Source organism: Zeugodacus cucurbitae, chromosome 4 (genome assembly GCF_028554725.1).
Source record: "Zeugodacus cucurbitae isolate PBARC_wt_2022May chromosome 4, idZeuCucr1.2, whole genome shotgun sequence".
In the NCBI taxonomy this organism is placed as follows: Eukaryota; Metazoa; Arthropoda; class Insecta; order Diptera; family Tephritidae; genus Zeugodacus; species Zeugodacus cucurbitae.
In genome coordinates, this window is record NC_071669.1 from 73,478,091 (window position 1) to 73,614,727 (window position 136,637).

At 37.1% G+C, this 136,637-nt stretch overlaps 12 protein-coding genes across 16 annotated transcripts; 4 read left to right on the forward strand and 8 right to left on the reverse strand.

Annotated features, from left to right (window-relative positions):
• Positions 1-18,271: 18,271 nt before the first annotated feature.
• Positions 18,272-72,009, reverse strand: Slc6a1_1 (sodium- and chloride-dependent GABA transporter 1). Of its 3 annotated transcripts, none has more exons than XM_011182552.3 (6): positions 71,869-72,009; positions 46,030-46,943; positions 26,150-26,381; positions 23,137-23,282; positions 22,778-22,914; positions 18,272-21,035 (listed from the first exon to the last, which is right to left on the reverse strand). In XM_011182552.3, exons 2-6 carry the CDS (start codon positions 46,813-46,815, stop codon positions 19,160-19,162), a joined length of 3,177 nt encoding a protein of 1,058 aa, XP_011180854.2. In that variant the 5' UTR covers positions 46,816-46,943; positions 71,869-72,009; the 3' UTR covers positions 18,272-19,159. The 3 variants fall into 3 exon arrangements, with proteins under 3 accessions (XP_011180854.2, XP_011180862.2, XP_028895285.1); XM_011182560.3 differs by lacking the exon at positions 71,869-72,009 and adding an exon at positions 57,562-57,702; XM_029039452.2 differs by lacking the exons at positions 46,030-46,943; positions 71,869-72,009 and adding an exon at positions 28,769-29,499.
• On the reverse strand, positions 57,730-76,543 carry LOC105211187 (exocyst complex component 1). Its single transcript, XM_011182527.3, has 8 exons — positions 75,740-76,543; positions 75,452-75,679; positions 74,936-75,385; positions 74,514-74,880; positions 74,327-74,453; positions 73,748-74,258; positions 71,869-73,679; positions 57,730-64,326 (listed from the first exon to the last, which is right to left on the reverse strand). Exons 1-7 carry the CDS (start codon positions 76,382-76,384, stop codon positions 73,332-73,334), a joined length of 2,676 nt encoding a protein of 891 aa, XP_011180829.2. The 5' UTR covers positions 76,385-76,543; the 3' UTR covers positions 57,730-64,326; positions 71,869-73,331.
• Positions 57,954-64,063, forward strand: LOC105214843 (uncharacterized). The gene is made up of 3 exons (XM_054229937.1): positions 57,954-57,977; positions 63,464-63,628; positions 63,692-64,063. The coding sequence occupies exons 1-3, from the start codon at positions 57,954-57,956 to the stop codon at positions 64,061-64,063; spliced, it is 561 nt and encodes a 186-aa protein (XP_054085912.1).
• Positions 76,544-76,764: 221 nt separating the features above from the next.
• On the forward strand, positions 76,765-77,440 carry LOC105211178 (uncharacterized). The gene is made up of 4 exons (XM_011182516.3): positions 76,765-76,853; positions 76,922-76,987; positions 77,132-77,301; positions 77,362-77,440. Exons 2-4 carry the CDS (start codon positions 76,942-76,944, stop codon positions 77,416-77,418), a joined length of 273 nt encoding a protein of 90 aa, XP_011180818.1. The 5' UTR covers positions 76,765-76,853; positions 76,922-76,941; the 3' UTR covers positions 77,419-77,440.
• A 118-nt stretch (positions 77,441-77,558) lies between these two features.
• LOC105211161 (DNA-directed RNA polymerase III subunit RPC7-like) lies at positions 77,559-78,541 on the reverse strand. Its single transcript, XM_011182497.3, has 4 exons — positions 78,264-78,541; positions 78,061-78,195; positions 77,763-77,999; positions 77,559-77,703 (listed from the first exon to the last, which is right to left on the reverse strand). The coding sequence occupies exons 1-4, from the start codon at positions 78,408-78,410 to the stop codon at positions 77,587-77,589; spliced, it is 636 nt and encodes a 211-aa protein (XP_011180799.2). The 5' UTR covers positions 78,411-78,541; the 3' UTR covers positions 77,559-77,586.
• A 187-nt stretch (positions 78,542-78,728) lies between these two features.
• Positions 78,729-80,264, reverse strand: Gorab_1 (RAB6-interacting golgin). The gene is made up of 4 exons (XM_011182481.3): positions 80,149-80,264; positions 79,480-80,026; positions 79,275-79,415; positions 78,729-79,210 (listed from the first exon to the last, which is right to left on the reverse strand). The coding sequence occupies exons 1-4, from the start codon at positions 80,246-80,248 to the stop codon at positions 78,976-78,978; spliced, it is 1,023 nt and encodes a 340-aa protein (XP_011180783.2). The 5' UTR covers positions 80,249-80,264; the 3' UTR covers positions 78,729-78,975.
• Positions 80,151-88,705, reverse strand: LOC105211132 (ubiquinone biosynthesis protein COQ4 homolog, mitochondrial). 3 transcript variants are annotated; one of them, XM_029039514.2, is made up of 5 exons: positions 88,572-88,705; positions 81,470-81,752; positions 81,204-81,408; positions 80,911-81,134; positions 80,151-80,850 (listed from the first exon to the last, which is right to left on the reverse strand). In XM_029039514.2, the coding sequence occupies exons 2-5, from the start codon at positions 81,715-81,717 to the stop codon at positions 80,700-80,702; spliced, it is 828 nt and encodes a 275-aa protein (XP_028895347.2). In that variant the 5' UTR covers positions 81,718-81,752; positions 88,572-88,705; the 3' UTR covers positions 80,151-80,699. The 3 variants fall into 3 exon arrangements, with proteins under 3 accessions (XP_028895347.2, XP_054084834.1, XP_028895344.2); XM_054228859.1 differs by having other exon boundaries at positions 81,470-81,734; positions 88,572-88,691; XM_029039511.2 differs by lacking the exon at positions 88,572-88,705 and adding an exon at positions 82,346-82,370 and having other exon boundaries at positions 81,470-81,734.
• Positions 82,733-86,375, reverse strand: LOC114803841 (UDP-sugar transporter UST74c-like). The gene has a single exon (XM_054228860.1). The coding sequence runs from the start codon at positions 84,026-84,028 to the stop codon at positions 83,315-83,317; it is 714 nt and encodes a 237-aa protein (XP_054084835.1). The 5' UTR covers positions 84,029-86,375; the 3' UTR covers positions 82,733-83,314.
• LOC105211134 (UDP-sugar transporter UST74c) lies at positions 86,514-88,664 on the reverse strand. The gene is made up of 2 exons (XM_011182460.3): positions 88,572-88,664; positions 86,514-88,472 (listed from the first exon to the last, which is right to left on the reverse strand). The coding sequence occupies exon 2, from the start codon at positions 88,183-88,185 to the stop codon at positions 87,121-87,123; it is 1,065 nt and encodes a 354-aa protein (XP_011180762.2). The 5' UTR covers positions 88,186-88,472; positions 88,572-88,664; the 3' UTR covers positions 86,514-87,120.
• Positions 88,706-89,086: 381 nt separating the features above from the next.
• LOC105211127 (clumping factor A) lies at positions 89,087-93,574 on the forward strand. The gene is made up of 6 exons (XM_054228858.1): positions 89,087-89,386; positions 89,442-89,586; positions 89,644-89,706; positions 91,593-91,670; positions 91,893-93,082; positions 93,154-93,574. The coding sequence occupies exons 1-6, from the start codon at positions 89,192-89,194 to the stop codon at positions 93,388-93,390; spliced, it is 1,908 nt and encodes a 635-aa protein (XP_054084833.1). The 5' UTR covers positions 89,087-89,191; the 3' UTR covers positions 93,391-93,574.
• On the reverse strand, positions 89,787-91,725 carry LOC105211118 (uncharacterized). The gene has a single exon (XM_029039491.2). It carries the CDS (start codon positions 91,528-91,530, stop codon positions 89,842-89,844), a length of 1,689 nt encoding a protein of 562 aa, XP_028895324.2. The 5' UTR covers positions 91,531-91,725; the 3' UTR covers positions 89,787-89,841.
• Positions 93,575-96,327: 2,753 nt separating the features above from the next.
• LOC105214834 (uncharacterized) lies at positions 96,328-120,775 on the forward strand. Its single transcript, XM_054228856.1, has 2 exons — positions 96,328-96,884; positions 113,700-120,775. Exon 2 carries the CDS (start codon positions 113,711-113,713, stop codon positions 118,319-118,321), a length of 4,611 nt encoding a protein of 1,536 aa, XP_054084831.1. The 5' UTR covers positions 96,328-96,884; positions 113,700-113,710; the 3' UTR covers positions 118,322-120,775.
• The last annotated feature ends 15,862 nt before the right edge of the window (positions 120,776-136,637 follow it).

Consider the following 136,637-nt stretch of genomic DNA (forward strand, 5'->3'; position numbering starts at 1 on the left):
CTGCGAGTGGGACGAAATAAAGCTGCTTCACGCAGCGCCGCTGAGTAGCTGTTTAATCCGCGAGCGAAGTCGGTCAAATGCGCTGGACGGACGTCGCAAGCGGCGTAAGCGGGTGTGAGGCTGGGGACGGGTGTCGCGACAGCGGAGTATATGCTCAAGTGCAAGTATTACAGTGCTCTTAATGCGCATCTGTATGTATGTTGATATGTATGAATGTAAATGTGAAGTTCTTGTTGCATGCTAAGCTGCTTGCATTTGATGCGCATGCGTGCGAAATGCCTTGTATGTTTATAAACATATCACTTGCGCTGCGACTCAATGAAGGCATGGTGAGCGCTTGCCCGTCTCCCCGCAGTCCATTTGTACCGGTTACTTGTACACACACACACGAACGCATGCATATCTCTCTCGAGTTGAATGTTAAGGTGGGCACCGATGCACCGGCCATAAAAGCGCAAAAACATGAATTCAAGACAAAACAACAGCAACAAAAACGCAATAAAACCGCATGAACGGCTGTGTATTTGTGTGTGTGTGTGTGGACTACGGTTAAGCCATCGCACACAACGATTCAACGAAGTTTAGAGCGACGACTCGTCCAAGTGACCTTTAAACGCGAATAGCTGTGTGACGAGTGACCGCTAGGACGCGACGCCGCGCAACATTGTGCAGTTAGCATAGCGGCGTGCGATGTGAAAAAGAAGATTCACTTTTTTGGAGCGCGAAGACCCACTTGCTGCACGAGTGGGCGCGAGTATTTGTGTCTGCCGTCGCTTGTGGCGAAATGCAATAATTGCAGTGACATGTGAACCACAGCCAGACAGCCACAGACAGACAAGTGGGTTCTTTGCGCACTCGACTTAGTGGAACTGTCAGCACGGCTGATGCTAATCGCGAGCGCTGACAAATATTTTAATTACAGTGTCAGCGCTTGGACACTTGAAGTGGCTATTAAAGCACCAACGGCTTAGAACCACAATTTGAGAAGAAAACGCTTGCCGAGAACAGCTGTTCCGCCTGCAGAACAAACGGTGCAACGCAATTACAAAAGACAAAATCGACAACAACAATAACAACAAATGCTATTAGCGTTTTAACGCAGTGCGTAGCGAAGATTCAAATTAACTGGCCATAATTACCAGCGCATAATGTGCGCTTGGCTTATCTACTGGGTCGCTAATTATGTTTGCTGCAATATTTATAGTTACAATAACAACAATGTCCACAGCAAATTAACACCCACCAAAGTGCTGGCCTGCAAACCTATTATTCGCGTAACAACGCCAGCCAAACAACTCGCCAGCCGCATTGCCGACGTTCCGCCGCCGCGCAGACGCAGACTTGAATGTTTTCAATCATAAAGAAGCGTATATTATTAGCTGAATGCATTGCGGTGGCTGGTGGCCCCACCAAAGCGAACGTAGGAACCCACTGCATGTGTGTATGGGTGTGTGTGTGTGTCCGTGATTTGCGCTTTTGGCCAAAAAGGTGTTAATCTCTTGCATTGCTGCGGTCACTAAGCGCGCATGCGTGTGTGTGATTTTTAATTTTCGGTTTTTGGCGTTTTATCGCTTTAACTGAATTTACCGCTTATTAAATATGCTTATACTTTGCTTGTTTGTTGGTTTGTTTGTATGAGTGTGTTGGCGCAAGCTGACTTGTTGCCGATGAATTCTCTATTTTAGGATGGTGGCTTTGAACCTCCTTGGTCTGCATGGAATGCGTATAAACTGATTATTAGGCGTCATAAATTCGCCGGCTGCTTCGGTGCTTAGCTGCTGGCTGAGACAAGAGACTTAGTATTTGCGATGGGTGAAATGCACATCAAGGCCGCGCTGTTGAAGTAAAGTTTCTAAATGCAATAACAATTATTTCTCTGTGTTTCATATTCATCTGTACGGCACCTGCTGTGAAAATGGGTAAAAATCACTATCGCCATTTATTATATTGTACTAAAGAATGATTCGAATGAATTCGTTTGATTTGTATTATGATAATTTCAAATGTAAGTTAAAATATGGTGACATTATGGACCATTACTGGGTTATCCATGCTATGTTATCTAACAAAAATATACTTTGGAACAATATATTTTTTAAGTAATTTGTGAAATTTTAAAATAAAGAGTGCTTCTTTAGAGGTGTCAATATTTTATTTGGACCTGGACCGCATCCACTAATTTTCGCCACCAAGCTACATCATATCTACGTTATATTTCTAAGATATTTCACATATATTCGGTATAAAGTCTACCGTAAGTTTGAAAATCCTTATATAAGATAGATATATGGAAGTTAGGGGAAGAACGGACATTAATGTTTTTTGTAGTACCCTGGTATTTGGCAAACTACATCCAACTCACCTAAGTACTTGCTACAACTCGTTGGGTAAATTACAACTACAAATAAGTCTTCAAATTTGCTTTTACTAAAGGCCTAATCGCATGGTTAAATTGTATATGTATGAATGTATGTCATAGGTCATTAACAACCACTAAGTTGTTTTTAATTGCAGACAAATTGTGCAAATTGAATTTCAATTAAAACCGTAATTAACTTCTAATTAAATTACTGACATCACACAAGAATTTATTAAATAAACCTGTAAGAAAACCGTTAGACCCAAATGCAAACATGTGCTTACACACCACCGCACTATCAGAAGCAGTTATAATTTTAATTTTGTCAATCCAACGCTAAGCGCATAAAATCACCCTCTCTACAAACCGTCAGCAATAAGAAAAACCAAAACAAATCTTCAGACTTTGAAAGCTTTTGCCAAATCATGCAAAGTGTTGCAACACCAACAGCTCGCTGATCGATGTCCATCGCGGTTCGAGGTGTTAACTTCGACAGTGCAGCGAAGGTGAGCAGAAATTTCCGCGATTCATTTCATCAGCGCATGGTAAGAGAAGTGACGGCAGCGAGTTGCATTCAACAGTTTTAAACGGATTCGTATGAATGTGCATGTGTGTGTGGGTGCAGCAGCAGGAAGAAAATTGCAGCAACAAAGAATGATGCTTTTTCGGTTTTTGGTTGGTAGCAACAAAGTTGAAAAGGTCAAATTAATCTTAATTGCATGAAGCTGCAATAAATTGATTGATTGACACTTGCTAGGGAGTCTATGCCATATACAGTGATGAAAGGCAACAAAAACGAGTTTGTCTGTAGAAATGAAGTGAGCATTCCGGCCATTTAAATGAGGCAATTACCTGTCTTCCACAACGCATTAGTGCAGACCGCCGCCACAATTCATAATTGACTAAATTAAGTAGCTATCTGAGAGACAACCAAATGAGGACGTGATTATGAGGGAAAATATGAAGCAGGCATTTAAAAGCTTAAAGGCCTTGGAAAATATAATTTGTGTTCAGAAAATAACTAAACACTTCAGTTCATTTTCGTATATTTATTTGTCTGTTCTATTGAAAGTGAAAATTTCTTTAATTTCAAATGGAATTCATAGACGTTTGCCAAGACGTTTCAGACTAGCCAAGCCAATTTAGTGCCATTGTTGCTGAACAGTTATCTTGATTAATCGAATTATGTGTGTTTTTTCTTTAACTTCCCCGCAATGCACACACTTATGCATATATTTAAATGTGTGTTTCATTTCATGCCATCAACTTTTTCAGTTTCATTTAACTCACATTTACGGCATAAGTAATCCAAACACCAAAAAACGGCAATCACGCAGCAAATAAACTTGATTTGTTTATTTAACGCACTTGACGTCCATGGCTTCTGGCAACAAAAGCCGCGACTTCGCCGCTGGTAGCAATGATTTTTAATAGCAGTAAAACATAGAAACAGTTAAAAACCATGTTTAAATCGCTAATAGCTTTGACCATAAACAAAGTAGCCGATGAAACCCTTTTGGTCAAAAAAGAGAGACCAACAGATCCGAGTAAGCTGAATTGAGGAAGTTCTTCTCAATCAATATCGATCTTTATTTAAATCTATATGAACAACAATACATTGGTCCAGCATCACAAAGATTTTTGCCCCTCATTATGCCTACAATAATTGTCCAACAACAGTGACAATCTCTCAGGCAGTTAAGTATAAACAACAACATATTAGTCTAAGAGGTTAGAGACTGTCTTCTGCATCCTACTAATATCGTTGATTAAATTCTACAACCTTTTCATCTTACAACAGCCTTTGTCCTCCGCTTGTCATGTATTTCACACAATTCTGGGTCATTCGTTGACTTTTTAAGTATTTAAATTGACCTCGATTTATCTGATTTCATACAAGAATTAAAGAAACAAAACAAAAAATACATTAATGTTGGGAGGCGTTAACCTTCTCTTTTCAAAATCTCTAATCACCATCCGACAAATAGTAACTGTTTTGAGCACCGAGAAATTGAACTCATGACCGACGGACAAATGTATAAAAAATTAACTCTTGAATTCAAATTAGCAACTTTTTGTTTGATTTTCGAAAATTTGTTTATGAAAAACAAAAACGAAAGAAATCATGCACAAATTGACCGACAGAGCAAAGCAAAAACAACATTAAAGACGAAGAAGCCAAGCGACTAGCCGAAATTACACACATACACCGATATGGAGTAACATAAGTAAATATGTTTACGCCGATACAGGGTCAGTCAACTGAATCAATAATAATAGAGGTGCTCAAAATGTATTCGCATGAAAAACGAGCTTTCTCAGATTTGAGTTTCAGTTCTTTAAAGTTTTCTTTCTTTTCATATTCATTTGAAGCGAATGTGAGAGTTCATTTAGCTATGAAAGTGTTCCACAAGTTCATATCTTAAGTTATGCAATTATTAGTGCGAATGCAAAATGTTACTTCCGTTCTAAAAGCTCTTTATTGCTTAAATTCTTATTTATTTATTTCTTCCCCAATTGTTATTTTTTCTCTGAACTTCAATGGCGCCCTGTATCCATGCCATACAATTAATATGTTTAATAGATAAGCTTATTTACGTTGACCAGTTGGGGTGTGAGAAAAAAGCATAAAGTACAGTAATAGCCGCGGTTGCTGTTGTTTTTAACCATTTATTGTTGCTTTTTATATTTCTTTTACAAATTAAGGTGTTTAGTTTAAATTTAAATGTAAAGGTCACTTGATTTCGGTTAGCCCAAACACAGCCGCACTTATATAATATATACCCTCTACAGCGAATCGTAATCAGGCTAAAGGAGAAAGATGGTATGTATAATTTTTAAGTTGAAGTAGTTTAGGTACGTCTGGTGAATCTTGACGGAGAATGATGGAAATAACTCTTCCACTCATTGATGTTTTAGCTTTCCACTTTTTATCTCAATTCCAAATTTGCTTTTTCTGGCTGGAAATCCAAACGCCTTGGCGACATCTCATATACTCAATATATGAGAAATTTTATTGATTTATGTGACAATTTGCTCTCTGTGGTCTACCCATCTGAAACAATATTACATATTTAAAATCTATATATTGCCTTTTATTGATATTCATCAGATATCTTATATATAATTTGTTCGTCTTCATTTGATGAATTACATTTGAATCGAGGTAAGCTTCACCTAAATGTTGTGTATGGTATATGCCAGCCTGAATTAGCCAATAAAGTTAAGTGGCTTGAAGAATAAGCCCACTCAACCAGCGAGCCCATTGTCTCCGACTCCGCAAATGCGCCACAAAAATGTTGTAACGGTTCAATTAAGCTGATTTAACAATTAACGTGCCGCCGAAGTGTTGTCGAATACGAACTCAAAGTGCTGTCGAATTGGACGTAAAGTGTGCTCTCGAGCTTAATTGTGAGCAAGGGTGTGTGTGTGTGTGTAGGTGTGATTGTACCGCGCACGCCTTCAAATGCAAATAAGTACTTACAAACACATCAATGTATTTAAGTACAGTACAGTTAGATAGCACATGTGAGTATGTATGTGGGAAGCAAACGAAGGCAAATTGTTGGCGCGAATGATTCAAGCAAGCTTTGATGGATCACTTCGAAATGAGAGTGAGAAGACCAGATTTTTCATGCAAAATAGTGGAAAGACGCCACAAGGAAAACAATTAAATCATGCCAGTTGTGTCCACACAGATTTTTACAGATTAGCGGATTTCAAACCCTTCATCATTTCCGTGTTAAGTTGTCTGCAGTTTTGCTCCAAAGACAATTGACAATGTTTATTATGATTTCAGGTGAATTATGGTTTAATGAATATGCATTACTGCTCTTACTTCATCTTCATTTATAAAAACCAATTAATTTTTAATGCACTACTTTCGAATTTTGAAGCTAAACGAGTTTATGAGAATTTCGGGTTCATTGCATAACAGATGAAGTTAAAGACTTTTTTGACTTCGACAAATAAATTAATGCATGCAATAAAGAGCATATGTCAGCGATTAAAATAAATATTTGATAGAAATGTATGTGTGCAGTGGCTTGAAATATTTAATTTTCTTTGTGGCTTCTGTCTTCGTCTCTAAAATAAACAAGTCGAAGCAGTAACCGTTAAAGTTTTTATTGCGGCGCAGTTAATCACCTGAGAATAGTAATTATATTTTCTGAAGTCATACAGGATTTAAATTACCATTAGATGTACTAAATGTTCTTATATTCGGAATATTCTTGAAGAATACCGTTTAAGGGGTCTTTGGCAAAAAGGAAACTTAAATCTTGAACATCAAAATCTCAAGCTTAAGCCTACCTCATGCGATTATCGACTAGACTGATTATCTCAACCTAAGACTCCTCAATCGATTTATTCAATTTGAAGCAACGCAAGGCTCACATTTTACAAATGCGAGAGAAGAGCCCATAGCCTGGGCCACATTCAAACATACAAGTGTATCACTGTATTGCGGATGCTGAAAAAACACCAAAACCGGCTCGAACAGATAAAATTCATACAATTGAATATTATAGACTTTTTATCGTGAGCCATAAATTTCGAACATTAACAAAATAAACGTCAAGTTTGGGGCACAAGCAGAGCAAAAACAACAAATCGAAACGAACAAACATATCAAAAAATTAAAGCAACAATAAAAACCATTATTCAAATCGTAAATGTATGAACTGGTTCCACACGCAGTCAGCCGCCCAGTCTCAACTCAACTCAAGTGCTTACTGTTCTAGCCATAAAACTCAAAAGGAACTCGAAGCTTTTTGTCTGTACAGTTGTATGTTGTTGTTGAATATTTGTTGTTTTTGCTGCTGAATATGCGATAGCTGCTGTCGTCGACACCGCAATGCCAATCAACAGCGGCGCAACGCCTGTACATCCATCTAACACTAGGATCCGCATCAGCGGGTGTTGACCCACGACCGCAGGCCGCAGAGTCTACAAGGAGCTCCGATGGGTCTTGGTGACAAGCGCGGTAGATTAATGCAAATCATTTCAAGCGACACCACAACTATTATGTTTATATGTAGGTACGTATGTCTGTTCATGTATTTGCTTTAATTTGCATGCTTTGGCTTTTTGCTTTATGCTAACTAATTCTAGTTTTTTCCATAGTTTTTGACCAAATCTAACATCCTCTTACGTCATGGAAATCTATATATACGAGTGTGTACATATATACACGTGTTTATATCGAAAGGTGTATAATTGCATATATTTGTAGCATCTTCGATTAGATAAAACCACTATGCAAATGATTGCCTAACAAAGAATTCTAGTTTGTGTAAAACAACAACAACAACAACTCCCTAGTATCTAAAAAAATAACTAACAGAACTGAAGCCATAGACCACTTATGGAGCATACACACACACACGCCTACCATATAATATTTAATATGTGTATGTACATATGTATCAAAGTAAGTTAGCAACTTGTTTTAGCAATCCAAATCTAGGAAGTTGACCAACACGAGCACCATCTCTAAAAGGTCAAAATATTCAGCTTGTTGTTGCCCTGCAACTTCTTTATTCGTGTGTGTGTGTTTGTGTTGCATTACCTTTTCCGAATTGCAGTCAACATCAAGTAAGGTAGAATGTCGAACGAAAATAATCATCAAACAAAAGTGAAAGTTTGATCTTTTTATTTTGACAATTCTTTAATTGCCTCTAATCAAAAGAGATTTATGGGCAATCTGTGTACGTGTGGGTATGTGCGCCATACTTAATAGATTTATATGAATATGTTAAATCAAGAAATTACGTTTTAATTACTTCTGATTTATACAGCTAATCTATTTATCTTAAACGACATTAACAACAACAAATACAAAATAAATAAATTATTCCGGTTTCGTAATAATGAAGTATTCTGTTGAAGAACCATGAAATAACGGTAGTACTGTTTTGACCACTGGGGGTAGTAACGATTGTAGAGTTGTGTGCTTGGAATAATTAGCTTCACTGATGCTTCACCATGGCCGTGGCAACCGAGTGCTTTAGGTGCATGACGAACTCTCGACATGTCACGAAAGAAAGAGCATTGAAAAGTGTGCATCTTTCATGCCAGTTTAAGCCTCCCTTAAAATCCATTGCCCATTAGGAGACTACACGGAGGAGAAAGCTTAGGCTTGTTGAATAATGTCGAGAAACGTTCCACGCATTCAAATAGAAGTAGGAAAATTCTCTTTAATTACAATTGCGTACCAATGTATCAAATAATTTTGCGCACAACTTGGATATTCAAATTTACTCCTTATTTGATTGTTTATCTTCGAAAAGAGCCATTGTATTAGGCTCGAAAGTTTAATAGCATTTTAAATTTTTGTTGCGCTAACTTTATTGTTCCGCTTCTAGCTCAAATTAAAAAAATGTTGTGCAATTTTGAAATAACGGTAATTTAAATGTTTTAACCATCGAAGTTTGTTTGTTTAAAATACTGAAGATTGCTAATAATATTCGTACGAAGATCTTTTCGTTTGGTTAGACAGTGTGCGAATATTGTTCGAGAATCATAGAGACCGAATTTATTTCGTTTACAGTCCTTCACTGGATCAAAATTGGGTGTTTTTTGATTCCATATAACTGACTGCATATAACCAAATCCACATAAATCACGCTTATCTGACACCCAAATCTCCTATAAGTACAAATCATTCGAAATAAAATCGTACCTTAAAGGCTTCAAAAAGAATCATTTCTACTTATTAAACTGTTTAGATGTGCAGGAAATGTCAGAACAAACAATGGGCTACTACTCTCTTGTGCGTTTGTTCTGGATGAACAGGGCAACGCTTACATATTTGGAGGCCACACAGTCTGAGAAACTGGAAGAGGTATCAATAGTTAGGCCACATCCTTTTAAGTAAAATTCGTGTCAGGCGCTTCCATTCTAATGGATGACTACTCCTCATGCAATACCTGACGCTAAGGACCATCTTGTACCGCTAAGTACCATAAATAGTATCTGCGTGGCTTACTGATGATTCCGAGAATTTCTTTATTTTCATGGTGTGTGTCTTGGTGTTATCCCCAACAAATTTAAGGACCTCTATTTAAATAGTTTTGAACCATTTCGCTCTCTGAGTGGTGGAAGTATTTAAAGTCCATTAATGGAACTAATGGTACGTCATTCAAAGTCGGATTAAATATTTGGATAATAGAAAATATTCTTGAAGTCGGTCAATATTTCCCAGCTATATGCTAAGATATATAAGAACGAATTAACTTCATTTCCGATCATGTCCGCTCTAGTCCAAATGCATCAATGTGTGAGTGGGTTCGCTTGGGTACGGTAGGCATTTCAACGCATTTATTAATTGTGAACACATAAATTACGCCAACCGGCTTACTTCCTCACAAAGCGTCACCTTGTGGAAGCGAACTAAAACCAGCATTGGATGTCCACAAGTTGTTAATGTCCACGATTAAAAAGCTCAGACACAATAGCTGAGCACCAATTCAATTAGCATTTATAAGCGATGTTTCAACCAACAATTGTTTTGACAATTCTCTTGTATAATTCATCAACAAAGCAACTTTTATTGCTTTGTTTTTACCTCTATTGTGCCAGCTATTTTCGGAGTTTTTAGCATCTTCTATGCTAACACACACACATACCAGCACACACACACAAAGCGCGGCAAAGCCATGGCGATTATCGCGCTTAATAACAAGCGATGGCACCACGGCTGTCAACTGGGCTTCAACACCAACCAACCAACCAACAGCCAGCTAGGCAGCCAGCCAGCCGGGCAAGCGCCTCGCCACAGCAAGTGTGACGACAAAGGTTAAAGCACTTATTAACTTGCTACTTGCTACTCTTAAGTGATACTTCCACAGCAATTATCCGCTTCGTTGTCGATTGAAGTCTGAACACAAATATCTATTGATATCCGTGGGTATTTAGCTGTCCGCACCAACTGTACGCGTGTGTGTGTGCGTGTTTGGTGAATATTGTCATGGTTGGGCCATTAATTTCATACAAAAAAAGAGTCAATAATGCATTCACATGATTCATACCGAAAAATTAGCAATTAAGATATTTGGCAAAAACATTATTTATAAGCATATCTCTGTGGTTTTTGTAGAAGTTTGCTGGCATTAGCACTATTCGAAGTGGCCATATGCTTGTGTTTATTAAATCATAAATATGTTAGAATGCTGTTGTTGTTGCCTTATACATATGAATTTAACATTTTTTAACGAATATGTAAATAAATTCTTGAATAACATAATATTTTTGCTCATATTTGACTTGCAACTATGTTCGGTTGTCAATTTGATATGCAGATGTTGCCAGCCACAGCGCGACGCTCACATATTTACCACACACACACACACACACACACACACTGTATGTATACTTCTTTTTTGTTTGCCACTGGTGCTGCCTTCTGTCTTCACGCCGTGGCTCAGAAGCATTCCTCGTTAATATGAAAACTTTTTATTGTGTTCATGAACTCGGCTCTTTGTAATTATTTACATCGATTTTTGTTTTTTTTTGTTATTTTTTCCCTCATTTTTTGTAGCTCTTTCATGAATGTGTAGCTTTTTTGTCTTCCCCACCACAATCGCAACTCACTTTCAATGCTGTTATGTAACATTAATTCTTGGAAACCCGTTTCGCCGCCGCCGCCGGTGTTGATGGCCATCAAAAGACGAGTTGGCTGTGGCTTACATTTACAACGGCACTCTCAATCACAAACATACACACACACACCTTGGCCTTACGTGGCGACACTATCTTCACATCTCCCAGCTGGCTCGCGGCTCTGCGATCCAAAGGATTTCGTACGCTTTCGTTTTCTCTTGCCTTCTTGACTAGCTCGGAGTGCCTGCAAGTAAGTGTCTGCTTGTTGGCCCGGTTGCCAACAGCAGCTGGACCGCTAACTTGTTTTCCAATCGCACTTGGACTTCGCTGGAATGTGTGTGGATCTCTGTGTGTGGCGTTGAACGGTCGGAAATGCTCCAAAAATACGAATGTCCTTGAGGACCGGTATATGCATTTGCGAGCGCATCCAATTTGCGTGCGGCGTGAAGCCAGTGTCGGTGTAATGGACTTTTAAATTATGTCAGCTCATGCTTTCAAGTATGTGTGTGTGCATGGTCGGTGTCTGTATATAAAAGAAATTAGCCATTCTCTTGAAACTGGTTAAATAAAGTAAATAATTATTTTATAGGAATCCGATCAACAGCGATTACAAATTGAATAAATCATGACATATTCCTCTTAATTTGACACTCACTGCCTTCAAAAGTCTCGCTGTCTCATTTGTTTTCCATGCGCACAGCAATTTTAATTATTCAATCTGTGCATTTATTGCTTTATAATGAGACATTATTAATTCATGCGACACATTTTATTGAAGACGATTAAAAGAAGGGACTTTAATTTATAATTCCCATATCGCAAAATACACTTTTAAGGACAGACAGTTTCGATTCTTTAACAGCTTCATATAGGGACATAAGATTTGAGGTACCTTGGGATGTACAAGATGCTCTATATGTGTTTATTTCGAATGCAAAATAATCAAGAACTATCACAGTTTTCCTATATAAAACATATTAAAGCAATTAGTCTTTTCACTTCAGCAGTTTCATCAAAAGCAACAGCTTGTTCTTGAAGTTTTGAAAATACTACATCTTTGCGCATTAAGTGCATCTGCGGCTGAAGTTCATTATTATTGGCCATTTTAAAGGACCTAAAAAATTATTTACTATCAACCAGTAACCATATAAGCACAACTATTAAAATCATAAATATCAATAGACTTTTTAAATTCTTAAAAAGTATTTCACCCCAAAAAATATAAAATAAATTAAATATTATTTGAATAACTCGATTTCATATTATTATTTAAAGTATTTAAAGAACAGATTTTTTGAAGATCAATTTCGAAAAATTATTGTAACAATTTACAAAAGTTGCAAAATAAAAAAAAATTTATGTAATTTGAAAATTACTCAGTAATTTTATTGCAGTGATCTACAGTTTTGGAAACAAATATTCTCGATTTCTGAACGATCTTTCGATTAGACTTAGTTAGACTAAAATTAAATAAGAAGTACTATATTATGGATAATGCAATGTGAAAATCCTCCAAATAGAAAATAGATCCATTTGTGTTACTAAAAGAGGAATTTCGACCATACAATCTCGAAAAAAAAACCCCATTGAATTCTTACTTTTTTTTAAAACCATTTCAAAAAAAGTTGCTACCTTCGCAAGAAGGCCGAAACCAATGCCTGTTTCCTTGGTGTTCAGTGGTCACGAGATGGCAATGACTTTAGAGTAACGCAAAAACTTAACTGCTTACAAAATGAACAATCATCTTCTTCTTCCAAAAACTATGGATCTACGCTGTCTTGATCAAGGACTAATAATATTCTTCATATTTTGCGAGTCATACCAAAATTGAATTTTTATCTAGCAGTATTCATATTTACCAGCAAAATACGACTCATTATTAGCAAACAAAATTCGTAAAAACATATTTTAAAACATCGAAACGCCTTTGCGTCTATAAAAACGTCTATGATGTGGATAAATTGGTATTTTTTTTTTCTTAACAGTAACGTGTAGCCTTGTCAAAAGTGACTTCATTTTACATATTTATTATACATATAGATGTGGTATAGACTATAGCGAAGAACCTTGAACCTTCGATTTGATGGCAATGCCATGGAAATCCTGTTATACGAATGACAAAGTTCCAAATAACAATTTGTTCTTCAACTGTTGTACTCCTATGCATACGAGTATTTGCTAAACAAGTTCAAGTCTCTATGATTATTTGATTATTTTGTATCAATGAAAAAGCGGCGCAAATTAATTAATATTTATTGATTCCGATAACGATGTTTATAAACAAATTCTGTATCGTAGGTACTAAAGTGTTAAAAACCGTTTGATGGTCTCGTCTCCGCTCATAAATTGAAGTCCGATATGAAAAACAAGCCACCAACAAATGAATGTGCCTTCAAAAATATGCAAATTAAATGGATTCTATTACAAATGGCGTTTGAATTAAGTAGATTAAGCACTTTTTGCTAATTGCTCACTCAATCATTGCACATGACGAGGTCGTCGCAGTACATTTGACAGTAAGTGAGTACACTTAGGCAGACCCGCATTATTTTCTCGGTAATTTCGATGAATCACTCTCTCAAATAACTGCACTCTACTTAGAAGACTGGCTTATTAAGAAAAAAAATTTCAAATAATAATAAAGGTCTCAACTCATTAAATTTTCAAATCAAAATGCAAAAACCCAAAAATAAATAAACAAAACCTGTTATCCTAGATGCCTAAAGAACCTGAAAGGCTACACCTGTTACTGGAGTAAATGTTTCACTAATTTCGAAATTGAAAAATCACGAGTTCGAACCAATCGGAAACACATCGCATAGCCTTTCTTATGGAACCACTATTCGCATTTAATGAAAATTTGCATTTTTTATGAAAAACAGCATAACGAGGTCTGCCGGTTTGTCGACTTTCAGCGGCAGGCGACACATACTAATACAATTGATTCTCTCACTTTTGATTATAAATTGTTATTAATTAATATTAAATGCAGCATAGTTGACTTTTAAAACCATAACAATAACTTTCAGAAGAATGACTTTGAGAATAATACAAGCATAAAATGAATACATGTCTATAACTTTCGCTGCAACTTTGTCCTGAATCAAGCAATCACCCGAACAATTGCCAACCCGCTGCCAGTGGACGCTTGAGCCAGATTTCATCATCGAAGCAAAAATAAACATTTAAGAGATTTAATTTCCGCGTGTCGGAATGTGGTAACACCAGATAACCCACTTTGGCCAAGCTGCTAATAGATTATTAAGAATTGAATACGATATATACATAATTATATTTGTATTTGTTTGTGTCGTGACAAAATTTGAGCTCTTCGAAAATTAATTCATTAGTAGTCAGAGAAAATCAAAATCATAAATATTATGAACGAATCTAGAGCTGATTATATAATCTTCAGAAGAAAGTAAAATTTGATCGAAATTATTTTTGGCTTATTTGAAAAGGTCTAATTCAGCTAGACTAAATAAAAAAAATAATAATAATACTTTGATTATATATGGAAGTTATTAAATGTGAGCTAGTCAGCAAGAAAACTGATTGTGATCCTCAGATACCCAATTTCTACTTTAAGACTAAAGACTATGTTCCCCATTGAAAGCATCTGATTCTTTCGTGCTTGTATCGCACATTTAAACTCAATTTTATTAAACTGCATACTGCACTTGGCTTTGATCTGTCTTAAACAAGGTACTTAAATGGCTGAAAAATTTGATTTTATTCGAAATCAAGCTTGAAGGTAAATTAAGGTGTCTGTTTGAAAACTCACAAGAAATTTATTTAATTAAATTAATTATTCGACACAATGGGCAGTTCTACAATCTACCCATAAAATAGTCATGAGGCTTAACTGCAGGGCAAAAACGAACACATATGGAAAGAACATATTGAAATCTGAACGCTTCGCAGTTTATGTGCAACCGCGAAAAACGACAACCGAAAAGCCTCAAACTATTTGGCTCGTCTCAACGAAACCGACTTAGTTGTCCACGCATTTAAATTTTGTTTCTATTTTTGTCTCTACATATGTTCTTTCGGTTTCAAGGTTGAACAAGTTTAAAACAACCAACCCAAAAATTAAATTAAAATTAGACAAGACAAAGCAACAACAACAACTAACTACTGTGAAAAAAATCAGAAATCTTTTAAACACATTTGATTTGACTGATCTCCGAAACTCAGCGACCCACCAATCTAGCGCTGAACTGGCCACTCAACCAGCCAGGCAGCGAGCCACGCAGCTAGCCAAGCCAGTAACAGTATTGAAGAAGTGACTCTTTGAAATTTTCTGCGTTTTTTGTTATTAAACTCTGAGCCAAATGCGATAATAAAAAAGTCGCAGCAGCACATCTGCAGAAGATATTTATTAGCTTTAATTTTAATTTTATTAAAATGCTTTAAACTAGTTTATTGTGCGCTTCTGCCCAAAAACCAAAAAAAAAAAACAAAAGCCAATCAAGTTTACCTCGAGAGCCACCAAACTTTGAACAATATAACCAAAAATGTATAAAACAGCAACAACCATGTGTGTTTAAAAATTCAAATTCAAATTCAAATTTTCATAATACTTACTAAAGCCGTAGACTTAGAAGTTTGGACAAAAATCTCGCAAATATTATAAGCGATTTAGCCTTAGGTATTAGGCAAAAGCAAAAAGAAAAAAGACACACGAGTGACGACGATTCATAGTTGGTCACAGCACAAATATTATAATATTCCACACGTGGTCTTACAAAGAAGGAAAAATCAGCGCTTTGTGACGCACGACGCAGTGCAGCGTCCAGGGCTCACACTATTCGAACTATCATTTATATAAAATAATACAACTTCCTTTCTACTTCAGTCTATTTGATAGAATAATCCTCAAACCAGTAGAATATGGTCTAATTTCTATGTTATATCTGATTTGGGTAGTTTAGCTTAGAGTTATATATGAGCCTATCATTGTCTGTAATCCTGAAAAGTTTTAAATAGACTTTCTTTCAACATCAGTTTCTTTCAAAGATCCCAAAGCTTTAGAGATCCTTAAACCTCGAGATTTCTATTAATGATTTTGTACATCTTTATCGATATATTACCGAAATCGTTTGAATTTAATATTAATCGCAGAAACATCGAGCTCAACTCAATTATATATAAAATGTATCGAAATATCGTACACTGAATACATACATACTATATATATTTCGTTAATTTGCGCATCACTAGCACACAGCTCAATTTAAATGTGTTAATTTTCAGTTTATTTAAAATTAGATATAATTAGCTAACATAAATATCAACCAACTAGTCTGAGGTACTTTAAATGAAGCTAAGAATGTAGAAGGTCGTTGAAACAACTCAAATATATACCCACACTTATAAACATACATATGTATATGTGTGTGCTTGAGTGTGTGGCAAACTGGAATTATATAACATATTTGTTCGACGAATATCTTACATTGCTACCATAGATTATTGAGCGTTAAGGACAAGCGAACTGCGATTTTGCTCTAATCTGCTTTTTGTCACGTAGAGTTTTTTTGCAAATCATTGCTAATTTTCATCCGCTTCAGAATGAGAAATACTTGTATTTCCCCCATTACCATGACCGGAAATGACACGCGTCCAGTACGTGTTGTTTTAAGAATATTTTCCGGTAAATTCCTCGATGCAATGAAAATGCGAGTTAAATATTTTGATCGAATCATTTCTCTATGAATTAAATTTTAACATTTTATCATACACATACACGAGTCACGAGAAATTAACTATTTCATAAAACATTTATAAGGTGGTTATTTTCGTAGAGGATATTATAAGTTGAGCCGTAAAGTATATCTCTTATCTCACTCGTTGTGACTATGATACTGGCCTTTGATATAGAGAATTATTTACGTTCCAAAATAAAAAAAGCAACTGCCATAAATCACAATGGTGTAGAAAAATGTTGAGGAAACGTGGTACACAGATCAGGGCCTTATCTAGCTGTGCAGTGAGTGGATATTCGACTTATGACACCTGGTATTTGGTATGTAGTACGTTTTTCTAACACTTCAAGGAGCACCAAAATTTCTATTCCGTGGGTCCTGTGAAATCTCATCTACGTTGACAATAGACACTTAGGGAATTAACACAAAATCTCAACCAATTCCAACTACAGCTGATCCTCAGGTACGACAATTTACACATATTTTATCCGGTCAAGGACTATTCATACAATGATTTAACCCTACCCTAAGATCTTCACCTCACATCACATCTAACTTTACTTCATTTCACTTGATTCCTTTTTTGACCTCACATGACCTAAAATAATGTTTGCAGCAGTCTCGAAATTTCAGGACCAGGAAAATTTTACTTTCACCAAACATTTTACTTGTTACCAAATTTTTATTTATCATATTATAACCTGATATTATTTTGAAATGAAGGGGTTTTATGGATTTTCTGGCTTAAAAAAATCGAGTTTTCCATATTGTCTTATTAAATTCTACATCTCTAGATTATTATCCTAAAATTGTAAATTGCCGGATAATAGTTTTAGAGATACAGTCTAAAGAAGTTGCATGCTCCAATGTCGATTCTCAAGATTTTTTGAGAATTACCCAACCGATCTTAATATTGACAAGTCTTCCAGATCATTTAAAAAGACTTGAGAACAAAAAAAAACTCGAAGATTTAGCCAACTATTTCAAAGCTGAAAACATGTAACCCTTTAAGTTAGCTTTTCCACACCAATACACACACGACACTATAATATCACATTCCTGTATTCACATGATTTAAATTCCTTCGTCCAAGACCAAAGCTAAAAACCTTGACGATGAAAAACTGAAGGCTAAACGGAAAAGTGATGTGAGCATAAACATAAGGAATAATAACAGTTCCTCCATCCAACAGTCCTTCCATAAAATTGATCAGGAGTCTAACTTGGTGAAGATTCATATGTGGAAATTACGCTGGCTCAACCCAAACAGAAAATGAAATTGAGAGCGTACCTATAATCACCAGCATCAAAAGCGAAAGTGCCCAAGCCATCCGAACTAATTAATTGCCATTTCATTGCATAAATTGCTTAATTTGTTGTGGATAGTTGTATGGGTTAAGTGCACAGTAAATTATGCAAGTGTATCGAAAAACCGGAAATGAATCTTTAAAAGCGTAACTAGTTTGAGCTAGAATAGCAAAATAAAATCAAAAACACATAAATTCGAAAGCGAATACTTAGCGCTTGAGTGTGTTTAACGGTGATTTCATACTTGCCAGCGCTCCGCAATTCTTCATGCCATACATTAAAAGGCTTTCAACACATTTGTTTGTTTCTCAATGTCTTTCATTTTATTTAATTTATTCAATTTTAGTAGAGTTGTTTCTCACATTATTTTTCGTTGCATTCTTTAGTTAGCGCAGCCCGCAGAAGTGAGGCTTTTGGCTTTTCACTTTATAAATACAGGATACGGATATAACGGTTCATAAGTATATCTCCTTATTGTTAGTAAAACTTATTCTCGATTACATACATATTTCATAATTTCGATTAACAATTTTTCTTCTAAAGCCTTTGCTTCAGTGCATAAAATAATTCAGCCACGCTTTAAAAATGATTTTAAATAATTTGCGTTGCATACTTTTGCGCGCTCCGAAGGAAATATTCGTTAAATACAATCCTTAAGCTTACATTCCCCATTTTCGTATCTTCCTTTATTTAATTTCTTCATTTATATACTATTATAGTTCGACGCTCGCGCCAACAACCGCCCTTTCTTAAGATTATCTATGAACAAAGAGATTTTCAGATTTTCATCGTAAACTTTAAACTTTAATTATCATTATGTAACTCGTGTTAGTCGTTTTAATCTGAACTCTTCAGTTAAAGCTTATTCAAAATATCAATTCATTAATTTTAAGTTTGGTTAATTAAATATTTACAATGTCTTCAATTGAACTTAATTAAACGAGAGTAGTACTATGCGACAAGTATTGGAATTCAATTTGGAATTGTCTAGGTGTTTATGTATACATATTACACTACTACAACTACAACTACTAGATGTCTCATTACGTCTAATGCATTACTAGAATAACTACAAAGTAATTTTTATAACGAATATGTCTTGGGTACGGAAAAGTCTTTTGTTGTATGTGTGTATTAAATATTTGTATGCTGATGCTTCGTCGTGGCAGCCAAATGTGACTGCCTCACAGCTCCGTGGAGTACTCTTGCGGATTCACCGTGAACTTCCGCCAGCAGATGTGATCCGCGCTGCCGTTCGTGTTGTGTGGTGGCAATTTGGCGCCGGCGACACCTCCCACGAGAGCGCCGCCACCCACACTCACGACCGAGTGTCGGTTGTGCTCGGCCATGCTGGTGCTAGAGGAGCGCTTTACGTAGGCGGCGCCGTGCGGCCCATTTCCGCTGACTCGGCTCATAGGGTTGCGCGCGCCGCCATTGGCTGTGATGGCGTTTGAGCTGCCGTAGGTTATGGATTCGTTGGACGGTGTTATCTCGATGCGCGTCGCATGGCGGCCATCCTCCGAGAGTCTGCGTATGTACACAATCTCACGATGCTTCTCGGCATTGGCGTTGGGCGCACGCATGGCGTGTACGTGACTGGGCGGTGGTGGTGGAGGGCTGGGCAGCGACTCGTCCTCAAGCTGCTGATTCTGGTATTGTCTGTGTTGATCCATGTACTGTTGTTGCGGTTGTTGTTGTGCATTGCTACGTTGTTGTGGTTGAGCACGTGAGCGATTTGAATACCGTAGCGGCTTGCCATCACTGCTCTGAAAGGGCATAAACTGCTGTGACACACCTGGAAACTTGTCAACGCTAATATCCTCTTCGATAGCGGAATCGCCGAACATAGAGCCGCTGTAGTTGGGCGAACTGTTACCGGTGGTTGATTGCTTCCAGTTCTGTTGCGCGGCATGGCCGTTCGCATATTTACTAGAGCTGGAATATTGACCCTTCTTGATGGAGTGTGTGTAGTCACGTGTACCGCGTCGACGAAGTGTGAAATCACGGCGCCCAGTATCTTGACACACCGAACGCCATTGCTTCCAGGCATGGCGTGCCAAAGGATCGGTTGGTCCCCACTCTTTCGCCGGTTTGGAGGCCTCACAGATCATACCGAAGAAATTGTACTCAACTTGTCGGAATATCTGCACACAAGCTATAATGAAGATCACTGCCAGCGCGAGTAAAATGGGCGCCCAGCGTGGTACATATTCCGCGAGCAAATCAAACTGATCGTCATCCGAACACCACCACACCAACAGCGCGGTGAGTATAGCCGGGCATACGCACCACAGCCACATCCACCCTTTGAAGATCGGTCGTCCAATGGAGAATTCCAAGTCTGTGTAGATATTCTTGACGCCATAAATCCAACTGATCGCAATCAGCTCGAAGACAAGCGCCGTAATTAAGATTGTACCAACGATACGCGTATCCAAAATGCGCGCAATTATGAATTTCGGCGCGGCCAACGATATGATCGTCATGACGAGCGCCACCAAGCTGATGATGTAATTCGGATGCCGCGGCACCAACCGTGTGACCGTATAAATGGACACCGTCATTGCCACAATAGCGGAAATCACAATCAACGCATAAATTAGTACGGGTATGATGCGTGCGATTAGCTCGTTGCTGGGACGATCGTACATGACGCGATCGTACACGGCTGTGAGGGGCTTGAGCTCCTCAATCATGGAACCACTATTCGCCGAGAGATCGAATTGTACCATGAATAGTGTGACGGCAATTGCATTCACCAGCAGATTGAAGCACAAATAAACGATCGATGTGCGCACGGCGTCGCCTTTGTAGAGGAACTTCCCTGTGACGGCGGGCAAAGCGCCAAAGCCGCAGTTGGTGGCGAAGAGTACCTGCATCAAAGCGTTGAACCAGATGTTAGAGTCCATGAGTAGTGTCGAATCGAACGGCCAGAGCTCGGGAAAGTAGGAGCGCTGGAAGGAGTTGTGCACTTCCCAGCCAGTGAGGCAACACAGCAGCAGGAAGCCCAGTATGCCAAAGAAGAAGAGGCTACGGCGCAAGAAACGTCCATTGTGAGTGCTATTGGGGAGAGTGGCGGATTGTGAAAATTAGTTTATAGCATATCATAAATCGTAAAAATATAGATATACATATATAGAATTTCCAATTTCAACCGAAAAAAAACTTAGTGACAAGTTGCTAAGTATTAGTATTAAATACATATATACTCATATATCTGTTTTGATCGGTTTGTGTTTTAAGCTACGAATGAAGTATGGCTCATGATGTCAGATGAAAACATAAATTAATGTCAAATTCGGATATTAAACAAGTTTGTAATTAAAACGCAATTAAATAGATTTTTTCCTTCGAATTGTGTTTGCGGTAAAAGCATAATTTTTATGTTTTATTTGACTGACAGAAAACAGAAAAGAGTAGTGACCAAGCGCTTGAGACAATGGAAAAGAAGAATTCACCAAAGTGACACAAACAATGGACTCATGCGTGTGAAAAGAAGCAGATTTAAATAATTTTTAAAAATTGAAAAGCAGTTAAATAGTTGCGGATTTATAAAATTTAACAAGACTTATGTCAAAAGCAAACAAACAAAAATAAAAACAAAAAACATTTACATGAAAATATTAGCTGGGAATAACCAAATTAATATGAAAGATGAAAGATTATGCGGATGTTCGCATCAATAAAATGTGTAAATGACTTGCTGAGGGTTCATGTCTGAATGTTGATGGGTGTGTGTGATTGTGTGGGTGTAATTACAATGGCACCTAAAATATATTCATAAATATTTATTTAATTTGATGTTCAATTTGGTTATTTAAAGTGTATTCATGTCCAATAAATTAATTTGCATAAGTATCAATTACACTGTCCGCTCGCATTAAAATGTCTTATTTGTAGAAAAAATGTGGATTTGAAAATAAAACTTATAAAACCGCAAAATAAACCATGGTACACGAACACGATAAAATTCTAAGGTGTTAATGCGTTCTTTTAGCTTTTGGATTCTGTTGGATCGCCACAATTTATCATAGTATTATATATTAATATAGCTTATCCAGTTTACCAAATTAATGATATTTTAGAAATTTTTTTAACCATTTCATTTGTTTATCTGTAAAAATTATCTCTTCCATCTGCGTAGATTTATTATCATTTACTAGAGCAGCGGATAGCCGTTACTAAAATGCGAGAGAATATATCAAATTTGTCTAGTTTTCAAATGAAATTGTTCCTTTTCGAGAGTAATATCTGATCCATACAATTTACTTTAACCGAAATACCACAGTGTTATTAATAATACTTCGAGAATTTTGAAATAAAAAATGGAGAGGAATAAAACCCATGAGTTGAGTAATTTTCTAGAAAGCTTCAATTGCTGTCATGAAAACTTGGAATTTTCAACCGAATTCAGCACAAAGAAGTGCTAGCTGAGGAGTTCAATTGTGATTAAATCTTCAGACTTTATTGTATAAAAATAACATTCTCGATTAAATAAATAAAAAATGCTTAACTCTCATTTTGAGTCTTCCATGAAATTTAAATTTAATTTTTAAATAATTGAAACTTCAACGATTGAAGCAAAAGTAATCATTCTCTAATGTTTGCAATTAATTAATAATAAACTATACGTTTCAACATATCCAACACACATAATCAATTAATGCACTGATTTAGACAAATGTAAAAAATAAAAATAAAACTTTAAACTTTTTCTCCTTCATCGGCATCCAATCATCAATTAGCTCAGTTAAATAATCAATTAATTTACGTTTCACCAACGAAACACACAAAATACTCACCACAGCATGACCACAATCCAAATGCCGATCAGTCCAACGGCCAGCATGCCGAAGTACATGGGATTCTCCCAGAACGGCGTTAAGAACGTGCGCTGCAAGCATTCTTGTCCGCTGTTGCCAGTCACCGTGTAGCCATTCTGTATGATGGGCAAAAAGATAACAAATAAAACAAAAATATTATTAACCGCAAACGAGCGCAAATAACCGTAATAAAAATCCAATAAATATGTGAAATAGCCAATTAATCACTGCTGCAGCCCAAAATGATTTGTTCGCGCAATCAGTCATGGTCGCAATCAGCGTGCGTCCGCATAAGGCAGCAGCAGCGGCAGCGTTTGGCAACAATAACAATAACTTACCAGCGCCAACTTCACGTTGCCCACACACTCCCGAAAAGGCAGCGAGTCGAAGATGAACATGCCGATGTAGGCCACCGCCAAGACCGCTTGCAGCGACACCCAAATCGTCGACAGCCATGACGCGAAGCGGCTGATGATGCAGGCGCCTGCGGAAGAGAATAGAAAAGAGCATGGAAATGTATGAGAACTATTGTTTCGAATCAAGAAGAGAGTGATCATAGTTGGATGGGGTTGTTATAAAATAGTTTATGTGCGTTTCATCTCATAAAGTATTATTCCTATATACACAAATACATAATATAAACAACACTGTGCAACAAAATCTACTATTTTAAAGTATAAAATCTATTATTTAAAGAAAACTTATATACATTGGAATTTGGGTTTGTGTTCCAAAAAATTTACTTTCTCGGAACATTGTAACATTACAAAAGTCTGCAGAATTCCCTACTGACTCTAAATTCGAAATAATTCTCTAAAAGTGATTTTTTCTGAAATGTTAAAGGTCAAGAGTGTCCATAAAAATTCTCTCTCAGAATTTCGCAAAAGTTCCATTAGTCTTTCCCGAGAGTTCGCCGTAATTAACATCTATTGCTGCAATGATTTTATAAACTCATCATTTTCCATCACTTAAGGAATCTCGCTAGAAACATCTTAAATACGTTAGTTTTCTAATTTCGAAATCGCCGTGAATATTTTCGAAAAAAAGGGCGATCACCAGTTTGTGTTCCGGCAGTTTGCCAAGTATTTATTATTTGCTCTCATTTTATGTGCAGCTTTTTGTGTGTGTTTTTGTTAAGTAGTTTTTCATCTTGCCATTTTAGTTGGTGTTTTTTTTCGTTTCATTTTGCTAGAATTTATTCTCAAACATCTATTGGTTTTAATTTTTGCAGATCCACTTCGCCGTCGCTTTGGCCCTTTGTACTCTCGTCTTTTCGGGAAGAGTCTCGCGCACTCTCTCTCGCTCTCTCGTTTTAGCTCGACTAGCTCGCAACAACGCTCGGCCCTACAAGCACAGCAGCACCGTTCGGCTTTGCGCCTTCGTGTGTGTGTGTGTGTTGTTGCCGTTGTTGTTGCGTGCAGCGTCAACTGCTGCCAGCACGACAGCGAATGTGGACTTTCGTTTTTACACAAACGGGACACACGGATGCGATTTTGCGATTTTTGCGATTTTTATTAGAGTTACTAGTTGTATATGCGTTTCCTGGTATTTTTGAAGTTGAATTTCCACATTTGCACATTGGCTTTCGTGTTCGTGTTCGTTTTGCTTTTGCTTTTTGCTTTTTGCTTTTTGCATCTGTTTAAATCTGATTGGGTTTGCTTTTCGCAAATGATTCATTGATTTTTATGTGTATCGGTATCGGTTCGTTTATCGTTTGCCCACAATGGAGGATTTTGCCTTAAGAGTCAGATTCAATTTTTGCTTTGCTTGGTGTGTGTCGATTTCAACTGTAAATCATTTGCCATTTTAGTTGTGACGAAAGTTTCATGTTCGTTTGTATGTAGAATGTTGAATTCATTTCATTTTAATTGCCAGTTTTCATGTTTTTCAGTTTGTTTTAGTAGTTACTCAGTTGCTTTTTGTTAGTTAGTTTGTTTGTTGTTGTTAGTTAGGTGGCACAATTTGGAAACGGGTTGTGCCCAACCGCTAAGGTCTGCGGAACACCAGACCGCCCGAGAGCAGAGCGAATGGATGTCCTATTTGTGCCGCATTGCAAGGAAAAGACACCCGTGAATTGCAGCCGCGTTGCAACGGCAATGAAAATCGGGACAGCATCTGGTTGGCGCCCAGTGGGTGGCTGGACGGCTTATAGTGGATTGGTCCTTGCATGCTGTGTCCTGCGTGCAGCCGCCACCCACTCTCCGAAGCTGTTGCATGCGCACTGCATGAATGCGAGTATGCGTGCATGTGTGTGTTCGCTGTGCAAGCTAGCCGAATGCTCTTGCTGCCGAGACGAGTGGCTGCTGCTGGCTCTGGCTTGAAATGAAACGAAGTGCTCCATTGGTTGTACATACGATTGCATAGCCAGACACAAAGGCATAACTTTCGGGGAATACATGCACTTGCGCTTTGTTTTTGTACGAGTTAAAGTTCTTGAGACTACGAAGAGCGTAAAGCCAATTGAATGGAAGTACGTAATATTATCAAATTCTATAAACATGCAGACGCGTGGGCAAGTTTACGCTCTGAAACTTTTTTTTTTGAAATTTTCAACAATAAGATTATCCATATTCAATTGCATATAAACAATCGTATATATTCACATACACTATCACAGCGCATCATTGAATGCATGTGTTTCACAACCGGAAAAGAATTTCAACCAACACCAACGCAGAAGAATATCTCGTGAGCAACCCTGCGGCTAAATACCGCTTATTCGCAAATCGTTGCATACTTTTAGGCAAACGCTTAAATAGTGGCTTAAAGTAGCGGAAATGAATGTTACCACTTATTTGTCTCTATTTTTAACGCCACACACTGAATAACCAGTCATACTATAAACGTCTACATATGCTCTTTTCAAAATATACATATATCTCCAGAGAATTCAAACAAACACGTCAAACATCGTCATTCTTTAATGATTATTAAAGCTAATTCTTCTCTCTTCTCTTTTTCTTTTCTAATTCTCTTCATTTTAGACCTTTAATGTTTGAAATACAACGCTTAGAGCCAAATTTTGCATACTTTGACTTGACTTCAATCTATTATTAATTTTCAAGAAATCTATCTGAATCAGACTATTATATAAATATGAAAAATCCACAACCAACACATATGGAGCAAAATAATTGCCATTTGACGTCGAATATTAAAATTTATTTCCCACGATGTGGTGTTAATGAATTTAAATTTATTTCTCTTCATTTCATCTTCAACAACTGTATACCTACACAATCGTGTAAGCGCACGATTTGCTCCAAATTTATCAGACACAAACTTTTATTACTTTAACATTTATCTAAATTCGTTGGTGTTGGTCTTTTTTATTACACTTCTTTCACTTACCTTTAAATATGGGCGAGGCGGTCCATGTGTGCGCTGCACTTTGGCCCAAAAATTGTCCCACTGATATCTCCAGCAAGATGATTGGCAAACCGACTAGAAACAATAGCGTTATGTATGGAATCAAATACGACGAGCCGTATTTGTCCAGTTCACGGGGGAAGCGCACGATGTTGGCGTAGGTGACGTTCAAGCAGATGCACAGCACGAGCCCACGGAATATCGAGCATTTTGTCTGAAACGGCAGAGAAAGTGGAAAATATTACATTTTATTGATTTTTTACAATTTTATTATATTCGAGATTATTTAAAAATAGTGGAAATGAATTCACAGCTTAAGTGATAAATAATTTCTCGGTTTTATTATTATTTTTTTATTTTAGGGTTGATTGTTTAGTTGGTTGATGAAAAGGTCATATATGTAGATTCATAATTTTTGATTTTTAGCCCACAAAGCTCATGTGTTTTGAGAATATTTGCAGGTTAAGAAATGTATGAGTTTCCTTTTTGATATTTGCGAATGCATTTATGTCAATCTCGGCCCACTGTGCGGCGCGTCATTTAATGACAATAAGCAGCAGGCATAACTGCGCCAATAAAAGTAACACCAACTAAGGTAACTGCAGTAATGAAGAGGCACAAATCCACGCTGTGCCTGCATATGAGCCGATATTAAGTTGGGGAGAAATTGAAAGTTTGCGGTTTTAAGCTGCGTTGAGGCTGAAAGTCTTCAAAGACACGCAAGACAACCGGAAGATGGAAGGGAGACAATTGTGCTGCTAAATAAATGTAAATGTAAATGCGAGCAAATGCCAAGGGAAACGCTTAAGAGAATGTGGAAAATAAAGAAATGCTTCAGAAATTGCAGCCCAATTTAGTACGAATGCGCGTTTACCTCAATTTAGCAGCTTTCAGAGCTCAACAAAGAAAGTGACAGCGCCGCGCAGTGAATGATATTACAAAATAATTAAATGTAGCTCAACAAAGGCGTGGAAATAATTTACTTTCACACCGGCTTAGCACCGGGCGTGTGCTCATGTGTGTGTATGCGCCTCTTTCTCTTCGCTTGAGAAGAATTTGAAACTCGCGAAAAGACAAAAATAATCACCTCTAGACTGAACAAAAAGCCAACAACAACAACTTCGATTTACTCCACACTCCTACTTGAGTGCTAAAATTGCACTTAAGCAAAACTTGTTAGAATCGGCTTACGAAATTCGCAATAAACTGAAACGAGTGACCATAGACGAATAAGAAAACACAAACACAACCAACAATAGCGTTATGCAAACCGACATATTAGCAAGTAAATGTGCAAAAACGCAATTAACTAGTGATGCGTCTAAATCTCTTTTGATACTCATTAATATGCAAGTGACGAATAAACACGCTCTTCAGAGGATTGAGAAAAATATGATATCCACTGTATCTAATTGCCCTTTTACTTTATTTTAGTTTTATTTCAGAATAATTCTCCAATTTAATATAATTTTTTGCTTTATTATTGCTTTTTTTTCACGCACTAAAGTGCTATTTTTGCACTTTTCGTGCTTCTTCCAGCTGTCATTGATCAAAAGATCACTGCCAGCGACCTCAATTTACCAAATTCGACACAAAGTGTCTTTTTGTTTTCGCGCATCTTTGCGTGGAGGCAATAAAAAGAGCACTTTAAAGCGTTGAACGGCAATTATTCACAGGTTTGCCACGGTATTGTAATCGTATCGATGAGTACACAAAAGTTTTTATTCCACAACATGGCTGTATGTAAATGTATGTGAGTGTGTGTGTTCCACCTTTCCTTTACTACTACTCATTTGACATTCTCTTCCCAGGCATTGCATTCACAGCAATGTTAACGGTGAACAATTCGCCAAATGGCAGACAGACGATGTGACGCTGTCAATGACTTCAAGTGAAATGAACCGAACACGGTAATCCAATAGCGATCACTATCATTTATTAGCCATCAGCGGAGTCAGTCATCAGCGATATAAAAACGGAATGAGTAAGTATGTCTGTGTATGCACAAATTTCTGTGAAATATAGACTAATGAGAAACGAGGGTTACAAGGAGGTCTCGTTTGGTCAGAGATTTGCAAAAGTTTTCGTTGATATAAAATCATATTTAATGAATATCGTGACTTTGGGAAATGAGAAGGGCTTCAAAACTTGTTTATGCTTTCCCTCTAACTTTTTTCGGAAAAATATTTTTCGAAATTTTTTTAAAATTGTTTAAGTGTTTTCCTATCAGGTCCCTCAGTAAACTATGCGGAGTCGTTTCGTGGCTACCTCAACATAATCAATTCGCTTAAACTTAATGATCAATGCACTCATTGTTGTGGGTTATGTAATAACGTAAGATATTTATTACACATTTCATAAAAGACCAAATCATTTTATTTACTATTACTTAAAGCGCTTTTAAATGTTGTAATGCTATTAAAGATGAGCAGAAGCATTTTCCGCATTTAATTGACTCGTAACTTTGGACGAATGAACACGAAACACACATAAATCAAACTCATTACACGCAACCACATAGGCCTAGTGAAATGATAAAGAAAATGCAATGCTAATAAACAATAATTAACCGTTAATGCACTTCGCACATCAGACACTTACTTTGCGATAATAACGGAATGGCACATCCTCATGCACGACGTATAGGTAATCTGCTAGATACTTTGTGGTTGGTATCTCCATCTTTGGGCAGATTTTGTAGCGTTTGTATGCGCAGAAGAATTTGTCATTTTCTTGCATTACTCGGCGCTTGTGGCAAATCGAACGCACACGTCGCTGTGTTGCACGCCCGCAAAGTGCTTGAAAGTATTTTCCTTAATTATTATTATATGATTTCGTTATCACGTTTCGGCACTTTGTCTTTCTTTTGGCAATATAGTTTTTCCGTTATAAGAGGTCGCCATGCAGGTGAAAGTAAGCGAGTTATCATGCCTGGGTCGCTTAATGTTTATTTTTATTTTTATTTTTATTACTGTTATTATAACTTTTTATGTTTTTGCTTTTGATTTTCGAATTTCACATGTTAGCCCTGCTGAAAATATTAATTATTTCGTTAGACTTTCAACTAGTGCGAGCATTTGTCTTTTCTTGTGGTGAAAAGTATTATTTATGTTTCATTATAGTGTTTTTATTTGTTATTTGTTTTTGTTTTTGTTTTGTGTTTTGTGTGATTGCTTGCATTCATTTCACTTTCTTACATCACTTCGATGGGTGTTCGCACACGTAATGACCATAAGTTAACGACAAAAACTGAAAATATTTTGACAATTTTCTTTCAATATTTCATTCTTGTTTTTGTTTGTTCACAGTTTGGCGCATGCGTAGCCCAAATACTTAATGAGCAGGCGAGCCCAATACGCAAGCGGCCAAACGCAATTAGCACCTGCAGCAAAGTCGATAGTTAGCTCAAGTAAGCTAAGTATCGGACATGTACATGTGTGTGTTTGTATTATAAATGTATTTATTGTTGTTGTCATTAGGAATTTCAACAGTTGCTGTGAATTTCTTCGACATTTGATTATGATTGTGCTACAACAAATGAACTCGCTTAGGATTTTCTTCCGTGTGGGCGAGCGGATTTGTTGATTACGACGGAGTTGAGACAGTAGCAAAAAAAAAAACAAAAAACAAATTATAATAAAAATGAAATCAACGTCAAGGCGAGCTCCATCAGTCTGCTAATAATGACAAATCTTTAACATTTTAAATATTTGGCAATGACGAAAGGCAATATCCGTTTAAATTGAGAGATTTTATACATAAGTTAATCAAATGACGTTTTGTTTGTGGCGGCTGATACAAATACAAAGTTTATAATGAATAATCGATGTGAATTAATAAAATTCATCTGGTTTACTTTGAGTCAATTAATAAATTGACAACATTGAACGCTAACCTCTAATACACAAGCCTGATAGGCTTTAAGAGGTGTCTTTATAACTTAAACCTTCATTTCAAATTCTAAACAATAGATGGCGCTCAAGCATAGCGAGCAAAGAAACTGTATAACATTACAAATCTTTTAATAGAACCCAAGACATTCTCGAACCCCAATATTAATTTACATTATTAATATTCCATAGCGCATGTACCCTCTATCAAATCAGTCATCGACTGTTGTAGTATAGTGAACGCACCCACTTTTACGCATTCATTCCAATTCGTTTCCAAATTTGGTGTAAAAGACATCAAAGGCCTAAACCAGAATAAAGAAGCACAGAACAAAACGCACACACCGAGAAACCCGAAATTCGCTTGCTTAAAAGAAGCACAACAGGCACAACCGGAAATTAATTAATTTGCCAACTTGAATATACATTTCCAATACTGAAATATTTAAAAACGAACACAACGAAATCTACACTTGTATATGTTGCCAAATTGGTCAAAACATTGCGTAGTTTCGGGTATGGTTCGCTGACAGGGTTCCCCAATTGGTATCGACTAGTGGCGGTGACTCTTTGCGGCCGTTCTACTTAATATTTGGGTTATGCTTTATCATAAAAGTAGTTTCAACTTCAATTGATACCTGTCTTGTTGTTGTAGTTGTCAGTATTTTGGAAACATTTTCAAAGATATGTCCCGAAATATGATAATATATGTTTCTTCTGACCCAAAATTCTAGAGATAACTTTGTGTGTTGACCAAAACATATGCTTTGATAGCTCTAGGTTTCTATTAAGCTTTCTAAAGTATTATACTTAAACGCAAACGCAAACGCAAAACTTCCGAACTTATCATCTCATACTTAATGACATTTTCAATTAACAAAAGCCAATCTTATTTCATTTCAACATCTGTTCAGCCTTATTGTAGTACCCTTTATACTCGTATAACAAAAGTCAAATTGTTAATCAAACCTTTGCCAATTCTACGAGTTTCAATTTCGATTTGTCTTTCATATTCTAATTTTATTCAGTTCATTTGCATTTGAATTTCTGTACAAACTTGTTCATTTATTCATTGCATTCGTCGTATTATTATTAGGTCCGATCAATTCAAAGGTGTTTGAATGAAGCGCCAGAGCCACAGCCTGCACTTCGCAGTCTTATTTACATTTTAATTTATGCGCAATCTCACGTATTGCACAGACGAGTTGAGTATTTTAGTTGTTTCATTGTTTCGATCTGTGTTCGATCTGTTGCAAAAAGCATTTCTTTTTGTCCTACGACACGCCGAGTTGCGTCCTTGAAATGTTTTCATTTTGGATTTGAATAATTTAATTATGCAGATTTGCATTTCGTCTCTATTAATAGCAATCGACTGGTGTGACATCAACAAAACAATAAACACAGTTAAATATAATGAATACAAGTTGTATAAATGTTATGGAAGTTCATACAAATGAGATCTCAAAGCAATTGGTTCCTGAATGAAGTGAAATAGAGGGAAATTAAAGAATCAAATCTGCTAACGACGGCATGCTTTGATCATGCACAATGAGTTAAAAAAAAAATCCAATTTGCAGACTTTCTTCCGGGTTTAGTATATAACTATTTTCCACTCATTTCTATTTTTTCGTTCCTATGTCATTCCATTCCGTTTGCTTTAGCCCCATTTCTTTTATCAATTAAATTAGAATTGGTTCAATTCGCCTAATAATTTAGTCTAATTAGTTTATGCCATTTAAGTAAGTTTTTTTGAGTTTAATTTAATTATTTCCATTTTGGGTGTTCTTTTCTCTTGCTTTTTAGCCTTCATAGTCACTGCCAAAATAAGTAAGTTGACCGCAACGGCACCCATCGACCAAGCCAAACGAATTTGTCAAATGCCATTTTCGTCGTTATTTATGCTAAGCGAGTTAGTCACCGGCTCTTTAAAAGTCTTAAGAGTTAGTTTGTTTGCCTTTTTTATTATTTTTCTATTTCAATTTTACTTATCTACACACACACACACACATATATATATGTACAAGCGCGTGTATTTCGCATGAGCTTAGTGTTAAAGCACTTTTTGGTGAACCATAGCACAACAAACACAACACAGACTACGCACTTATCAGCTAATAATAACAACAACAATAACAAGACTAAATGCGTACGCAATTTGTCCGAGCCGCACTGAATCCATAAATGTCCACACAACAACAAACAGCGACTAAATGTTGAGCTTTCATGAGCTTCATATCAGCGCGCTTAAAACGAAAATTTACAATTTTGTTTTTGTTTTTGTACACTCGCGCATCATTTACATATACACAGTATCTTCATGCTTGTGTTTTTGTTTTTGTGTGTGTGTGAGCGGCTCATGCTCAATATTAAATTGAATTAGACGAGCGTTAATTAAATTGAAGACGCCAGTTCGCACACGACATTTGAACTTCCACTAACAACAACAACAACAGCCACAACAACGCACTATAAATGAAATAAGCACAGTGAAGAATAAGAATTGGAATTACACGGTGCCTAAAGTGTCTTCTAATTTTTATTATATTTCTTTTTTTCTTTTTTGATTTTGATATTTTTTTTATTAAAGTGTCCGTTTGGACTACTGATCGCGTCCGAGATCGCGTTGTTAGGCGCTGAATTTCGGATGCCGTCAGCACGCGCATCTGTCCACCACTTCGGCTGAGCAACGCCTGACCGGGCCGCAGTGGCGAAACGCGCACAGAGCTCTACTGCAACGCAAGATGTTTTTTTCCGCGCAGCCGGTTTCGTTGGTGTTTAGCTTTTTTCGGCTGGTCATTGCCAAATAACTGTTGATCAACAATAGGCGAATAGTCGTTGTCACGGTCACCGTTGCTTGCTTGCACCAACGCGCTGATTTCGCTTTAAACCGCAACTGCGACCGCCGTCTCGCTGCCTCGCTGCCTAAGGCCAGTCAAAGTCGCAGCTTCAATTTACGATTTTTTCCGTATCGTCATTAAGAATTCTTTATGAAATTCACCGAATTTTATTTATGTTTTTAATGTGCTTAATTCTTTACTACTACTCTTGCTGCTTCCCTTCAACGCTTTCAATGGCGGTGCGCAGCACTTCTTTGTTAGAATTTTCACACACAACAATTATTTTCATACGTATTTATTGTTATCGTTTTTTTGCAGTTTTGCGTCGATTTTCTATGTTAGACATTACCGCGCCGCTGGAACAACAGACACTCGCTCTCACCGGGTAAGACCGAACTGACGGCGCATGCAAGAGCGCTGCGGACCCAAAGCCCAGCAGACAAAAAACCAATGCCTCCGATGTGCCACCGACGTAGGTTCACTTGTACGTACACACCGTCAGCTATCCAGCGAGCCACACACGTTACAATGTGCGGTTTGTCTGTCGGCGTGTGCACAAACAATCACCGCACACGCATTCTCCCTAATTGACTGGCTGGAAACTGAAAACTGAAAGCAGCGGTAAACAAGAGAGTCGCGGCACGCGGCTTTACACTTTTGGTAACACAGACCGCCACAGCGCACTCACTTGTCTTGGCCTGGCTGGGCTGCCCAAACGCCAGTTGTACTGACTAACGCCGCGACGGCTTCGATGCCGACGTCGGAGGCTCAAAGTTGCCCGAAGGCTTCATAAATAAACTCCAATTTCATATAATGTTATAAAGAAAAACTTAACGATCGCGGCTTTTTCTCATTCGCTCGCTCGCTCACCACTGCGTCACTCGTTCGAAACGCTACCGCCGACTAAGCGACTTCGCGGCTGTCTAGTTCAGCTGGCTGGCGTGCTGTGCCGTGTTGTATTGTGTTGTGCCGGCCAACTAATCGCTTGCTTCTACTTCTCCATCAATGCTCCGTTCATACACACACACACACACTCACACGTGCTTACGAGGTCTTCGCATGCCTCGCGCTTTGCTCTGTTTTGTTTCCGCTCTTCTGGTAATTGCTACCGCGCACCCCCTCTTCCCATCGACACTCAGATTCACCATGCGCCGCCGGCTTGGCTTTCTTACCCACAAGTCTAATAGTCTCGAGCAAAATTATGAAAAATCATGCCTCACACATGCACACCGTCGAAATGTTCATACATATATATGTGTGTGTGTGTGCTTTCTTTCATTCATACAATTATTGTTTTTCCCTTTACTTTTCACATTCGATAATTAGCCGTTTTGCGATACACTATCTGTTGCTTCGTACTCAGAGCACACACACAGTGTGAGCTAAAAGTATGCGCTAAAGAGGTTTTCGGTCTAGTTGAAGATCTATTGTATTTTAGTGTACCTTTTGGAATAGGATCAAGACTATTAGCAAATAAAATAAAATTCTGTATTTTGATACAAATCTTTACTATCGCTCTCACCTTAAGATCTTTCAGACCGACAATTTTTACCGAAAAAGACTTAAACTTGAGACTAATCAGGGGGATTGAAAGCCAAACAGTTCAAATACTGGCAATCTCAGTAAAGTAGACTTCCAGAAATACATAAATACAAATATTATTATTAGTTTTTATTTCGTTGATAAAATGGAATTCAAAATCAAAACAATGGCTTTGTAGTAAAACCCGTTAACCGTTATAACGCCATTATTATTCGATTTGTTCTTGAATTTATTCGCTAAACTTCTTAATTGACACTATTGTTTCGCTTTTCTGACGAAATTTAGTTGGCTTTTCTTAATATGAACATAATTTATGCGCAAATATCAAGTAAAAATCGTAAACAACGTTAGAGTGTCCGGCATATAAGGTTATTCATCATGTCAACTTAACTGTCGTTAAGTAGGTGTCCACAGCTTTAATGGAAATTAATATTCGATTCGGTCATTAAGTGTTGACTTATTTAAAGGTTGAAGCATTTTATGAGTCCACTAAGCACATTTGCAGAAATTCTTTTTTACGAAATCTCAATTTATATAAAAAGTATCATTAATTTAGAATTTTATTTGATTGCATGGATAAATTTGGTAAAAACAAATAATTGAGTTCATTGAACTCGTAATTGATAAACGACAAGAGCAAATGGTCACATCTCAGAAGTTCGAAGACTCATCGCAATCCGATAACTATATATATATGATTTTAAACTGAGATTGTCGCCATTTTCATGTGGCTTATATCACTGTGCCTCGAGGTGTTGTAATGCGCCGTTTGCATGTCTACAACAATGATTCTTCATGTTCGATGCATCCGAGCGCGGCTCTTCAACATTAAAGACACAACACGATGCAACATGGTCACAATTCACTGATTCCTCTGCATGCCTCCAAACTCGATTTTTTACTTATTTCTACGGGTATTCGCGATGTATGCTATTCGATGTGATTGTGTTTGTAAATCTTTTGATACCTATATCGACGTTTTTAGGATGGCACTTTAGGGCACGACAATATCTTTCCAAATTTTTAACAGTTTTCTTTGCAATTATGGATTAGAACCCAAAAAATCGTAATTTAGAAGACAGAGCGCCTAAGATCAAGAATTGAAGAGAGCAAAAAGTGCTTTCCAAAAGCAATTCATTGATCTTTCGGAGGCAATTTAAACCCTAAAAATACATCCATTGTGCGACCCTAGTATGCAGAAAATATGGATTTGTAAAAATTGTGTCCACGAACGGTAAAAAATGCGCATGCATCAAAAACGGAAAACAACAAAAGCAACAATATCACTGCAATTAGAATTTAAGATCTTTATAATCTAACAAAATAATGAATTATGATGGAGCAAGAAGAGGAAGTCAAGTTGGCAAAGTACTACATAAATGGTGAAGTGCCGCTATGCATAACGGTAAATGAGCATTGAGCATCGCTGCAACGATGAAACTGCCAGCTGAGAGAGGGTGAGCAGGGCCGAGCACAGCAAGGCCGCCGTAGTCTCACACAGTAATTTGTAATCGGTGTGTATACGTGAGTGTTTGTTGTTGTTCGTAAAAGCTTTGCAGTACTAATTGCATGCATAAATATTTTCATAAATATTTCCACGCATTTACACGGGTGTGTGTGTGTGAGTGTGTGTTAGTACCTAATTGCGCAATTCAAAGGCAGCCGGGTTTGTAATTAAACTTATTAAAATGCGCAAATGCAGTAGCTTCTTCTTTTCTTCATTTTTAAACACTTCTCGGCACGCAAGCGCCAATGGGCGAGCGTTAAAAGTTCATTTGCTTTTGCACGAATACTTTTAAGTACATACTGTCGCTACTAAGTGGTGGATATATGTTAGTACAAGCACAATGCTGCAGTAAATAGAACTTGCAGAGCAATGGAAATCATGTTTCTTTCTAGCCAAAGCATGTTCTGAAGCAACGCGCACACACGCCAAAGGTAACACCAAACCAAATGCAAATGCAATCATATAATCGTTAATCTAGCTCAAAGTCGTAACAGAACGTTACCATATGAAGAGCACAGGCATACAGAAGATGTTTTGAACATGCAACAACAACAATTATCGAAGATTGTAGAATAAAAAAAAGTAATTAAGAAATTGTGGAAAATGGCATTTATGCTCATAGTTAGAAATGAGCTTTCATCCTTGGTAGCTACGCCGCTTTGGATTCTCAAACACCTGATAATAATTGTATTCCTAGAACTCAAGAGAATGCTCGCTGTAAAGAAATATAGCGACAGAGAAATGAGTTGTTGTCGAGATTGAGAACCACTTTGAAAGAAAAAACCATCCGTACAGCAAACATTGTACCGAAAAGTTAGAGGAGTCGGTATGATTTTTCAACTTTCGAGGTAGGTACACGCTGTGACACGCTTGTCCCATGAATAATTCATTGAATAACGCATCCACGCACCACTCTAATAAAACATCAAATATTGTTCATTTAACTTCATCAAATAATTGGAAATGAAGAAAGCACTCAGAGTACTTAGAGGTGTGGTAGAAATGTATATATTAACGACTACTTGAATTTCAGCAAAAGCAATTTACAATTTTTATTTGATTTATTTACATTTCGACAGTCTACGACATTGGTCTCTCTACAAAAACAAAAATCGATTTGAATATAATAACCAGATTATTTTTATGAAAAAGCCGCTGTTGACGCATTAGTAATTCAAAACAAACAAAATTATTTTGGAAACGAGCAGAATGCGAAAAGTGTTAAACGCCCGGAGCGACGAAAGTTAAGTTCACGTTTTTTTTTTTTTATTTCTAGGTGTGTTGTTTGTCTGGTTAAGAATGCTAAATACCCCAAAGAGGCACACTTTTACTTATTAATAACTTTCAGTAGAATAGCCATAGCTATTTGCATATTAGCGCCGACTTCAGTTGAGCACAAAATACTAATTGAATGTTTGTCTTATATTTAATTATATATGTATGTATGTTGGAAGTGTTGTTGTATATAGAAAAATTATAACAGACAGAGACTCTATTCGAATAGACTCATCTTTGCTATAATATATTTTGCAGAAATCGCTCGGGTTTTGAATTTTCTAATAACTGTTACTTTGAATTTTATATAAATTTTTTAATTATTTTAGGCGAAGTTGGCATCCCTGCTCCGCTTAATCATTGTGTTTGACTGCGTCTGAGTTCTTCCTTTCACTATCTTTGAAGAGTCGGTGAAGGATGACCGTTGCAATGTAATGAAATACACCTCATCATCCAACTTATGGAAATAATTCAAAATGCAAATTCAAAACAAGATATCACTGACGCAATGACAAGTACGGCCTGGCCAAATCGAGAGCAGAGCATATTCATATGACAATAAACAGGGTGATATATGAATGGACTGTAGTGAATTCATGCACGGATACGCATCGGCGCATATTCAGTTAGAGTGACAAATCATGTTGTCTCAGACTGATATGTGTGTGTGTATGTGGTTCTCAACATGCACTGCAGGAAATTAATCTCCTTAACTTGTCTGTAACTTCACTAAAAATGAGGCAAGGTGCCTCGAAGAGTATTTATTATGCTATTCACTAATATAAATAAATTAAAGCTTTGTATTATATTAGATAAAGATTAGATAAGAAAATATATATGGCACCATTTGAATGCTATATTAGTTACCAAATTTTTATATTTCGAATCCCACTGAGTTAGTCAGCAATTATTTAGATCAAGTCTCCTGTTCCTATAGCGTGTATTGAAGATATACAAATATACATATACGTGTAGAGAAGACGTCTTACAAAAAAATCACCACTCAATGGTCTCAAATGGCGAATATGTAACGGAGATGAATGTGGCATATTGCGGAATTGCCAACACAATGTGAAACTGGACCCCGCAGACCATTACTACCGACGGCGGATCGAGTGAGCAACCAGGACGTATGATGAACAGAGAAGACTTGAAAATTGACGAGGGGAGAATATGGTAAAATTATTGCTAACTTGTTAAGGTGTGATAAGCGAATTCAAAAAGTCAGATACAACAAAAACAACACATACACACACACATATATAGAAAACAGTATATTTGTACAACAAATTGTGTGCACCAGTTGGCAGCGCATAGTATAAGGTGTCCAGCAGTTTCACACTCTAATTTCCTACAACAATTCATTTTGAATTACAAGTAAAAGACACACTTTTAAAACATATACATGCGTACATACAGACATGGGTACATATATATTATATGTGTAATTGTCACAATCACCGAGCGTGGCAAAAAGCAAGAAACTCTTACAAAAGTTGCATGATAACAAAGAAGTGGACAGACGGACAGACAGACAGTTAGACAGGTTTGGCAAAAAGTCGTCATTAAAGGGAGCGTTGGCAATGTGTGACAGAGTTAAATTTCATTGCTGCGACGGTTTTTTTATATTTTATGCACAGCCACCAACAACACAAACAAACACAAACAAACACATGTAAAAACACTTCAAAGTACATTCATACTCGTATAAGGCAATAAAGCACGAGTGCGTGAAATAGTGGCGAATCGCTTTGTTGGACCACTTTATGCCTTCGCAAGTCGCCACTAGCGTTTTCAAGCCAACTCTGGGCATGTGTTCCAAAGTATGATTACGAGTGTGAGCATAAAGCGAAATATGCGTGCATGCCACAACACAACAGAGCGAAGCAGAACACGACGCTTTGTAATTGCCATTTGAATGCCAGAGAATTCCACAGAATTTCGGCTTTTGACAACCAGCTAAGAGAATTAATTGTTTTCGGGCCTTTCATAGTGCCGTTTGTATAGCGCTGCACGGTGCTTTGTTGTTGCCAAAATAAAGCGCACAATAAGCTGCCAAACAAAGCGAGCGGAGACTTATTGAATGCGTGTTGGGCCAGTTACTGGTGACAATTATTATTAGAGTGATCATTAAATTGATTAACCCTGGAAAGGTAAACAAAAGCACAGCCATTTAGAAATGTTGTTTTTTTCGTTTTAATTACGAAAGCTGCCATGGCCTTCTGCTTACGAGCAAGTCACTTTTATTTACAGTTTCTATATATATGGCGTATGTGTATATACGACTATTATTACAAACTATTACAAACACGACAGAATTTTGTGGTTTATGTAGAATTAGCGAGAAATTTGAAACCTTTCAAGAAATTCCCGACACACGCCAATACACGTTGGTTTGCGCAGTTCTTAATAAACATAATAATTTATGTCTGCTAATTATCGTCTGTCATCAAGTTGTCTAATCTCAGCTCAAAATCGCGCATTCGTATGAACATATCTACAGATAAAGGTAAGAATTAGAATCGCACGCGTGCTCATTGATCGCGAAATTTACAACGGTTTCAAAGCTTTTTCTAAATATTTCTTCTACAGCAGGCATATTGTAAAATGTTTTCTTCTTCATTTAATTTTTCTTAGAAACCCTTTTCGACTTAAATACTTCCAAAAATCGATATTACCGAAATTGAAGTTCAAAGTTCAAAAAAAATAAATGTTGATTATATAATACTAGTCGACCGCTCCGGCTTCGCACGGGTTGAAACAAAAATTTCAAATGTTATAAATTTTTACACACGCTCCCATACGCTTTAAAAACGTAAAATGAAGACAATTCGAGCATGAAATCATATTTTATTTGTAATGCGCTAAATCTTGATTACGATGTTTGGTGTCCGATGAAGATAGCGGAAGAAAAATAGCGGAGAAGGGACGTTTCCTGACCAATTTCCACTTCCGTCATTTTGACGTTCTCTCCATATCGAACATCCGTTTCCGGTTACTTCATTTCCGGTTCCGGTACATCATTCCCATATCGAGTTCCAGTTGGCTCATTCCGTTTCCGGATGCGCTACTTCCAGTTCCAGTGACCAATATTCAGCCAACCCATATCCTGTTCCGGCAACATAGTTATCCATATCCAGTTCCGGATGCCCCATTTCCGGTTCAGGTAACATCATCTCCGGTTGACCCATGTGGTCAATGACCCCATCTTGATCACGTGATGACATTTCAAGATCACGTGATATATTTGGTTACAGGTCAATGACCCCGCCCAGATCACGTGATGTCATTACAAGATCACGGGATATTTTTCTTTACAGGTCATTGACCCCACCCTGATCACGTGATGTCAATTCAAGGTCACGTGATATTTTTGTTTACAGTTCAATGACCTCACCCAGATCACGTGATGTCAATTCAAGGTCACATGATATTTTTGTTTACAGTTCAATGACCCCGCCCAAATCACGTAATGTCATTACAAGGTCACGTGCTATTTTTGTTTACAGGTCATTGACCCCACCCTGATCACGTGATGTCAATTCAAGGTCACGTGATAGTTTTGTTTACAGGCCATTGACTCCACCCAGATCACGTGATGTCAATTCAGGGACACGTGATATTTTTGTTTACAGTTCAATGACCCCGCCCTGATCACGTGATGTCATTACAAGATCACGTGATATTTTTGTTTACAGTTCAATGACCCCACCCAGATCACGTGATGTCATTACAAGATCACGTGATATTTTTGTTTACAGGTCATTGACGCCGCCCAGATCACGTGATGTCAATTCAAAGTCACGTGATATTTTTGTTTACATTTTTGAGTGTGGTCTTTGGTGTCCGATGTCTTTGAAGTGAGCTTGTATATTTCTAATATTTTGACGATTTTCAGTTTGAGATTAAGATTCTCGGAAATCTTTTAGATACCCTCACCTGAGAACTATTTCCAGAAAGTTTAAATTCTAGCAATAAATAAAGCCTATGTTACTCGGGGTGAATGTAGCTTTCCAATGGTGAAAGAATTTTTGCAATCGGCACAGTAGTTTTTGAGTTTATTCATTACAAACATTCATACAAATCTTTCCTCTTTATAATAGTAGTATAGATAATTATTTTCATTACCACTTAAATCAAATTAAATTTCGTTTAAATGAGATAACAAAGTAGCACGCGTCAATGAGCCTCCACCGCGCACAACAATATCAGTGTTATAATTTATATGCGGATGAGTACACACTCAACACACACCTCACAACCAATTTAAATTTCAATTTCATTTCATTTCATTTGCAGTCACAACGTTGCTTTTTAGCTTTTTAGCCAATCACTTTGTTGTTGTTGTTGCACCCATAACATAATTCGCATATTTTAACGAACGTTTGCCACTTTGTTTTTGTAACTCCCGCAATCTCCGTGATTACGAAAATCATAAAGCCGATGAAGTAACATCCATCTTTTAATCTTAAGCTCGGCAAAAATCGAAAATTGAATTAAATTAATTCGAAAGAAAAGAGTGGGGAGGCAAACAACCAATAACAGTAGTGAAAAGGCAGATGAACTCGACAATGAAATGGCAAATGCAATCGGAATCGGACAAGTGGTCAAGCATCCACCGATTACTCATGTATGCCCCTGGGTGTTTGTTTGCGTGTTTGTGCAAATCTTTTAGATTTTAATTTCCCATTGAATATCTATCGCAACTCCTATGTATGTATGTGTGTCTGTGTGGGTGTCTGCATGCCTGCGGTAAGATAATTACGTGCTCAGCAAGAGGGCGATAATTAAATCGATTGGCTTTGTTAAATGCTTGGCGATTGGAGAAAAATGTGCATTTCGAAGAGCTGCCGTTGAAATGCCAAACACACACACACACATGCTTTCAATAAGCATTTGTTGTTTGTTTTGTTGGCTTTTGCAATTTCGCTGCGTCAACACCGGCTTCAGCGCCACTTGTTTAAGCATAAACAACAGCAACAACAAACAAAAAGCGAATAGTTGCTGTGCGCTCAAGTGTTGCCTTGAAAATCGACGTAGGAAGGGAAGGGGTGCTTGAGGCAGGAGTGTGGCCACATTCAATGAGGCGGATTGCTTACTTTACTTTTACTTTGCTTCTGTTTATCTAAATAGCTGTGCAGTTATGTTTAATATATTTATTTACCAATTTATATGGGTTAATTAACAAATTAATATGTAAAATATGTAAATCTCCCAGCTCAGTTTGATTTGTTTGGAGTTTTATCGTTGTTTGCAACTTAGTTAGTTGCTACATTTGGTTTTGAAACATGCATAATCTTCTTTGCGCCAATTTGAAGTCATTTGTTTTGCTATGCTTCTGTTGTACTCTTTTTCTTGTCGAGTCATAGGTGACATTTCACAACCACTTAATTATCACTGGATTTGGAATCAAGATGTTGATTTCATTTAAAATGTTTGCATAATGAAAAGTTTTTTCAAATAATTTTTTTTTTCAAATATCAGAGGCGAGAGTTGATATTTGAAGCCTAATAAATTAGTCGGATCTGTTCTTTTTGATCACTTCCACACATCAGTAGTTGAAAGAAAATTTTTAAGAAATCACTCAACAAACCATTAGGAATTGCTTTCCTTTTTCTGTTTATATGTATAAGGGTATATAATGTATATAATAGATACAGCTCGGTTTAAAGTGCAAACAAATTGTATTTAAACTGAAATCCGTTAAATATATATTTTTAATTATTATTTGTTAATTTTACTTCCAAAGTTCTTTTTGCTTTCTCCCTTTGATTTCTACTCTCAATAATATGTATTTACAAGGGGGTAATACAAAAGACTTAAGCAGCGAACTCGAGTCATTTTCCGAACGTAGCGCTATTAATGAATAAATTACACAGAAATACAACCTAAAGCAGCTATTACAATTCAAATTCATGTGTTAAGAAATACTTTTATAAAAAGTTAAGTAAATTTATTTCTATTTAAATTTTTTGCTCTTGAACTACGTCACAAATAAAAGATATCTTAACAACAAAGCTGCGATGAATCATTTATATCTTTGGCTTTTACTACGCCTAAAAGTATGCAACGATTTAGCTGAAACTTCAACTACAAACAAGTACAGAAATATATTATATTTCGTGAAATGCTTTTAGGCTTCGCCAGCACAAAATGAAACGGCAGAACAAGCCAATAAGTTAGCTACGGCATTTATAGCGGTTGTGTTTATTCATTTATATTTATATTTCGGCACTTCAAAGCAAATGAAAAGGTATTTTATAAATATATAAACTCGCACATGTTAAGTAAAAAATATGCAATTAACACTAAGCCTAACGATATATTATACAATATAACTTCATCTACCGATGGCGGTCAAATGGTCTGGTAGATTAAGTGATAAACAAAATGTTGTTTATGTTATAGTCAGCAACTTTATTTTCTAAGTAGGCAACGCGAGCTTAGTCTATACTTCAGTCCAGCAGCGACTTAATTCCAAAAAAAAGAGCTTTTAAAATTTTTATATAAACAAATATCGCCCAAAATGTCTGCGCAAACATATTTTTTCCAACATCGTATAACTTTGAAATATTGTAATTTGTCCTAAAGATAACACTCCTTGCCAATCCCTCAACCATATTTGGAGCAACTACGGTCAAAAACGCAAATATATGTATATGTATATATTTAGAAGTATATTTAAAGAAGCTCGTGTTGGAGCGGTAAGAAAAATCGACTACGCAAGAGCGACAATGAAAAGCCGAAAATAAACCCGTTATGCATAAGCTCCTCCGTCAAGCGTCCTGATACAAATTTAGCACTCAATTGGAGTTAATTAAAAACGATTGCAATTAATTCAACGCTGACAAGCGAAGAGCAACACACATTACCACACACATACTTAAGCGCCTGTGACCAAGTGCATCGTGCGCGCACAAAACAATGCAATCTGGACTTATTAAATACATATATCTATATTCATGTATGTATGTATATGCATGAGACTTGAGGTTTGATAAAGCGTGCGAAAAGTGCACACAAACACACATACAAACACTCTCGCATATGTAATGCAGTGGCGCGAATGCAGACGTGCTTAGCGAGTGAATACTTTCAGCTGGTGCATTCGTCGATTGCTAGTCATACATGGCTCTAGGTAAATACATGTTTGTTTGAACAAATGTGTCAAATTTATTTGTTCGTGTCACGGTTTGACATATTTCGAAGGCTTATTCACAAGCACATTTTTCATATGTATGTATGGATTTGTGAATGTGTATGTGCCATGCAATTGCAATTGAGTAATTAGCCGTGGCACTTAAAAACCAAAACATTTCAATTAGCCACTGCGAAGAAGAGTACCAAAGCAATCGTTTGTCAACGCACACAGATAAGCTACTTGTGTACGAGCTAATGAATGTCGACAAGTGTAGAGATTAAATGAGGCGCGACAATTGGAGATAATTGAGAACTCAATAACTGAGTGTATGTGTGAATTGCCCACAAAGCTTTTCAAGTGCAGCTATTTGACTTGCTCTAAGGGCTTCAACCGCTCTTGACATTGCCCTAATTAATTTAAGCCCCCGGAAGTGACTCCACCACCAACGCAGTTATCAAAATGCATGCGTGAAGGCAACAATGAATTCATTGCACAGAAAAAATGAGGCGTAACACACCTGGCAGCAGGCGGCGGGTGGTCGATAGCAGTCAAGTGCAGCGTTTATGCCACCAACAGTGGCAGGCGGTGTTTGCGTAAGAGCTTTCAAAGCCGATAAGTTCACAAGTATGCATGCGCGGGTGCGTGAATGAATGCGCGCACGAGCGCAACGCCGCGTGAGGTACGTCGAATGCCGCAAGCGCACGCAATTGATAGCCACAGCAGCACAAACACACATCGCCACATGCCGTTTGGCGTTTATTGATATGTGAAGCGAATAAACGTTGAAAAATGCAATAAAATATTTTCGGTTTCAAATAAGCAATGTGATCATTGCAAATAGATGGAATGATGGAATTGTTTAGCTGAAATGCGATGCGAGCGCCGCGCGAGTGGCTCCGGTGCGCAGTAGGCAATGTTGTTTGCGGTGTTGGGTTCAATTGCAGCCAACGTCTACGCAATAAATCTCAAATTGTACGGAAATGTGGGATTTACGTTTTTATTTACATGCCATTTGCATCGTTATCGCTATTATGCGCCGCTTCCACTGTTCGTTTGGCATCGATAGTTTTTGTTTTGTTTATTTTTATGGTTTGATATTCGATTTTTAATTATACAATTTTTGGTTTGCCCCCTTCCCCGCGATGGCGCTGCTGTGTAATAGGAAACTGCCAAGGTGTTCATTTGCGAAATTTTCATTGTTTCCCCAGCTTTTGTTTAGGCTTTTGGCTTTTGGTGACAATTATTTCCGCCATTATCTTCTTCATTGAAGTGACGATTTTCATCACATTTATTGTGGGATTATGCAAAATTGTGGCAATGAAAATTTCAATTTGCTAAAATTTAATTTTTTTGTTTTCTTCTGGTATTTTCTTACAAAACGTTTGCTTGGGAAACCAGCAGTCGTAAGAGAGTGATAAAAGAATTATGTAATGATTTATAGTCATTCATAATACATTGTCAAATTGTTTATTTGTTTTTATATTTCCACTTTAAATATCAGTACCATCAGCTCCATAAGCACAATTTTGAGTCAACACGACCTTTTCAGATCCCTGACAGAGAGTATACTAACATGATATAAAAAAGTAGTAGTAACTAGACTTCAAAACCCCGATTTATTCATATCAACTTCACTTAATAATAATTCATAAAGGTTAAGGCTCACTCACCTGCTGATTGGACTCATCGTCCATCACCGGCAGCAGCTTCACCGTACTGCCGTTGGTCATATTGAAACTTCCGCTGCTCGAAAGGTTCTTCATATGCGGCGTCGACGCCACCACTGTGTTGGTGTAGTGGAAGTCCCGGCTGCTGGCCGCCTCATGGCTGTGATAATCGGAGATGATATCGTTTAGTGTGTTGTTGCTACCGCTGATGGTAGTGCCACCACTGGTGCTCATGCGCCCCGATGCGGCTGTGGTGCGTCCACTAATTGTGCCGTTACCAATGTGTATACCGACGCCAGCGCCGCCCCCGCCTCCGCCAGCACGACTCCTGATTGTGTCACCGCCCGTGCCAGTCGTGGCTGTGATGGTGGATACTGTGGATATATAACTGCGCGTGGTCTGCGGCGATGGTGTGATAGTCACCGCGCCTCTGCCACCGCCCTCAAGGTGCGCCGCATCTTCGCCACCTCGGCGCATATTCACCCAAGACATGCGATTGTGTTGTCTGCGCTCCATTGTCGCCGGATTGCTGTCGGTCGGACGGCCGCCTGGCGCGCCGTTGTGGCTGCTGCTACTGTCTGCGCCAATCACGTAAATGCTCGTCGCATTGGAGTCGGTGCGCATGCGCATGCGTTCGGGCGGCGGCGGTGTGGGCGGCACCACTGTGTTGCCGCTCAGCTGTCTGCGGGTGGTGCTCATTGTCATCGGCATGGCTTGTTGGCGCTGCAGCTTTAAATGTTCATCGAGTGCCTCGTCGCTGGATCGACTGCGATATGCTGTCGAATTCATGCTGCTAAGCCAGGCAGCAATCCAATAATTTGTCACTTACAGCTGGCGCGTGAGTCGAAAACTGTCAAAACGATGGTAACACGCGTGAGTAACTGCAGAATGAATTCCTTTGTCTCAATCAAATACAACTGAAATGAAGAAAGATGGAAGAGACTGTAAGTATGCGAATAATAAGAAGCTGAGTAAATAAGCAAAAAAAAAGAAGTGATTCATTGATTTCACAGGAAGCGTGTGTGTCTAAACTCCTAACTCTTTTTTCTTTTCAAATTCAAATCCACATTTGTATTCACGACATTCGCTTGGGCAAACCAGTTTGTTAGCTTCCTCTTCTTCTCTTTTCAGTTATTATTTCGATGAATTTCGCACAGCTCATACATATACATATATTCACCCAAGCGCATACCTCCCCACATACTCATCGCGGCGAGTATAAGACAAATAGCTTATTTGATTTGCTGGTGATCTCCGGGTGCTGTCGCTTAGCTCACTAATACGATGCTGATAATTAATTACATGTGTGCTGCCACTTTGCTGGCACACGCACAAAAAGACACTCTGCAGAATATGAGTCAGACTCTTTGATATCAACACAGCAGATGTTTACAGATCACTTGAGTCCTCATCCAATAACAGCTGCTTATCTGCTGCCACCGCCATTGGAATGCCAAAAGCCAACAACCGTTGCCGGTGACGGTGACAGTGCTTTCTGAAAACAAACTGTCTTGGAACGGCTCCATCACTTTTACTATTACTTTATTATCGTTGTTTATCTTTTGATATGACCGCATACTCTGACCGTACCAGCACACAGACGGACGGCTCAGAAGAATGTAAATATATATGTATCATTGTTTGCATTGTGTTCACTTGTTTCACATGCAAATGGCGGGGAGAGTTATCTGCAGAATTGTGACGAGCGATTATTGACTTGTGTCACTGTGAAAGAAGTTGATGTGATTTGTTGTCGTTTGGAAAGCATTCAAAAGCGCATATAAATTGTATAATTATTATATAAATGCAGTTTATCACAGGAGATAAGTGAAATGTTTTCAATATCAATGGTGACACAGCGTTCAGCTTTACTTTCTCCTAAAACTTTCAAGCTCGAAAGCTTATCATTGATATTCTATGCAAAATATAAACATTTATTGTTTATGCCAATTCATGCCAATTTCTTCGCTTTTATTGGAAATAAAGGTCTGCACAAAACTATATGAAATTAGAAGCAGCCACTTCCGATTTAACTCGATTTCTGTGCAATTAGAATACCGTTAAAGATAGTTAATCAATCAATCATTTCGGAATATTTAATGTGGGTTTCGAAATGGAGTTTAGCTTAATGCCAATGAAAATGTAATTTTTTTATATTTTTATTTTCGAAAAAACTTCTCGGTTGGTGTTTTCAAGAACAACCAGAAAAACCTTAGTTTTGTATAATTAAGTTAAATTAAGCTTCAACTATAGAGCACAATATAAATATTTGCATTAACAGTCAACTAAGAACAAATATCATGGGTTTCCTGAAATAACGGTGCTTGTAAATATAAACAAAGGCACCTGTGAGTCGAATCAACCTACTTCCCATGAAAACTATAAAAGTTTGAGACTTATGATAGCAAATGAATCAGAAGGTGTATATTATATATCTAAGTATATATGTATGTACATATGTGCAGTTATAAAAATAAAAGATTACTAGATTTAAACCGAATCGTACTAAACAAACAGTTAATTGCTTTTAGCAACAAATCGCAAAGTTTAATGGAATCACTCGTGAATTGTGACTAATTGACGCTACTCGAAAGCTAGCTGCTGTATATATAAGTATATGTGCATGTGTGCAGCTAAAATGCATTTGTCTTACATATACAGATATGTATATGTCTATACTCGTTTGTTAAGTGTATTTGCACAACTACGATTCTTATCAGCAAATTCATCAACGCTGTGAATATAGTGTTTGCATACATCTATATGTGTATGTACCTTTGTCTGTGTATTTGAGCATGCATTTAGAAAAGATTTTGAAGAAGAATTGAGCAATAATCACTCTCCAAGGCCCTCGCTACTCGTGCATCAATTGTACAATATTGTGTAATTATTTATCGCCAATTATCATGCATAAACAACAACAATACTAACAACAACAACAAGAATAACAGCAAGCATACACAGATATCGGCAAATATTTGCCAACTCTGTGATAATATTATTTCTACTTTGCTTTCAGCGACATCCGAGCGACGACAGTCACGGTATCCAATGGAGAATAATAATAAGACAGACAGACATACACTTTGTACTGTTATTGCATCACAAACACAAACACGCGAATACACACTGATAAAGCATATAAATAAACAGATCTTCATATTAATTTGGACTGAAATAGTATTTGCTCTAGTTGAAACAACAAATTCTCGTGTGGCATCAGAATTACAAAAAATAAAACAAATTAGTCCTTCAAATTATCGCATTCGTCACTGGCATGCGAGAAAAAGCAGACAAATAATGTTTCACTGTTAGTTTATTACGGGTATTATGAATGCTAATCCTCTAATGTCATCTCAAATTAGTGGGAATTGCCAGCGCTCGTTAATTGATCGATGTGAACCAAAATGATGACATACAGTTGAACTGCCCTAACTCAAGTTAGAGAAACTTCGAGTTATGGAATGTTATTTGTATGAAATATGACTTCTATTGCCAATTCAAGAGTACAAGTTATCGAGAACTTCGAGCTATAGAAGTTCGAGTTATGGAAGTTCCATTGTATATTTGAAAAGAATATGTGATGTACATTGCGATTTTAAGTTTATATTTTTATCAAATATCAGTTATCGACTTTACTAACTTTGAAGTATGTGCTTTCAAGGAGAATAGTTTCGATCGACTCTGAGTACTCCAAAATTGAGTTTAGTATGAATATATAATTCCAATTAATATAAAATATTCAAACTAAGTACAAAATCTAGACCATAGAAATACAGATATTAATCTAAAATGACCAGACAGAAATAAAACAATCATAACGGTAATAATTTTTGGACTAAGGGTGAATGCACTTGACTCAGTCTTATTAAGTATTAGTCATTTTCTACGTACACTTTTAATGAGCTAAGCAATTTCTTTAATAAAATAAAAAAGGAATATTCCAATAATGAAGCCATGCCCACTTGACTACTTATCTACACATAATACATATATGTATGTATATGCATATAAAGGTATTCATTACGCCAACCAACCAAGTGTAACCTAATTTAATTTAAAAAGCAATAACGAATACACTTGTTGTTGTTGTTACAAAAGAACAAAGTCTTGAATGAAAATAATTACTTAAGCGTTAACAGGTAGACACTCATAAGTGCGGGCAAAAACTGGGAGCAACAACTGGAACTTAAAATTGCGTTTTTTACATACAAACATACACACAGACAGAGTATGCTTGCACCACGTGATAGCCAGCTGCGAAGCCGCATACTTACTATAGTCAACTATAAATAGGTTAAAACATCCAGTTTCACGCCACTGACTGCTCCCTTACTATGTTGCGTCTTGCTGCTCGTCTTCACTTGAGAAACCGCAAAGGGTAGGGAACTCGTCTTACTTACTTATCTAACAGATCTATTATACTATTAACTTGCATTGTTGTAAGCGTGTTGAGTTGTTTGTAAACATCGGACTTTGTCGGTGCCGAGCTGCTTGTGCTCTGCGCACTCAATTCGAACGAGAATTGTTTGATGAAAAGTTCTACTGCACAACGCCAGGCGCAAGTGTTCTGCCATATGCGACTCACAATGCCCGTCAAAAGCAGCCGTGCGTAACCGAAATTGCCCGTGTGACTGCCAGGGCCAGTGTCAAGTTGGAAATTCATTGGCAACAGCGAAAATCATGCCGCAAAATACTTGGAGTGAAAACAAGTGACCGAAGGAAAACTAACAAAAGGAAAATCGCGTGATTTACTCAAAAAAACATGCTCGTGTATATGTACATATATAAGTATATTGCTGTACAGCTCTTATAATAGTAAATGCACCAGCATTGGCCAATTCTTTTTTGTTATCATTCAATTTATGTATGTAGTCCAGACTATCGTGGGAACGATATAACAGTTCTACATTCGATTCATTGCTCTCGAAGCTAATCTGAATGCTCTTGCCTAATCTGAAAGAGCTTGATCGAAGATTATAGAACTTGAGATATCTGGTTCTTATTTTAGCGCTAGTCCCAATTGAACCCACAAGCAATGGGATTCATAGAATTTCTTCATCTCCATTTTGTATATGTTATGTTTACGTTTTTAAGAGGGGAAGTGAACGAGATAAGATTGAGGGTGGTGTTATTCAACGAATGGAGTCAGTACGAAGCCATGAGGCACTTGTGACTCTCTATCACTTGCACTAGTGCCACACAAACTTGTAAGTTAAGTGTTTTCGTCATGCAAACAATGTACGTTGAATTACCTTTTTAAAATAAACATATAATTATATATCTACGACCAAGTAGCACATATACACCTGCATATATAAAAACACACGTTCTAAGTTCACGACATTGAGTTCATTACACTTGGAACGCGGCTTTTAATGTCGCTTATAATGGGCTCGCGTCTAGAACACAATTTCAATAGAATTGTGACAAGTAATCGGTGTATTTAAGTATTTCGTGTTCAAATGTGAGAATTTACGCCAATTTTTGAGTTCAACGTACAGCAATCAACGACAATTTCTGTCTCCTTGAGTGCAAGCAAAGTCCAGCAAATCAAACTTTAGGCCTGTTATTATTAGAAGTAACTGTTTTTATATGGCTTTACTTTAAACATTAGAATCACAAAAAAATAGCAAACAATTATAAGCAGTAATTGTCAAAATACTAATCCATGCGTGTAATCACAATCCCTAGTACAATTCAGAATCATTCATAGCTAAAGTCTGCGTAATCTAAAGAATAATCCATAACGTAATGAGGAGAGTTACAGACGAAAATTAAAACTGACTTTGAGGTTATGCTCGAAATACTTTGGTCCACAAATTCTATCAATAAGACTGCTGCTTAATTTTGCGAATATTTGCGTGAATGTGACGTCAAGAAAGGAAACAAACGTCGAAATTTGACGTTTTGATTACAGAAATTATTTAAGTACATAAACAGGTGTATATCCGAATAATTATATGTATCTTGTATTCGTATTCTAGAAAATAAATTACCCGTTATGACTGCGTAAATAGTGAGTTTGCGTTTGTGATTGCTTAAAGGTTAGCATGCGATATTTGAACTTCGCACTTCGTTTTTTTTTGTGTTTTTGCGTCAGACAGACAGACAGACAAACAAAAAATGCTTTTACTTTTAAATAATTACGCAATGCAAGAGTATTACATATGCGAATCTGTAGTGTTATGCATTAGGGCTCTTCACGCTTTAAATTCGCCAAAAATCCGTACGGTTCCAAAACTGAAGTGCCCAGCGATCGAATTGCGGTAATCACACTGGCCGACCAATGCGAAGGGTTTGAGTTTGAGTTTGGAGTTGAGCGACCTTTATGGATATCATTAAATAAGTAACGCTTGAGTTTTCAACGCCAGCAATTGCAACAATCTTTCGGTAGACACCTTAATGCGCGCACATAACCTACAAATATGTATATATTCACACTCACATACATACATATGTATAATTAAAGACATGTTTCCTGCACGCTGGATGGTAATTGTTTGACTATGCATAACAAATCGCCAGATGAAATCGAAATAGGAAAACAAATACAATCTACAATATACGAGTATGTATGAATGGTAAATTGGCGAAATTGAAACTGGGTTAGTAACACGTTAAATACGAGGCTTTTGTAATGCGCCGCTATTGTTTGCATTACTCAGTCGTATAAAGTATTTGAAGTATAGTGTGCATGTATGTATGTAACAATGGCTCACTGTATGCCGTCTATTGATGTGTGATTTGTTGTTGTTTTCTTTTTTAAATATTAGTTTACTTAAATTTATTTATTTTGATAGAAATAAAATCGCTTTTTTATTGCTCTTGTTTCCATTGCATTGGCTCTTCATTCATTTTGTTTTGTTCGCTTCATTTTACGCTTTGCCCAATCGCGACGAAATCTGAATGAAATGTCTGAGCCAAGCAGTTTACAAAATTACTATTCAATTGAGGTATTTAAACGCTTTAAAATAGCGCATTTGTATGTTATGATGGGAATGTTGTCACATTTCAAAGTTCAAAGAGGGCAAGATTTATTAAAGCAATCCAAAAAAAATACCCATATTCCTTTAACAAATTTGTAATAATTAATTAACTGCCCGTTTGAACGCATAATTGCCAAATTAACAAATCCAAATTCCCTTTAAATACACAAATTAAAGTGCATAATATTTCAAAAATCAGTGCAGGAAAGTAAATAAATATGAAATTCATTAATATTTTTATTTATATAAATTTGGACTGTTTACTGCTTCCAGTTCGCAATGCGTCAGAGGCGAAAATGTCACATAGGTAATTGTCTGAGAGCAGAGCAATTAAAAACGAATTTAATCAGTCAAACTTGTTACATCACAGCGCAGGCCTACATGTTGGCTAATCATTTAAAAAGCTGGCGCGACTGCTCGACGCAAATCCACTCACCTAACCAACTCGTCGGTGGGACTTTCATGCAAACACACATTCGCACACATGTGGACCCAGGCTGTTGGTGTAATGTGTATTACTTGGAGTTGGCCAAGCGGGTTCGGCGCGAAAAGCCAGCTGCCTAGCTGCCTTGCGAGTGTCGCATGTCAAATTGTGTTAATTAATTCGCTGCAATCCGCAGTGCAACATTCCCACTAATTTTTATAAGCCCATCAAACACATACATACATATTTATATATATGTACATAGGTATGGGTTAATTGTATTTAGTTTAGCACGCATATGCAAGTAAGCAAGTAAAAAAGCGTTCATTTTTCACTTTTCGCCTATTTTTATGCGAAAGCGTCACACAAGTCAGGCAAAGACACTTGGAAAGTGTTGAAGAGGTTATGTAAGGTTCAGAAATAATTAACAGCTGCGCGTAAGTTCAACCATTAAAGTGAAGTAAATCGTGCAGAAAATGCACATAAAATACATTTTCCAAGTAAATGAAATTTCTTTAAACCGTAACAATTTTAATGCTTCAAAAATGTTTAGCACCACCGAAACCGGTTACATAAAGTGCTGTCAGGTTAAAATTTATTTATTTTTTAATTAAGTATTAAAATTAAAAATACTTTAATAGTAATTTTTGAACAGCAAATCTGTACTGCATATGTGTTTAATATAAGTTCTCCCTGCTAATTATAATTTCCCTAAGTCCACTATAAGTCAAACGTCTTTGTATAGAAAAAGAATTATAATTATCGGTTAGGGTTTCTTCGAGTTCGACATATATTTTTGTGATTTTGATAAGATAAGAGAGGGTGATTCAGAGAGGACATAATAGTGATAGTGTATGAATAGGGAATTCCAGTTCCGCTGGTTACACAATGGGCCTCTCAAAGGCGTAGGTCCGTTGACAGACAACTATTATACTTAGCCCAACCTAACACGATAATTCAAACTAAGCAATCCAATAATCCGTATACCTAGGCACCAACATCAACACCAATAATAATGTCAGCCTTGAAATCCAACGCAGAATCACTCCTGCCAACAGGTGCTACTATGGACTGAGTAGGCAATTGAAAAGTAAAGTTCTCTCTCGACGAACAAAAACTAAACTCTCCAAGTCCCTCATCATACCCGTCCTACTTTATGGCGCAGAAGCGTGGACGGTGTCAACATCCGATGAGACGGCACTAGGAGTTTTCGAGAGAAAGGTTTTGCGGAAGATTTATGGTCCCTTAAACATTGGCAACGGCGAATACCGCAGACGATGGAATGATGAGCTGTATGAGTTATTCGACGACATATACATAGTCCAGCGAATAAAAAGACAGCGGTGTCTACGCCAGTCAAGAAGAAGAAGAATCCAATAATCCAAAAATGCTTAGATTGGAATTTTATTTATTTAAAATTTAACTCTTTTCAATACTGTTGTTGGTCTTAACGCAGAATACTTTTTTTACTGGATTTGATTTTATAGTTTTAACTTTCGAACCAAATTTTTAAAACTTCTTTATAACCTAAAATATTTCAGGTAACATATGAGACTAACTTCGTATAAACATATGTATGTATGTAATTAAGTGCTCGTAAATTATAACTGCATTCTCAAAGTCGTGTCTTCCAATGGATAAAGTACTACACATTAGCATTGACATCTTTTAACTTTAATTGCGCCAGTTCTTTAACGGCTTTAATCTTAAAAAATTAATTATTCAAGAGTACTTATATACACACATACATACATACATACATACATAAATATGTATTAATCGCAAAAATTCATAAATGTACTTCAAATTACCTTGAGTATTACAACTGAGCAAATAACCGACAGAAAACATTAAAAATGTCACAGCTGAAACTAATAAATGTAGACATACATATGTACATATATATAATTCATATACTACCATACTAATTTACATATTGGCACACGTTTGTATGTACTGCCCGCCGTAGATCAGAGTTGAGCTAATTTTACTCTGCTCATGTGCGACAATTTAATTTCCACGCATTTTTTGCCGTCACAACAGACCGTTGCGCCAGACTGAAACTAGTGGCGTTGCTGCTCGGCTACTGGGTCAAGATCGTTCATTGCATCAATAACCAGAAAATAGTAGCGAATGCAAGAGCAGTGGCAGCAGCAACAATAACAACAAGACCAACACAAGGTGCATTGAAAAACAAAATTTGAATTGTTAATTTCGATAATTCAATATAACTGGAGTGTCGACTTGGCCTTTGGAGCCTACTTGTGAGTGTGTGTGTGTGCGTTTAAAATATGAAACTAGTTGCACAAAATTAGACGCAATTCGTCTGCTGCAAACAGTCCTTGGCGCAATGTTACTTTTGCTATCAACAAATCCAAATAGATGGGAAATGATGCAAACATGCCACACCGTGCTTACAACAGATGCAACATGTTTGCTTCGCGACTAATTAAATAGTATAATTGATGGGAAATTTAATTTTAAATTGGAAACCAACCAACTTTCCGTAAAGAGTATGGCTCCTCTGTACTATTTTCCAACTATTGAAATATTTCTGGAAAAACGAAAAGTCGACAGAAAAAACATACTTATGTATGTGTTCTACATTCCATTCATTACATTTTCAAGCTACTGAATGAACAAGTCAAACATAATTTAACACACCCTCCGAAATTTCTTATAAGACCTCAGATAGAAAATTTCCCCAATCAAACAAAAGTCGCCTCAAGTATTGTGCAATGACTAGTAAACTGCATTCAACGATTCTTTTGCAACAGATTTGGGTTGAAAATTCCTAGAAAATTTTCGAAACGATAAGAAAGACTTCCATTTGCTGCGCACCTTTCGTAGAACTGCACCTTAAATATTCTTATCTGTCATGCCGGCGAAAATGTTAGAGGCAAACAGACACACATATCTACAACTTTGGTTCATTTCCTAAAATATATTGCTTTTGTGTCACATAAATTGCGTTGATTGAGCGAAACGATTTCAGGAACAATCGAACTGACAATTGACAATGACTATGAGGCACACTTCGTACATACCCAGTTGGAAAAATTGAACTGTGATTGAAAATAGCTTACGCATAAGGAGTGTAATGGAATATTTCTTCAATATTGGCTCTTAATGAACCAAAGAATTCTTCTCATAAACTATTTAATGAGTACATGACACCAATTATAACAAGCATATGAAAACCAACAATGCAAAGTAAAACCTTAAATTTTAGCAAATAACTCTCTGCCGCCCATAAATGATCATACAAAACGCTCGAGTGCAGCTGGAGAAAAGAATTGTCATTGCAGCAACGCTGGATATGTTTATCAAACACGATTCATTTGCTGCTTGGCACCGATTTTCACTCACAACACTTTATTCATTCTCATTTCTACTTGTTTTCGATTTTTTCCAAACACTATCTAATAAACATATGATAAGTGCAAAAGCATCAACAATCAAACATATAAATACCTGTACGTGCCTACCTATTTGTACATTTGTATTCAATAGATTAAAATGCTGACCCAACAAGAAAAACTTAACTCAAATATAAATGCAAAATTATGAAGCTAACAATTGAAATATTTCTGTTGGAAACGTCAATCTATCCAAACCGAATAACATTTTGTAGATTTGGAACTTTTTTCTCAAGAGTGCCATTAATGTTGTCTCAAGTAATTGGAGCTAAAGATATCTCATACATTCGGAAATCTATAACCTGGGAAATACAACAAACACTTTAGTCCACACTTCATAACGAGACTTATCATTCAATGAATCAACAGGAATGCCTAAAACTGTTTGAATTCTGAAAAGCAGCCTTTAGGTTTCCCTACATGGTCTACAGTCAGCACTTTCAGAAGACAGTCATCAGTTATCTGCAAAATCGCACACACAGCCAAAGACAGATTCAAATACGCTTGAATATTCAAACACCTGTCAAGCCATCATACGAATGTCTGAATGCATTTGAGGCAAATCACCAGCTTGTATATGGAAAAATTGCTTTTAATTGCTGCAATCCAAGTAATTACACTTGCTGGATCGACTTTCTTCTGGCATGACGCGGCAGTGATGGCCACCGCTGTGTCCATAGCGAACGTTAGAAGTTTCACTTACTTTATCGAGAAAGAATATTTTCCATGTGCCCGTGGCTTGCTCCTCCAGATTTTTTGCGCGTCTTTTATTGCTCGCTCATTTCCTCATATTCCACTTATTGCAGTAAGACACAATAACCTAATAAATTCTCCACGAACACGTTGCAATTTTTCGCGTTTTTGTTTTTGCTTTCTTTCTTCTAGTATTCTTACGCTTAATGGACAAGAATATAGAGAAGGTAAATCGCAATTAAGCACAATGTGCCAAACACCACTACAACACTTTTTTGCACTTAATTTTTTATTAAAAATAAGGTAAAACGTTTCTTCGTTGCGGACACTTCTCACTCGATTTGCCAGAAATTGGCACCACTCTATTTGTACGCGAATTCCTGCTAAATTCCCACATTCACCATGATGACACTGCAAACGGAAGATGTAATTTAAGAACACTTCGCAAATCTGTGTATTTATTTCCTGGAAACCGAGCCGAAACCGAGTAGTTGATATGTATGGAGAGAATTCAATTAATATTCACGTAAATATCGCGTTTCACACACTTTTGCTCCGCTTCAAATGCTATGTTTGAGCTCAACGGCTATTGCAGGCGTTCTGTCGCTTCGTTCGTCCATTCGTCCATTTGTGCATTGAGTCGGTTGTGAATTTTACGAGCAGTGCAAGTGATTTTTTCTTTGTTATTTTTTTGTATTGCTTTTCTCATTTGCTTTGCTTCACTTATTGTTTGTCGCTTGACACTGACATGCAACGAAGAATTGACGTCCCGAAAACACCACAGCGCGGTGAGCGTGCGATCTGCCGAATGACAAGCCGGCCGACCGGTAACTTCAGCTGTACCATATACTTCACCTGTAGGCCAACGTGACAGAGCACACAACACGATTGACGGACTGACGCACGGCCTGAGCGGCTGGCTGGCTGGCTACCTGTCGTCGGTGGCGGTGGTGGTTGCAGCGGAAATATGAAATATCCCCCGAAATAGCAGCACACCGACACATGTCGGGCGGTTTGTTTTGTTTGCTCAGTCAGCGAGCAGCAAGCTACAAGAGTTGAGTTGTTGTGTTTTTCCGCTACTTCACTTGGCATTCACACACACTCTCTCTCTCGCCCTCTCTGTCTTAGCCACCTTTGCTCATCGCGCACTGCATTTTTGTGGAGTAATGTGGTAGTACTCGGTATACTTTAATAGCGGCGCTTTGTTTGCTCATCTCATCATTTGTTGTTCACCCAATTCGACGGCACTCACTCGCCTACTTCGGCTTCTACCTGCACTCTGCGCGTTCTACATGTCCACTCGAGTTTTGCTATTGTTGTTGTTGAGTTTTTGCTACTTTGATACATATGTTGGCTGCTACTGACGCCGGCGAAGAAACGTCGCTGGTGCAATGGGGTGCAATGTGTCTTGCGGAGAGCGCGATCATGGCCGTTCGATTGGCGGTCCGTCGCTTTACCGGTTTGGCATTTGGCCGCTAGTGGGTCGTTCGCCCATCAAGTGGCTTTGTTGTGATTTGTGCAATCCAGTTTGTTTTTGTTTACATTGTTGTTGTGCTTTTGCAAGAAATGCATGTCGAAATGTCGATGTTGTCGCTATTTTTAAATAATAATGATGATGACTCTGATGGACGGTGAAAAGAAAGCTTCGGTAGTGTGGTCAGAGTTTTTTATATAAAATTCTCATCGGTAAACTCCTTGGAAATTTAATGGTGGATTGCTTTTGATGAGATATTAACATCTTGCTTGACGCCCTAACAGCGAATGGCGTCCTTGGAGTCAAACCACCATCCATCTTTGCATGCGCAGCGAACCTGACTCATCTAGCACCCTTCTCCCTATGATCCGACCCTTTCGAACAGCTTGTTTCCTCCCGTTAGATGGGCCTCCCGTTAGATGACCTCGTTGACAGCTCGATTTATGCCTTCCGTTTTAACCAGGGTCTACAGTATCGTTATAACAACAACATCTTTCATTGCATATCGTGGAACCATCGTCGTTAGAAATCCCATTTCTTCTGACTGTTCTTCTAATTTGAATCCATAACACAACTCAGCTTCGATTAAGGACCACAAGCCTTTAGTCCGATTAAAAACTCTAATCCTATCATTAAATTATACACCCCATCTCCCTTTTATGATGAATATAATGAAGAATTTGATTGCAATTCGTCTCATTCACTTCTTTTTAAAGGCCAGCATTGTCTATAAATAATATCGCGTTACTAATTTCCCAGCCCAAAAGCTAGAATATATAGGAGTATACAAATGGCTACGTGCAGGCGGAGCTGTTAAAGTACCTTAACTTCAAGTGACTTTCTCACATTTGCTCCTCTGTTCTCGTTATCTGATGGCTGATGACTAATTGCAGGCAATAAAGCCTGCCGTCGAACCGTCGTCCAGGGCTTGTCTCTAATTTGTAAGAAAGGGTACGTTAGTCATTCCCTCATGCATTACAACAAAAACAGTGCGCTGAACAAAAATCACGAAGGGAAAACAACGCAGCTATGTAAAGAATTAATTGTTCGTTAGACCTGCCTTGAGAAAGGCATAAAACATATACCAGAATACTTGCCCAAGACTAGATACATATGTTTGCATGCGTACCTGTCATAACGTCGATGAATCTCAACGTAAGCACCTTCGTTTGCACCTACGCATGCATAGGAGTGCAAGAGAGAGAGAGAGAGAGTGTCGGTGCGTAGGAAATTACTCATTACGGAAGTTAATGTGTAGGAAATGTCCACTTTTACGCCGAAGGAATAGTAAAACAAACAATTTGAGCGTGGTGAGCGCGCAGCGTGGGATCGCAGTAGTTAATGACATGTGTCTGTATGTAATTCCCGTGACAGCTCATTCGCTGTCAACAGATTGTGCACAGATTGCAGATAAAAATATTGCTTTTTTGGAGTTTTCCAGACAAATGTCGCCTCAAGGTTGGCAGGACATGTCATCTGCATGGCATTGTCACCTTTCATGTGACAACGGCCGCTTTTCCATTATTTAATGTTATTCTCATTGCACACGTCCGACGCTCGTTTGTCGCCCAACAGACACAAAAACAAAACGACTAGTGAATTATATTAGAATGAAGGAATATTGACGAAAATCTAACGTGATGACGCCTTCATTAAATCAAATGCCATTCGAATGACTCGCCGATTTTATTTCAAATATATATATATATACATTTAGATAATTTATTGCGGCGAAAATGTTACTAAATTCGCTTTTTTGCTATTAAGTCAAAATAAAATTATACAATAATCCAAAATTTAGTTAGTTAATAAAAGCGCTGCTTCGTCGTCCGTCTCTGTCTCTATTCATGTTTATCGCTTATGGCTACATCATGTAAACAAATAGTTAAATTCAATTTTTCAATTTCAATGTTGAGTCAGCTCGTGTAATAATTACTTGTAAATATTTCCTCTTCGCGCAAAAACGTGCTTAATGTTTTGAAACAAAGCAATTAATATACAGAAATACAATAATCATAAAAAATTGATTGCTAATCACATCATTGATAAAAACGTTCGCTGACTGCTGTTGAAGGTCAAACAAAAATAACAAATTAGCAACTTCGGTTCAAAGTCAGTAAATCTGTGTACACACTCCTCACAATCATGCACGTTATACGAGTATACAGACAGTGGTCCTCGCCTAATGAAGTCTAATTCGAAAATACATTGCCTACAAAATACAGTTAATTCAACCAAAAAATTGTGATTTCTATCCCAAAAGCTATGTTAAAAATTTTACTTCATACATAGAAGTACATAAGGTAAAGTAAGTAATGGTGTAAATGTTTGACCGATCTGGGATGAGATGTCTATTATAACTTCTACTCCTATTTCTAATCCTTTTAACTGGGAGGTTCGGTGCTGATAATATTTTTTATATAGAACTATTTATTATACATATTATATAGTTCAAATCAGTTAGCGAAAACCGTTATATAAGTAAAATTATTATTCAACCATTTAGTCGGGAATTTAAACCAGCGAAAAGCGAATAGTTCGTAGATACCAAGCGTTCTTGTCAATTTATGCTGCTCCAACAAGTAGATAATAAAGTTAATCATAGCTTTTTTGTGTAATGTATTTTTTGTTGTTCTTTCACTTGTTTATTACAACAACAAGCATGCAGTGCGGAAGCTGAAAATATAATTAATTTATTCACCGTTTTTATCCATGCTCAAGTATGTTTTCCATTCACATACATAAATTCCAACCGTTTCATAATTATGCCGTTGTGTTAATTATGTAATGCATATATTCTTATACAATGATTCAAACGTAGAAATTCTCATTACCACAGGTGTGCAATAATTTATAATATTTTCAATATTATGCCGTTAGCGGCCTTTTATAATTTTTATGTTTATACGTTCGAAAATTGGTTAGAAAATAATTTTTTAGAAAGAACATTAAAGTTAAATTAAAGTAAATAAATTTTACTTAATTTGTAAGTGTTGAGAGTCGTAGATTTTATTCGTATGCTTTATAACACAACTTAATTTCAGTTACAGTGTTATATTTTTACAGTGCTATTTTGTCTAAATAAAAAAAATCTTTGCTTGGCCCATTGGCGTATAAGAGCATTACTTTTGCCAGCCACTGTACCATATATGTGTGTATGTATACTACTCTCGGGCTGAACTTTGTAAGCGCTTAGAACTTCTCATACATACTGAACATTTTATTATTTAACATTAAAATTAAGCTACTCGAGCATTCAGAGGCTTTAGTTAATTGAAGTTAACCTTTCATCCAATCGTTAGATTCTAAGGGACCCCAAACGTTTTGGTTGACTGCTTAGAATAACAGCGGTTAAGTTATTATTAATATGATACGTGGAAATTCTCAGCTCACACACAAATGAGTGTAGAAAAATACATTCAAAATACGCTTAGTACATACAACTTAAGTACGAAGGAAATATATGATTTAAATAAATGTATGCGAGCTAAAAGAAAACGAGATTTTCGACCTCAAGTATACGTTATACTTCATTGCCAATGTTTCGATTCTTGAAAAAATACGCTTTTCAAAATCATTCCGTTATTTACTTAAATTTACTCTCAATTAACAAATAAAAGTAGATATACCAGAATGCAGCAGAGGTACGATCTTAGCGAACCGATTATGTTATTCAGGACAGAAGAGTTTAGATACTCAAAATTATACCAAAACAACTCCCATCCGCAATAGTTTCACTCTAATCTACCATACAACATCCTCACATTTGACGATACTAAAAACCTCTGATTATTTTGTATATTTCACCCATTAAAAATAAATTGATTGTTGCTCCAATAATTAACCCTCACTTTTAATGTAAATACCACAATAATTACTTTCCAAAATAATTGTCATAGATTAATGAAAGATATATTGAATTTAAATGGACATTTTAGAAGCAAAAACAAAGTAGCGGATTACAAAAAAACCCAAAAGGCCGCACTTTTGGTGATAAATTTTACCAAAAAGTGGAGAAGTCATCAGCTTTGTAATGTATTACATGCAGAAAGATCAAGCAATTAATCGCCAGTGGATTCCATCAAGATATCTGGATTAAACATATCACAAATGGCAAACTGTATGCAAGAAGTTCTTACAATCGCTTTACCAGTTTCAGGAAGCGAACACATCATCGTTAACTTAAAGATCTCAACACAACACACTTGTGTCACCCCTGTTTATTGAAAAATAATTAATAAAACGACGTGATCTAATGGCCACTCCAAGCTGAACCTCGTTTCATTGCCAACGTGAGTTTTATTAATCGTGGATCGGTAGCGAACATGGAGAGAGGCATATTTCGAGCAGCTCTAATCCTCAGCCTGTTGATTGCAAGTTTCACATAAATCACTATTAAAATACTAGGAAGCAAATAATATTTTCCAAACATTTACAGATCCGTGTGTGGGCAAAGGTGGACTTCTATAATACGGAATGTACTGTCACCGATAGGAGCTATGTCTACTTCGATACATGCAGAATTAAAGCGGTTAATCGCACGTACAAATACTTCTCGATGTGCGCCAAGTTTCCCAGACGTCAAGCAGTTCACAACATTTCGGTGAGTACTGACATCATTGTGCACCATATTAATTACACATATTTGTATTCACGAAAAAATCAGATGGCCTTTGCTTTACTACGAAAAGCCAACGGCTATAAGCCCTTCTTGTACAATTTCACTGTGGACGCCTGCAAATATATGAAGAAACGCAATAATCCCGTTATTAATTATTTTCACAGTTGGTTTGAGAAATATTCCACGATTAACAGAACTTGTCCTTATGGACCGGTAAGGTCGTCTCATGTTGGTTTCCCACCACACCTGCGACTAGCTAATCCGCACTTATCATTTATTTCCAGCAAGATGAAGTCGTCGACAAACTTCCTGTTAGTCACATCAACCATTTGGCAACAGAAATTCTTCCGGTGCCACTCGGTGAATATGTGTTTCACACAAGCTGGTATTTCTACAATACCAAAGTGGCAATTGTGAAGTTGTTCTTTCGAATATTGTAATCAATCAAAATACGCTTGAAATAAAAATGCACAGTTGTAATCACTTTAAAGTTTAGATATTCACATTCTTTTGAGGGATATATACATACATGCATACATAGCTCCATTAAGCAACCACAAATCGGTATATTGGTCATTAATATGCAATAAGTCTTCTCGAGAGTATGCTATGAAAGATTGGAGTCGATCCTCAACCGTATTATAGAACTTTATGATTTGAGTTTTATTTTCGGAAGATTACTGAAATTTGGAAGAACCTATTGCTTTATTTTAATCTATAAAATGCCTGACGTACCATATATGGTACATACGATTTAAGACAATTAAGGCTTCGTAATTCGATCGAATCAATCTGTATCGAAGTTTGGCTTACTCACAGTAGGTGTCATAAATGCTAACGGTTATTTAAAAATTACCACAGTTTTCAGAAGTTTATACTTAGTTGATAGTGAACTAACGAAGTGGTCAGAGGTCTATTTTAGAGCTGAACTCATGTATTTAAGGGTTAAGTCTGGAATTTTTTCGGATATTTGTGTCCTCTTCTATCTAATATTTATTATGCGAGTTCGATTCGAGTTTTGATATGTCAAATGGCAGTACAGTAGCCAGCGTAATCAGATAAAAAAGGAAGAATCACTGCCTCTAATAATTATCCGTAACAAATCTTACTCATAATTGAAAGTTTCAAGACGAGTTCCATCCAGCTTCTTTTCTGAAGTCTTCCACAATATATGTAACTAGTATCGAAAATTATTGAAGGCAAAACTTCATTAAAAACATTATCGCAATTGTACATGTTATGACGACGAACTTTTTATTGGAACTTGCTTTGTGCTGGCACATATCCACTTCGCCATTCCGACCTAACCAATAATTTTGAATTTTGCTTTGCGTGCACAGAAAACTCTTTTGTTTCGGTTTTTGTTTAACTGAAATGTCAAAACACGAATAATAAACGTCGGTAATTAAATTTTATTTGCCTTAAGTTTCGCTAATACTAAATTCTATTAAGTATTCGCGGAAGCAGAAACGATAAAAGTTTTCAATTAATTCATATTGAACATGAAATAACCAAAAACGGAAATTCTACGTTTTAAAAGCCACAATTTAAACATTTTCATGAAAAACATATGTAGAAGTAGTGTTTATATATGTACTATATATCTATCTACTGTTATATGTACAGATGCTTATTAGGTTCGTATTTCATTCAAAAGCATTGAATGAATGCAAAGTTATTAAAATCTTGACCGAACAACCGTTGCTTTGCGGGTTAAGTTTCAGTAATCCCCTGCAGATCAATTACCCTCGCATAAATATAGAGATCAAAACCGAATATACCGCCTTCCTTTACAGACCTTTGGCGCTTGTTTTAATAATATTCATTATTTAATTTCATATGCATAGACACATAGAATATGCATGCATAAGTAAGTGAAATAAGAATGGCGAGTTCCCTCGAAGTGTTACGTATTCATAGTGCCACGGAGATTGTATGTTGACAATTAAGACGGTTCTTTGAAGAATGCAAATAATACCGAAATTATTAATCACCATATGTATGCACCGAATGCATTGCGCTTGTCTACAAAATTATTCAAACGCATCCATATAGAGTTAGTGTTTTGAATATTAACCGGCTTTCCGCGAAGCGCGAATGTTTTGCGACTTTTTAATTTGTTTGAGCGAATCAAAAAATAAACAAAACACCGCCAACTGCTTCGGCAAGGCTGTCGATTCTTTAATTAGAACTATAAACAAGTTCAAGTTATGCCAAACGCTCAGTGAAAGAGTAGAGTAATCAATGTTTAACTTTAAACCAAACAAAATACATAGAAACACACGTCAGGCAAGAGAGCACTAAAGCACATCTCCAACAGAATAGCTACAGAAAAGAGCTGTCAGAAGGCTGAACTGGTTAAATGTTATTTCTTCTAAGGCGCCTGGCAACCAACTCTTTGCGGTTTAAATAGAGCAGAAGAACAAGTTGTCGAAGTGAAAACTCTAGCTAAATATATACATGCAATTCTTAATATAAATATATGTATGTGTATGTATTAAGTAAATATCCAAGTCAAATTCCAATAACAAAAAATATTTCAAACCCAAATCTCCAAGCGGCAAGTCCATTGAAATTTTGTTTAATCTTCTTAGAATCCTGTTTCAATATTTCTACTAATCTAACTCAGAAGAAGGAGATCAACGGTTTTTAGTCTTCTTACCATAAAATGGACCATATGTAATTTGACCCAAGTGATCCCAAAAGAGCGCTTGTGTCGGAGAAAAGGCAAAAAACAAAGGTTTATGGAATAAGGAATGGGGTTAGGAGATTATGTTTATAAATTCGAAAAAATACTTATACGTATTGTATTGTCCTGGCTATTCGGCTTAAATAAATATTTGTAGACTAGTAGTCATAACAGTCTTTAAAATGTCGCAAGGAACGACACAATTTGAATCGCAAATTTACACTAAATTAATATCAGATCCCTTCAGCGATTTCCAGTCCATGAAGCCAACGTACTCGACTACATGCAATGGGACCACGTTCAGATATTTGAGTCTTCAACATTTTCATTGCAGCACTGTTGTCGCCACAAACTTTCCAACTCATCTTCTAACGTTCTAGTTGCTTCGAACTGCCATTTTTGGTCGCGCCACTGAAACGCTTGCACGCAGAAGTATTTATGAGTGGAACCATTACACTTGAGAGTCGTACAACAATTCCATTACCAACTTTGTAACGCACGACTTTACCCATTTGGTAAAGGTGTACTTTCTACATTTTTCCTTCTGCTTTTAAGTCACTTAAGGCATTGTAGAACGGACAGCAACTCATCCGCCGCAAGTAAAGCGGAATTATTGCGCATGCGCACGCTCACGTAGTCCTCCACTGGTCCTCCAGCTAATCTTCCATTTCGAGGCAAAATTACTGCTTTCATTTGTGGTTTCGATTTTATTAGCCACGCTCGATTCGCTGCCGTTCTAGCATGAGATTCTATTTCATTAGCCATTTCCTTGAGATTTGAACCATTTTCTTAATTCCTTCTTCATTTCTCACTGCACTGTTGTTGCATTTTTGTGCGGCTAACCTTTTTTGGGATTACACAATGAGAATGAGAAAAAAACTAAAAAGCAAACTCTACAGGAACAACAAGCAAACCGCAGTTCTCCTAGCGCTGGAGGGCGGTCGTGATCGCGCAGATCGCAGGCTCAGATTGTGGAGATGCGCTTCAAACGCCTAGCTGGCTTTCGCTAGCCATTGCGACAACTCTCAGGTGTCGTTTAGTGCTGCTTGTTTGCCCTCCACTTTGTTGTTGTTTCACTACAATTCTCTATTGGTCCGTTGTGTATGTGTTGTTGTGATGGTTACTGTCGTCGAGACCACAGCGCTTGCGCGAATCTCGTATAATCACAGTTATGACTTCATTTTCCCACATAAATTTTTGCCGAGCGAAGCTTCAAAATCATTTGAAGATAAAATACAAAATATAAAATGTAATTTATTCAAGCTTTTCGTTTATTTTCTTCGTGTTTGTTGGTTTGTGGGAGTGTGTGTTTGCGGCTGTTGGAATATTAATAGCGGTGATGCTGCGGTTTTCAGTTTTCAAACATTTTGCAATGCATTTCAATGGCGATGCAATCTTTCAAATGTACACGTATTTCTTTGTACCGGCAACCAAGCACATTCAATCATACATATCATAAATACAAACGAACTTGTCTGGGATTTCCTGCTCAATTTAAATAATACAGAACATATCTTACAATCTTATCCGTTTTTAGCACAGGTGTCAATACTTCTATGGAGCTCCTTTCATATAAAAAGATTTTCAATGCTAGAGAACACACCGTATAAGAAGACGAACAAAGGATCTCTTGGAATGAAATCTAGCTTAAACCAAACACTGAAGTTCTGAAATGCGTTAGAGAAAAACTCCGAGCAAATGCTGTCAAATTGACTAACCGTAATTCGATATGAATAAAATCTTGCAGAGTGATAAGATATCAAGCATCTCAACTTGAACTTTCGAAATATTTTGCAGAATGTATCTTTGTCCGCTGTTAAGGACAAGGAGTTGCTTGATGTTTTTCTACCTCAGAAATGGCAGAGCACGGCATGTGGCACAAATATTACGTGATCGCCTTAGTAATTGGTCCAAAGACAGATGACGTGAAAGTTTTTCAAGTTAACGAAACCAACACTTTACTTTAGAGAGCGATCCTGTGTAGTCATAGGGCACTGTCCTATTGGAGAGCCCAGCCTGCTGTTACTATAAACACATATATTTATAATTCTACAGTGGCCATACTTTTTAATGAAATTCACACCTTTTTGGCACTTTCCACAATAATTTGTATTCTAAACACAGTGACTAAAGTAATTATAACTCTTAATGGTACTAGGCACTAAAGGCACTTGTAGAATGTCTGCGCTTTAATGTAGAAATGCTAGAAACCCTTAACAGTGCAAGATTCAATGAACTTCCGAAGGAAACCCTTCAAATAAACCAGGAACGTGTTCGAAATATATTATGCTCGTATTACATTTGATGTGTGTATGTAATTACGGAGCAACACTCTTTGTACTAAGTAAATATGTAAGCACTCACATGTGTTTGCATACCCAGCAGTGTACACTGGTACTGTCCATTCTTCTTTACTAGTTCTTTTCTGTACTAGTTATACTTGGTAAAACACTAGTCGCCACAGAAGAATTTCGCGTAAACTACGGTCGGATCTCTCAGAGAAGTTGATTGGTGTTTCCTGGCAAGATATACTATCGTAGCTTTGTATGGATGTCTTGTAAGTATGTTAAAAATATAAGTTCAACCAGGTATTGACAGGAATCGGTCATACACATTTCAAAATCTCCACTTTGGACCAGTGCAAACCCACAACATTTTGAAGTTCACCACTCGAAACCTTATTTGAGTGGATATCTACATATAATTAGAACTCCCGCGGTCGCTTGTTCATAGCACTTTCCGCCATCGCTGGTCGTCTGCTGCGAAAAGGTGTTAACTTCAATGGTATTCTACATTAACGGTGCACCACAAGGTTTACCTAACTGCACATACATACAGTACCCATGTACATGGGCTTATGTGGTCACATGTATGTATGTATGTATGTATGTAGATCGCATTTACTTAGTACCGAGTTCTCACTTTATAGACTTATTTTAACAGTTGACTAAGTACAGACACACGAATGTGCTTACGTTTCTAGTACAAATACAGTTTTATGGCAAAACAACTGTGTTTAATGAACAACAACAAACGGCACAATAGAAATGACGATGACAACAACAACAAAGCGATAATAACGACAACTTAGTAAAACAAAAAACAAAACAAACGAGGCATTAGACCTTAGACCTTTTTAACAACCGATCGTGTTTTGCTTTCTTTGCCTACTCCTTGGTTCTTGCGGCTGCGCACGACGTCCCAACTGCCTCCGCGGCCCAGTTCATGTCGCCACTCAGCCACTCATCATTCCAGTTTTACCAAATAGAATACTCGCACCCAATGGTGGAGGCAGCCAAACCGAGCCAAGTTGAAGTTGAAGTTTAAACCGCTTTCGTATAACCTCGAGCTCGAGCTTACGGTTGTATGCAAACAAAAACCCAACAACAAAGGTTGAAGAGACGACAGTGAAAAAAGACAATGCCGTCCACACAAAAACAACAAGGGAAGACTTAAAAGAAAGGAATGACAGACGGAACATTGGCAGTTATTCAAGTGAGTCACAGCTGCGAACGAGCTGTGCAAAAGGCAGAGACAGTTAAATTTTTGAAATTCACCTCATACCCGCTCCGCTTGCGAGTGCAATAAACAGGAGGTGGAGGCAGACGGCGAGGCTTGTTAAGGCAAATAAAACACGAGTTCAATAAAAGACATGGGAAGTACTCGAATTGGGTGCAAGCAAACGGACTGTCGGTCGGTTGAACTGGATTCGCGAATTCGGCTTTTGGGCAAGCAGCTGCGCCAGCTGACGCAAATTATAGTCGCACATGTTTTAACGTTGGCATAAAATAGGATAACCGCGATGTCGAGCATTCGCATATGATTGTAGTATGTACAGAGGTGTCTAAAAGTAAAAAAAAAGAAAAGACCTTCGAGTTCAAGAAACTTTGCCAGTCTGCTTTTAAATGTTACTAAGCCCTAATAGACGACTTTTCTTAAACTTCTTGAAAACTATCTTCGTATTACGGTCAAAGAGTGCAGGACTCTTGTAAGCTTTTGATTCCTATTGGGTCTTGATGTGTTTAGACTTGGAGAAGACTTGACGATCAGTTTGACAGTAAAGCTGGTCGATGACTTCACTTGGTGAAATTGAAGAACATTTTGATAAAAGCGGCAAACAGAACAAAGCAATGTCATCCAACACATTACTTCGTACAAATTTCAAAAGAAGTCGCCCAAAGTCCGTTCATAGAAAAATCATCTATAATCCATGAATTCAAGGATCCATTTCAGCATTGGGTCGCGTGAAAAAGAACACTGTGGACCTTGCATCTACAGATGATTTAAAACGCTGTTCTTTAAAGAGCCAGCCATATTTATTATGAAACAAAACAAAAACAATTTCGTGATTTGTGTGCCAAAAGCCAGAAGGTAATAAACCCCGAGAATTAAAGTCCGCAACAATTGCTATTCCACGAAACAATTTAAATGTGATGGCGAGTTCGTAATCAGGAAGACGGTAAAGCGAATGGTAATAGCAACAACAACACAGCCAACCATCGGAAATTCTACTTATTCTCAGCAATCAATGCAAAAGAGTGGAGGGCTCCTGCAAAAAGTTAATAAGGCACGAATTTTCTGCATTTACATACATACATACATATGTACATATGTATTTAATAGTATATGTGTCAGTATGCACGAAGCAAATAAGCAGGAGCGCTGGATTGTCCATTAACTCGGGTAATTCAATGTACATATGTTTGTTGTTTTTTGTTTTTAAGAATCTTGGTTGCAGTGTCTTTAATACTAAGGCAAATGGGTTCATGTTTATAAGCGCTCGGAGTCGATAGAACTATTATTATTACCTTTAATAGATGCATTAGAGTGGCTCTTTTCTTCAAACTTTCAGTTGACTACTTTATCCATTGTAAAAAATTTTGGCGAAAATTGAAAATTTATTGATTTTTTATAAAAATCGAATAATACTTTGATCGCTTAACGGGTTCACTAAATACTAGACACTTTTATGATCGACACATCACAAATTAATAAAATTGTTTTTAAAATAAGAAACCTTTAAGGATATTCCGACAACACATTTTTTGTCGACCTGTGTAATTTTAATGTCGAAATTATGATCTGTGGATAATGTTGATTTATTATTCTCCAAATTAGTAATAAAAAATCGAATTTACTCAAAATGTATATAAACACTGGAGGACTCATGTATCGGATAGAATCTTAACCTAAAAAATTAAAATAGTTCACAGCTGAGTTTGCGTCTTTTCCTGGCGCACCCTACCGCAAGTGCGGTAAAAGTGCGCATGACCAAACGAGAGTCCATTGAAAGATCCAAAATGAGTCGCAAAACAAGTCGAACATGTTTTAGGGAGCTTTCCTCTTCCGCTTTCCTCTAGCATCACATCTGACCTAGCATGGTTTCTCAGCGTTTTACAAGATCACACAAACACACACACATACAGACTGGGGCTTTTAGTTGGGTTTATATAAATATTAATGTATACAAGGATCGATCGCAGTTACTTGGTTGACCCCGCAACAAAAGCAATTTGTGCTGACTCCCTTTTACCTTTTATTTGTTCGTTGTTTTCGCCCCAAGTGATTCTGGTTGCCGCAAGCAGGATAACACAAACAAAGACCTTCCAGTCATGTAGTCACTGAATTTACGCGAATCCAACAACTACTGATCAGCCGCACACTCACGTTCAACGCGCAAAAGCAATTTCACTAGCACTCACTTTGGTTGTTGTATTTAACATTTGCCATTTATTATTTATTATTTATTATTATTGCTGCTTGGCGACTTTTATTGCTTCACTGTTGCTTATTTATTATTATTATTTTTTTTTTTGCTCTTCACCCTTTCCACTTGTTGAAACAAAATCTCATTTCACTTTAGTAAATGCACAGGACCGAAGCGTTGACACGTCTCAATTTTGAATCTTCACTTTTTGTTGTTGTTGTTGTTTTTTCAAAATCGCATATTCAAGAATTCACACTTTTGTACATACATATGTATGTTGGCTTGCGTTCACCAGCAAAAAAGGCTGCTGCAAATTAAACGGCATTGGCGACAACAACAATGCCAATGCATGACAACAAAACGCCAAAAGTCTGAAATGCAAAAAGAATTTTGTTTGTAAATAAAAACAGAAAGGCACACACACACTCGCGCACCTTCTTGGCCAAATCGACTTCACGTTCGAACACTCAGAATCGCACTGAAGCAGAACTTGCCGGTGGAGCTCACTTCCAGCCGCTCAGCGGCGGTCGCACAGCGAAATAGCTTTTAGCGTGTTGAACGGTGGGTGCTGACAGGGGGCTGCTACAACGAGTGTAACTGGGGCTGAGCGAGTGAGTGAGCTGTTTTATTATCATTGCTACTGCTCCGCGGCACCGGGCGCTCTTGCGAGCGTGTTTTATGTTTACTAGAGAGAGAAGTTTGTATTGCGAGCCCCAAAACATGATCGCGGTCAGGGGTTCTCAAACCTGCTGTGATGTTGAGGAAGACTCCCATAAGAAACCGCCTAATTCGTGTTAGTTTACCATAAAAGCTAAAGGTAGAAATCGAAAGTGAGAGTGAAATCCGAACTGAATATAAAGTTCGTTGGTGTCACATATCCTAACTACAATCACATCTAAATTCTGGTGTGGTATTCAAAAACCACCTCTATCAGCCAACTTTTGAAGAATTTGTTATGTTTCTATAACAACCATAATGTTTGTTTGTTTGTATGTATATCAGTGTGGTATATTTCGTTTGTTATTTGCATATGCTCTATTGCACTTAGAAATAATACATAAACTGCATGTCTTTGTAAACTAACATATTTCCATATCTATATTGAAAAGCAATAATTTTTGTCACAAGGTGCACAAAGCTAAGCTTTACATTCGTAATCATCGTAATAACCGTAATAATAATAATACACAATACTCATAAAAATATTTGAAAATGATTTTCGTTCTACAAAACTAACGAAATACTCGGCTGCTCCAAATAAGGTCTTATTGGCCGTAATGTACATACATTCAATGGGAACGCGCGATGTCCGAGAAGAAGTTCAATATGTCTTGTATGTTGAATTCCAAAGTGATCATCGCGCCCGCATAGCACTTCTGTATGCGTTCCTCCAGAAAATTATATTGCGCAATGAACTCTTCCTGCATGGCGTGCCACACCACTTGTAGGAGATTCTCCTCTTCACAGAGGTGTTTCTCTACCTTCTTGTAAAGATTCTCCAGGCCCTTTTTGACCTCACGTGCCGGATACTGGCTGATGACTTTACGCAACTCCTGCTTAGAGAACGCCATTTGGTAGCTGATCTCCGTCTCTTTGACACCTTGAGCGACCTTTTGTTGGACACCTTCAAAGAAGAGCTGAAAGCATAAGAAAGGAAGCATGTGTGCAATATGGATAACTGAGCGATTATTATGAGAGAATTTACATTTAACTTTTCCAGCGGACGTCCAAAGTATTGTATGACATAAACCTTTAGCGCGTCATTATAACGCATTTTGGCTTCCTTCTTCATGGCGTCCAGACCGGGCACCTTCAATTGCGCCAGCAGGGAGTACATGTGGTGGTAGTTTTCCATGCGCACGACTTGCGACGGCGTTTTCGGATGCTCCTGGGCATGCACAGTGATGCTCTCAAATATCGAATTCACCAACTGCAGATACCACTTTTCCATGTCGGTGCGACGATCCGATTTGCGGAAGATCCCCTCGGAAGTCTGTGCGAAATACTCGAAGTTCTCCACGTACGGCAAGATGCCGCACTTGGAACGCTTAGGCACTTTGGCTTCTTTGATCGACAAAAGTTGTTGTTGCATGAAACGATCAAAGTTCCGTTTGACTTGTACCAACGCCGAGGCGAAGGTCATACTAAGGAAGGAATGTGTGTCCTGCGCGGACATGACATGCTGCGTTAGGCGCACGAGCACATAAAGAGAGTAGCTACAAACAGAAGCACACAAGAAATTAAAGCTTATCAATTTGAATTCAGGATCTCATGGGCAACTTACAAACTGTCAATGCGTTCGAAGCTTTGTATAAAGCTCACCAGCTCTGGCTCTAAACAACCAAATAAAGCGATCATCAACTTGCGCACCTCTTCGTTAATTTGGCGATCAATTTTCTTCTGGGGGAATCCTACAACACAAGCATTGAGTACGACTTAACGTTCCACATGACAAAATACAGCGAACTTACCACTGGCATCCCCTCCGCCACTTGCCGATGTTGGTGAGGCCAGAAGACTCGCTGAGTCAGTGCTCTTTTCTAAAACTTCCAAAGTGGTTTGAGTATTCTTCGATGTTGGACTAATTACGTCCATTTGGAAAAAGTTTATGCAGAACATCTGCTCTTGCAGCGCAACGGGCTCCAGCTCCGCCAACACCTTTTCCAGCACTGAGTCAAAGCGTTCGCGATCGGCGTTCTCCACACCAGGTCCCCATTGGTCGCGATTCACACCTAAGGTGCCGTAAGGAGCCGCTGATACAGCGGATTTCTTCGATGATGCTGAAGTATCCAGATCTTCACGAGACGTTCGTAATTTCTCGGATATTTGCAATTTAGCCTATATACAACCATACGAATTAGACGAAAATGTGTATATGAAATGAGTGACGTACCAAAGAAAAGAAGTTCCTGATATCACGTTCATAAATCTTGCTTAGCGATGTGGTGTAGACGCGCGTCAAGCCATCATAAGTCTTGCGGTCCATAGCCTTTGTCCAATGCATAAGCTCTGTGTAAGGTGTTAGCTCGCGGTGCACCGCTAGGTGATTCGGCAGCACAAGCTCAGTACTCATTGCGGTGTTATCCCCCATTTCATTTCCCAAATGTATAAATAAGTTATTCATAAAACGGCTAACAATTCCAGAGAACTTTGCCTTCCATTTCTCAAATCGTTTACGTTGGTCTTGCACTGCTTCTAGGCGAAGCAGAGTTGGATCAATGTCGCTGTTCATCGCTTGTTGTAAGCTTTGTGCGGCAGCAATGGCAGCCTTTCTACCGGCAACGGTTTTTAAATCTGGTTCATCCAACGCATGTTGATGTACGTGTGGCAGATCCAGCTGAGACTGTCATAGTTTCATTAATATTTGTTTTATTTTTACACAGTTCGATTTTAACAACAAATTACTTACAATTACTTTGTTCAATTCTTTCATCAATTTTATGTTGTTGTTGTTTGCAATTTCTATCATTGCATTTTTACCACCAATCTTCTCCATGGTCTCCTTCACATGTCCTAAAATCTCTTCATACGAGTCCAAACGTTTTTCAAAACCATCTGCTTCAGCGATGGCTTTATCAATGTGCTCCATTAAAGCAAATACTTGCTTTTCAGACGCCAGCACACTTTGAATGTTTGCCTGACAAATAAGCAATATCACAAACACTGCGTAAATATGTTAATTATTTCGTACACATACCCCATCCAAATCATGAAGTTCCTTGGACAACTTTTCAATAAGTTGCTCCGCGTCCTTCACTGCAAAGTCACATTCCGAAAACAACTTTCCTAATTCAGTAGCTTCCTTGTCTGTAAGTGCGGTAAATTCCTGCGCTTCTTCCTCGTCATCTGAATCTTGAATATTTTTTTGTTCGGCACTCCGTCCAGCGGCCAATTTTTCCGGTGATTTGTCGTTTAGCCACGCATTGGGCACATTTCGGAATTCTGCTCGCTGCGTTCTCACATACTTTTGTATCTGTTTGTACAGCACAGCAAGGAAATTTTGCCGTTCGTGCAAATTTAAGGCATACCATTTATAGGTTTTCTCCACCTGAATATCAAATTCATGTGTTTCAAACTGTTCGTTCCGGCCATCCACCCACTTAATCTCCTCCAGTTGCCAGGTACGCTTCTTTTTATACTCGCCTTCTCTCTGCTCTGACTGCTTCACTATGCATACAGTTACCACCGGCACAGGCGGCGGAGTAGTAACAATACATAAATAACAAGCCTTCTTCTTTTTAAATGTTTTTGTCACCGTCACCACAGACAACACTCGCTCGCCACTTCCATTGAACAGCTCTTTCTGTAGAATGTGTTTAATGTTTGCCAAAGTAGTCAGCATTATAAATACAAAAAAAAGAATTCCGATTTGTTTTTACAGAAAAGTTAAAAACGTTGAAAGTTCATTGAAAATACAAGAAAAATTCCAATTATTACACTTGACGCCCTCTTTGCAAAATACCAATTGATGACAGTTTCGACTGCCAAACACAGCTGATTGTGTGAAAACAGTGCTGCAAAGCGCTTGAAAATTTGCTACAAATTTTCGATATTCATATAATTAACATTGTTTAATATTGGTTTTCTGTGTAAAATGAAATTCTCTGGATATATCAATCAAACTATACTTAAATTTTAGATAAAAATATCTTCAATTGTTATAAATATTTTATTTTAACAAAGTTTTGACAATGAAATATGAACGGTTTTTCGAAATAAACTGTCGACTTCGAGAATTATTTTTCGAAGAAATAAATGTCAAATGTTCCAATAGATTTTTCTTGTAGTTTTTCATCGAGCTAACAACTGACGTGAGTGCGAATTAAAAAATAATAAATCTAAATGTTCTTTATTCTTAATTATATTTCTATTTGAACAGGAATAAATCAATCTACAGATATGTTGGTGCAACACGTTTTGAAACAAGGCCTTTTGGTTAGAAACGGTAATATAAAGTTTTTAGGAAAATTTATTTTTAATAACCCTAGACATTACATAACCTTTTCCACAAATTTTACTCCCATGGAAAAGTATTTTTTATGAAGTAAGCTTATCGTAGTAAATGACTAACTTCAATACATATTTTCAGCTGGAGCTCTGTCGCGCGCAGCATACCATGGTGGTCATCATCAGCAGTCGACATTGAACGATCTGCCCGTGCCAGCAGGTGATTGGCAGGAACAGTACTCCCGCCAGAACACCAGGTACAATGCATGGTTAGCCGCGGGACTTCTTTTCTTCGCCGGCACCATTGGTTTCGTAAGTCTACTGAATATAATAATATTGGGAAGACACACAATTATCTTTGTTTTATATTAGGTGAAGACATCTGGCGTCATCGAATTGAACAGCAAAGCACCAGAGTCGCTTGACTAGATAGTTATTTAGCCTAATTCCATGTACTATGCAGCTTATTATAGGTGTGCATTAAAATAAGTCTAATGTAGCCGACGAGGAGTTGCTTAAGTTAAAATCATAACATTGTTGAGCAAAAATAAAAAAGTAAAAAGTCAATGTGAGATGTAAAAAATATATACTTTTATTTTAATATACAGGACCATCATCAAGATTGTCATCTTCTTCATTATATGATTCACCATTGTCAAAGTAACTATTTCCGTAATCGTTTTCATCGTCCATTTCTTCGTCTGCCGGTGCTTCCTAGAATATATATAAGATATAAATTTTGGTTTTATTTGTTTCTTGCTTTTCCGACGCACTTCTTCCTCCTCTTCATGTTCTGAATCAGATGTAGCTTTTGTAATATCTTTTTCGTCTTCATTGCGCTCCTTTTCTTCCAGAACTTTTAAGCGGTCGTCAATATTTTTAGGCTTCTTGGTTACGATTTTGTCCCCTCCTGCTACACGACGTTTTTTCTGTGTAATGTGCAATTCAGTTGGCATCATCTGCCAAATAAAATCCGCTTTCGTTTTCGTTTTAGCATTTTCAACCGCGCTCTGCAAGATTTTTATATAATTTGTTAGTAATTTGTGCGTGAAGACTATGCAGTGATCTTACCGCCCATTGATCAGAATAGCTCTGTAAGGTACTATTACCATTTGAAATTTTAGGAGCGAGGAAATAGGGTGAATCGCGCATGTGGTTAATATACGCTTCCCTCCAAAGTATTTGATAATTTTGTGCTGCGGTCGTCTAAAATTTAATATAGATATAATTAAACCTTAGACATATTGACTAGTGACACAACTTTATATTTTTACCTCAAGTTTCACCGGTTTAGACATAAGTGGAGGAAATGTTGGTGGAGGTGCCGTCTGCACTTGGGGAATGTCCTTGCCAATACAACCTAAAGTCTGCAGTTGCTCTTGAGTTAGTGAACCAGTTTTACCACGTCCTCGTCCTGCCATTTTGATATTTGTTATGTACTAATTGTATTTATCTTAATGTAAAATCAGTGTTTTGTTATAATTTAGCTCTTTTTAAATCGACTTCAAAATAAATTAATAAAACCTAACCTTATATTTCATTGTTTTGATTTCTACCAGGGTTGTCGATGCAAATAAAAATAGGAATGAAAATTATGAAATAGTACTTTTATGTTCCAAATATTTCAGTATCGTCAGTTTTCAATTCAAATGCATTTTTAATTAAATAAAACTATATGTTTTAATTTTTCATAGAATAATTAATATTTATTACTATTCATATATGCCAACGTTGGCTGTATTTGGAATAATTTAGTACGGAAAAAAATCCAACTTTAATAAATACATAACAGCTTTTAGTTTAAATACATCTAATTATAGATAATATATTGCTTACATTTTGTTCAACACGAAATATGATATTTAAACTTAAACTTGTGAGTTATTTGATTATACATATTTATACAAGTAAATAATTATAATTATTGTTCATATTTGTTAAATTTGAGATAGTTAAGTGTAAAATATGTTAGAATGTTTTATAGTTTTAATGCTCTTGATTTTCATGATTTTCACCATTTATTGCATATTGCGTCACTATGTCCCCCGTCTCTGTTAATCCTACTTTCTGCATAAGTTCCGAGAGCTTTTGTGCTTTGCGATCCTCATTGTGAGCAATTACCGTACATAAGTGTTCGGTGAGCAACTCCTTTTTCTCCGCCGCATTATGCAAATCTATTTTTGCTTTTAAGAATTGAGCCTCTATTTTGATGTACTGTTTCCTGTAAATACATAATTATGTATTGCAATCAAACACACAGAGACATTTATGAAATTTAGACATACTCGACTTGCGAAAAATAAATACAAGCATTATCAATTTGCTTTCGTAGTATTGACACGTCAAGCGCTAGGTCATTGTCCAATTTGGCCAGTTCCTCTTTGATTTCAGCAATTTTCCGTGTCTCCGCAGCCGTTTTTTGTGAACTGTAAAACAAAAGACATATTTAGTTTCAAACTTTTTATATAGGTATTAGAAAACTATATTTACTGTAATTCTATGGCTTTATGTAGTAGTTCCTTTTTCTGTTTATTTTGTTCCTCAATCAATTTGCGTTGTGATTCAAATTCCCTCAGAGACATTCCTTTAAAGGGTGAATCAGTGTTCAATAAGTCCACAGTGGGAGTTGATGCTTTTGACTCTTGTGATGTTGGAAGTATTGAAGAGTCGTTTGCTTCGTTTGTAGATGTGGAAGATACATTATTATCTCCGGTTGGCAGTTTTAAAATTGAAGATTCATTTAATTCTGTGGTATTAACGTTTTTCGCATCGTTTGGCTTTACAGCTAGCTTGCACATGGGTTGGAAGAAGAGCGCCTCCTCAATTGACTTAGACATGCTGCCGTCAAGGTTGATGTCCTCCAATGTATCAATTTCTTTTCCAGTAATTTTTTCAGATTTATTGCTTAGTATGCCCGTAGATACGGATCTTGATGATTGAGAACCCTTGCTTTCTTTTCTTTGAGGTTCAACCGATCTTGACCACTTCTCAGGCATGCGTCTTATACCTCCATGCTGTCCACGAAATGCTGGCTTTACTGTTTATATATAAAAAATATTATTTCCTTACCTTTATTTAACTTTTATCAGAAGTGTATGTACACTATATATTTACATGTTTCATTACAAATGTACATACACCCATACAAATAATACTTACTGGTATCCGCTATTTGCTGGCCTTGATTACTTCTGTTAGTAGAACCTCCAGAAACTTTCTTTATCTCATCCTGACTGAAGCCGTCGAATTTGTTCGACATGTCTAAATGTAAACTAAGCCACCTTTTAATATATTAATGAGCAGACAATTTTTAAATTGATTGCATACAAAACATCGGACACCGATTAAACAAAATTAAGAATATGAATATTTACCAACCAACACAGCAGCGAGAAATGTCAAACACATCATCAACAATTGATGATCTTCGGACAGTGTTGCCGCAATTCATTTAGTATGTGATCATTACAATAGATTCTTATTAGAACAGAACAAAATAAAAAAATAGTTTGTGCGTATGTGCACACCTATGTACATAAATAATCTGTTGAAATTTTGATTTATTTCGTTTTATTTGTTTTTGTTCATTTTTTTAATAATAAAGTATGTAAAAAACCATGGATTACAAACGCACAACGTTTAGCACAAATGTGTGTACATACATACATATGTATATGTACATATTATTCAAATTTGTGACTTTACGAGTATCATTTTAAGATCGTTATATTCAATTCTCTGCGAAGCTCTCCAATATCTTGTTCCCAACGTTCTTCCCAAAATACAGGCATTAATGGTTTCATTTCCTTGCCATTCCTCAGAGCCCAAGGTAAATAGCGTGAAACATATTCCTTCCGCTGTCTGCAAATTAAAGAAATAATTTCAAATGAAATCTATTTGCGCCTTCACATTTATGCTTACTTAGGACGTAGTCGCATGGCCCCAAATATTGCACCACCATAGCACATAGGCAGTCCATTATTCAACGCCTCAACCCACTTGACGGCCACTTCCCCCAGCATATTAGTGGGCATTCCCAGCACCGTGTGCACCAGATCATGACACTCACGATAACGTGTCATCACATACGCCAGCAAGGGATCGTGAATGAACCGTACTTCCATACGCGAATCAGGTGTGACTTTCTGTAAAAGTTATACAAGAATTTAATAATGCATGTTGACAGATAAGGTTTTCGTAATTATTCAGTTTACATTATCATCCAAGAACTTAACGTAGACCCGTCCAAGAGTATTCTCTCCTAAGGAACGTAAATGGTCCATGTCCACAGTATGTGTGTTTATACGTGGCTTCTGTTTTAGTATGCGTTGACCCTCGGCAGTGGCTGACATTGTCTGTAAGATATTCCGCAATGCCGCTTCACCTGTGGTTTCTCCTAAAGCGGCGATCATGTCATGCCTGGGAGAATGGATTAGGACATTATAAAATTTAGTTATGTACAAGCACATTTTTAATACACCTCCGTGGATCGATTAGGGCGGCAATCGACGAACCCGCACCGAGTAGTATCTTCTGAAACGGTGACATTTCTATGCGATTTTGAAGAAACTCTTTCGTAAACTCATCCAACGGTGTTTCATCGCGAGGTGGACTATCGCTACTTTCCGTGCCTGTGGCATTGCTCTCTGCTGTGGCTGTGACATATCGACATATACGAGGATTCCGAAACAGGTGAGTTAACAGATTTGTACGGGCGCGCTGCAACATTTCCGATGCGAATAGATCTGTTAAATAATAAACTCCTACATTTTACATAAAAGACACTAATTAACAAAGTTTCAAGTTTCTTTAATGGTTATATTACTATCAAAAGGACTATAAAGTCGAATTACTCTATTCCCTCAAATAACCTTAAACCAAATTGTACAATTACCAAACTTATGGTCACAAATCAGGTGTCATATGCACATACATACACATGTACATAGATATATGTATATTTACATACGTATCTATATTTTGTTCTTTTACAGAACTGTGCTAAAATTTGTGCCGAGCTTATATTCTATTGTTTTTTTTAAGGCACCTCCAAAGACATTTTGAAAGAAGATGAGAGAACGAGAGGGGATCGAAACCTCGAACAATCATTATCTACAGATACCTATGAGCACAAAAGATATATGTACGTATATTCATATCGATTCATATATATGTCAAAATATGTATGTATGTATGTATGTACACTTCCTTTGCTATAATACTGTAACTAATTTTTATTTATAACCATTGCAATCAATGATCGATAATAATGAAGCATCATAATTTGTATTGCCCGACTACTTCTTAAGTTGTACCCACTAGTTTAAGAATTGATTGAAATTTATGAAATACTTACAATCAAACATATGCATGAGATGTTATTTTTAGCATTTGCTTACTGTAGTTGGATATTTTTTTTAATCAGACATACATACATACATACACATAAATCTGGTAAAAGAGTAATTGAGCAAACATGTTTTCAATTTTTTTCACCATTTCAAAACCTTCAATAATGCGACGTCACTGTTATTTCAGTTATTATTTACTCAAGAGCTTCATTGAGCACTGAAGGTAGTCTATGCCTTCACTGAAACTTCTCACGTAAATATAATGCGCATATGAAGTAGTCACTAAACAAATTAAGTATTAAAGTATAGATTCAGCAAAATTTATATGTATGTATGTATGTACACAAATATGCGTTCTATAGATGTGCAAGTATTTACTTTTCTTTATTAATTTTTTATCAAATAAATTAATTTGTTATATCTTCCGCATATTCACTAAAGTTTTGATTACATTAGTTATTAATTAAGTATGAACGTATATTATCTTAATATTGATATGAAAACCTTTTTTTACTCAAGTGGCATAAACGTGTGAATATTTATATAATATGTATATTCCCAAACAAGAAGTTTCTATGGCAAATAAATGACAATTGTGCAAACTAAATTCTGAATAAAAACAACATTTTTAATTTTAGCATATTTTCATTTTGTGTTAAATGTTTCTGCAATACAATTTATACAAGTATAGTGAACCCCGCGTAAGTGCCTCACCGTTTAAGTGCCTTTCCCCCTTAAATGCCCGTAATATTTAAACCACAAATTAATTTTTTTTGCAATTATTGTTATTAATAAGAATGACTTTCATTCTAAACGAAAATAGTAGATAGAAGTATTTGAGAAAAAGCTTGGTAAGTACCTCGAGGCATTTAAGCGGAATTAATTTAAGTGCCTTTCCCCGCTTTAGTGCCTCAAAAGTGTTACATCGCACTTAAGCGGGGATTACTGTAATACTTTTCTACAAGTTAAATTTCTTAGTATACTACACTGCTATTCCTCTTGTATATGAGTGAGTTGTAAAACATTAGACCATATTTGCCAATTTCCGAAGTGCCCAGCTTCTGTTTTACATACACTCCATTCAGTGCAGTGAACGCATTGGTTATCATTACGAAGATATATCCTCTCATGTTGAATGACAGATCATCCGAAGCGGCCAGAAGTGCACCAGCTATCATGGCGTACACACTAACTTGTACAGCAAAGGAAGGTCGTACTCCTAATATTTTTAATTCCAGTAACATCGTCATTAATATTGAAAAACGACGCAGTGCGGCAAACATTGGTAAGCTTAATTCCTTTGTGCCACCTAGACCAAACATCATGTTTCCAAGGTATATTGCTGGTAATGGAAAAATTTTCATAAAGGTATTTCGTTTTAGTGGAGGAAACGTCACGAGCTTCAACTTCCGTCCAAGTCTTAGTACAAGAATACTTGCCATTAACTGGCCCAAACTGAGGAACATAAACGATGGGAAGTGGTATGATGTTAACACTGTTTTATTCACAACGGTTATCATGAAGGATGACATTCCATAGAAAAGGGCACTGCCGACCTTCTTAACAAACAAAGAATTATCATCATTATGGCGCAGCACCTTCGAATTAAGACTTGTTTTACTATCATTGCTGCTGCTGCTCGACAGTTCTAGTGTGTCATTTTGCTCCTCACTGTTTTTGTTGGTCATCGCACTGAAGCTATAAAGCGATTGTGCGCTTCGGGAAGTATTCCTTCAGTTGCCAAATCACGGTCGTTGATGAAATTCAAGATACACTTTCACTACTCTTGTACTGTATTATTTATATGGCTTACAACATAATTAATTTTTATGCGGCATAACGTTTAACTAAGAGGTTATCTTTTCTAAGGTAATCAGATCAGTCGCAAATTGACTAATATCTCCCGCATATCCTCCAAAATTTTGGTTACAATAGTTATTAATTAAATATGAACGTACTTGAATATATGTACATATATTATCTTAATATAAAAACCTTTATTTACCCAAGTGGCATAACCCACCACTAATATTACGTTTCAAAATTCCCCATTTCTAGCAAATTCGAAATTTCAAATCTCTAGCTGTACTTCGGATACAGTTGCTGCTGTCTATATAGGGGTCTGTTACGTACTTAGTTTTTGATCTTTATATTTAACTTGAAAAACAATAATTGATTTTAACTTAACGGTGTGAAGGTTTGTTTATGACCTTAAACAATTATTTAAAAACAATAGGAAAAGGGGAAATAGAAAAATACAATATCCGGGGTAGATACAGCGTTTTGTATTGGGGCACATTTGGTGCTACTATATACATATCTGCCTATATTAAGTAAAATTTTCCTCCTGTTTACATATTTATATAATTATTATATTGCTGGAATTATAGACTATTGGCACCAGTATATTTACAGTTGGCTTCGTTAGGAAACTTGACGTGTCAACACCTATATTTTGAAGCTCCATTGTTCACTACTGTAATATGGAATGTATTTCTTGTTTTTAATATAATATTTGATAAAATCAATTTTCGTCAAATAATTGCTTCAACAAGTTTTATCTCAATACGGAGCCAAATTACATTTGAATTCTGAAAATCTCTTTACCATTTTAATTACGTACATACATATGTATGTATGTACATGTAATAAAATTAAAAAAAGATTCATCATTACTCAGAGAACTCGAAGGCTACGATACATAGGTGCTTCTCATGTGCATGTACATATGTATATATTCAATCATCACTTGACAGCACTATTCACCTTAGACCATATAAAAAGATACATATGTATATTATACATACATATGTATGTATGTACATGTGTTCAATTTTTTACAGCATCGATCTGTGGGATTATTTTTCGGGTACAATGAACCCAATTTGTGCGTTATAAAAACAATTAAGCGCAAATATACATTTACACTTAGGTGCAGACATTCGGGATTGTATGCCCATACATACATACATACATATATGTATGTACATGACACGTGTGTATAATCGGCAGTAAAGATTTAAGCTAAATTCTTTCAGAAAGCCTTCAGATTGGTATCTCTCATTAGTGATTAGTTAACAATATATAACAAAAATATAGCAAAATACTACGAAGAATGGATTAAAATGGGGCCTTAACTGTTCAGAGCTGTTCTAAAACTACTCTCCACAATACCTATGAGTACAATAACAGTTATTCTTATGCAAAATTCACACAAAAACAATTTAGAATTACCTACATACATACATATGTGTATCTATCTGTTAGAAAATACTCCACGTTTTGAAATTTTAATTCTACACATGTGCTATAATATAGTACGATAACTTTTCAGAGTCTTATCTCACACACTTTTCTATCTATTCTTTCTGCAGTGGGAAGTTAAGTATATATACATACATACATATTTAAATATACAAAGATTGGGCTAGACTAGTGCTTTGGTAAAAAAATAAATACACAATCATTGATAATACATACATACATATAATAAGTACACCTATGCGGTGCAGATCTAGGGCAAAATTAATTAAAGCGTGTATGTATGTATGAAATATGCATACATTATTTTTTGTGTGTTTTGAAACATCGTTTGTTGTATAAAATAATTGCAATAAATCACTTAACGAGCTACAATGAAACATAATCTCCCTAGACGAACTCGCCATAAATCCATATATGTATGTATTTCTATTTTCAAAGAAAGAATTTTCATATAATGTGGGTTGACCTGGACAAAATATTTTATCTGCAATATAACTTTGCTTGCCAATGTTCATTAATGCAAACAAATTTAAATGCCTACCTCACAGTAAATATTGTACATGCAAACACATATACACACACGCATACGTATGTATGTATATTGCTCAAAAGCAAGTAAACGTGACGTTGGCATATACAACTTAAGCTAATTGATAAGACAGACCAAGAATACGTACGACGAGTTGAACAGCCTATGGATAGTCATTTTTTAAGCTTATATAATTCCCCGCTAATGAATAGTTAATGTTTACGTTAATCAACTAATAGCTCACGCATATAATTAGAATTGTTTAAAATGCATAGGTATCCATCACAGTTTACCTACATACATACATACATCCATACATAAAAATGCGAAAGGACGCGCGGTATTCCGATCTGTACATTTTAATTTAAATTTCCACGGAATATGTATATGTTATATTTTATTTTCAATATACAAAATCACAAACAAATTTAGTTTGACTAAAATACAACTTTTTACATACAATTTTGTTTTTATTATTTTGGTACTTAAATCAATAGCAAAGTTACATACATACATTGCCATTGTCGAGCTAGTGACTATGACACTTTTGTTGCATGCAATTTATGCAATTAACATCCACAACTTATTTACAAATAAATTGCTCCCTCCCCAAAATCGGAACATAAAATTCAATGCTACACAAATGAAAGTATAACTATGGCTTTGGCAATTTTTTAAGAACTAAAAATATATATAATTACGTACATGGCTACGCGTACTTATAAATTATTAAATATCAATACATGCATATTTTTAATGCCTCGTCCTATTATGTACCTCGTACAAACTTTTTTTATATTATACATATGTATCTAAATTTTTATCGCCGACTAAGTTTACGCATTAAGTGTCGTTTTCCTGTGCTTTAAATTAGCTTCCGAACTTAACCATTAACACACATATGAATATTCTTCATCTTGGGTGAAATGTCTCGGCCATACAATTTATACAAGTAATACTTATCTACAAGTAAATTTTCTTAGTATACTACACTGCTATTCCTCTTGTTGTTGGTATGAGTAGTTCCTTATCAGGTGCTTGCTTCCGCCTGAATGTAATGTATGTGTACAGTAAACTAGCAAATACACTGATATTAATTCCTATACAGTTTAGCCATGAGAATATGTAGTCGCCGCCAATGAACATGCCCAGATAGGTTACGCAGATGTTCTTTAAGCAGCCAACAATCGTTGTGGTTAGCGCCGAGTTATATTGCGTACAAAGTATTGTACTGTATGATAAAATGAAGCCCATGAAGCAACTCATTAGGAACTGTATGACAAAGTAGGGGTTTTGCCATTGATTGAAAGCGACCGATTTTTCTAGGTCCCCAGTGGCATAAGTAACAAGCAGTGCAGGTATAATCATAAATAGTGAGTTGTAAAACATTAATCCATATTTGCCAATTTCCGAAGTGTCCAGCTTCTTTTTCACATACACTCCATTCGATGCTGTAAGCGCATTGGTTATCATTACGAAGGTATATCCTCTCATATTGAATGACAGATCATCCGAAGCGGCCAGAAGTGCACCAGCTATCATGGCGTATACACTAACTTGTACAGCAAAAGAAGGTCGTACTCCTAATATTTTTAATTCCAGTAACATCGTCATTAATATTGAAAAACGACGCAGTGCGGCGAACATCGGTAAGCTTAGTTCCTTTGTGCCACCTAGACCAAACATCATATTTCCAAGGTATATTAATGGCAATGGAAAAATTTTCATAAAGGTATTTCGTTTTAGTGGAGGATACGACACGAGCTTCAACTTCCGTCCAAGTCCTAGAACAAGAATACTAGCCATTAACTGGCCCAAACTGAGGAACAGAAACGATGGGAAGTGGTATGATGTTAACACTGTTTTATTTACAACGGTTATCATGAAGGATGACATTCCATAGAAAAGCGCACTGCCGACTTTCTTAACAAACAATGAACTATCATCATTATGGCGCAGCTCCTTCGAATTAAGACTTGTTTTACTGTCATTGCTGCTGCTGCTCGACAGCTCTAGTGTGGTATTTTGCTCCTCACTGTTTTTGTTGGTCATCGCACTGAAGCTACAAAGCGATTGTGCGCTTCGGGAAGTATTCCTTCAGTTGCCAAATCACAGTCTTTGATGAAATTCACATACACTTTCACTACTCTTGTACTGTATTATTTATATGGCTTACAACATAATTAATTTTTATGCGGCATAACGTTTAACTAATAGGTTTTCTTTTCTAAGGTAATCAGATTTATAAAATAACTAGACGATCACCATAAAATTTTAGTAACCATTTTGACAGTCGCGAATTGACTAAATTTACGGCTGACAGCTGATGCTCATAGAAGCTGTCAAATCAGTGAGCACAATTAGCAAAGAAAAAAAATGACACTTATGCATTAACTATTTAACCTATAATACAGGTTGAAATCTTTAAAACAACTTACCTTATAAAATATAAATGTTTTATTATTCAATATTTATTTGGAAATTTAACAAATGAAAAAAACTTCTCAGTCGAATGCGAATCACTAGAAATCAGCTGTTTAATGTATAACAGATTTTACAGGGATGCTTAATGATGTACATTTACTTTATCATAAAACTTGTATTCTTATATAGTTATATATTATAATAAATATAAATGGCGTTGCCGCGAAATAATTAAAAGTAGTTCATTTCAATTTCTTTTATTCAATTGAAAATAAGTTGATTGGTATCCTCAGTTACAAAAGTATAAAGTTGTCATACATTTTCCGATAGATATATGAGTGGCATAACTGTCATAAGTACGTGACTAAATTACTTCTAAAATAATAATGTAATTCATACATCTTGCACAAAATGGTTAAAAAACTACTAACGGCTAAAAAATTTAATTAGATAACGAGATTATAACAATTATGTACAATCAGACATTTTCTAGTGTGGAATACAATTCTATGCAACACTGGGTTGAATAAAACCAAACGAACCACCTTAGTACTGCACAGCTGACTAATTGAATATTTACAAAATTAAATTCGGCATTAAGTTAGTGAAAAAGTTTATTTATTTATTTATCAAAATGCATAAAGCAAAGAAAAAAACTAAGCCGGGTAAAATTCCAAAGCCTATTAAAATAAAGAAGGAAAAAACTGAAGAAGATCGCACCCTTCATCCCATGTCGCACTACATTGATGACCGGCTGGAATTGGTAAAACAAATCTTTGGATCACTCAAACCGAAAACCATTACCAACCTAGCACCAGAATTCTTAAAGGTATAAAACTAATTTCATTTAGTAAATATTTTCTAAACACCTCAAAATTATTCAGAAAAAAAGTATGGATGAAATAGAAGAGCTCTGCTTGAATGAATTGTTAGGCATATCTACAAAACGATTACTATCCATAATTAATGCTACAAAGTGTCCCTCGGATACAGACTCATCAAGCGATTCTGATGTAGAACACCAGGAAGGTATGTTGAATAAACACTTCATAAATTGGATTTGTAATACATGATTAAAAATTGCAGAACACATCTCCCTTGAAGAAATCTCATCAGATAGTGAAATCGAAGGCACATCATCCAATGCCGGTAAGTTATCATATACATTAAACTCACTTTAGTACTTAATTAATTTTTATTTAATTTAATTTTTATTATTATTACAATACATAGAAGAATATGATATATTTATATCGAGATATTTATTCCATAACCGAAAGCTTCTTAACTGTATTTAAATTTTTCACCGATAGGCATTGGTGGCAAATAGAAAGCTCGAAGTATGACTACGTCCTCATTAACGCCATATTGAACATCGTCCTCATCTTCCTTGCAAACTTCCAATGTAATTACAAAATCACCGGTTTCCAATAAACCACTGACGCGTCCATATTCGATGCCATATTCAATTGGACTCAAATTTCCCTCATTCATTTCTTGAGTGTAGAGAATTCCACGCAAATTGCGCCGCAAGTTCAGCGCCTTTGCCAATTTCAATTTGCATTCGAACTCTTTCTCCTCCATATTTTCTAAGGGCAACATCATTAGAACTGGACAGTAGATTTCCACCCGCCCCAGAGCCACCGCGGCTGTTTCGCATTTACTATGCATTACAATCGCTTGGCACTCCACTGAGCTGATTGTGCGTATTATAAAATTAACTATGCTTTGATAAGAGGACAGAATGTTCTTCAAAGCCATAGAGTTTTCCACAACTGCTTTGTGGAAATCCTTCAGAGGCAACAACTTTTTCACAATCAGTGGGTATTTGTTGCACCAACTACTCTTTTGTATAAACATCGTGTCGATGCGCCACAGAAAATCATGATTTTCAAAACGCTTGAAGTCACTGCAACGCTCCAAGGGTATTGTGCCTATAATGGGCTTTTTCAAACATTTCGCCAAAGGTATTAAATCGTTGAATATGTGATTTTGCAGGGAAGTGCTGGCGCAAAACATGTCCTGTATCCAAACATAGTCCAGTAATTTAACGATTCCCATCAAATCGAGCATTTTCGAACTGACAAATTCGAGGTCGATTGTGCCAATTAATTTGAAATCATGTACGTCTTTTAAACTGTTACGCAACGTACGAAGGAATGGCTTGCAGCGGATGCGTGGCAATACGATGAAATCGGCTTTGGATTGCGCTGCCAGCTGCAGGTCGTTCATTAATAGATCGGGGAAGGTTTCGTTGGACAACGAGTAACATTGATTTGGTAGCTCGATATATTCATACGAATTAATTATACCAGCATCCTCAATCACCAATGCTATATTATTTTTAAGTTTTTTCACAATCTTACCCTTCACCTCATTCCCGAGCAGCAAGATGTCATCAAGTTTCAATGATTTAAAATAATATTTTAAATTCAAGACAAAGGCAATCTCTCGAAAGCTGGAATAACGGTAGGCTCCATCGAGTGTTAGCGTCATAACGTCACCCCGATGTAGCAGCACTGAACAATTGTTACGTAAACGCCCAATGCGGCAGCAATCGCCCTGAAATTGTAATGCTATCCCAATGGGTATGCGAATTCTGGGTTCCTCCTCTTGGAATTTATCAATTATAGTTTTCGAGCGAATTAACAGCTGCTCAAACTCATTGCGTTTACTAGTGACTGTGTCAATGAGAAAAGTGCGTGCACCGTTCTTCAGCAGACTCCTGAGCTCATCGTCTGTGGTTTCCATAACGATGCGCGCCATCAGTCCGAGATTGTAGTATCGACGCTTGCAACGCTTGCGTGCATGCTTCTCGTGCTCATCACATGCGCGTTTGAACTCTTCCAAACGCCTCATTAGACTTTCATTATCGTTCAAGAGCACCCGAAACTCTCGTTCGTTGTCATCTTCTTCCTCACCCTCTAAAGACGTGACAGCATCGCGATCACCGCCTTCAATGGCGTATTCCATCGTTTATAACAAAATATATTTTAGTATTTTTGAATTTAAACCAATAAATGCTTATATTTTAGGAAAGAAAAAAGCCAACGCATCAGACGGTAAAAATAACACCAAAAAATCCACAAAAGGTCCAGCCGAAAAAGATGAAAGTGAGTATAACAAAACAAAATTTATACAATGACACAAAAAGAACAAATTTCGACAAAATTGAGTGAAAATTCTCGCATTTCTCTACGGAGAATAAGAAATAATTTTTTAAGTATTAATCTTACAATAAGACCCAGTTAAGTGAAATAAAACTTAACTGTAATAATAAATTAAGAAAATGTTTCATTTGTACCTCTTAACCCTCGTAATCCATTAATTTGTAGATAATGGACAAATCAGCGTATTGGAGCTTCTTGAATTGCAGGCGCGTGCTCGGGCCATACGCTCCCAACTGGCACTCGAGCCAGTAACAAAGATAGAAGTGGACTCTGATGCAGAGAAAGGTGAAGGAAAAAAGACCGGTCTCAAATCTACAAACGAAGCCAACCCAAAGGAGCATAAACGTAAACGCAGACGTAAATCCAGCGAGATGAGTAAAGACGCTGACAAATCATCCTCTTCGAAGGCAAGCAAAGAAACTACGAGGGCTGAGACTAAAACACCTGGTACTTCAAATGCGAAAGCAAAGAGCAAAGAAGATGGATCTCAAACAACAATCAAACCAACTAAAATAAAGAGAAATTACCGCATCAGCAACCAGGACCCCGAATCAAGAGTTAGTGAAACTGAAAATAAATCTAGAAATAAAGCTCCCGAGGCTGCGGCAAAGGATGTGAAAACAGAGACAAGGTCCCGTTCGCCAACTCCAGATGTTATACCAATAATTGCGGAGCCAGAAACTTTATTCATCAGTGACAGTTCGGACGGCGAACATGAAGAGAAAGAAATCACTAAAGCAAAACAAGTGGAATCTTCAAAAAGTGATAGCGCTAACGGTGCTAACTGTACAGAAGTTGCTCACAAAGTTGGCACTGAAATTTCTACGCGTGAACGAAAAATAACCGAACCAGAAGAAGGCGAGTTAATCGAAAACCCAACGGAAGATAATCAAACAGACGATAATACTGCTGCTAATGAACCGAGCTTGGGTTCACCGTCCACTGACAATACGGAGTCAGCAAAAAAATTGTCACAAAACATTGACGAGGTGGGAACAGAAGCAAATAAAACAGAAAACGAAGTCGCTGAGGAAGCAGAACAAACCCCACAAGAGTCGGCGGCTATTGTAACTGAGGCAACAGTTGCAACCAATAATTCTGCGCTGCCGCCAAAGGAGGAGCAAAGCTTGGCGCCTAATCTCGAAGATGAGGACGATGGCAATGATGACGTCATCTCGCTTGAAGGTGGTGATCTTGAAGAAGAAATGATTGAGCATCTGGAAGAAGACACAAATACAAAATCATCATTTGCAACTTCACCGAAAAAGGCCAACACAGCCAATGAGGAGCAGGATGCCGACGTAATATCACTGGATTCGAGTGAAGAGGATGAACGAGATAAAACTAGTTCCGAAGTAAGTACATTATTCAGTATTTTAATATTTTTGGAAAATTATTTTTTTTTATTTATGCCAATTTTTCTTAGTCATGGCATTCGCGCTATTTGAAGAGCTCTAAAGTAAGCAAAGTGCTGGCGACATCGCGCCTTGGCAAACGCGTGCGTGACAATATCAAAAAGTCGAAACGTTCCAAAAAAGATACGGAGCGTGTAAAAGTGCCAGAAGAGAAAGAAAAACCGAGTCCAAGTTATGCCTCGAAGCACGAAGACGGATCTATCGAGCAGTACAAAGAGTTGCTGGCCATGCGACAGCGTAAAAAATGAAGCCCGAAGTAGAAATATATATGTACATACATACATATATTACATATGTGCATGCATACAAATAGACAGTAAATGCTGATTTAAGTAAATAAAATATTTGGTATAAAATCATATTCCACAATTCATAGCATACATTCTTATATATTTATGCATAATCGTTTTATTTAATAAAAAAACCGAAATAAAATGAAAAACTTTGCATTTTTGCGTGTTCAATCAAAAGTGTTTGTGAAGTTGTATGTGTTGGTGTGTGTGTGTGTTTGCATGCCACCCCTAAACCAACCACAACAGTTTTTGTTTTCTTGCCTAAGCAATAAATTTTCTTCAGTTTTGTGATTCTCATTACTTCTACATTTTTATTTGACATTATTGTTGTATTTGTTGTTGTTATTGCAAATTATTTTCGGTTTCACGACATTACCGCTACTTTTGGTATTAAAAACTATAATAATGAAACGCACAAAAATTTGAATATTTCGTGCCAAGCACAAATTTAAGTGAATTTTAAAGAGACGAAGCAACGCAATGGCACATAAAGTTTGTCAGACGGCTCCCCACCACAGCTGGGGCACGCTGTGCCCTGTGTACATTGCCCGACAATTTCCGGCATTAATTTAAGCGCCATTCGACACAGGCAGCTCACCACCGCCAAGGAACGCTAAGGATCCACACACCTTCTTTCCTCCCGCTGACACGGTACGTCCCCCCGAGACAATACTACAGAGCAAAAAAGCTGCAAAATGTCGATTTGTTTCTAATAATGATTAAAAAAATGGTGGAATGTTGAAGTAATCATTATTGATTAACTGGTGTGCCGCCCCAGCTCCCTTATCTATACAAATAAATAAGTTCTTTAAACCGATATTGCATACTCTACGTTTCGTAATGGTGATTGGCACCAGGAATGTAATTACATTCTGATAAATCTAAGAAAAATAAACTAAAATAATTTAATTTTTTATTTAATAATTTAATTATTTTTATACTTTTTTTTTCAAGAAATTGTGACGGTTTAATTGCTATTCGCATATTCTACATGTGTATGTCACACCGTCACACACACATTCACAAACATTTTCTAACCCATTTACGATTTACCGGTCAACAACAAAAACAACTCACGCTGGACACAATTTGTTTGGCGCGCAACAGACAATCAACAATAACAAAAACACCACCAACAACAACAACCCAATTTGTGTTTGGCCTTGTTAATGGTGTTGTCTTCATCATAATGTTTGGCTGATAAAAAACAGCAAGAGCTTGTAAATAGATAGCCCATACAGGGTGCAGTCCTTGCGGGTAACACGCATATACATCCCTTTGCGTTTGTATGAGTTTCATATACATATACATGTACATATGTAACGGGGTTTATAGTATTGTGTTGAATTGCGCGCTGGAATTTGAGCGCGCAGGCGCATTGCCATTATGAGATGCATATAAATAGATATATACTTACGTATGAGAGAAAAAATAATAGTAATAAATGTGTTCGTTGTGTTCAAAAAATAACGGGAATTTCAAAATTTCCAATTGCCATTTTCTAAAATTAAGTTTATAGATGTACAGTGGAACTTCCATATCTCGAAGTTCTCCATAACTCGAACTCTTGAAGAGGCAATATACATATGTAGTGCAATTTTCATACAAATTTCCTTCCATAAATCGAACTTTTTGGTCAGGACATAATACAAAATTTAAAATTTTACTATCGAGGCAGAATTTTAAAAGAGTGCCTCTACAATCCGTACAATAGGCAAACGAAAAATATAATATTACACATATGGATTGCATAAATCATCTAATAAAGGCATGGGATATAGACGTCAAGAGCCAATAATCGAGTTAGAGAAGTTCCACTGTGTATACATGCCCCTGAAGTACCATAAAGTTTGCAGATACTCTGTCTGTGGCAGTCGCTAGTGTTAGACGTCTTTTTATGAGCTTGACGAAATTCGTTGGTGTAAAGCTCACACTTCGTTGCTTGTTCGTGAATTATGAGCCAAAACAATACTGTAATGATGCCTCAGCCTCGTTACAGGCCAGGCATGCTTCTTTTTCCTACTTCCAAAAATAAAGTGAATTTTAAAGGACCGTTTTACAGACATAGATAAAATCGCGGAAAGAGCCCAAGGCCATCCAAAATATCGATTTGGAGAAGTGTTTCAACGATTGGAAGAAGCGCTGGCATAGGTACATAGTATCGAATAAGGACTACAATATTAATGTAGACGAATGAAAACGAAAATTCCCGTTATTTTTTGAACATCCACTTATTTGTAATTTTTGGTTTTTATTGTCATTGTCAGTGGCAAAATTTTGATTTTAAATGTTTTATAAAATTTCCTTATAGTTCATATAACGATTTATGATTGCATGTGGAGTTCTGACATTACTGTTAGTCTACTCTAGCTTATCCGTATTGAGGTCGGAAGATTAAAGTTACAGCGAAACGTTTTTGAAGAACCTCAAAATCAGTTTCATATCGAAAATTTTCATGTTAGCTCCTTTTTCTTAGACCTTCCATTCTTAACTTGGATGATCTCGACGTCAATACCCAAACAAATATATGCCTTATTTGTAAATACATGGAACCATATTTCAAATTTCAGACAATTCGATCGAAAAGCTTCCAAGGCAGCCCATTCAGCAACTACCAAATGTTATAGGCACCACAAATATTTCAGCTTTTACGGCAATTATCTTGTGACCAAAATAATACGAATAATTGTACGACTAGTGTGAGACTACTAGAATATAACAGACGTGACTGGTTCTTGAGACACAAAACAATCTCAAATCCACATTCTAAAGTAACCATTTAAAGGGGTAACCCTTTAGATGAAGTAATCTAATCTCCTTGCGAATTCTATCCATCGTGCGCTGATGACATATGAGAGAAACGTCGAAACCGCAAAACAAATAATGTAAATATAATATAAACAAACACACACAGATACACTCGCAAATAAAGTCCTTTTCGGTTTTTGTGGTTTTGCTTTTGAGAGCGAAAGTGAATACAACAGTAACGAGCGAATTGAATGAACTTTGTAACTGCTCAGCGTGTTGATAGCCACAAACAATGTCGTGTGCTCTGGCAGCATTCGTGCTCTCGAGGAGGCGACACTAAGCCACTTGCAGAAGAAAAAAGGAAAAAGTTATTTACTACCCTTATTGCACTTATCAGCAACGTTGGACTCAACACTCACCAATACCAGCACGCGGTGAGCGTATGCGCTGCCATTGTGTGGGAGTCGAGGAGTCGCTCGGAAAAGCTGGCTCTCCGAGATATCCTTTTGGCCGAGACGGTGTGTCGGAGTGGCGACGTGGCTGTTTTTCGCTTTGCTTTGGTTCGCCATGCTTGCAGGCGGAAAATTCAAATCAGTCTACAGAAAACGCGTCCGTGAACAGAAGTGGCCGTGTGAGGCTACACTTTCCGCGTGTAATTTTTGTCGGTATGATAAATAAGTGATACACCCTGTAAAAGTTCTGTAAGTTTGGAAATTAACTGCCAGCAAATAAAGCCAAGTCTCTTGGTCTTCTTTTTCTCCTTCTTCTATACTTTGATTTTTTTCTGCTCTCTATGTATTTTGGTTATGATCTAAATGTTGTTGGTGTGTTGTTGTTATACTACATATATTATTAAACTAAAAATAATTTAAAAAATAAAATAAATAAAATAAAATGATTATAACTGAAACAACACTAATCTAACAGAAAACAGAATAATGTTAAAGTGATAAGGAAAAAAGAAAAATGGCGAAAAAGTGTAAGCGTCAATGCAAAGTGAAAGAAAAAAAGAATAAAGTAAAAATTTCCTTCGGTGTGTGAACGCTCATGAAGTGAATGGCAAACAAAGGATAATCGAATTCGCAAATAACACAAATACATATGTACATACATCATTATGAATTTGAACACGTTTGTATGTATGCAATAGTGAGGTGAACACTCGGCCAATTGTGAAGTGAATACAAAATATGCAAACAAGTTGAACTTTCAAGTGCTTCCAACCCGTAAACTACTCTTCCAACATTCGAATCGAATGAGAACCACACAGGTGCCGCGACATCATGCTAAAAAAATAAAACTAATCGGTGGGATAGTCACATCGATGGTGCTGATAAGAAGTAACGGCAAATTCTTGCGAACAACACTGTCGCCAGGCAGTGGAGATCAGAGCGCTGGCAGCAACAACGCAAAAAAATATTTTTAATACGAATTTTCTACAACAAAACCTAATTAAAAGATTTAAGCATTTAGCCAAAGACATTGTGAGTCCCATCCACTATGTATATTATATACAATGTATATACATATGTAAATATGTATGTTCCCAACAATGATAAAAACTTTACACTCGCATTGCGCTTACTAATTACAGTGAAATCTGGAGATTAAACCACCAATTGGCATTCGAAATCACAAATATTGGATTAAAATAAAAATGGCTTTATTGTCTTTACGCTAAAGAAATATAAATTGATTTATTTAACAAAAAACTTGTTTAATCTTCTAAAAGGTTTATGCATTTCAAAACATTTTTTTGTTTATTCATTCTAAATTTGCTATGTATTAAACACACTAATATCTAAGTAGCCCGCAATATGGAAAATATCATTTTTTATTTTTGTTCCCCGATCGATGTTATTAACCACAGTGTGTTCCTGAAGTGTGCAGATAATCTCATTGATTTGTATTTGTTTTTAGATATTTCTATTAATTTTATACATTAAAATCAAAAATTAAATGTATTATATGTAAGCTTCTTATTCTAGTATCTTATACTTAGTCTGAATACATTGTACGTTATATGTACATGCTTTATATAAATATGCAAGCTTGTGTCCTGCCTTTATTGTGCATGTTTAGCGATTGCATTATACTCACATAATTATTGTTTTATTCAACTGCAAAATATATTTCATGGTATCTTATCGAATCCTTTTAGACCCAAGGTATACATATAAGGGTATATATTTTTTTATACTCTCGCAACAAAAGTTGTTAAGAGAGTATTACAGTTTGTGTCACCAAGAAATAAAAGAGATATGGGGTTATGTAAATATAAATGATCAGGATGACGAGTGGAGTTGAAATCCGGATGTCTGTCCGTCTGTCCGTGCAAGCGATAACTTGAGTAAAAATTGAGATATCTTAATGAAATTTGGAACACACGTTAAATAAAGTTATAACAGTAAAATTTGGCGTGCCACCGCCCCCGAATCGGTTATTTGTATATATCTCGCAAACCAATGAAGCTTTCTGCAGTCGATTCTCTTACATACGTGGGGTATGAAAATAGTTAAAACCGGATAATAACCGGCCCACCTCCCATACAAAGGTTAGGTTGAAAATTACAAAAAGTGAGTTAACTCACTAACGAAAAACGTCTGAAACGCTAAATTTTACAGAATAAATGGCAGAAGGAAGCTGCATTAAGATTTTTTTACAAAATGGAAAATGTGTGTGGCATCGCCCACTTATGGGTCAAAAACAATATCTCAGGAAGTACTCGACAGATTTCAATGATACTCGGTATATAATATTTTCTTGACACCCTGATGACAAGTGTGGAAAATGGATGAAATCGGTTCACAACCACGACAACTTCCCATGTAACTCAATTTTAAGTTCCATCTTATTCCTTCACTTTGCACAAATACTGCATCTATATGATCCGTGGCATCACTTGTGAAAAAATTGTCGAAATCGGACTATAACTTTTCAATGCCCCGGATATCGAATATGTTGAACTCAGCGCCTAAGGATAAATTTTAACCGAAAATATGGGTAAATCTCTTAGATAATTTAATGTAATTCAGAGAAAATTGTTTTCTTCTAATAGTGTGTCTCTATACCAAAAATTATTAAAATCGGGTCATAACATCTCCTAGCTCCCATATACCTAATTATAAGTTTTTCAAAAATACGGTGGGCTTTATTCCGCATATATGTATTGCTTAATATGTGAGATATCTTAGCAAAATTAAGTGAGCGTATAGTCTTGGACATAATGCACCTTGCTGGTGAAAATTAATGAAATCGGTTCAGGAATTACCTCAGCCGTCATATACTATATATGACGATTTTCGTTATTCTATTAAACTTTATGCCGAATTTATAGGTAAATTTGTGTGTTATGTAAATAAAATTTCTCCGATAAATTGCGAGAGTATAAAATGTTCGGTTACATCCGAACTTAGCTCTTCCTTACTTGTTTCGTTTTTGTTATATTTATTATTAAGAAATAATATTCAAAATAATATTTAATAGGATAAAGGTTTTAGCTTCTTCATAGAATTTTAAAAATTGTTCAGAGACTTGTTTCTATGAGAAACGTGTTTGTCCTTATCTGCTTTGAAGCTAGACAATATGTAAAACCATACATAGAGAAGGATCCGTCCAATAACTGCTTGCAAATTGACCCAATGCCTATATCAAGTTATTTATTTGAGGTTAGAAAAAAATGATTCTACGATTGTAGAAATCGCACTGTCGATTTCACTTTATTTTATGCATCGCTTGGGGGTTTCGATATTATTTTAGCGAATTGATTGTCATGAGCAAAGTAAAGTCACTCAATTCACTTCGATTATCCCAGGACTGAATTTCTCATTAATTAAAGTTGTTGTTATCTGTACTTTTTAGAAACTAGAGAATGAAACAGTCTTTTCAATCGGATTTAAAAATTTTATTTAGATCTTTTTCTCTTTCATATTTATAACATACACAATTTCCAAGTGCATAATAAAAAAGGGAATTTACTATTAGTTAAGCTTTGAGAATAAATGACCTTTTGAACTGAAAAAAGAAAATTATTTATGCAATTCATTTGCAGCATATTCAATTGTTATTTACAACTTCGTAAGTTCATATGATAAATACACACTCATATATAATTTATATATTGTATATGAGTGTAATATTTAACACATCCTTCATATAAAACGTTTCGATTTTTTCATTATTGCCACACTTTAATTTAAGCGAGTAGGAGAGTTGACGTCAATTCAATAAACCAAACTTTTTTTTCATATTTTCAGTTATTAGATCATATAAAACCCAATATTAATCATTCCCTCCATAGGTATTGTATGGGTCTCATTATATTAATGCCATACTCATACATACACACACACACATTCACACATACGAGTATATGAAAAATGTATATATTTTAATAAAATACCAAATTTTATGATGAAATAATCACACAAGCACACATTTTCAATATTTGCTAAATGCCAGAGTGTGCATATGTGATATTTGTCAGCTCAAAGATTAAACCAGACACTACGGGTATGTGTGGTGAATGTACTTGGAAATAGCCTTGCTCATTAAAAATTGTCATTGTCATTTCGCCATTGGTTTATTCACAATTTATCGTATCTCATTTGAATCGCTGCTATCGAAAATAATAAAAAATTTGCGATAAAAAATATTGCTCTAAATAAATTCACACATGTGGCCACACACACACCCGAACGCCTTTGAAATCACTCACACAGACACTGACTAACAACCACCCCCACATTGCGGTGCGAGCGCTATTGAGCTATCGACGCTGTCGAGCTGTCGACTGGTGCTCAACAAGGGGCTGGTGTTGCTTGCGGACTGGTCCGGGGTGTTTGGGGGCCGTCAAAGTTTGACAGTTGAGTGTACAAAGTGCGATTGGAAATCATGGGTTATCAACTAACTGCTTTCGAACTGTCGCGCTGGTGATGTGGCTGCCTGCCGGCCTGAATGAGTGCCTATAAAAGATTAAATAATTTTAATACCAGTGCAAGGCGAAATATTATGAGCACGCAGAGCTTAATGCTAAAGTTGGTAATGGTGTGTGTCAAATACATACGTACATACATACGAGTGTGTATGCACGAATGTGTCTGGCGGAAATTTCATCGATGGGCGTACTCGTGTTAAGGCTCAAAAGTGCTATCGAACCAAAATGGCATTTTCATAAAAAATCAATAAACTTTCGTATTATATGTATGTGTAGCCAACACATGCCTCCGCAAACTGTTTGTTATTATTTTTTTATATTTATTTACAATTCACACATACGAGTGCACGAAATAGCAAGTCCGTACGCACACACACACACTTGTATGTACATAGTAATATGTACTTTTAACATTCCGGCGCAATTTACACAGCGTGCACTCCAACGACAACAACAAAGTGGCTTTGAAGCTGTGTTTGTTGACTGTGTTTCCAATTGTTTCTTTTTTTGCATTCACATAGTTTTGGCTTCCTTTATGAAAGTTGTTCGCTACACACACTTCCACCTGCCGCTGCCGTTACCCGCCCACTGTGTGTGTGGCAGCGTACGCCTCCGCCCCCCTGAGGGGCAACATTAAACTATTTTGCTACAGTTCGACACTTTTTCATTTTCGTATGAGTGGCTTAACGTACCGTTGTGCATGTGTGTGTGTATGTGCTTCCATAGTTGGCTTGTGTGCGCTGATATTACAAATTCTCCCTTTCATTCCCTCGCCGCTGTCCTGATACAATATTATATTTGCTTTTAAATATTTTGATATACAACACAGTCGGGGCTTATAACTTTTATATTTTTATACACACACTATAATGCTATAAGATATGACTACAACAACATGCGTGTACATTCTACAACAACATACCTACTCACAGAAACACAAATATTGTTCCCGAATAAGTGAATATTCATAGCCAAACAAGCTCGAGGATATTGCATCGTCCTTGTCGGAATATTTCTACAGTTTGAGCGGACTAACTTTCTGCTAACTATAAGAGGGATCTTAAGCAACTTATGTGGATCTACGACTGATAAGGACAGTTATTGCAGATGTGAGTGTTAGCAGTAGAATGATAGTTGCGTTCATTATATAAGCGTATAATCTGCTATAGACACGGTAACAGTGGACTAGAAGGTCCAATCTCAACGAAGAACCTATTCTTTATGATCCCTCATACCATACGGGAAATAGTAAGTTGGATTTCTGAGTGAGCTCCCAATCTTTAAGTTATTTATTATGTTTCTATGAAAAATAACACAAACTTTGAAACTCCCGGACTTCTAAACAATTATGTAGAAGATCTCCAATGGTTGAAAGCGCTCGGTCGAGCAACTAGTTGACGAGTTCATCGAGCTGGAAGCCATATTTTGGAATACTTTGTGCATACTTTAATTTCTTCAAAGCAGTTTAGTATTGCGCTCAAAAGCTTCTAAGGAGAATACAAAGGCATTACTCGGTTTTATTTACAATTCATTTTTACAATCCTTAAGACTGCGCTGTTAACTCCAGCAGTCATAAAAATTTCCAGCCGACCTAATTCACCGTAAACTACAAACAAGTTTCGCTAAACCTTTGTGTACGCACGAGGGAGGGGGCCGAAGGCACAAATGAAAGCCAAAAAAATGAAAAACTTCCATCTAAAAGGATAATAAAAGAATAGGCGAATTGTTGGCAAACAGCGAGCGGGGAGAGCGGGTGTGGGCGGCTGGTTGCACTGTCGGCCAGAAGATGGCTGTGTAGTAAGCCAAGCGTGGAATAACTAGAAAATAATATTTCTCCACATCTTGCCTGGTTGTTGTTGTTGCTTTGAGTGTCAGAAATGGAAAAGAAAATAATTTGATGGTTTTATAAAGGCGGGCACGCGCGGGTGAACTAGTCAAAGAAATTGCACGGGAAGCCAGGCAACAAAAGCAAGCGCACAAATTGTGTATGTAACACAGGAGGGGAGGTGGAGGTGGAGGGAGGCAATAGAAAATAAAGAAAGTTTTCGCTTTGACGCAGGAAAATTGGGAATTTTTTCTTTTACACTCCACTCCATGTATTCTCGTTGTGCATGCCGAACCCCCTTCATGCTGCCAAACAATTTCGCTTATTTGTGTTCATATTTTGTGAAAAATTTAGCGAGATAATTTTTTCCTCCTCGCCCTCGCCCTCCCCTCCTTCATAGAATGGCAACTGTGTTGCTTTCGCTTTCTGTGGGTATGGGTGGGTGAAGTGGTGGCCGATGGCGGCATTTCAATGGCTGCGATAGTAGATTCTCAAATTGTACACTGAGGTTTATGTAAGCGGTGATGGCTGTTCTTAGATTGATAAAATTGGACTTGTAATGGTGATGATCACCGCCAAAGGCTGCACCATGCAACAGCACGTGTCAGCCGCACTGGTCATTGTGCGAGGGGGCTTAAGCTTCGGCTGTGGTCGGCAGGTAGCTACGAGTGGGCGGCTGGTCAGTGCGGGAGGCTGAGAGCGCTTTACAGTTACTATTATCACATCGCTAAAATGTGCACACATTCATACTTATATGTATGTATGTATGTATGGCTTCTCGTATGGCCGCTTATGCCTCCTTTTAGTGCAATACGTTCATTCACACAACGCTAAATATGCTTGATACACATGGCGGCATTAATTACACGCTCACACACACACATACACATACACACAAGCAAACGTAATAATTCATAAATACACATACACCGTGTTAATTTTCGAAATTCTTGTTTGTATTGTACGTATGTATGTATTTGAGACACACACACACCCGCCTGCATACATATTATATGTAAAATGTTACACAGTTTGGCCCAATGTGGTACATTTTCTGTTTTATATTTCATTATTAATATTCTTCCTTTTTCCATGGAAATTTTTGATTGCGCCACATTCGTTATTGGGGGTGAAATAAAAGCACAAACACACACACACACACACACACGTACATGTATGCATGAGTATACGCAGTGGCACACATGTTAACGCCTTTAAGCGGGCTTTTTCGCTTGAAAGCCAACGACAGCAGCGACGCGTCCGCCACGCGCAAGAGGGAACAAGCAAATTAGTGTTAGACAGAGATGGCGCATGCTTAATGAGTCGCCGTGTGGAATATCAAGAAGCGAGCTGTACGAGTGCGAAAAATATGAAATGAAATTAATTTTTCACCAACGTGAAGAGATGAACGTGAAAATGAGAGGAGAAGCCGGCACAGCACATTCACAAACATACATTGTATATACATATGTACATATGTAAGGGCGTAAGTGTGTATTTGCAGAGCGTTGTGGGTGTAGTGACAAAATAAAAATATGAAGAAAATTAAGAAATCGCAAAGATGCGCTCACACACTCGTCTCGGCCTAAACTTTCAGTGAAAGCCTTCGCTCCTTAAGCCCTCACGCATACACCCACTCAAACACACCAACATGGCAACTCACGTCTTTGCGCTGATATTCGATGATTGTGTGCGTCAATTTGTGTTTGCATTCCTTTTCTGGCGCGTGTCTGCGTATGTAATTATTTTAATATATTTTCGATACAGTGAACCGAATAAAAATACGCATATAAATTCGTTGTTAAGACTACTTGTTGTTATTGTAGTTGTTGTTGCTGCGATAATGATGAGTGCGCGTATGCGTGAAATTTTATTTCAATTCAAAGAAGAATGATGCTCACCATACTATTTAACTGTATATATACACTTATATCTAGTATATATGTACATATAACTTAAATGTATCGATATACAAACATAAGCACATAGAAATCCCTGCAGCAGATACATTTTCAATATAAAATATTTACTGCCCTTACTATGAAGAAATATTGGACTTTATACTTCAACTAAACTTTCTCTTTTAACCAGTATACTCGTACATTTTGCGAAAGAAATTTAAAGATTATCTCAGATGAGAACAGGTTTCTAGAGTCGCTGCTCTCTTGTGTGAAAATTTACAAGTGAAAACCAATTGGTTTTAATATTGTCAGTGTTCTCTGGGCCCTTTGAACATATAGGAGATAGTACTATAATCTTAAGGCAGTAGTCTGCTTTCGAAGCCGAAAAAAAGCGTTTTTTAGCAATTTTTTTTGAAAGGGAAGGAAATGATTGCGTTAAACGGAATTTTAAGACGATAGTGTACTATATTTAAGGCTTAAAAAACAATATTTATTATTTAAAAATATTGAAATTTTTTCAAAGTTGTAAGTATTTTTCTGGAGCGCCTGGAATCTACACTTGTAAATCGGTGCCGGTGATGGAGGTCGTGCGATGCATCTGAAACAGTCGAACTAAATATTTTTTTTTTATTTTTTATAAGTTCCTTTTCTTTATGAACTAAAAAAATACCGAAGAAGTTATAAAATTCCAAATTTTTTCGAAGTTTGAAAAAAAATTCCCTTTTTTAAGAAAAAAATTGACTTTGAGTTGCAAAACAAGTAGTTTAAATAATACTTTTGTCCAACTTTTTTAGTTCAAATAGAAGATAATTTAATACTGAAGCTAGATCACTTTGTTTTTTTTTTTCGATCGGACATATATTCTTTTTGCTATCGCCGGCACCATTTTCTAACACTTGTGAAAATGAAAACTCGAGAAAACGCGCTTTAAAAGTATGCCTCAGCATTCGCACCTGCTCGACGTTCGGCCACTAAAACTGCTCTAGCTTCGAAAATATGTCGAATTGGCCTCTGGAATTTTAAAGACATATTCTTGGATAGTCTTTTAAAACAAAAGAAAAAAATCGATTTTTTGAAGCCTGTAAAGCAGACTACTGCCTTAAGAGGTTATATACTAAAGACCTAAGGGTGATTAAGGTACCAATTTCGAGGTGAACGATATGTGATCAAGAATGCTACCACTTAAACAGCCACCTAATACAAATAATATGAATACGAATATAGCTCATCAAGTTCAACGGAGAAGGTTCGAACGCAAATTAATTAATATGTAATATTACACATAAATTTGAAGAGTCACTATTATTAAGGAATATACACAGATTTAACGGTAGTAATCTCTATAAAATCAGATCTGATTTTAATAATTTGCGTACAAATTATATTTGATTACTTCTGTAAAATGTACATACATACATATGTACATTGATATGCTCGCATAGGCGATGACAAAGGTGATTGGATTGCATTTAGCTCTACGAACCTTTGTGCGGGGTGGGCTTCATATATGTATGGGTGAATGTGTTGTGGGTATTTTAAAACCTACATAGGCATTCACACAAAAGGCAATGGAAATTGTAATGGAAAAGCAAATTGTGTAGAAGGCCTAACCATGCCATATGCCACAACATGACATGTCCTGCACGGCCGTTGGCCACAAGCCGCAAACACATCAATCATAAATATAACCGAAAAATGTAAAAGCCAACAACCAGCAGTGAGTCGAAGAGGCCACGCTCTGCGCACAAACGTTTTTAAAATATCGGTCACAGTGCATATGCACCTTCAACGGAGCATTAGTTCGAGTATATATATGTATATGTATATATAATGTGTGTGTGAGAGTGTTTGTGTGTAATTATAAAATAAAATTGTATATCAATTGAGGGGGTGATTTGTTTGGCGCGCAAGTGTAGGTTTGTTTAAGCATAATTATATGCACATGTTCATACGATCCGCGGTACATGCACACATACACATACACGCGCACCACACGCACAGTTATATGAAATGCATGATTTTCGTTCGGTTTATGCGTCAAAATGGGGACGCACTTTTCGTCACCACTTTCCCTCGAACGCATTCTGTTCTGTTTATTTATATTACACCTTTAGCGCCTTTCCCCTTTTCCATTTTCGGATAATTTTCCTTATTAAATTCAAAATTCAATGACTGCTTTTTGACATTTGACAAACGAGGGGGCGTTGCCGCGGTGGTTGCAAGGGTTTTTCTTTATTGTCGATGTAAAACGAGACCAAAACATATTTTTTGTGTATTTTTTTTTTTTGGTTTGATAGTGGATTAAAAGTGTAATGCATTGAGTTAGAATTAGAAATCTTAATTATTTAATATGACATTTAATTGTTCTACAATTTTAAGCAGTACTGGAGAGTGCCCAGTGTCCTGGCAATGCCTAAAATAAACTCGATTCCAGAACAACATAATCTAATTGTTTTCATAGAAACGGATGGAAACCTTTTTGATTTATGATTTCCAATTTATGTTTTTCTATGAGACTTAAGAAAGCTTGTAAGGGATTTATTTCAGTACAAAAAATGAAGATGTGGATAGTTACTAAATTAGCACCATTTACTTTTAGGGTTGACATAAATGTCTTTTGATGTTATAATGCCAACTCAGAACATTTTCAAAAATTTTATTTTAAAAATTAAAAAAAGAAGATGCCGTTTTGAATTCGACATAGAAATGCCAATGGTAGTCGTACATATGTTTATATAAAAGAAAGTGTTCAAGCTAGTTCTAATCATAAAAACTTTACTGGAAGGTGTCAACAAATGCCACCATAATCAGCACAAGTGTTTCTTTTACGACCAAACTAGTAATGAATACCCCTGCTTACATATGTATCTACAAATACAAATGTATATGTTTGTGTACATGTTTATTATACATATATATGTATAGGTATACAATAATTGAAATTTACCCTGCAAGAAAATGCAATGCTTTCGTACGATTTTTTGATTTAATGGAACTAATTTTGGTCAAAAACCGAACCAGTTTTTCGAAGAGTTTTTAATGATTTAACTAGACTTGAGTTAGAAGCCCCCAAAAATAAAAATATATTAAGTCGTAAACGTCCCAAACCAAATCAATACTTAAAAGTATTCCAGTTGGTATGGCTGCTGCACAGCTGACCAGTACTCTTTGGAATAATACTCAGTCGTCGTTTGTGCGTTTGCAAAGCCACCCTTCGGACCATTTCATGACGCAAAATACCACAAAAACTTATTTTACTGTTGCTTTCGCCGGCAGCCGTGAATGTCAGTCACCCTTTACCGTTCTCAAGCACAATTGGTTCAGAGAATTCTGTAAAAGCGAAAGTGAATTTTGCTGGAGCTCAATGAAAACGAATGTGCTCACATGTACTTATGTATGTGTGTTTACACTCAAATGTGTGTATTTGTAGTATTGTAAATGAAAGTGAAAGTCAATAAAAAACCTTGACCATTCACTGACCAACCAATGACTTCGAAAGCCACCCGTTCGACCAGAACTCCCCAACGGCGAAACGCTCGCCTCCAAATGCTGACACTCTCGTTTTCAGGTATTTACATACAATTTGTTGTTGCGTGCATGTTAGAGTGCTGAAGTGAATGTGTTTTCAATAGGACCAAGTCGGACCGGCGATTTGTGTTGCTGATTGCATTGAGTTCTCTCAAGAGCCATGTGTTGTTGTAGTTGTTTTGAGGTTATTCTCTCAGCTTAAACCTCAAATTATTCGCTACACATGCATATGACTGCGATTCTCTGTTGGTTGAGGTGTTTCTGCGCAGACTCAGAAATAAAATGAAAGTGAAAGTGGCATTTTACTCATACGCACTTGAACACATTCGACACACGAATACCGGCTTTACTATCCTACACTATACTACACTATGCGGACATGCCTTACCTTCTCATGTGTATTTAAGTATGTGAGTAAGCTTTTGCGAATTCTATAATGAGTTCGTTTGTTTTGAAACGTCACCACCAAAGTAATTTTGGAAGTGTTTGGAAGACTCCTATTGATAGTGACTTCATACTATAAAATGGACGAACATGTAAGGATGGAAACCATTGCTAGTTTTTATTATACTTTATTGGCAGCATACTAATCAGTTTCTTAAAAACATTTATTGATGGAGATATTCATTATAAAGTCTAGTAAAATAGGGACTTTAGTTAGAACCGATGCTAGGAATTGAAGTTCATTTCAGGGGAACTCTGAAGGTTCAAAATTTTCTTAACGAATGTCATTCAACCAGTTAAGTACGCATTAATAAGTCAAAATTGATATGAGAGAGACAGAGAATTCTTTTTCAACACATTTGTTGACTAAAATCTGATGTCTTGTTAATAGCATACAAGTCCCGGGGGATCGTCTATTTATGCAGCATTTATGTATTTTGCTTTTGTTATTGTTGTTTCACGTTTTTTGCACATCATGCAACGCCAAAGTGGTCAGATTCAAGTGCCTCATGTGCATAATGTAGGAATGGAAAGTGAGTTTGGTACGAGTCAGTTTGCATGCTAATAACTTTATTAGCCGTCACTGCCAGCTCATACGATCCGCTAAGGGTTGTTTGATGGATTAGCTGTGACTTGCTGAAGCCAGCTGAGCCAGCCCGAAGGATGAGTGGATCTGTCAATTGGGCTTAGCGACTTCAGGCCAAAGTGCTGTATAATATTGAAAGACAACAATCAAAAGTTGTAACAATAACAAAGCAGTAAGAAGAGGGAGAGCAACACACACACACTGCTCATGTGAATTGAGAGTGGGTGATTGTTGCAACAGATTTGGCAATGCGTTTTTTCACAGTTTTGCATTGTTGATTTGCATGTCGGATGTCGGGTGCACAAGTGCTCACACACAAACGCACACATAAATACATGGTTGTAGTTGTTAGTTGGTACGCCTATCGATGATGCTCATTATAATTGGCCTCCGGGCACATCCTCAGTTGAGTTTTGATGGGCATGTATGTGACACACTTGATTGGCTGACGTCCACACACACACACACACACATACAGACATACACGTGTACAGCGAGATATAAGATAGCAGCTATGCCGCAGAACGTCAAGATGATGTCAAATTAATGCGATGCATAACAAAATAACGAATAACTGTATGTATGTATGTGAGTGTGTGTTTGTGCGGGTAAGGAAAGTCATTGGTTCACGTTGAACTTGAAGTTGGGAAATTAGAGAAGATGCTGAAAGTGAAATTAGTCGTTGTGTCAAAGCCCCCGTGAACACATTCGCTGGCCAGCCAAGATGCTACAACAACAACACACCCTTAAATATGAATTATGTGCATAACTCGTGGACTAGCTGTCGTTTAAATGGCAACAACAACAACGAACAAATTGAAAAACTATCGCTTCGACAACATCGAATGCTTCGGCCGCCAGTTTAGGGAGAAAAAACTAATAGCAACTATGACAACAACAACAACAACCACACGACAACTACAACACACATAACACTGCGCAACAATAGAAAATCGAATAGTAAAAATTGTGAAAGCAAAAAGGGCGGACCAAGCAACCGCCTTTCGCACACACACAAACACAAGCACATGTGTCCGTGTGCGTGTGACACTGTCGCCCAGTTGCATTGGCGACCGCACTGCCTGCGTTGCGATTCACTTTTTTTGAGGGAAATTGTGTGATTTTCAATATTTTGGGGTGTTTCGCAGTGGTTTTTTGATGGAAAAGCCATTAAATGCTCGCGCTTCTGCCAGCGTTGGTGCATGCGTGTGTGATGACGGTATTTTATATTGTGAAAATCGTGTCGCAATAAAAGTGCAACGTTAGCGAGGGGTAGTTGCTGCTTCGGCTGGCCTTGATTATTTGTGCGGTCGTCGATCAGCGATCGGAAATCGGGAAATCGGTGAATTTAACGAAAAAAGTGCCGAAAATTGTGCACTTTTTTGTTGGACATTTTTCTGCTGCATCATGCACCGAAGCACACTGCACAGTACGAAACGGCACGTTCCAAAGGACACAACATAGTTGCGCATGCGCGCATTTCCGACACATTTTTTACGCGAAACATTTGTTCGATTTCTGAAACAAGTTAATAATTGCCGATGATTTAGCATTTTGTGTGTGAAAAAACGAAACTGATTGCGTGTTTATTCTATGAAGAGAATAAAAGAGGAACATTAAAAAATAATTTATATACAACATAAAAACATTTAATTTCACATATGTGTACGTAAGCAAATATTACAATTTTTTGGTGAATTTAGTAAAAAATAATTTTAAAAAATTTTGAAAAAAAAAAATTTTAGTGGAATGATAGTGAATATTTGTTTAAGTGTCGCCTATTTCTTTAATAATTTAATTTTAACAGAATTTTTAGTAATTATGAAAGTAAAAAGTAATTCTAGTGCTTGTTATGGTATTTAACGGAAAGCAGAATAACTCTGATTAACAGTCTGCTACTTCTTCGTACTTTATAAAATATTGCTTTCTCATTCCATAGAATTAGACACAGTATACCAAGCATTAAATTCTAAATGTTGATATAACTAGAACTGTCACTCGAATTTACTGTCTTGATTATATTAAATAATATTTTAATTTTACTTGATTACATTAAATACTTTTAATTAGAGTGACATTCCTCAATATTCTGCATAGAAATTGTTTATATCAAGTATCTCTTAGTGAATTCATTATCTACATGTAGCATACATTTAGGCGTTGGGGCGCTTCAACATCAAAAACCAAACACACAGCCCACACAGCAGGCGTTGCTTGCATTCAGTTTGTCTACTAGTCTCCAGTCGTCAAACAAGCGACCAGCCACTTACATACATATCACATTCGGTATTTCCCTCGACCACCCACTTTGGCACCCACCCAAGCAATTACTTGAGGCTGTCGAAAGAGAAGTGTAGTTTGTTTACATTGTTGCCATTTTCATTAGGGCATTTTTCGTTCAATTTTCCACTTTCTTCGCTTGTGTTGTCTCCCACTGCCTTGCGCATTCTACCTTAAACTCATCCGCGGACCTCTCACCAGCCAGTGGGGTGAGACAAATTCTTTATACTCGTAAGTACAGAATAAATACGACGATTGCTGGTTGAAGGAGACAGCAAGAAATGTGGCGATGCGAAGCAGCAATCAGTTACCTATGCACCACACGGCTCACAAGCAGATCAACATACACACCGTTATTTCCAACACGGCCGTAGCTGCCCCTCACCGGCATCACCCGGTGTGGCACTGGGCATGGCGCTACAATTGCCGCCCAACGCCAGCGGCCAGCAGAGTCAACTTGAATGTGGCATATCTGCAGCGCCACACGGCTCTAGTGACAACAACAACCTCACGGGAGCACAAGAGCTTCCTTATGCCTTTCGGCAAAGTAGTGAGCGTTGCTTGGCAAAAACGAAAGTCAGTTGGCCCAGCCAAGTGTGCAGGCCAGCAAGCAGTTGCTGAGCTAACTACAACGACAACTATAACAACAACTACATTCATGCTCACACATACACACACACAAGTATGTTTAGTTGTGCAGCCTGCTTGCTAGTCAACCAATTTCAACCATGGAAACTTAATTTATGTTTTCGGCATAGTCGAGAATTTTTTTGCTCCTCAGTCCCCCGACTTGCATTTCCACTACTTTTTCGCTTTTTTCACTTTTCTCGGCAGAATGAAATTTATTTTGCCAAGTCATGTTGAAGAAAATTTTTATAAGTTTTACATGTACGACACACACACACACACAAATACATTCAGACACACATGGCCGCAATCAAAATACAGTTGGTGGCGGAGTTCGGGCGACGGTAATGTGAGGGCGTTGTTAGTTTGGAACGGCTTGGCTGCCACGTCTTGCCAAGAACTTCACCGAATTCAAAGAAGATACGAATATACAAAATAAGAAAAATTTGTATTCCTTAAATCGGATGACTTTGTATAATTTTTTTTTTGTATTTTGTTGTTGCTATTGCTACTGCCACTCAAAGCTGTGCCAGTGCGTGTGACTTGTGTATGTGGATTGTTGTTGCTTTGGTTATCACGACGTTGGGGGGAGAGGGAGAACGGTGGAAATTATGTATAATGGAAAATTTTTCATAGAATTTGCAGAAAAATGAGGAAAGAAGTAATATTAGGAAAAAATAATGAAAACACTAGCTGGGGATATGTGTGTGTGTGTTTTCATATTTGTGTTGGTAGTTGTTTTTGCGTATGCACGTGCTCGTACGTTGGCCGATTCTTCCAAGTAATGCTTTAAGCTAGCAACAAAATTGAATTGCATGCCCGAAGGTTGGGGTTGGGCGGCTGTATTAAGTTTATGTAGATAAATAATTTGAATTTTCGACTCCAACAAAAGATGTTGCCTTGCAAGTAAAACCACAAGCAGGTTTTAAGGATTACCTAAGAACAATAGAAATATTTTATATAGAACTACTGAATATACATACATATTTGAAGATGAGACAAAATTATTTATTTTATGAAAAAGTGAAATCTAATAAATAATATTTATTTTTTTAATTAATTGGAAATTAAAGTTAAACAATCCATATCATTTATCTATAAAGTTGAAACAAGTCCATCTTGGTTAATTAAGCAAAAATTAACATTAAGTATCTATAAATAGAGATTATCAGGAAAAAATAGGTAGAATATTAACAGGTTTATTTATGAAAAGTAATTATTATTTGTTGTATAAAGCATGCACTTACACGTCTATTACTAGCACTCCATTATATTTTAATTGACTCACACGTTCAAACTATTTAGATATCGACATGATTCCGCTCTAATTAATATAATTAATATAATTTATATTTTTTATCTTTTAATCATTTCATTTCGCTTCGACAGTAATAACAAAAATGGCCGCGTCTATTTATGCCACCCCACCGCCAGACTTAAGCAGCGAGGACACTGCACTTTCAGATGTCTCCAATGCATCCTCGCTAAATAACCGCAGCAGCAGCAATAGTAATAGTAACATAACAGCCAACAACAATAACAGCACAAGCTGTACCAACAACACAACTACAACAAGTACGAACACAGCAGCAAATAAACAGAAACGCAGCATCGCCGAAGTGCTGGCCAGCAGCGAGAGCCAAGCGAGCTCAGCAAACCCACACTCGCCGAAACAGAGCAGAAGAGTATCGCCAAAAACCTCTAATGGCGGAAACGTTACAAGTGCCGCAATTACACTGGAGGAGGCCATTGATAGCACAGTACGAGATGAGGGGACACTAGAAGACGACGCCGACATGTCAACGACACCACTCGCCGATGGCGGCGCCTCAGCGGCTGCAGTGGCAGCTATGACGGCGGCGGCCGCTAACGCAGCAGCCATGCAACTGCAGTTCTTGGAGGCAATAAACGATGCTGCGAAAAAGCGACGCAAGCAGAATAATCCCAGTAAGGTGGGCGCACAGGCCGCGGCCGCAGCTGCCGCAGCGGCGGCACTAAATTTAAATGAGGGCACTGACGGCGCTCTAATCAATGCGGCTGCAGAAGCCATAATAGCAGATAAGGACCAATTTGGAACGGGCGGCATGGCACCGACTACACTGCCAATTGATTATGAGGACAAATTATCGAAAATGTTTTTACCAAAATCAATAGAGCAGTTGAAGGAAACGTTCGAATTGCTGCAACAGAAGCAGCACCGATTTGGAAACATATCACCAGACACTGGAGCGGCACGCGCCGAAGAAAGTCTTTCCACGCCACATTTGATTAAAGCCAAAACAGAAATTGATTCCGAAATGAAAACTACAAGTAATGAGTTGGCCAACGAGGAATGTTCACCGAATTCACAAGAGGCAGGAGAAGAGCTAGGAAATCCTTATCACACCTTTTGCAAGACATGTGGTGAAAACTTTGAAACCGAATTTAAACTGGGCTTGCATATGCTACAAGAACATCAGAATGATGAGACCGAACAAGAGAGTGTCAACCGTGCCGTAGATGAGGCGCAACAAAAAGCAGAGCTCATACCGTACGACATGTTGTCCTCAGTAAGTGTTAAAATGGAACGTCCTGACTATGAGAGTTCCACTTCACCTCCCGCTGTCACCACTGCCGGTAATCATAATGAACACCATAACACAAACCTTCTATCCAACGGCAAAGAGCCATGGCTGAACACTATGCCGGGCATGGGATTTCCATTTCCTCCGGAGGCAGCCGCTGCAGCAGCATTGTCGGCCAGCGGATATTTACCGCTGTTAGGTATGCCCGGATTTCCAACTGTTGACGGTTTGAATCGTCCGCCGATTCGCATTTTCAATCCCGAAGCCTACTGCGACCTCTGTAATAAGGAATTCTGCAACAAGTATTTCCTTAAGACACACAGAGCTAACAAGCATGGTATTTACGACCCAGCAGTTTCAGCTGGTAGCGAGAGTGCAGCAAATGGCAGTGGTGCAAATATGAGTGCCATGACTCAGATGCTACAGCTGCAAATGCAGCAGCAACAACAACAACAGAGTATGCAACAGTTACAACAGAAGCAGCAAATGGCTTTGGAAGAGGCGCAGAAGCAACAAATTAGTTCGCAAACCACCAACGGTGCACCGCCTCAGCAGCTGACACCACCCGCACCGCCACCGGTGTACTGCGATGTTTGCTCAAAACGTTTCACCAATGTATTCGCCATGCGCCGTCATCGCGCCAAAGCACACGATCAACCACGCAGCAGCCCTGGCGAACCGACCATTCCCACGCCACCGCCACAGCAATCGAGCGTGCCAACATCCAAACCAGACACACAGTCCCCAGTTGCTCAAAATGAATCAAAACATGATCTGTCTAACATTAGTTCACCGACAGATACCGAAGGTAAACAGTTCCAAATGCCCGATGGCTTCCGACAGGACTTCACACTTGAACAAGAAGAAGTGGCCTTCACGCCACAGCCACGTAAACTCTCACCACAATCGCAACAGCAGGCACGCGATGCCAATTTCTCACACGATAAGTTGCGTCGCCTCGGTGTGGTTAATCCGGAAGCATTTTGTGAAATATGTTGCAAGGAATATTGCAACAAGTACTTCCTGCGTACACATAAATGGAAGCGTCATGGTATTTTCGTACCTCCAGATGATCTTAAGGATGAACAACTTCAGCTTGCCCAAAAGATGCCGTGGCCCTTTATGGGTCTACCCGGTATGCCACTAAATTTGATGATGGCTAATGACAAGGCGCTTATGGCCCAACGAATGTTTGCCGCGGCCACTTCGAACGTTTCCACCGCGTCCAATATGAGCGCTGACGATACTCCACAGCATATAGCTAAACGCATTAAGCTCGAGCAAGATGATGAAGAGGTTTCTAGAGGAAATGATGAAAACCAGGAAAATAAATGTTTGTCCGGTCGTCAGTCGGCCGAGCAACAACAGCAACAAACGGGTTCGCACAGTGTGGCGTCTACTCCAGAACCACAAAAGATTTTAGCGGAATCCTATAATTCGGGTGCCAATATGCCAGCCAGTCCCGAGACCGCCGTTGGTTTGCAGAATTTACAAAAACTGCAATCCATGATACAACAACTCAACGACTTGAATGGCAAACGTTCGATGGGTTGCCATCTCTGTGGCCGCGAAATGGAGAACCAGTATGCACTACAAGTTCACATGATGACCGATCACGCCGGTCTGTTGGATGGTAGCAGCACACTGCCACTTAACTTTCAACAGCATCTCTTCCAGCAACAGCAACAAATGCAGGCACAACAACAACAACAAGTGCTCAAACATTCGCCCTCAGGTTCCCCTGGTATTATGCCACCGCTCAACGAAATGCGCTGCAATCAGTGCGATCGTGACTTTGCCAATATTCAAGAATTCAAACAACATATCGCCGAAGTTCATTTACTACCCGGAAGTCCGCTACGTGACGGATTCGCCACACCCGAGCGTCCCATCAATCCGAATGCTGCTTCGATGGGCTCACGTCCACCCTACACCATAACGCCGACCAGCAGCTATTGCGAAATTTGCAACAAGGAGCTGTGCAACAAATACTTCATGAAGACACACATGCAACGTATGCACGGCATTGAAATCGAGAACGGCGCTCAAATCGGTGGAGTTGTCTGCAACATTTGCAACAAAGAGCTCTGCAGCAAATACTTCTTGCGTGTACACAAACAAAACACGCACGGCATTGTCGACGAAGGCGCTCCGTTGCCACAACCGCGTCAAAATGGCTTGAACTTTGATGCACAGCAGCAACAACAACAGCAGCAACAGCAAATGTCATCCGTAGAAACCGATCTCAACCGCGGTCTGAACCTGAGCCCCTTTGGTAGTGGCAATTCCGGTGACTCCAAATCGGATTACGCCAATTATGCAGAGGTCTGTGTGATTTGTACACGTCGATTCCGCAGTGCAAAATGGCTGCGTGCGCATTTACAAAGCGACCATGGCCCAGCCGGTATTGAGAAACTACGCGAACTGGAACAACAATACGGTCCTCTAAGCAAGTCATCCAGTCCTACGCTCAAAATACCCAACGGCTCAGCTAGTTCCGGTTCTAACTCGAACAATATCAATGCTACAACTGGAACGTTGCCTAACCCAGCGAATCTTGCTCAAGCTCTGCAAAATCTCAATGCACAACATCTGCTCGGTAACATGCCCAAGAACATCTTGCCGGGCATGTTTGCTGCTGCAGCTGAACAAACGCAATCCACACCACGTCTACAAGAATACCAATGCTCCATTTGTCCCTTCACCACTCCGTACTATGCATTCCTCTTCATACACGAACGTTCCCACACGCTGCTCGGCGGTGCTGGAGAGATGAGCTTAACTGCTCCAGAGCATTTAATGCCCGGCGGTGGCATTAAGGACGAGACAAATGGAAGTGGTGAAACCAAATCGAGGTCAGACTCCAACAATACAGTAATGACCGACAAGTCTTCATTGCTGTCAGTGGCACAGGCCAATAACAAAACAATGGAGAGCGGACGCGTCGAACCCACTAATCTGTCTACACGCTCGTCCTCACCGTCTGGCAGCACAAAGAAATCAAAATCAACCAAAGAGAATCAGGTGCAGCGCAATGCAAAGCAAAGCGAAACAAAAGAGAGTCAAAAGGAGATCGTTACTACCAAGTCTTTCGCGCACATCAAGGTGGAGAAAACACGCACAATCGCGACCTCACCCATATCCACAGCCGCCAACAATACGTTCGCTCAGGTCGCGCTCAATGATTTAGCGGAGAAATGTGGTAAGGTGGCATCCTACGCAGTGCCGAAGGATGTGGCAGGCGACGGTCCGGAGGAGGGCGAACCTCAAATGCAGGCTTTTGTATTGGAGATCCAGCATGAGCGTGAAATGGACACCATGCCGGAAGGCGCCAGTGCTGAGGAGTCCAGTAACAGTAACAGGTTTGTGCCAGCTATAGTTTATTTGCCCGTTAGAAGACGCATTTCAGGGCCCGTAACGGTGTCCTTTAACTTGACACCAGCCTAGAGCGCTGGAGCTTATGACTAAGGCGCGTTGCTTGAACAAATTGTTGCCAGATGCTGCGTTTGTGATGTTAATAGATTTCCACAAAAGCAAAGAAATCGTTTACAAAAACAGGCCAGATCTTATAGTAACTGTCTTTAGTTGAGCAATATTTCCATTATCAAGTTAAAACTTTACTAAATAACCAAGAAGACTGAGTGTGCTTTTACTTAAGAATTATTCGTAGAAGACAACGGTGTATAATTATTAAACGCATTAATATTTTTTTAAATCAATTTAATTGTACTTATCATAAACCAACATCTGGCAGCATTGGGCGCAAGTGAATCGGGCTTATCACTAAGTGTTCGGTGGTGAAAAAATCAAAAGTTCCTATAATAAAAATCAAAATATTTTTTTTATAAAAAAAAATACAAAAACTTAGCGAAAATGCAAATTCTATACGTACATACATAATTAAATCAAAGCTCTGCAACTTTAGCAAGCACAAACAGTCACACATACAGATTGCAGAGTAGTTAAATTTACACATAAATATTGACATACAAACGTAGGCGTGTGTGAGACATTGCTCGTTGAGGTGAAAGAAAGCGTCTGCAATATTAAACAAATATTTAGAAATATGCTTACATATTGTAGTTTCGAATTTAAGAATACCCACACAAGACACACACACTTACAAACATCCATGCTTATATCTATACATACGCATGGAATCCACAAAGGGAAAGGCTTTGCTCAAAATCATACAAATTTCAGTCAAACTATGGAAAAAATGAATTTACTCTTAATAATATTAACAATTAGTTACAAAAAACTTAGTTATCGATGGACTTCGTATAAGATAGTAGCCTAACACAAGTACACACAGACAGACACAGCCACACAATGTATAATGAATACGTACGTACATACTACACGAATTTGCCAAACGAACCACATACTAAAACAGTAAATTAAACAAGTACATATATTACATAACATATAGTATATATGTACACTTATGGTGTTTAGCTATTGAATGAGTATAGTGCATATACTTTTCCACATAAATACACCGCACATACTTATATGAGTAAATAAATAAGGTAAATCAAAACAGGACAAGAACGTTTTCTCAGGGCAAAAGTACAATTTACTTAGTACTTTCCATTAAAAAAAACTTATTACTTAAAATAATAGTAGTAATTAAATACATACATATATAATATATAATGTAAAAGAAACACAAAACAACAAATTGTGTAGCGGCTTGGGTGAATATTGGTTAAAAAGCGAGTAGAAAGAAAAAACATTTAAAATACCGCATTACTACCTCATATAACTAATAACAATAAGACGAATTGCCAGGTAAATTTCCAAGCCATTCATTTGAGCAGATTTTTTAGTAAAAATTACCTCAAAGTAGCGAAAATCAAGTAAAGGGGGGACATTGTCATAGTAACGGCGTAGCGTTGGAAGTTGTATGTGCTTATGTAGTTGTTGTATTTAAATTAATTTATCACTTAAAGTTTACGAAATTCTTTTACACTGTACTGGAAAACACAAAGACGCAAAAGACATTCCATAAATCAATATGAAATCTACAAGTAAGCTGGTTCGCAAGAGAATCAAAAGTTGGGCTCGTAGACCTTTTCATACTAATTACTTGCCGTTATTAAATATATACCGTATTATATACAAATGGTAAAACAAAAAAATACCAAAAGACAACAAATTTTATTACACCAACAAAGCGGCAGTTTAAGAGATACACAAGTGGTTCGCTCGGATTTGGATTTAAAAATATAATAGAAATGCCTGACTATTGCCGTAATATAATTTTTATGGTTTTTTAAATAACGGAAAGCCTTTCAGTTTTCCAAGTAATCACGAGCCCAACTTAGTCTAGTCAATGTATTTTATACAAACAGTCTTGCTGATAGCTCAAAGCTTAGTGGACTTTAGCCATAAGCCCGAGCAAAAAAAGTCACGAATATATTATATATAACAATAGGTTATTAGAAATACAAACATGTAACGACAAAGCTGCGATGCTCATTATTTGCGGGCGCACATCATTGTATATTAATTTTTTAGTATTTAAGATGGTTTTAACGTTGTGCGCCCGCAACTAGCAAGTGTTGCAGTTTATGAAAATATAAATCACGCTACAAAATTAAGTAATTCAATGACAAAAAAATTAATATTAGCAAAAACCGAAAATAATAGAAACATACATACATACGAGTTTATACTTATGTATGTGAATCGAACAGTACAACGGCAATTGCTATTTTTGTGAATTTTTTTAAGTATTTTAAAAAGCTGCGTGCCTTTTAGCGATTGCCGATTCTTACTGCTTTTACTTTAATTTGATCAATTTTGCAAAAAAACGCTCTTGATTATTGTAATTATTTAATGATAACATTTTAATTTTAAGACTTAAATGTATAATTTAATTTTAGTATTTTAGTTTACTGTTTCGAGTGTAAAATTATAACTGTAAAAATTTAATAAGCCAAATAAATTTATTTGTTAAAATTATTTTCATTGTTTTTTTCTTATTTTCTATTATTTTTTCAGCATTTTCTTTTGTAATATTCGATTTGAGTTTAAAATTGCAAAAACAAATATATAAAAAAATGTTCGACCTTTTTTTACATTTTATACAAACACCTTTAGTTTCTCATTTTTTCCTTTCTAAACGAAGAAACCGCAGATCTTATGTAATCAAAACAAATTCGATGCAAGCTCTTTACACTGAAACGGTGTTAATACGATATTCGTCTTGTATACGCGTGTTCAACACACTTTCCTAAGCATTAATTTCACTTATTCTTTGGCTAAACAGCTCGATCCGTTGCCTAATTTCCCCCCTGCATTCACACTTTCGATTGGATTTTTTATTTCCGTTTTTTAAGTAACCCTCCGGCTGACTTTAGAGAGTATTCTATTGATACCCTACTGTGCAAATACTCGTGCCATTTAAACACAGCGTCAACAAACTCTCTCTCTCCCTCCCTCTAGCCCACACGACCACGAGTGCCATGTACCAGCGACGGGTATTGATTTCCACTAAAAAACAAACAATTACACGTATGTATATGTTTCTTATCCTAATAAATTGTGTGTTATCTTGCGACATTTGTGTGATTATTGTCACCCGATAGCAATGTGGTATTCAAGATGGTTAGGGCACAACTCACACACACACACACACGCAGGCACCACTTCTCTTGGGTATATCCTTCAAATTTTATAAGTAGACAGAAATGCCTCCGCTGTGTGTTTTTTAACAATAGAGAAATGAATTACGTACAATAAGTACTCGTGCATTTGAACGCATTGTTTTCGAAATATATCGCATAATCAAGACTCATTTGCTGCTGTGCAAGTTGACAGTTTTATTGGTTTTTAACTTTGCAACATTCATTAGGGCGTCTTTTAATTAAGAGAGCCACTTACAGCGCGTGTGAGAAGATTCTCCATGTCAGCAGAAGACTATTTTTTATTGGATTATAATTTAATTGAATTCAATGACAATTTGAGCGCATAGGAAACGGGCTTCAAGCGCAACACAATGGTTATTCGAAAATCGATTAGTCTTTTTAATTTGTAATGGGTTATTGTCTACTAATTGAGTGCGCATTAGAGTTCATGATTGACTGGAGATTCCAATCCAATAGGTCATAATCAAGGTCTCGAATTGTAAATTATCCATTTTATAAAAATTTGTTTACTTTAAACGATTTGATGGAAGTTCATGCAGCAATGAGAAAAAATTCATTATACATTTTAAGACACATATTGATTGCCATATTCATAACCATTGCCTAGGCTGCACATTTAATTTGTGAAAATAATGAACTTTGAACAGAAATCGGGCAAGTTTTGCAAAATATAGTGGAATACTTGACTCTTCTGTCTACAACTTTGTTTGTTAATGTCTGTAGTCCAATTTGTCTCATTTAATACATTTACTTAATTAATAGCTTTTAATCAATTTAAACGTTTTTTTCAGCAAATGCTATGTAAATGTTAGTGCAAAACGTGTGTTTCTTAAATCCCATCTATAGATTGTCAGTAATGTCAAAATAAAATCTTCTTTTTGCTGTCCATACTTCCCTTTTCGCTTCTTTGCTCCGAAATGTAGGCAACGTTTTCTTGCTACAAATTATAAGAGACACTTGGTCAAGGAATGTCTTGTGAATAACTATTACTTACGTTTCGTATATTTTTTAGGTGCTACAATAAGGTCTTAATACCTCGATATTTAATACCTCTTGTTATTGAAAATGAATACCAATGTATTTATTTTCTGTTGCAATCTCTGATCTCTGGTACTCTATAAAAGTACATATAGTACTTAAGCGCCATTCTCATTGAAATTCATTGTAATTACGCCGATTTTGACGCTTAATTTTGTTGCAATTCTTTTTGTGCTGTAAACAGACGTCCGGCCGCCTGAAAGTAGCTTATAATATTTCCACGCAAAACAGGAAAAAAAGAAACAACGGCCTTCCGGTTTAAAACGTCCCCCACTTTGTTTCGCGCATTTTATTTTATTTTTTGTGTTTTGAATGGAAAAACTCCCTTCCTATTTCACTCCCGCTGTGATTGCCATAGCATTTCTGTGGAAAATCATTAAAAAATGAAAACAATAACAACAAAAAACACAGTGCAGTAACGGTATAGTAAAAAGAAACAACGTTACAAAATAGAAAAAAATGCATCTGCATTTTTGATTCGACCCTCAAAATGCTGGAAAAAAGTCAGCCGGAAAATGCAGGCCACCACATGACCGCACAACTGCCAACATTCAAATACACAGTTATGCCACGCGCTGGATCCCCTACGCATTTGAGTATCCGCATGTGTGTGTGTATGTTTAAGGGGCTTGTGTAGTAAAAAACGCCACGGTCAAACGACTCTATTCAAATTTATGCATTTATGCGCGCGAGTACAGGACATGCACGCGTGTATTTGTGCGTCATCATTAGAGTATCAGCTACATTTAACATTAATGGGAAGTGAACACATTCACACACACACACATATACGAGCACGTTCGTGTGGACGGCAGCTGTTTGTTGATTTTTTAACAAATCCATAAAGAAAGCAGAAAATCGTTTGGAAAAAAATTAATTCCGATATACATCTGCATCTGAGTTGCACGTATGTGAGTGGAGTGAAGAGGAAATAATTATGCTTGTGTCCGCTTAAAAAGTTACATATGATTTATGCCAATTTTTTTTTTTTGAGTTCATAAAAAGAGGAACTTCGCACATCGGTCAGTTTCAGGGCGATAAGCGCGTGCTACTGTCGCAGCTGCGAGAGAATATGTTGGGAATGTTTTCTGATATCCACTTCTCCCCGACCCACTCAATAGATTTCAATACATTCTTAGAGAGTTGCTGTCGGAACCAAAGAGCAAAATATTTGAATAATAATTGTTAACCTATGCACAATTTTTGTTGAAAAACTCGCTGCTTACGAATGGCATTTTGAATTCGCACTCGTCTTAAATTCCCAGCTGCAAAGGCCAATGACCGCCGTATTGGCTAGTCTTTTTCACTATTTTCGGATACCCACTGGCATGGCGCTTGTTTTTCCTTGGTCGCGTTGATTTTCATTGACTTACTTTCCCTTTTGCCGAGGTGAGGAAATGAAGGAAAAGCCCAGCCGGCGGCACCGTAATTATTTGTCACGTGTCGCACGCACCACAGCGTCACTCGTCGTTGTGCGAAATACGGAAATACATGCATACATACATATCTACACTCATAGCGGCAAATATGTAAATGAAATAGATATGCATGTGCGAGTGCGAGTGCGCGCAGTCAGTGAGGCATGCAAATTTTCGATTTGATTCAGCCGAGCGTAATTCAAGGACATTCGATACTTTTCGCAATTTTCTATTCAGCGGCTTTGATTGCCGTCGCTGGCAGCGTTTCCTATCGAATTTTTGATTTTTATTATAATTTTTTCCTTTCTTTTTTGAATAACATACTTTTGCCATAAAATTGCCTGCCAGCGGCCACCACTAACCCTCACCGACGACGTACTGCATCAATGTGAATGGGCGCTCATAATTCATGTGAGGTATTTAATAAATGGCAAGATGGAATGGAAATAACTGAATCGTGAATGCACCGTCGATATTTTAATTTTGTATCGAATTGATGGCCATTTATAATAAATTCTGCATAACTCAATGCGGACCAAGTGGTTCGTAGCGCACCGACAAGTTTAATCTGCATTTTTATTGCTGTCATTTGTGTAGGCTTGCATGCAGCATGTACATTATGCGCCAGCCAACGCACACACACACACACCCGAACACTCATTCAGACTCAATGAATGTGTACGAAGGGAGGGATGCAAGCGCCGCAGCAAATCAGAGAGCGAAAAAAACGTCAACTGAAAGGAAATATTGAAAGTGCATAGAAAAGAATTTGAATTTGCATGTTTAAAAGTGCAATTTTCTGAGCATCTCCGCACACCGGACACCGTTCTCGCTCGCTCCCCTCTACCATTTCCATAATGGCCCTTTGCATGTACTCGTATTTGTTCGTGCATTATGTGTTTGTCAGAAAAATAAATAAGAAAATCGGTGAAAAATGAAAAATGCAATTTAGCAGCGATTGTGTGCGCGAGCGGAAGGTAGAAGGCAACAACACTAAATAAATAGGAAGAACATGCAGAAATCCCTATTTTTACGCCAAGCGGATTTTGCTGACAGAAGGTAAAAATCCACTCAGCACCCTCATATGTGGAACGAATGCATTCGTGTATTGGCAGAGTATCGATTTGTTGCTTTGACAAAAATTGCACTGAAAAGTGAAGTAAAGTAAAAGGACATTTGAGGCGCATGGCGGCCTGTCAACTTTTTCAACGTTGAATTCACTATGTGTTGTTGTTGTAAATATAGTATTGCCATTTATATAAATGCTATGCAAATTTTACCGTTACATCATTATGATAATAACATTAAATCATGCCTTTGACAGTTGTAGCGCAGCGGAGGGCGTTTGAACGTTCGTTCGCATGTGTTTGTGTGTGTGAGGCTAACGGAGCGATTGCATGTGCTGAAAAACTGCCATAAAAATGTGAATTTTTGCTAAAATAACATTTACATTTGAAAGAAGCAAGAAGTTGTTATAAAGTTTACGACCCCTATTGTTGAACGCATTTGTACGATGGTACATCCATGCGGTATGCGAAGGAGGGAGAGAGAAACCAGAAGGCAAAGAATTTGGTTTAGTAAAATCAATTCGTTCCAATAAACTTGAATATATATATATATATAATATATATGTTTTCCATGACTGTAGCTTCTGATCACCTCGGTGTCTAATTGCGAGCTCGGAAAGTTGCGATTGCTCGAATTATAACAGTATTATTTTCGAAATGAGTGTAAAGAGCTTTTAAATGGTATTTTTAATTATTTTAAATATTTTTTTGATTTAATTAACATTTTTGCTTTTGTTTATCTTTTTTTCTTATTTATTTTCTATGATTTCCAATGATTTCATAACATTTCTTTATACATAAGTAAGGCATACAACTGTAGTGATGAACTATACAAGAGAAGCGATGAATATAGAATATAAGCGAGTTTAAGGTCAAGAAGATGACAGTAATCAAAAGTACGAGTACCTTTAAGAGCATAAAATCAAAAGGCGTCAAGGCCACCAAATCAAAACTAGTAGACTATATAAGTGTAAGTGCAAGGAAACATTGCAAATTTATATAAATATTATTGAATATTATTATAAAACAATTGAGAATATTAAATGAGAATTATGTTTACAAACTGTTCAAATTGTAATGTGTACGGTAATAATTTACAAATATACGTATATACACACATATAAAACTACCCACATACATACATACATATATTGGAGTATGTGTTTGTAGCTGAATAAAATAATTACTGGATAAGCGTAATGTGAAGGAGCAAAAATCAAAATACAATTTAATTATTAAATTAAAAATTATGCAAATTTCCTTTTTATTTTTTTGAATATTTCATAAAAGTCAAATATATAAGAAAGTGAATGGAAAACGAATACACACATACATGAATATTAACAAATAATTGTACTTATACATATATTAGCGATAAACAACTGTTTTAAAGAGCAAAAATCAAAATTTGAAAAACTTATAAAATGTACTAATTAATTCTTACAACTAAGAATTTACATTCATATTTCATATTATGTAAGTAAAGTCTTCAAATACTTTAAAAATGTATTTCAGTTGCGCATTTTTTTTATTTCCAACACTTATCATCTATATACGAGTACTTGCGCTCAGCAAGGTGACCACTTAAATCTGCCACAATCTTTACTTAAATATTTCAGCGTTGCCGAGATTTTTTACAGCCAATTACGCACACAAATACACACAGATATATACATGTTTAATACTTTAAGATGTACCCCTGCAAGCATTTTACGTAAGAATTTTTCCTACTCAGGAAGTATCGTAGCATAAAATCAGGCGCACTGCAATGGATACTTATCAAATATCCCTCACACCGACTTTCAATTTCAGCTGACGACTTATTTTCGGTTCTTCATCACTTTTTATTCGGTTTACATTGTATACATGTTGTTCGTGTTATTCCTTTTACCTTACCCTTAGCCGCATTGTGCTGGGCGTCGCATAAAAAACTAAAGCAACCTAAGAAGATTTACCACACACTTTCATTGCAACATCTTCGAATAGCGGTAAAATTTGTTTGTGTATGCCTTGTGCTTGTACGTACATCGCTTGTACGTAATCTTATCGAAAAATATTTGAAATATGAAATTTGAGAAAAATATAACAAACAAATAGAAATTGAGACTGACACCATGGCACCATAAAGATAAACAATCCGATGCCTATTAACGGCTTACATTTTTGATTTTTATTTTGATCTCAGTTGAACAGGAGTGTGAGTAAGGCCACCAAATTCCATGACTTGTGTTTATTGATAAAAAGGGGTTAATGTTTATATTAATAGGATCTTTAATACCAGTTCGGTTTTGGCCAATTAAAAGCAATTGAGAGATTGTTTAGTAGTCACTGCGATACTTCAAAAAATCTTTGAGAGAATTACTTAAAATCATGTATGGAGAGTTTATGAAAAAAAGGAAAGGAAATGTTCCTTCAAACTGAAAAAATATGTTATGCACATTTGTATTAAGCTTTCTAATAGATCGCTACCGATTTTTGCTAAGAGGAAGCATTTTTCAATCTTGGACTTGGTTAGCAAAAAAGCAAAGTATTCGTTTTTTAGTTTGTGAAGCTTCTGTATAGTTTTCTTAAAGTGACGGTGTAATGTGTTGGGTATTTATTCACTCTAAGCCATCAAGCTCGAGTACCTCCTTAAAATCATTTCTCAATCATCGCTCAGACCTTCCTTTCTAAAGTGAAACCTAAAATCCGTAATTGTGTTACAGATTTATGACAGATTTCATTTATAACTGCGATCCGATAGAATATCTCGTTTTAACCCAATTGGATTTTTTCTAAGGGGAGTTATATATGTGTATATATATTTGTATATGTATTTATAAATCGAAAAAATCTACTTAATGCTTAACTAGTTTGTTCCTTAGTGTGACACATACATATATTTACATAACACACAATATTTATCCAACGAAGCAGACTAAAGCTCAACCCACTGCCCCGCTACCATAGTGACAGATACTAAGACACCGAAATCACTTGCCTGAAGAGGCCAAACAACCAAAGAACATTTTCAGTTTTCGTTACGTCCGTTTTGACAGTTTTTACATTGAATTAACAAAGTCAATATTTGATACCGAAATATACAAAAGTTTTTCATCAAAGGAAATTCTCCCATATCATTTGCCAAAACAGACACACGCACACACATTATCACATTATGTAGATGTATTCATGAAAGTCAAGCGCACGTTTCATAACTATGGCCACCAACCCCCACCCGCTCACCTTCCCACCTACCCACCTATCTTTAATGAGAACAAATACGAATGTATACAAAAGAAAGTAAAGAAATGAATTTCTTTCCATATCCACGTGTGTGAGTATGTGTGTGCAAATATACATATGTATGTACGCATTTGTAAGGGTATGCATTTGACAGCTTTATGCATGCGTCAAATCTTCAGATATTATTTACTTTCAATTGTGGGGTTATGTTATGTTCCACTCAAACTCGCCAGAGCCGAGGGTGATGGCACGGGGAGGCACACAGTTAATCCCTCCAATACTTCAAGCTATACAAATATACAAAAGACACCTTTCTTCAAAACTATTCTTTCTAGTCGGTTAAGTGAGAGTTTAAGTGCGTTCGAAAGTTCGCACAGGTACACACACACGCACTCACACTCACATAGATGCATGTGTGAGCTAAATGAAAATATTCCTCTGTTTGTGGTTGTCAGGCAAGTGGAAACTTGTGCAAACAGTGCAAAAAGTATACAATTTCTAAAGTGTTCAGTAGTCTCGCCCGACAGGACGATACCAAAAATATGTATGTATATATATAAAGCTTCTGCTAGCCGTGTGTGTGTGTGTGTGGAAGTATAAATTGCTAACCCAACTTTTGCTGGAAAATCTGTGTCGGATGGCAATATGACAGATGCGTGCAATGGGGAATACATGTTAATTGACCTCAAGGCGTGCAGAGTGTTATGAAAGTTAAATACTTTTAGGGTAGAAAAGAAAAATTGGATTTGACTTTCGTTTTTCAAATTTATCAGAAATATCAACGAAATATTTTCCATGCCAAGAATTCTTAATATAAATGCACAAACCTACTGAACATTTCAAGACTTGTGATGGTCTTCTTTAACTTTGAATGGTGTCTATTGCCTTTGATATCACTGCTTTACCACAGAAAGACTGTAAGTGTTGTAGTTAAATTTAACTCAGGTAATTGTCCTCTTTGTTGTGGCAACATTGTCCGTTTTCACTTCCAAATTGCGTACGTATAATTATAAATCGTGTTTAATGTACATGCACTTAATGATAGAGCGAAGTTTTTATTTTTGAAAATGAGTTTCTAATCGATTTTACAATTACACGCACAGTTTCGGAGTTACCACGAATGAGTGCCCAACCACAATTATAATTGCCACATTTTACGCCGCCTACCTCGTTTTCTCGTTTCCAAAACCAGCAACTTTACCACACACACACATACATACTTAATACATGCGTCTAACAACATCGACGTAGAAACTTCACAATGTACTATATATGTATACAATTGTAAGCATATATTTTCCAAAGTAATTATTATAGCCCGGTGATACGAAAGTATAAACAACAAAATTTGGCGTCAAACTGTGCGCCACTACAATTAAAAAAAATAAAATAAAAGAAACAACAACAACTAAAAAGTGTAGTAAAAGTATTGTTTACGTTTCGAAGTCGATTTGGTGAGCTCGGGCGGCTCTTGTCACCGCGCAACTGCATAGTAAATGCTAAGTACATGCTGATTTCATGTGAATATTTGACTGTTTGGGAGTGTGAAATCGTACATTCGAATGCGCGACTCGCATTGAAAACAGTAATAATATCCTTGCCATCACCCCCAGGACTTTTATAACTGTATGCATACACATACACATATATACATATGTATGTGCTTTAGTGTGTTGACAACACGCACGCATGGCTTGTGAAAACATTTTAATAATTTAACATTTTCGAAGCTATGTACATGACATATACATCCATCCAAATGCACATATGCGCAATTATTATTACTTCCTGTGCTCATTTTAATAATTCATCTATGCACACACACAGACACTCACACTCACGCGTGCTTGTAGGTCAACGTCAACCAATACGGATAGCGGTCGCTGTCCAAAAGTGTTCCAAATTTAAATATGTATGTATATGAAAATTGTAACGGTAATATGAGTACCGTGTCAAATGTGGAAAATGCCGCCATTACCATTGACCACCTTTCTTAACGCCCACACAGTAATTCGAATAATAGCTTATAGGTAAACACATACACATATGTCAATGTTGCAGAGTAACCATTTTAAAAGCCAGTCTCGCTGAATTCAGGAAAATATAATAATTTATCTTATTTGCAAATGTGCTTGATTTACAAATGTTTAGAGCTCTTTAGCGGGGTCAAAAAGGTAACAAAAAAATCCCATTGAATATGGAGTGAAATTATTCGTTAATCCATAAAATCAAATAAAATAACAGAATAAAAAAATAAAAAAGCTTAGATTGCAGATCCTAACAACAAATTTCAAAATTATGATAAAAAAAAATTATTTCAGTCTCATAATTTAGTTGATTATTTTTGATAATAACTAACAATGAGGGTAGTTGGTTGCCTTAACTTCCATACATCCATGTACACACACACATGAACGTTTGAAAATCTCCCTGCTTTTTTACTGCCTTCTCTTCTAAATTTGATAAGAGCGGCATAAAAAATAATAATGATGATGAGAATAACAGTAGTAGTAATAATGCTAATACTAATAATAATAATTATAATACATTTTGACCAACACTAGAAAAGCAATAAAAATGCCTAATATTAAATGAGTGGCTGGAAAGCATTTAATAAACCTAACCGCCGCCCACCCGACTCACCCGCCCTCACATAAATTTAAGCGCTTTATCGCATCACATAAATTAACTGAAAAACTGTAATCTACGGGGAGCAGACATGTGCCCGTGTGCAGCGCATTTATTAGTAAATTAATAACAAAAAAACAACAATTCAAAAAATTATAAACGAACCCACGAGCGGACTGCACAAAAAAACTAAAATACAAAAATAAATACAACATTTTATGGAATGATAAAGTCGACGCTGGAGCGTATAAAATTAGTGTAAACAACAATTTGAAATTGTGCGTCTGTGTGTATGTATGTGTGTGTGTGTGTGTGTGCTCATTGAGACCCGATCGATAATGTTATAAAAACGGCATTTAATTTAACTCGTTTTTATACACAATTCTAACGCATATATATATATTTATCACACATATACATAGATACCGTTAGATACAGTATGTATGCATTTTACTCATTTCATTCTCATTCTCATCCCGCGCCATTTTCCTTTTGTTCGTTGATTTTCGACAATGAGTTGGTGATTAATTATTTCAAAGTTTTTTTTCCGTTTTTCAGAAAATTGATACACATCTCTACCTATACAGTGCACACACATACATATATATATATTTATATGTATAATGATTTTGGTTTAATGGGGGCACATGATGATTTTCATAACTCAAATAATGATTCATTTGATAAAAGCAATCGACAACAAAAATATGCATACAAAAGCAATTTACTGCATTAAAATATCGAATTAAATTTTTGTCTTGTCCGTGGCATGCTACAAATACTAGTAATATATGTCTATAACTAATTCCGATGAATATTTTACTTTTCGAAAAATTAAGCTCACAAGAATAAAACACTTTACACTGCCCGCAACAAGGCACAGAAAAGTAGCGAACGCAGATAGAAAGCCCCCCGGCTCCTAGTCATTTTTGTAAGCGTCAACCCCAAACTTTCGCCCACACGCAGCCGTCTAAGTGTTTGTTTGCTTGTGAATACCACAATTTTTCTCACTTAAGAACTATTTTTTTCATACTCTTCTACTCGCCTTTACGCATTTTCGAAAATACAGATGTCTGTGTGGTTTAAACCCAGCACTAAATTCGCCAGTCTCAATTATCTGCGGCAATTGTGAATGTGTCTAAAACAATTAAGAAAGAATTTTAATACAATATCTGACTGGCCATGTTTGACCTGATTTCCTGTAGATACCATCTCAATTCTAAACATACTAGAAAAATCAAAAAAGATAGCGCTTTTGAGTTTTTGGAACTGCTATTCCAGGCCAACTTCTACGTCCACACATATTGGAGAACTTTTATGAAAGCTTCTAAGCACTATGTTCAGTGTATACTGAAACACACGCACCTTTGCGATTGCTGAGTTTCGAACGCAAAATGAAATGAAAATGGATTTTTTCTTTACTTTTATTACTTTTCTCCACTCCTTTCTCTTCTTTAATTTTATACTTTTGGTTTGATTTTGCAGAGTGGCAAAAGATGCAGAAGCCAAAGAGTGTCATTGACACACATACATACACACACATGTGCACCTAGGGGCACAAGCTGTGCGGCACATGTGAGCATATCAAAACAGAAATTGTAACCGCATATTTGCGAGGGTGGCAAGGACTTGGCTCACGCACATACAAACACACACTCACACATATGTATAAATGCGCATAGAACGGCCCAGCAGGAATACTCTGAAATTAATTACGGTCAATTTATGCTTTATGCCAATTTGAATATGAAAACAGGGCGAATATATTGAGAATCTGTGAATTTAGAGATATTAAACTGCCTCTTACTGACGTTTTGTATTGTCTATATTTCCTAGTTGGCGTCAAAAGTGTTATTATCTTTTCTTACTCACTTCGCTTCTCCACATTTATTTCCTACTGGGCTGTCGCCTACACTGGAGCGTCTTCACATATTCACTCCTCACAAGTGTTAATGTGCACATGAGTTGCTTGGTTGGTTGGGGAGGGAGCGGGTGGTCGTCCAAAATATTTCGTGCCATCCATTGATAGTGTGTGTGTGCGGCTGATTTTATATGGTTGCGTAGCAGCAGCGTCCTGCAGTTGCCAACGGAAGTGGCCAGCTGCTCGGCGTCTGATTTAGGCTTTTATAAGAGGCGAAATAAAGTTGGGAGAAGAAAAAAAGAATTTCGAAGGAAAATTGTAATTTTATCGAATGAAAGCAACGAAGTTTTCTTCTTTTTGAAGCGATTTCTTTTCATTTTATTTCTTCCTGACCTTAAAAGAAAATTAGTAGCATACACACAGGCGCACAGACGCACATATGCATATGCTCATGCGAGTATATGGACCGCAATGAGAAAAAAAATGAAAGAGAATTTCTAATATAATGCCTTATGCCAAGCCCACATCCGACTACATACCTACATATGTATGTATATGAGTATGTCGTTTTGTAAATAAATTTGGGCTTATTAGGCGAGTGCGTGGGGGTGAAAGCAAGGATGTGCGCATAAGATTCTGAATTGCTGGACGAGAGTTTCTTTGCATTTCTGATTTACTACAGTTTCCGTTGAATATTTGATTTTGTTTTTTTTTTGATTTTGGCTTTTGAAATTTTCTATGAGCTGCCCATATGTAGGCGTTGTTGTTGCATTCATATGTAAGTTCCACCGTGAGTTTGACAGCAAGGAGTTGGAAAAGGTGTAGTGGTGGAGGGGAGGTGAAGTGGAGCAAGTGACGTTGTAAGAAATGGCATGTCTAATGAAAATGCGAAAAGCAGAATGAGTCGCTAGTTTTTTGTGCTTTTCTTTTAATTTGCAGCGATATCGTAAGTCACAGCCTCCAAATAGTAGTAAATTCGGCTATCGAAAGTGGTGGTGGTGGAGGGTGGCGAAGTGTGGGATGCGAGTGAGAAAAGTGGTATATGTGTGGCATATATGTATTGTATTGCTGCTTGAAAGCAGCTTTTTGTAGACTTTATGTAAAATGAAAGGTATATAGAGAATTATGCCTTGCCTTTTCTCAGTTTCTCTTTAAGAATTATTGTGATTCTGCTATTTCTAAGTATACTTCATTTCATTACTGTATACTGACGCAGCCCTTTTTCAGCACTCCTGCATTATTAATCGAGTTTGTTTGAAATTAAATCGCGGCTATCTATCATGTGAATACATACACATGTACATCCATAGAAGACGAATGGACTAACAGTACTTGTTAGTACTTTTTCCTGGGTCCATAGTTATATAACTGCAGTGTGAATCAAAATTTATTGGATTTTTCGTTACAACTGAAATTTAATTAACCTATGTGCTTTATAAAGATTAATAGTGTTTTGAAATCGGTATGACGTTGCCTTTCTTCCAACTTTTGAGCCACCTCCTGGTGAAATAAATGATTTCACATTCTTAAAAAATGTTCTCATTTTTCTCAGAACTTTCAAATATTTGTTTGTGTTTATGAATAAACTTGCTTCATCCGCAAATTACATCGGAGCGTTACTTCCTGGTCAGTTTCTAGATATTCTATATATTTTTCGTTTTATGAATTTCTTGTTTCTTTCTTTCCATTTTCCAGCGTGTTTACACTATTGAAAATCAATAAAATCTTTATGCTCCACCTGACCTCATACAAACACACTCACACCTGCCTTTGCAATAAGCAATAAGTGGCAAGTAACGAGTCACTCACTAAGCAATTTTATGCGTTGCCTGGGTGATGGAAATTGTTGTTGTTGGAATTTTGGTCTGCAATAAAGTGAAAGTAAATTCGTTCGCTCATTCCTGTGATTTTTGGCGCTATGGGCGGGCATGGCTACTTTGCTTATAGTTTTGTCAAACTCGGTGAAATGTTTTTCATGTCTTGCACATATGAATTGCTTGAATCTCAAAGAAACCTCATTACCTGGCTTAAATTCTTCAGACACAACTGCTAACACAACAGTTGATGTATGTATGTATGTGTACAGTAGCAGAGAATTGAAAGTACATGACTCTTGGTGAACATGTTTCCCTAGTTGCTGGCTCCATTTTTACTCTTTGTTCTACTATGTCCTAATGCCAATGCATTTAGACTATAAAATGTGTGTTTTCGGTAGCAAAATCGATGGATTTTCAATTAAAAATATTTCAATTTCGATGCGCCGCCAATCAAAGCGACGGCAAAGGGTTAACGCATCCAGCCGGCATTTCCAAATGTCGTAATGAAATGAAAGAAACTCATTAACGACTGAAGGTCCCTTACCCATACATGGCTCGCGTACATCTGGCGTGCGCAGACAACGTGCGTAGCGCATGCGCAACATTCCAACTGCCAGGACAGAGCGACGCAATCTCAAGGGGAGCAAACAGCTGAGCTCTGCTCGTTGCCAGGCGCATTTTCCTCACTTTCACGTACGTGCGTGTGTGTGTGTAGAGACATGTAATTGATGATAAGGTGCAACGACTTGCGACCGACGCCGTAACCCTACCGCACCCTTTCGACCTTTTGTGCTCATCGAGCCACGGCGAATGCAATTTCAAATAAAATGAGAATTTTCAACATTTTCACTTAAAATATGAATTTTGCACCCAAAAACAGTAGCGATATTTATTAAAATGTGGACGGAAGGGTAACAACAATATGCAGCCGTCCGTCCGTCTGTCCGTCCGCATGCCATGCAACAAATCATTTGAACTCGGCACAATGCCAATAAAACACTAACAAACACCCGTGTGTAAACAATCCGCGTTGTCACCCCGCCCGTCTAACCCTTTCGACGTTGCGACATGCCACAAAGCAGCTAACACGCACAACACACAAAAGCAACAAGAGCAACAATGTAAGGTACAATTTCCAATTTTTCGGTTTAATGTGAGTTTTTCCAACCGAAAGAGTTGCACTTTTTCATTTTTTTTGTTTTAGTTTTTCTTTTCGTTTATGTTGCGATTTTCAATTTTGCAATTTTTGACATTTTTTGCACAAAAACGCTGGGAAATTTATCACACAACAACAACGACAACAGCCACAATGGATTATCACTGTGCGCAAGGGCGAAAAGGGTGCTGTAAAGTCCTAAATGTCAGTAATCCGCGCGCACACACGAGTTGCTCTACACACACACACACACACATATACATATACGTACATGTGTACGAGTGCAGGAAGGGTCAGGCGCAAATGTTGTTGTAGTTGGGTAAATAAAGGCTAAAGGATTCGTCGTGCGTCAGCGCAGTTTAAACACCAGAAAAGCGATAAATTCAGCAAAAAACAAAAAACAGTAGGAAACGGTAAAAAATCAGCCAAACCAAACAACAACAACAATGTTATGAGCATGCCGGCTCGGTGACAGTTTGGAAAATTAATGAATTGCCATTTTCCGAAATTTTTCGCAATTTTAGAGCACAAAAAAAACGAAAATTTATTTTTCACATTTTTTGCAAAAAAAATGAAAGGTGATTTCGACTTGGGGTGCGCGAAGGACCATATGAGTGTACGTGTGTTTGTGTGTGTGAATCGTATGTATTTATAGCGAAGTGATACATTTCGAGTTTTGGCACAAATTCGATTTTTTATTTAATTTTATTTCATTTTCCGTCATTGTTGCTCTTTGTCGCTCGTAATTGGCAGTCGAAAGGGGTTAACGCACCAACTGAACCCATTAACGAGCGTTACAGACCTGTCATGTCACACGGGTCACCAGCAAGAGCAGCGACGCGAATGCTGCGATACGAAAGATTATACCTAATCATGGATCCTTTAGATTCGCGCATA

Bases quoted from the DNA above. Each gene is read 5' to 3' on its own strand.
- Slc6a1_1 (XM_011182552.3), bottom strand. From the start codon at position 46,815: ATGAATTCGACAGCATATCGCAGTCGATCCAGCGACGAGGCACTCGAT. The intron at 26,382-46,029 runs GTGAGTGAGCCT...CTGCCGTTTCAG, and splicing joins ACGATGAGTCCAATCAGCAG to ACAAAATGCTCGATATTCCG. The intron at 22,915-23,136 runs GTAAGTTATTGT...CCCATCATACAG, and splicing joins GCAACGTGAAGTTGGCGCTG to AATGGCTACACGGTGACTGG.
- LOC105214843 (XM_054229937.1), top strand. From the start codon at position 57,954: ATGATGACACTGCAAACGGAAGAT. The intron at 57,978-63,463 runs GTAATTTAAGAA...AAACATTTACAG, and splicing joins TGACACTGCAAACGGAAGAT to ATCCGTGTGTGGGCAAAGGT. The intron at 63,629-63,691 runs GTGAGTACTGAC...CGAAAAAATCAG, and splicing joins AAGCAGTTCACAACATTTCG to ATGGCCTTTGCTTTACTACG.
- LOC105211187 (XM_011182527.3), bottom strand. From the start codon at position 76,384: ATGCTGACTACTTTGGCAAACATTAAACACATTCTACAGAAAGAGCTG. The intron at 74,454-74,513 runs GTAAGTTCGCTG...CTTGTGTTGTAG, and splicing joins TGGCGGAGGGGATGCCAGTG to GATTCCCCCAGAAGAAAATT. The intron at 74,259-74,326 runs GTAAGTTGCCCA...TTCTGTTTGTAG, and splicing joins TTCGAACGCATTGACAGTTT to CTACTCTCTTTATGTGCTCG.
- LOC105211178 (XM_011182516.3), top strand. From the start codon at position 76,942: ATGTTGGTGCAACACGTTTTGAAACAAGGCCTTTTGGTTAGAAACG. The intron at 76,988-77,131 runs GTAATATAAAGT...ACATATTTTCAG, and splicing joins AGGCCTTTTGGTTAGAAACG to CTGGAGCTCTGTCGCGCGCA. The intron at 77,302-77,361 runs GTAAGTCTACTG...GTTTTATATTAG, and splicing joins TCGCCGGCACCATTGGTTTC to GTGAAGACATCTGGCGTCAT.
- LOC105211161 (XM_011182497.3), bottom strand. From the start codon at position 78,410: ATGGCAGGACGAGGACGTGGTAAAACTGGTTCACTAACTCAAGAGCAA. The intron at 78,196-78,263 runs GTAAAAATATAA...ATTAAATTTTAG, and splicing joins CTAAACCGGTGAAACTTGAG to ACGACCGCAGCACAAAATTA. The intron at 78,000-78,060 runs GTAAGATCACTG...AAAATCTTGCAG, and splicing joins GCTATTCTGATCAATGGGCG to AGCGCGGTTGAAAATGCTAA.
- Gorab_1 (XM_011182481.3), bottom strand. From the start codon at position 80,248: ATGTCGAACAAATTCGACGGCTTCAGTCAGGATGAGATAAAGAAAGTT. The intron at 79,416-79,479 runs GTAAATATAGTT...TTTGTTTTACAG, and splicing joins CATAAAGCCATAGAATTACA to TTCACAAAAAACGGCTGCGG. The intron at 79,211-79,274 runs GTATGTCTAAAT...ATGTATTTACAG, and splicing joins ATTTATTTTTCGCAAGTCGA to GAAACAGTACATCAAAATAG.
- LOC105211132 (XM_029039511.2), bottom strand. The intron at 81,409-81,469 runs GTGTATTAAAAA...CCATTCTCCCAG, and splicing joins GCCCTAATCGATCCACGGAG to GCATGACATGATCGCCGCTT. The intron at 81,135-81,203 runs GTAAACTGAATA...TAACTTTTACAG, and splicing joins TTAAGTTCTTGGATGATAAT to AAAGTCACACCTGATTCGCG.
- LOC114803841 (XM_054228860.1), bottom strand. From the start codon at position 84,028: ATGACCAACAAAAACAGTGAGGAGCAAAATGACACACTAGAACTGTCG.
- LOC105211134 (XM_011182460.3), bottom strand. From the start codon at position 88,185: ATGACCAACAAAAACAGTGAGGAGCAAAATACCACACTAGAGCTGTCG.
- LOC105211127 (XM_054228858.1), top strand. From the start codon at position 89,192: ATGCATAAAGCAAAGAAAAAAACTAAGCCGGGTAAAATTCCAAAGCCT. The intron at 89,707-91,592 runs GTAAGTTATCAT...CTTATATTTTAG, and splicing joins AGGCACATCATCCAATGCCG to GAAAGAAAAAAGCCAACGCA. The intron at 91,671-91,892 runs GTGAGTATAACA...ATTAATTTGTAG, and splicing joins TCCAGCCGAAAAAGATGAAA to ATAATGGACAAATCAGCGTA.
- LOC105211118 (XM_029039491.2), bottom strand. From the start codon at position 91,530: ATGGAATACGCCATTGAAGGCGGTGATCGCGATGCTGTCACGTCTTTA.
- LOC105214834 (XM_054228856.1), top strand. From the start codon at position 113,711: ATGGCCGCGTCTATTTATGCCACCCCACCGCCAGACTTAAGCAGCGAG.